The sequence below is a fragment of the Amblyomma maculatum genome, chromosome 9, assembly GCF_055883805.1.
Source record: "Amblyomma maculatum isolate TAMU_Amacu chromosome 9, ASM5588380v1, whole genome shotgun sequence".
Taxonomy (NCBI): domain Eukaryota; kingdom Metazoa; phylum Arthropoda; class Arachnida; order Ixodida; family Ixodidae; genus Amblyomma; species Amblyomma maculatum.
The window spans coordinates 63,500,087-63,644,265 of NC_139352.1; the positions used below are offsets into that span (position 1 = coordinate 63,500,087).

General features: G+C 45.8%; 1 protein-coding gene, 1 long non-coding RNA gene and 1 other non-coding gene across 4 annotated transcripts; 2 read left to right on the forward strand and 1 right to left on the reverse strand.

Annotated features, from left to right (window-relative positions):
* The first annotated feature begins 9,072 nt into the window (after positions 1-9,072).
* On the forward strand, positions 9,073-77,736 carry Src42A (Tyrosine-protein kinase Src42A). 2 transcript variants are annotated; one of them, XM_084578898.1, is made up of 7 exons: positions 9,073-9,863; positions 57,882-58,003; positions 59,503-59,666; positions 64,721-64,906; positions 67,637-67,964; positions 70,298-70,482; positions 71,687-77,736. In XM_084578898.1, the coding sequence occupies exons 1-7, from the start codon at positions 9,409-9,411 to the stop codon at positions 71,867-71,869; spliced, it is 1,623 nt and encodes a 540-aa protein (XP_084435024.1). In that variant the 5' UTR covers positions 9,073-9,408; the 3' UTR covers positions 71,870-77,736. The 2 variants fall into 2 exon arrangements, with proteins under 2 accessions (XP_084435024.1, XP_084435025.1); XM_084578899.1 differs by having other exon boundaries at positions 9,074-9,863; positions 67,637-67,958.
* A 4,571-nt stretch (positions 77,737-82,307) lies between these two features.
* TRNAS-AGA (transfer RNA serine (anticodon AGA)) lies at positions 82,308-82,389 on the forward strand. The gene has a single exon. It is a non-coding gene; the product is annotated as a tRNA-Ser (tRNA).
* A 29,378-nt stretch (positions 82,390-111,767) lies between these two features.
* On the reverse strand, positions 111,768-112,916 carry LOC146179213 (uncharacterized). Its single transcript, XR_014700710.1, has 3 exons — positions 112,708-112,916; positions 112,447-112,624; positions 111,768-112,348 (listed from the first exon to the last, which is right to left on the reverse strand). It is a non-coding gene; the product is annotated as an uncharacterized LOC146179213 (long non-coding RNA).
* Between the last annotated feature and the right edge of the window lie 31,263 nt (positions 112,917-144,179).

The following is a 144,179-nucleotide window of genomic DNA, read 5'->3' on the forward strand; positions in this document are numbered from 1 at the left end:
TGCTTGTAGGCTTGTGTGTGTGTGTGTGTGTGTGTGTGTGTGTGTGTGTGTGTGTGTGTGTGTGTGTGTGTGTGTGTGTGTGTGTGTGTGTGTGTGTGTGTGTGTGTGTGTGTGTGTGTGTGTGTGTGTGTGTGTGTGTGTGTGTGTGTGTGTGTGTGTGTGTGTGTGTGTGTGTGTGTGTGTGCGTGCGTGTGCGCGCGCGCGCGTGCGCTGCGCCCCTTGACACCTATGTACTGCAGAGAAGCCACCAGAGCAGATGTTCATTTTAGTTCATGTCATGGGCCGCCGGGACTTCATGTTCTGCCTTCTGGCACATGCTTACGCTCACGTAATCTGTTAATTGTAAAAATATAAAAATAAAAACCGAGGTCAAGTTTTCTCACAGAGCTGTAAATACTCTTTCACACTTTCCAGAATGGAACGTTGTTGGGATGTCAGGATGACACCAGCATATATTGATGTTGGGACTTGATTCACAGGTGCCAACTCTGTAGCTAAAAAAGGCCCCGAATTCAACTGGCAAGAGTATTCTTACGCATCCATTGACCGTGGACCAGTGCACTTGTGCTATCGCTCGAAAACGTGAAAAATAAAGCAGGACGACTGTATAATACCCAGAAATGTGGCGCAATAAACACAAAAACATGCATGTGTTTGTGTTTGTTGCGCCACATTTCTGGGTATTATGCAGCACCAATTAACTAGCCCCTCAAGCTGTTATTTTCAGGATGACTGTGCTGTGTGTTTGGTTACTGGACAGTAGATATTTTCACAAGAGTCCATATAAGTAGAACCCCGCATAGTAAACTCTGATATAGTAAAGTGAAACCGAAGTCCCTGTTTATCTTGACAACTGTACAGTCGTGAGCGAAAGTGGTATACAATACTCAGCCAGTGACAGAGCTCGGGAAAACTGCGTAAAAATGCCACCTATACGACAGCGCAAGAGACAGCGACAGTGACACATGCATGTGGATAAAATGGGGCACTGCCACTATTGTTCCGATCACAGATAGCTGTTGCTAGATAAAGTAATTGGCATGCAGTTTTCGCGCGCTTCGCCACTGGCTGAGTGTTGTATACCACTTTTGCTCACGACTGTACATTTCTCCCCCTTTATAGTAAAGACATTTTTGGCAGACATCCGTTATAGTAACGTGCACCTGGTCGCGGCGACGACTCTCGCTCCCGCGCACTACCTAGAATCGCGTGGCAAATATATATTTTTTATTTGAAAACAAAAAAAAATGTCTTTTTTTTAAGTGGCTTTACCACCAGGCTAAGCAGATTCAGGAGAAGCCTACTTTACGGAAGCTTTGAAGCCATGAGGGAAAGCACGCAGGGCGTAGAAAAAAAAAAGTAAAGCTGTCTACAAACATGAAAAAGAGGCGGTGCGGTCCGTTCAGAAAGCAAAGGATAGTAAAAGTGCGGCAAGAAAAAGGGAAGGGGAGGAATTGGGCGAACATTCACAGCACAGTGCAGCACAAAGCATGAGGCAGCGGAGGTAAGAAGAAGAGGTGCAGCATGTGCGTTCTTGCAGCACTTGACTGCCACGCGCATTTATCATTTATTGCCTTTTAAAGGACAGGAACAGCAAAAAGTGACACCGTGTTCATGTAAAGCTTTGGTTTTCACATTAAGCCATACTTGGTTGTATTTGTAGCTACACTGTCCTCATGCTTAAAAAGTACTTCCACAAGATGTAAAAAATTTTTATAACTGAAAAAAGTTGCATGAAGAGATAAGGGAGAGATGGAAGGTATTTCAGTGTTTTTTTTTATTAAGCAACAAGACGTGTTTAGTAAGTGCCCATTTAACTACCAGGCAGCATCTTCAGAACCATGTCATCACCAACAACTGATATAGTAAAGATTTTTGCTGGTCCCAGTGACTTTACTGTAAAGGGGTCTACTTAAAGCAGGATGGCTGTGCTGTGTGTATAAATGTTTGGTTGCTGGACAGTAGATGCAGCAATTTCACAAGAGTCCATATAAGTAGAATCCTGCTATAGTAAACTTTGATATAGTAAAAACTCTGACATATAGTTAAGTGACTAGGGTACCTTGTCGCAAGAATGCACACAAAGACATATATACATTACTTTGGTTGTTTTTATTCTAAAAGTCACGCGAATTTGAAAAATTCCTTGATGCCAACAAAAACATGTTGCTGTAATCTGTGCAAGTTCAAAGTGTTGTAATGGTGCCTGCTGGCCACAAGGTCAAAAGGCAAGCACATGTTTAGTCGAAACTTTATGCAGTGACTAAGAAAATAATATACAGCTCAGAAGTATGCTTTTCTGTCGGCTAGCAGTATGTGCTCACGTGCATGTCTCTTTAAGAACCCATTGGCAGTAAATTTACTGCCAGTAGATTACTATACCTGCAGCTGTATGCACTCACATATTGCATTTTGATAGGGTACACATTTCTGAATTTTGTACTTGGGGCAGAATTTTCTTGGATGGCAGTTTAATTAGACAGACTTGATTTTGGATTTCAGTTTTTCTTTTTTGGAACATATTATTTTCAATGATAGTTAACTTTCTTATCAGCAGTATAACATGCTACTCCTGTGTTGGTAAAGAAAGATCACTTGGGGTTTACTAGTTTAGTTTAACTTATGGGTTTAACATCCCAAAGCAACTCAGGCTATGAGACTTCATAGTGGAGTCCTCCGGAAATTTCAACCACCCGGCGTTTTATAACATGCACTGACATCGCTCAACACAAAGGTGCCCTGGTTTACCCATCGAAAAGAGGTCGCTGTGGCCTGGTACTTGGGGTTTACCTTAGCCTTTTTGCAGGAACAAGTATTCAATGTAAGGCTAGTTAATGCAAAAACAATCATACTTAGATCTGTACTCTAAAAAAAGAAATGCTGACCTTTTGCTGTTAAATATGTTTGAAAAAAATTATAAGTTTAATGTGCCTAAATCTAATAGAGCAATGAAAAACACTGGTTTGGCATAGTTTATCTTGATAGACGTTATATGTAGATGACGCCTGTATCTTTTTGCCTGCTGTTCCTTGCATCACTTAGCGCATGCTTCTCGGCATTTGACAACTGCCACAAAGGACCAGGCCTGCTATCTTGAAGCAAATTGAAGATCAGGACAGTTTACATGGTTAAACCACATGAGAACATATGTCGCTGCTGACGTCACACGCACATTTAATGCGAGCAAACACAAAGGCAGGTAAATTTAAGACAGATGATGTCACTGAAACAGCCGAAAAGTGGCCAGCCATGCCACCTGCCAGAGACACGGTGTGAAGTGGACCGTGATGTATGTTGTTCAAGCTGCCAGGAGTGACATAAATATAAAGACCAGCTTTAACCAAGCTGAATGAATGTGCTTGTGTGACCTAGGGTAGCATGTCTAGCCTGGGACCCAAGAGTCCTAGAAGGCTGGATTCTGATCTCACCCTCCCATCTCAATGGCGAAGCTAAATTTAGCAGCACTTGCCACTTCAACAATGACACGCGGTCTTGTGACATCACAGGAGTCACCTGTTCATGTCACCTGCCAACTGCAAGAGACATCCTCAGATGGTTGAAGACAAAGGCCACGGCATCAGACATACCTCACGTCTTTTTTATTTACCCCATGCTGTATAGCTTTTGCAGTAAATTTGAATTTGGCATATTTTTTTGCTTTTTCTTGGTTATTGAAAAGTCATTGTTAAAAAATGAAGGTGCCATTTAAAAGCACTTTATGAAGCAGAATGTGTATAATAGGTCACAATCTTCTGGCTCTTTTATGAGGCACAAAGAGCCCAAAGCTCAAAATGTATGTAAGGTGAGAATGGGTCTTGTCTGCTTCCCTGAGAAAATTTTTCAGCTTCACAAGTTCCCCATTGTGCAGCTTGACTGCACACCCCAAGGCATGGGGTCTTTTGACCAACCATGCAAATAACCTGCATGCAACAAGTGTGCTACGAAAGCTTTAGTAAAAGTTCATGAGGAATCTGTGCTTGGCTTAATGAATGATCAGTTGGCCTTGGTGACCCTGGCCCAGGACATTCTTGACACTTAGTAATGCGTTGAATAAAGTTGTTTCCTTCTCCGCCTGACTTACTGACTACTGCTGTCAAGCCTTATGGGCCACAATGTCATGCAAAAGGTGCTGTCACAGATACCAAAGCCAAGGGAGTAGACTGGGCATTGCCGCAAAAGCAAGCATTTTTGAAGAGTAACAGAATCATAGAAAGTTCCAGGCAACTCTACTCTTGCAGAAAATCAGGGATGCCATGGCACTCTCGGTGGGGTGGCACAAAAAAAAAAAATAGGGGAGGGTACTGCTCCTCATAACCATAATTCAAGAAAAAAAAAAAAAAAAAAGAACAATTGTAACAATGAGAGCTTCACATGCTTACCAGGAAGGAGGCATTATATGAAAGTGTTCTTCCTGTTAGGGCCCGAAAGGGGCTATCGAATAGCTTTGTAGATGGTGCCCGCATGCCACCGTCTGTCGCCTTCCTTTGCCATAGTCATTGCATACAGTGCTTTAGGAGTGTGCAGTAACTGTTTAAGCTTTGCAACCTGGCCCCAAAGTTGCAAGATCACGTGATTGGGTGGCAGCAGTGCCCTGAGCACTGCATGGGCTAGAGATGGCCTTAGAGCTTGGGTTTAAAGTTGCGGGCCCATACACAGAGTTTCAATGTCTAATTATATGGGGTTTTATGGCGCATAAGCAGCTGTGGCTATCATGCACCAAACACAAATGTCTGGGCTTTTGATTCATTATTGTTAAGTTAAGTACATGTACTTAGGGTGTTACAGCAGAGACATGGATGAAATAAACTATGGTGTGTGCCAAGAAAAAAGTCAAGTTTTATTCACCTATTTTTTTACTTATACCCTACCGCAGTGGCTCGGTGGTTAAGATGCTCAACCACTGAACCAGGGTACCGTGGTTTGACCGTAGGCGTGGCAGCCATGTTTGGATTGATGCAGAAAGCATAGCACCCATGTACTGTGCAGTCAATGCCTTTTGAAGTTAAAGGTGATCGAAATGATCCAGAACCCTCCCCTACAGTGTCCCTCATAGCCAAAGTTGGTCTAGAATGTATACAGCTGTTGTGCTTTTTGTCCGGTTTGATCATGAATTCAACCCATAAAACTCTTGATTAAAAAATTTAGTTCCACTGGCTGCGAGGATGTTTTAATATTTAGACATAGTAGGTCAAAAAATATGACTGAATAAATATGTTTAGTAAATGCTAAGTAATTTAATTGCATGTGTATGCAACCTTCTCCATTTAGGCTCTTGGAACATCCGATCACTGTTAAAAAGGGAGCAGATCAGTGTCACGCCTTAACAAAGGAGCACTATTTAATTATGTTTCATGGAAACCTGAAGTAAAAGCAGATAACCCTGTTGGTGGAAAGTCGTCCTAATAAATGGCCTCGCTGGTCAGCTCCAGTCCAGAATGAGGAGGCTCGACTATTCCTCCAGTAGGTGCACTGAACGGAGCACCTCTGCAACTTCAGCCAAGGAACAGGCCTACTGGTAAAGTTTACCAGATATGGTTCCCTCACCACTTTGGATGCACAATGTAGTGCCTGCCTATAACGGTCGTTTCTGTGTAGCAGCCGAGTGGTCTGGTTTACACTAGCTGTGTACATGTTCTGGTCTCACAGGAGAATGGCGAAGAAAGCGATTTACGCCAAAGGCTTGCTCTCGACAACACCATAAGCTAACTGGTCAAGTGAGTTGGTAAACAAGAACATAGATGTCATTTGCCCTGTGCAAACATCTTTAGCTATTTCCATCTGCTCGTAGAAAATCGTGACTGCATGATGAAAAATATTGGTCAATGTAATTCACTGTCCTAGTCACCATGCAGCCACCACACAACGCACTATTTGAAGGTGAGCAAAAGTAAGGAACATCCCTTTAAACTGAACCGCTCAGAAATGTTCACGTCACTAAAGCCCGACTCTCGCATGTGACGATATGCACAAAAGGCCAGAAGGGCTATGTAATACTATATGCAAAAGACTGGCTCATTCCTACCAAATGCCTACACCTCAATTGCGCAATACTTTACATAACCAACTACTGTTCTGGAGCACCTGGGTTCGAGCCAAAGAAACATAAGGCAACTTGTAGCGTAGACAAGACAGCAACGCAGCAATTGACTGCTCCCCAGCCGTTCTGTATTTCACTTCCTCGTTTTCTTCCATGCACATGTGCAACAACACTTCGTCTTTATCACATTTCCACCGCACTTAAAAAAAAAAAAAAAGCTTGCTAGCAAATGGCTAAATATCCTTTAATACATCACAGTCTTTTAAACCTTGCGGGAAGCTTCTTTTGACAAATGCTTCTGCAGGGAGAAGGAAGAGGAGTAGTAGTTGCTGCTGTTGAGGCACACTTGGGTTCAGGGGGGGTCTGTCGGTTCTGTGTCAGGCAAAGCCAGGAATGAGGAAGTTCCCAGGCTAACATCAGCGTTATTGGGGCTACGCGAGGTTGGACTCTGGTCTGCGTTTCTGGTACGTGGACTGGTCGACACTCGGGTGCAGTCAGTGGGCAACAAAATGTTAGCGAGGAGAGCCATCAGAGCTGAAGGCGGAGGTTGGCACTGAACTGCTTTCCTAACAGCTCATAATTTGGACGAGTGCCACACTCGCCCATCATCCAGCAGGTATGAGACTGGTCCAATTTGCTCCACAACTCTTCAAGGCTCCGAAACCGAGCAGCCAGCTTGCCTCGCACAATCGGCTTACGAACTCACACATAGTTGCCAATCTGAAAGTCGCAGTGCTTGGTTACACTCCGCTGGTCTGCATAAAGCTTATATTTGGCTTACTTCTGCTCTAGCCACTGGCATTAGAGCTTCAGCGCTCTTGTGCGATCAGTCGAGAAGCACTGATCTGGCAGGCACGCAACGTTAAGTCTTATGCGAGGCATCTGGCCATGAACTAGGATGGCTGGAGCGATTCCTGTCGTGGCATGTGGCGCACAGCGATAGACACAGAGTTCAATAATAGCTGTACGTAGGTTACGTCGCTCGCAAAGAGCCATCTGAACATATGCCCTGAAAACCTTATTAAACTGTCCTACAAGTCCATTGGCTTGGGGGTCATAAACTGAGGAGTAGCAGTTACGTATACCCCGAGGATGAGAATTGTGATCCGTGATCCAACACAATCTTTTCAGGGTAACCCTTGTGAACAAATGTACCTAGAAGCAATTCTTGAACTGTGGCAGTTGTGAAAGAAGCCTCCGGCCATTTACTGTAATAGTCAACGAGTGTTATAGCAAAGCGACAGTTACTAGGAGCTTGGTCGAAACGCCCCACGATGTCGATTGCAGGCTTATCCCAAAGCTTGTCTGGCAAAGCAACAGGTTGCAGAGGAACAGTGGAGACGTACAATAGCATCACTGCTGGAGGAATCATCTTCGACTTTCTGCACTTCACTGGAACGATCAGACGACTTGCAGATTCCAAATGGCCCACTTTGCCGCACCGACGACACTTCCGTTTGCGATTGGTTGGTTGCACAACTTTTTATTTCCATCGGAAATGGGCGTCCTCTTCCCCGCCCCCGGCACGCGTGCCGGGGAAGACGGAGAGTCGTGCGCCCGCGGATTAGAGGCTGGCTATTCTACTTGCGAGCTTGCCACGTGGAGTCGTTCGCCAGGTGGGTAGGAGAACCGCAGCGATAGCACGAGCGCTCCGGAAGTGCAGATGAAGATTTACATACGTGGCAACTGCATTTGATGCAAGGGACCTGAGGGACCCGTTATGATGTGCACTCGCATCTCACGCGCTGTACTGGAGCCACCTCTCCCGACAGCTCATTTGCTTCATGGCAAGCTTGCTGGCACTGTCTAGCAAAGGCCAGGGCGCGCGAGAAAGTCAAGAAGGAGATGGCGTTCACCGAAATGGTGACTAATGGTCTTCTTCACCAGCTGGTTCCTGATTTTGTAGTCTGCGAAGCTCCCAAAAAAACCGCAGTCGCCGACAAGGCTGCGAAGGGCAGCGATGTGTACTCATATGCCATCTCTCCGGCAGTTTGTACTCAGCGTTGAAAACGGTGGCGTGCGGCGATCACATTTATGGAAGATTTGTAGTGCGTCGCCAGTAAAAAGATAGCATCGTCACCGGAGTGTGAGGCAGCAGCGGTAGGCGCTGAAGGGGACGACGGCGACAATGTGTAGAAAATTCGCTGGCAGGATAGCCCTCTCCGGTTAGCAGAAGTGTGGAGGTATCTAGTGGAGGCACCAGACGCCAGCATGTAGTTGTGGAACGCCAGCCTCCATTACTCCCACGGAAGGGCGGAGGCGGCTGAAGACCCGAAAAGCTCATGATGGACGGTCAGCAGTCCACGCCGAAGTCCTGGTTTACGCTACCATCCTTGTCGCCAAAATATGTAGCATCTTTTTCTCGCTGTGCGCGTGCAACACTTCGTCTTTACCGCACAACTCACAAAACAAATGAACTCATGCGTACCAATAGCAATAATTAATACCGCCGCAACAAAATTAACGGCTTTAAAGCTATGACAACGAACAAATTTCACACAGATGAAACGCCACTCGGCTAAGGAGGCAATGCTAGGAATTGCACGCCTTGCAACGCGCCATTTTAAACGGAAGCGCACAACCACTGACGTCATCATGCACGGGTCACGTGAGTGTGACGTATTTCCGTGCGTGGCAGCAGGAGAAACGTGTGTGGGGTCGGCTGCTGCCACAGGCGTGGCTCTAGCCTCGGCCTACAACAAACAGCAAAAACGGCCGCTCCAGAATTGCTAGTTTCGGTTCGCAGTTTCGATTTGCCAGCGCTGTCATCTGGCTCGTCGGGCAACAAAGAGCAAAACCGCATCGCACCGACGCTCCAAATATTTGTCCGCTTTGGAGCTGCGATATGCTCAAGAAAACAAAAAAGAAACACAAAAAGAAATTAAAGGAACGATAGCTAGAGTTTTGAATAGCTTTGTCTGTGGCTTATTATTGGATATACACTACTACTGAAGCACCTTAAACATCCTTACAGAGTGAACTACTTTATGACGCCATGTTGTCGCGGACGAAGACGCCTGTACGGCCTCCGGCGCAGCGACCAACCAGCGCCTGGCTGGCCTCGCCTAGCCGGACGTCGGTCCGTGTTCCGTGCTTCCCCGCTCGTAGTTGCCTTGTCCGTGTCGGGGTGAGTTTGCCCCTCGGTTGTGTTGCGGCTCATGGGTGCGTGCGTGTGTGTGTATCGTGTCGTGAGCGGCGTTGTCCGCCGTGCCAGGCCTTCCCAGATATGGGCGACGGTGTAGGCCCGTCGTCGTCGCCTACGAGCAGCGCGGCGGGCGCTTCGGTGCCGTCGCGTTGAAGGCGGGCGAGCGAAGAAAGAAAAGGGCCGCTCCGTTTTTTTGTTCGTCTGCTAAGAGGGGTGGGACGCCATCATGGGGAACTGCTTCAGCCGATCGGCGGGCTCCAAGTCAAATTCCAAGGAGCCCGTGCAGGCGCCCGTCGACAGGGGGGACGTTGCCTCGATCAATATCGGCCCGGTGACCACCCACGAACCCGTGTCGGGCCGGGCCGTGCACCACATCGAGCTTACGGGTGGAGGCGTCGGCGGCATCGGTGGCGTCGGTCGCAATGGTCCTACGGTGCCCATCGCCGTTCAGCCGGACGTCGAGACCTCTGCGGGGCCCGGATCGGGCGCAAAGATATTCGTCGCCCTGTACGACTACGATGCACGCACCGACGAGGACCTCAGCTTCAAGAAGGGCGAGCACCTGGAGATCCTCAACGACACCCAGGGAGACTGGTGGTTCGCCCGATCCAAGTCGACCAAGCAGGAAGGCTACATTCCGTCCAACTATGTGGCCAAGCTAAAGTCCATCGAAGCCGAACCGTGAGTCGAAATCCTCGTTTTGGCTCTTCGTTTGTCGTTAATCGTTTTGTTTTCTTTTTGTTCGTTGATGTTGATCGCCGTTTCCGTTTTGGGGTGGCCCTACATTTCACGGAAACTTGCACAGCCCCCTCCCCCTTCCTTTGCAAAAACAAAACCCTTTGCCGCTCCGTCTCAATTTCGGTTTGTCTATTTTATTTCCGTCGAGCCGCTTGCCTTACCACAATCGCCGTTGACTTCCGATATATCTGTTTGTGTGTCTGTTCGTATGCTTGCACGCTTGCAGGAGAGGCAGGGGAGCGCATTATCTTGTGCTGGTCTGTGTTCGCTTGCCTGCTTTCGTTTCGAGGTCGTACGCGCGGCCGGGTTTGTGCATTGCCGTCGTCTGCCTCCTTGCCCTCTTCCCAAGTTTGTTTTTTTCTTCCTGCGATCTGGCCTACGTTTGTATTTTTCGCACTGTGTTTCGCTCCCCACAACGATCGTATTCCGCGAAAAAATAAATAAAAATAAACCAGTAAACGCAGCGGCGATAGCAGCGAGCAGTTCCAGTGCCTCATCTTTTCCTCTTATGCGAGTATCTTCGGGTCAGCGGTTACGGCATCGGGGATGCTCGGAATCCGCGCTTTTTCCTTCGTTCTGTGCCAGCTGACGACAGAGCTGTTCTATTCTTTTCCTTTGCGCCGTTCCACAGGCGTCACGTTATGTCACTTGCTTCGGCAAGCGAGTTCTTTTGAGCATTCGCTTTTATTCCTTGTTTCCCCATACCCCCTGGCGCGGCGCGTTGATTGCGTCAGGGCCTGGCGCCAAATATCGCGGGCTTTGACCCACACCACACTATATGCCTGCCTTCGGGCCAGTAGTACCGTTAGCCAGTTTTCGGGCTTCGTTTTCCTGTCTTCTTCTGAACCGCCCGCCGTTTGTTTCCTCATGGTCGGCTCCTTGGAGGAAAACACGTACGGGCCGACGCCGGCACCTCACCTGTCGCCAGCGTGCCAGGCCGCGGTGAAAAGAAAAGTTGTAGATTCGGGCATAGATGTAGGACTCGGTGTTGCTCGAAGCGCCCGTTTCGGCAACACTGCTGTTCTTCGCTTGTACTGGGTCTTCCCACGGAGCAAGTTAGGAACGGGTTTCTAAAAGATGTATGCATAGACGTCAGAGAAGGCAGAGGAAGGGGGTACTTATCAGCAACCCCTTTGTGTCTGGAGCCGCGGACGGTTTCGAAGGGCGCTTAGCAACGGCTTCGATGATTCCAGTCTATAATATAGGCTTTTCATGTGAGCAAATCGAGTGATAACCGAGCGAGCGGCACTGGAACGTTGCTGTTTGGCGCGTTGCCCCTTTGTGACGTAAAGCGAACAGTCGGGAGAGAGAGAAAAAAAGGAAGCATTTCCCGCCGTTTTGTGAAGGAATCTTATCGTTTCACGTCAGCCTGTCTTTGGAATGAACACTTTCGTGTAAACACCTCTATCGTTTTCGACGCTGTGAAAAGGCACGAGCGTTTCAAGAAACGTTTAATGTGCTTCAGCTTCCAACGGAATTGCACCCAGTTCACGTTGTGCGCAGAGAGCCGCGGTGTCTTCTGTGCGTCATCATGTCTGGCATAACTTTTGTAATACATATAAAGGAGAGAAAAATGTTATCGCGGAGCGGCTTTTGACCTCCGCCCTTTGTACTCTGTTGGCTGCTAAACTGGGCGTTTTCCCCGGCATCTCATGCGACAGTGCGGCTCGCCGTCCTTAAAAACCTATTTGTATTTTGTTTCGCAGTACTAGTTAAACAAGAAAAGGGTAATCCGGTTTCGCTCGCTTCCGTTAGTGATATCGCAAGGCGTTCTCTGGGCAAACGTGGCTGCGATAGAATTCTCAGACGTCGAATAAGTCTGGGCTGGGCTCCGGGCGGTTGATCGCGAAAAGATCGCTGACTGGCCCGTCGGGGTATTTAAGCCTGGCGCCTCGGGAATGGTTTCATTTTGCTATATGCAGGGTGGAGTGACAAGGAAAATCTGTCTCGAAGTTCTGGGAAGGTCTCGTGTAACTTTTCGTTTATTTGTAAGCCTTTAGGCGGCGGCTGTGCTATTGCATCTCTGTAAATCCATATTATAGAGGACATTGACAAAAAGGGGCAGTGACTACTTCTGGTATCTGTAGATTTATGTCAAATCTCCGTTGTATGTTGCCATTCGCGCTTCCAGGAGGGCTGAGAATAAGGACATTTGGGGGTGTTTGGAGAGAGGAATCATCGAATTTCGCGTAATTCTCAAACCTGTACCAGCAGCAAGACGAGATTAGCATACAACCAGCGATTACTCTCCGGAGTGTAGATGGAGGGTTCGTTTTCCTTTCCCCTGAAGCGTTTTAGCCGTTCCAGTGGGCTCCATAATTTAATTGAGTGAAATAAGAGAATTTAGTTACCGCGCGCAAGCTGCGGGTGCTGGCCGCCCGGCGCCACGGTTGCCTAGCAACGAGTTTTAGCGTATCTGCCCATCCTTCCTTTCTGGCTCCCCGTGTCAACTGACAGCTGCATCCCCGCATCGCGAAGTCGTCGGGGAACGAGGGGGAAGACTTGCGTCGTTGACGAACAACTCGCGACCGCTCCGACATTCTTTTGTTGACCCAAGAAGTTTTTGTTGACCGAATACGCGGTTGTAAAATAACGATGACAGGCGAAGCGCGCACCGGCTGTTCCGTCGCGGAAGAAATAATTCCAAAAGCATTCCAGTGGGGCTGCAGCAGTGGCTTCAAGTAAAAAAGAAAAAAAAAAGTCACCTTGTGTCATTACCCTCTGAGCACGTGACGGTCGTGCTGCTGCTTTGTTGGGTGGGACGTCAAAGTGCATGTGTGCATGGATAAACCTTCCCCGCCGTAACGCCACACCTTCGACAGTTAGCCAGTGCGTGCCAACTGTGTCAGTTGTGCTCCTTCGCTCAGGTTTCTGGTTGGCTTTGACGTCCTGTAGCACTGCTTCAGGTTGGCAGCAGGTGCCAGTGGTCCTTCAGAAAAGCAAAAAAAAAAAAAAAAATCACAAACTAAAACGGCTGAGCGTCCCTGTGGGCGTGAGCGCACGTGGATATTGCAGCTGCTATGTTTCAAGAGGATGTCTCTTTTAACTCGCTAACTTTGTTTTACTAAAGGAGCGGCACATGGGAAAGGTACGCACACGCTTGGGGCCATGCGCAAAAGCAAAGCAGTCTGTTCGCTGTTGCCTCAAAATGTGGGGATACGGGTGGCCTGGTTGTACTGTAGCGGCATGACTGTCGAGGTTTTCCGCTGAATTTAAATGCCTCGTCGTAATCTCGGAAGTTACATACGGGAACCGTTATTTTCTGCACATTCTGAGCCTGAGTGGGGAAATAATCCAAAATCCGCCGGTTCTGTACGTGATTGGAAATACTTATGTTCTGTAGGCAGCTATTTTACCAAGCATCCTCAAGCTGTGGACAATATGAGCTAGCATTCAATGATTAAAAGTCATTTCACTCATTTTGTAGGTTGGTAACAGCAAAGTTTTGAACCCTTCTCGGACACAATGTGAGTAGGCTTTATATATATATATATATATGTTGCGAGGAAGATCCACAATCGATCGGGGGCGCTCAGATACCCCCGAATGAGGTACAGTCAAGCCCGAATATTTCGAATTATTCGATGTATCGAACACGCAAATTACCCGCTTGGAAATCCGGCGTAAATTTATAGAAATATCACGCATCATATTAAAAATACCTTAATGATATTGATATCCACCCCCATCCGGCAAGGCGCTCGATATATCGGGCGGTATATTGCCAATCGAATCGAATTGCACTTTCTTCGGCTACTTCTCACCCGCGCCTTTGGACTTTGGACTGGCAGTTCTAGCACCATGAACTGCGTGGTGAGCGGAATGCGCGGGGTGCGCGCTTGAGGGCAACCTTCCCTCTCGTATTCCACGTAACTTTGCTGTCATGCGGTGACGCCATGCTATAGATGCACTTAAATTTTAATGCACGACTATTATCTTATGATAGGCAGTGAGCAGTTCCAAACCAACGTCCGACTTAGATTCGAGGCAAATTTGACCAAGTAGTGCCTTGTGAGCTGTGCGATTCCAGCACGTCGCTGCATCCAGTCGATCACGAGGGTTTCTTTATCTTTTATTCTAGGTTTCAGACAAGCTTATCTGTAACCATTATCGGTATTGTTTCCGTATATTTAGAGTTGTACCTTTCACAGTTTGACTTTGAAAAAGTCTGACCGCCGAAGAATTGACGCGTTTGAATTGTGGTGCTGGTGGAGACTCTTGAGAGTTCCTTGGACGGCCAGAAGATCAGATCAGTCGATATTGTCGACCATAAACCCTGACTGCTCATTGGAGGGTCAAATTCTAAAGTTAAAGTTCAGCTGCTTTGGTCATCTGATGAGAAGAGAGGAGTCGCTGGAGAAATATTTGATGTTGGGAAAGGTTGAGGGTCGCCGGAGAAGGGGTAGGCAGCGAACGCGATGGTTAGATGGCATCCTCGAGGCACTGCAGATGAAGTTATGTGATGTTAGGAAGATAGTGAGAGACGGAAAGCGTGACGTGATATGGTCCATAGGGTCGCGAAGAGTCTGACACGGCTGAACTGAACTGAACCTTATTTGTATTCTTATATCGAATTTTTTATTTATCGGACAATTTCGTAGTTCCCTTCGTGTTCGATATAATCGAGCTTTACTGTATTAATCTTGTATCTACTACTTCGTTGTTATGTAAAATCTAGGTTGATTTTAGATCTCGCATCCCTCTGGTCAGTGGTCACTGCTCCTCGCCCTCTTAACACTTTTACATCGTGCCCCAATGCATGGGCGGCGCTGCATGTCGTGGAGCGTGTGTCAGGTGTTGCAGCTGAGGCTGCATGTCGTGGAGCGTGTGTCAGATGTTTAGGTTTTGCAGCCGAGGCTCCTCCTTGTCTGCTTTCTCTTCAGCTATTTCCGTAATAACAGAAAAAAGCCTCTGACGTCATTTATTTAGGGTCACAAGGTTACAGTCTGACCGAAAACAGTTGTGCTGTTGTGAGAAATCAAACCCCAATAAGACATACCATATATGAGCATGCATACGAGAGGGTCAGCGGCCTGAAAGTGTTTCCTTTTGCATCACAAACGAGCGGCAGTTAGCTGGTCACGATTTGCGAGCCTCACGCAGAAAATTTAACCGTGCAATTTAATTCCATTTCGCCATACAGTGTAAATGCAGTGCAGTATAGGGCTGCACAGAAGAGCTTCGGCGTTAAATACCTAGCTGTCGCTGAGAGAGGGGCTCGACTCACAGTTGGAAATTTCCGTCGGGTCATAACTCCGCCATCTCGGTTTGCATTAACACCCTGAGCGGGCTAGTGTAACAAAGTACGTGTCATGCTTCGCTTACGTGTTTATGACATCGCGTCGCCTTACATCATATAGTATGTATACCGTGTGGCGCTCTGCATGGCTTCGAACTTTTCACCGTGTGTCGAGCCGGAGTGGGTTTCCACACCTCCGCTTTCGCTCTGTAAACGAAAATAAACAGAGGAACGCGAGCCGATGGAACCCCTGTGCTTGCAGAGGCATCGCATTCTTGGCGCGCAGGGCCGGCGATTGGCGGTGGAAATCGGAATGCCGCTATTGCGAGGGGGAAAAAGAGAGATGGAGAAAAAAAAATGGCTCGCACATTCGAACCGGTGCGGGTGCGTTCGGGGGAAAAAACCGTCGTTCAAGCGAATTCCTGAAACGTCTTCCTCTCGAGGTGTTCCCGGTTCGAACGGCGCGTAGTAAATTCGGAAAGCGAGTCTGCATACGGCCTTGCGGTGCTTGCAGTCTAGCCCCAGTGCAGTTCCGTTTCTGTGGACGCGAGCGGCTGTGTCGATAAACTCTGGTTATTTACTACTCTTCCCCCCCCCCCCCCCTCCGGCTTTTCGTCCGAATTGCAACTTCCGCATAGCGAGAAAGGTGGTGTTTCCCTTCCAGAAGCAGGTTCTCCCTTGCTGGCTTGAATGAAGTCTTATTTTAAAAGCGATAACAGGTGCGAACTCGTCAGTAGGGCCCATGGAGAAAATAAATAAGGGGATGGGGCCGGTTCCGGGATGAAGGGGTGAAAGCGTTACTTCACTCTGCCCTTCATATTTCAAAGGCGTCGTATGAGTTTGCGTACAGACCGTGAACTGTTGCTGTAGTGCCAATCAGGGGATTTCAACGGGAAGGCTTCGAATAAGGCGGTAGCCAGCCTACGAGGATTTCCTTGTAACGATTGGTTTATCTGACTTTTGTTTTAATTTTTGTTACAAAGCCTCCTCATCATACAAAGACTCCTTTGTTGAGCGTTGTTTAGCGAGTTCGGTTACAGCGCCGTTTCTTAACTGAGCTGAAGTAGTTTTAGGCATCCCAGACAGACCGGCCGCTTTGGAAGTGTACACTGAATTAAAATTGCCGTGCTGGTCTTCGTCGACTGTCCGAAGTCCGAAATGCGGAGGCGCCGACACCTTCCCGGACTGACCGCTTTTTTTTTTTTTTTTTTGTCACGTTAAGGCAATATTATGTGAACTGTTGGTTACTCTCGTGGATCATCGTCTGGAGAAAGGTATGCTCATTCAGCGAACACTATGCTTGCAAAGTACGGGGGCGAATGAGGCGACGCGCGTGATTCCGGCGGCCAGCATCGCGCCAGGAAGCGAACGGACGAACGAGCCATAGGCAACCTGCAATGAAGTTTGCTGAGACATGTGGCGCCACCTGGCGGCCGACGGGAGCTAATACTGAGTCGGCGCAGAAGCTGACGCCGTATATGTTGCGGCCGCTGTGTTCCTTCTGCGTTCGCGTTTTGTTATCCCAGTGAGTGTGATTTACTCATTTAGTGACTTCAGTGGTCTCGTGCGATGCTTCGACTACTACGGATGTGAACAAGAATAAAAATAAGCGCAAGGGCGGCGAGAAAGACTACCACAATCACGAAGGAGACCTAAGCGTACCGCTTGCTGGGAGAATGATGAGAGAAGGAGATATTGGCTGCGAGAGAGTAATGTAACTGAAATTTGTTTTGTTATGGGGCCATTGGCGTACAGACGCCAAGAAGCTAAAATAAGACGATTGCCCGTGAGCGGAGGAAACGGTATAAACTTCTGACTCGGGGAGTCGCACGCTGGTTGGGGCACACTACTCAGTACGCGCTGTAAAATTTGGCGTGTACTGGTATATGCTGTGCAAGATCGAGTGGCATACGTCCAGAAAATCAACAAAGCCGTGCAGCCGCAGCATCGTATTCCAGCCGCATTTCAACGGAGGCGAAATAATAAAAAAAAAAATGTTCGTGGATCTGTGAACCGGATTTCTAATGCGGTGTCTATTCGGAACCACAAAGCCAAAATATCTTCAAAACTTCCAATTACAGATTTCAATAAGCATATTTATCTGTAAATTAGTTCTTAAGGTGCTGAAAAAGTTGAAGTGGCGGAGTGTATAGAGGCCCGTGATACTGGACGCTGAGAATGGAACTTCGTTCTATTGTTCCGCGCCAAATATTTCTTTCACCGACTGCTCAAGCTACTCAAGAGTCTCTTGTCTCAGACGATAGAATATTTCATCATTAGTAACAACAGTAAAAAATTCTAACTCTTAACGACCTCCGTTACGAAAGCTTTGCCGTTGAGTGCCAGCATTTCCCGCCGGCTTTCCCCAAGCTTGAGGTACGGAGATACAAAATGCATGCCAGTTATTGTTGTTGTTAAGGGCTTTATTTTTCCAACGGTGTAGGAGGCCCCCTACTCCCCGCCCCCGGCACGCACAGTTATCGTTGATGACGCACGCTACAACCGCACAGTGCTTGCAATCGCCACGACATCCGTAGCGGGTACCGCACCATGCCTCCTGTAACTTCCGCAGCACTGTCGAAAGGTGCACCACGAACAAAAGTGTTCGTCATGGTACTAAACTTTAAAGCAAAACCGCGAGGAAATTATTATGCTGCTGTAATCAAACAGCAAGAACAAAAAAAAAAAAAAGAAGAAACGGCGATCAATCTCTTCTCAGGTTCTCTCTGCACTTTCAATGTTTGGGTATGAGGTGTGAACGCAATAGGTGAATGAAAAGCTACGTTTACAACATTTTTCATTCATTTAATTATTTCTTAATTCATCATCACATATCCGACTAATGCCCTGAGAGAATAAATTTCGTTAAAAAAAATTCCGTCTACTCACGCGACATTCAAAGCTGTGCGCGCGGGTGTTCCGTCGCGAGCGGCGCGCACTTCGCGGTGACGTCGACACCGTTCACGTTTTAAACATGAGCATTCTCCAACAGGCGGTGTCCTTTCGTCAGTATTGGTTTTCGGAAGTAGCTCTCAAGACATTCGATTGCCTTAAAACTGCAGAAAATGAGAGCCGAGATGCTTCTAGCCGTACAACGCGAACGCAACCCGACCGCGCCAGCCTACTCAGATTACTCGGCGCCGCCGTTGGCGGCGCTGAACGCTGCGCTCCACTAGCGCCGCCTGGCCACTGCAGGTTGCCTATACGCTGAAAAAGAAAGCGAAATTCAGCAAGTGTTGTTGTCGGGCTAGTTGGCTTGAATCTTGTAATGCCACGAAAGGCTATGCGCAAAGAGAGAAAAAAAAAACGACGACACGAAGACAAAAGACATGACAGGACGTCTATTCAGAAGTTGACACCTCTAAATATGGGACAAGTCGCCAAACGGGAAGCTGCGTTAATGATTGTGCAGGGGGCGCATGAACGTACGTTAGAAGATAGGTAGTGTAAGACCAATTTGACCGAACAATGCCGAAGATGCAAATGCTTGCTGCGTCTGAATGAAATATCAAGATTCTTGGCCATGGCAGCAACACCGTAGTGCGTGCAATAATGGAAGTGTTTTTTGATTAAGAGCGCGCACAAATGCGTCAGCGATACGTCTCTCGCCCTATATACAGAAGCGAATCTGCTTTGTTGAAATCTGTCTTGTAGGGTACGATGGTGTGTCACGTTTACTAGGCATGCTGTCGTTGTATCAGCTGCGCATATGCGCTTAGATGACTCATATTTAAAGGTGTCAATCTGAATAAACTATTTGTTAGTTTGCGTTAGTCCTGTCGTGTCTTCGTGTCGCCTTTTTTTTTTCTTTTTTTTTGGCGCATAGCCTTTCATGGCATTGCAAGAAAGAAAGCGAAAAAAGAAGTGGGGAAGGATATCAGACGGGAACGGAAGCGCTTGACCAAACGAAGCCGATGTACGGAATGCTCGCACACGCCGGCTGACCAGGAATAAATGCACGAGGGGACATGCTGTAGGAAAGAAAGAAAAGCTGACCTAGTTCGGTATACTGTCGCAAGCGATACGAAGGCCAGTTGCGTCATAAGCTGTAGCGATCGTTGTGAAACAGCAGCGCCGTCGTTAACAAAAAAAAAAAAAAAAAAAAAAAAAAAAACGAACTGCGATTTGCTTTTTTTTTTTTTTGTTTTTGTCGAATTCATTTACCTCGTTACGGCTACCTTGCTCACGGCCAAGTAGACGGACAGCAATCGTGTAAAACAGGACAGAAGGCACTTCGAATGGCGATTATGTTCCCATCGTTCCAGTGGGGAATGTCGCGGAGAGAGGCAGAGTTGTTGCTGATACTCTCGAGTCGTGAGTTATATGAAGAAAAAAAAAAAGGAAAAGACAGCTGTTTTCAATCTATTTATCAAAGTCGGTGAGCGCATCTACGTATCTAATTCGAATTCGTGACAGTGCCAGCTGCGGCGCTTTATTTTTGTTTTATTGTTCTTTTTTTTTTTTTTTTTTTTTTTTTGCCCTGATTAAGCTACGTGCATTTAGACACGTCATTTTGCCGGACATTTACGAATAGGTGCGTTTAACCATATCGTGATGAAAAGGTTGAAGATAGGAGAAATAAGTTGAGGGACAGGAAAGGGAGTGAGAAAGAGCAGAGAATACTCGTGCATGACACCCACGGTGTGCGTGGATGGGTACAGTACAGCGCACTGTGAACGGGGCTTGAAAAAACAAACAAACAAGAAAACAAAACAAAAGAAAACACTGTTTTCAGGAGGGCGCATTAGTCTACTCAGGCCTAAAGCCCCTTCTCAGGCCGTATGAAAGTTGTGCGCCTTGTCGAGCGCCGAGGTCGGAGTCAAATATGAGAAGATCGAACTTAGAACGGCGATGGCAGGGAGGGAGGTAGCGACGTGTGCCATGATGACTAATGTATGCACGTCTGTGTTGAGTCTTCACCGGACATCTCCATCAGGAAAGCGCTTAAAGGGCCACTCCGGAGGTTTTTCGACATTCTAATATTCTGGTAAAAATTTTACTGTAGGTTGGCCTCTCCGCCCAGACGCGTCCTTCCAAATTTGGGCGCCATGCGATAATTCATTCGCGCACTACACTATTTTAAAATGTGCAGTTTTCGTGGCTTCAGTTGGGACGATTTCTGCGGGCAACACTGTGTTTGTGACGTCACAAACAGTACACTCACGTTTCTGGCCACTCCCCGCGCGATCATGAAATTTTGAGGCTTGTATTTGGTTATTTCAGACATTTTATGTGATCTGTCATAATTTGCATACTTTTTTATTTTCACCATCCAACGCGCGCGCGAGTGTTTTTCTAATACTAAGTGTGCCGTCACCGTTTCCTCAAGTGGGGCGTAGTTTCTGGCCGTGAAAGCAGTTTCGGTTTCGGTTTCCTGTTTTTCCTTTTTAAAACTACTACTTGGGATTTCGAAAAAGGGTTTTTTGTGTTGGAGTCAGGACGTACCGAGGAATGTAATTCAATCAAAAACACAAAATGATGAAAAAAAACCACCGGAATTGCCCTTAAGGTTGTGTCCCTTGAAGTGGTAAGGACTTCGAGAGAGAGAGAGAGAGAGGTTGTCAGAGTAATGTCGGAGGTCCTAATAACGACAGATGTTGCAGCGCCGTACTGACTGCGCTCGCTTGCTCTTCGTCAGTCGTCGTGTTCGGGGTGTTGGGTGGGAGAAAGAGAGGTAGAGGGGGTGCAGAAACTGTCGCACGTAATGCGCTCCCGGTGGAATGCGGTTATGCAGTACCTCCTCCGACGCCGACGCGACTCTCTCCGTTTTGCTCCCACCGTCTTCTCTCTTTCTCGCTGCGCAGCTCGCGTTTCCAGCTTCCACCTCCTCCTCTTTCCTTGGCCGGGGTTCAAAAATAGCGGACTTCTGCTGCTCGGCTGTTCGGCCGGAAGGGCGGGAGAGATAACAGACAAGGGGGGAAAACCGGCAGCAGCAAGTGCCCTTTTGGCAAAAACTCTGGTCGAACGAGAGGGGGCCACCTTTTGTCTTTTCTGTACATTTTTCTTTTTCTTGGAGCGGTGCTGTGCCCTTGTTGCTTTATTCTGTCTCGCCAGTTCCTTTTCTGGCGCATTTGTCACGTCGCCCGTGGCGCATGTAACCCTGCGAGAGACGTTGTCTCCTTTCGAGAACCCCCCTCTAATTCCGAGCACCTTATTTCCATTCGCGGAAAGCCTGGCTTCGCTCTCCTCCGGGTCGGGCTCATTAAGGAATTCGCCGGCCTCAGCGATTGCGGGGTTGCTACAGTAGCGGCGCAGTATCTGTATTGAATATGCGCGACGCGGCATGTATGTTCGGGCTTGGGCTTCGGGGTCGAGTAGTTGTGAGCAGCCACGGCCGGACTCGCTCCGCCGCCGCTCGAGTCCGGCCGTAGGCCAGCACAAATGTTTCCTCTTTACTTTCCTAGTGGCGGCGGCCCCGCGTTAGCGTCGTGTACTGTGCCATGAGCACTCGCAGATTATGACTAGCAGCTTACCGGTATCGCTCAAGAGGAAAGTATACAACACTTGCATCTTGCCTGTACTCACCTATGGGGCTGAAACGTGGAGGCTAACCAAGAGAGTTCTACTTAAGTTGAGGACAACCCAGAGGGCTATGGAATGAAAAATGGTAGGGGTAACATTAAGAGATAGAAAGCGGGCAGAGTGGGTCAGAGAAATAACTCAAGTTACCGACATTCTAGTGGAAATTAAGAAGAAGAAATGGGCATGGACAGGACATGTAGTGCGAAGAGAGGATAACCGATGGTCGCTGAGGGTAACAAACTGGATTCCAAGGGAAGGAAAGCGTAGCAGGGGGCGGCAGAAAGTTAGGTGGGCGGATGAGATTAAGAAGTTCGCAGGGGTCAAGTGGATGCAGCTAGCACAGAACCGGGTTAAGTGAAGAAATATGGGAGAGGCCTTCGCCCTGCAGTGGGTATAATCAGGCTGATGATGATGATGACTGTGTCATGTCAACGCAGTTGACATTAAACTGAAACTGTCGCTTTGGGACGTTACCCAAACGTACTTTAAGTTTCAGTAAGTGCACAATTTAAACGAAGCATTCTGTGGGGATTATTAGGAATCCCTATTGTTGTGAATGCTATTAATGTTCAAAATAGGAGGTACGAGGAAAGAAAGCTTAGAATGAAGTTATTTCTCTCCCTCTCTCTCTCTTTTAGAGACAGTGTGGAAAGGACTAGAGGTCCAATACCCTGTATATTACACATCGCGCGAACTGGTTCGGCTGCTCTAAGAGGGTTAGTCATGCATAAAGCTCATGGGGAACATAGTACAGTCGTGGACGTGCGTAACCTAAAATGACGGAGCGACGACCGGAAACTGCCGGCGGCGCGGCGGCGTACAGTTACGCTAATATGAATCAATGACGAGATAAACATCGGCACAGCGGTGCAGGTTCCTGGCTCGCCTCCTCGGTCAGCGTAATCGATGTCGAGCGAGCGCGAGGGGCGTGCATTTGTCGCGGGCTGTTGCGTCATTTCCGGCGCGATTATCCACCCATGTGCGTTTTCCACTGTCGCATTACGTGTTACTTCTGTTGGAGTTTTTTTTTTTTTTTTTTTTCTTTTTAAGTATGTCTTCAGAAGCGCAGCAGCATCATTAGCTCGAAACACGGGGAGGAGCACTGTTGTGTCGTCCTTTATCTTGCCGTTGTCTCGCGTTGTCGTACGTGTCTACGTGGAGCGACCGGAATTTTTCCATCGTGCATGACTAACTGGTCCAAGATTGCGCTTCACGCTTATGCAATAATTGTTTATCATTATCTTCATCATATGCGGTCTGGACAGCTGGGGCCCCACGGTCAGGAAGGTAAACAGCCAACCAAGACGAACATTTAAGAGGGCCCGCAGCGTTCCTTTGTAGCCTCCCGGCTTATACTGCCACCCTTGCGTGAAATACACAGGGCCTTAGGGGTATTCTTTCAAAGTAGGGCTATGTAAGCCCCTGGCCAGATCGATCGATCAATCAATCAATCAATCAATCAATCAATCAATCAGCCTTTTATTTTCTCTGTATTAGAGAAGGAGATTAGAGATGCTACAGTTTGCTCGCATTTTCCTTTGTCTTATCCAGGAATGCATTGTAGGTTTTCCGATCAGATTTTTGCGGGCACAATTTTGCGACCGTTCACCTAGATAAACGCCACAGGAGTTCTTCGGAGCGTAAACTGCGTACAGTCACCTACGGCATACAGGACATGCTTAGCCGCGTACGTGCGATGATTGGTTGCTGTTTTTCCGGGAGAGCACGAAAGGAGAGGGTGTCGAATAGGAACAAGTATATATATATGTGGGGTATGTGTGGTGCGTAACGTCCCGCGTGTTGCACAAGGGCTGCAAGAGGCGCCTCTGTGGGGGGCTCTCAATAATTCTGACCGCGTATACAGTGAGGGACCTTTAACCTGTGCATTTGCGGTTCGCCTCCTCCGAAAGGCGGTCGGCGAGGCTAGCAGTTGAACCAGCGCCATAATACGAAGAATCAGAATCGGAAGACCGCTTTCGTCATTGGACGTCTTGAATATACAGCGACTTGGTTTTAGGTGGTTTCGTACAAGTGAAGATGAAGCGCTGGACTCGAGGTGCTGCGTGTTACACGGCCTTGTCCCTGGAGGGGATCTGTGCTTTATGAACCATGCTTGGAGCGGACCGAGAACAAAGTCGGTCTCTTTCGACCGTCGATTGCAGTGTTCTTAGTGATAGGCTACGTTCAAAGTAAAAAAAGAACAAAAACAAGAAATGAAGCTGAAGGAGCTGTTGTGAGTTGGGAATGGGCCAAAGGATAAATTGCGGGGATCGCCGCAGTGGTTCGTTTTCTTTTCTTTTTTTTTTTCGAACAAGGTGTGATTACACTAGATTCCTGCACGGTTCTCTGAAGCCGGCCAGCAGCGCGATCAAATTAAACTGGTCATCGTGGATTGTAGACGTCATGAAGTTTTTATTATTGTTATTATTATTATTATTATTATTATTATTATTATTATTATTATTATTATTATTATTATTATTATTATTATTATTATTATTATTATTATTATTGTTGTATAAAGCGCAAATGTGGTGAGGGGAGGTGGAAAACATTTAATTTTCGATTCCAGATTTCCATAAATGTGCCTCTTGCTATCGGACGAACCACCAACGGAGCCGCAGAAAGCCGCACGCTACAGATATCATTGTACCGATTTATTTTTTATTTATTTATTTATTTTATTTTATTTTTATTTATTTATTTATTTTTTTTTTTTTTTTTTTTTTTGTGTGTGTGATGCCTCCTTCAGTGCCCTTTTAACTTCGATCCGGATCGAAGAGGGCAAAATGCGCTCGGATATCCCGCGCGCTGCGGTCGTCGTGACGTCATGATGTGACGCAACGGCGAGACAAGCGCGCGCGCCCCCAGCGGCCTGTCACATTAAATGCCGCGGTCTTATGTCCTTGCGGGCGCAGCGGCTGTTGCTATGACAACGGGAAATGGCGCCGGTCAAGCAAAGTGTCCGTAGAAAAATAAGGAGGGGGGGGGGGGGGGATGGAGGACCCCCGTGGTTTTCGAAACCGCATCGCACAGTTCCATAGCCGCCCGCGCTAATTAACGGAGCACGTAAGGCTCGTCGTCGGCGACGCACATTATGGCTGGGCCCCGCAATTATTCCACGCCGGCGACTGCGATGGCGCACTACTTTTATGTGCCCAAGTGCCCCTTCTTCGGTGTCGTTAGGAGTGTGGAAAAAGAAAAAAATTAGTGACACTAGAGCCCGCCGCCTTTGAGGACATGACAGACGGCGTTAATGGCTCTCGTTGGTGGCCTCGTTTGCGGAACCTCTTTCGAGTAGATGAACTTTTTTTTTTCGACTCGTTTAATCACTATAGGGTCGTAATTTATGCCTGTTATCTCGCACATACTCATTAGCGTAGAGTCGTAAGATAACGCATCGAGTGAAAGACCACCCGAGATAGTTATAAAACCCTGCTTTATTAACCAAGCCGTATACGAACGGGTCTGCAGACCCGTTCGTTATCAGTATGGCGTGTCCACTCGGCATCGTTGTGTCCCGGAGAGTGTGATTCTCATCTCAAGGGAGCGGCCCGTATTGTCAACTGCTTCCAAATCGCTCGTATCACGTGTTCGTGTGACGTCACACGACCCGTCGGCCAGTCAGTGTCCAGTAGTGTCACCTGGCAGAGGCAAGCTCGTGATTAGCGCCGAAATTTTCCTTCTTAAAAAACAGGCAAACAAAAAGAAGCACATCTATAGCTGCTGGCCTTATAGTCTTCCAGAGATAAAATCCCCTATCAGGTAAGGTGCAAGGCAGGAAGGCGCGATATCTCTGGTGCTGTTCACACCGTGTTTGCAGGAGGCATTGCGATGTGTCAATTGCGAATGGCTGGGGATAAAAGTCGGTGGAGAATACTATAACAATATCTTGTCTTGCTGAGTGACTTGGAGGACAAATTGTAGGACGTAATCGAGGACGTAAACATCCCAAGTCAGAACGATCGGTCGGAACATCGAAAGTAATATCCAGTGGTCTATAGGGTAGCAGAGGATACGGTAGGGGGAGAAGCGTTGGAACTTGTCAATTAAGGGGCACATATATACTGGAATGGGACAAAAATAAGGATGTGACGTGCATTTGGCAGTCACTCTTGAATATCAGTCTACAAATTATCCCCAATAGAAAAGTGTGCATAACTGTTGTATCTTTCCGTTGCTCACCTATTCGCAGAAGCAAAGGGCTAATTCGGACATGTTGAAAATAACGCTGCGAGCGATGCAAAAGATATGCGCAAGTCTAATGTTGAGAGACAGGAAGGGATCCGAGTGAGCCAGGAAACAAATACGGGTTACTGCGATTCTAGTCGAAATGAAGATACGGACAGCATGTGTCATTCGATCGACGCAAGATAACCGATGCTTGTTAGTGATTCCAAGGGAAAGCGAACATAGCAGGGGGCGGATGAAAGTCGGATGCGCGGATGAGGTTACGAAGTTTTCGGTGTTAAGTGGGTGCAGCAGGCACAGGACCGGGCTAATTGTAAGGAGATCGAATCCTTCGCGTGCAGTGCTTGTAATTATGTCCTTGATGGTGATGACTGAAACGATTGAACAGCATCGCCGTTTCAGTCATTACGAACCAACCAGCTCATCTCAGCCCTTTTCGTCCGTGATCCCTGGAACCTTTTTCGTCGATAATGTAGGAGCGCGTGTAGTGTAAGGAAAACAAAATTGCTCTTGATATATACCCAACGTAGATGTTGCTCTCGTGTCAATAATATTTAAAAGGTTCCCATTAAATCGAACTACAAAAGTTGCTTTCATATTATCGGTCCTCTTCTCGTTCGAATTGTCTACAACTGCAGCCATGAAATTAGGAGACGCCTGCTTCTGGGAAAGAGAGCAATGGTTAGCCTTGACCGCCTATTAAAGAGCAGAGACATTACACTGCCAACCAAGATCCGTATAACTCGTGCTATGGTCTTTCCAGTTGTGATGTATGGATGCGAGAGTTGGACTGTGAAGAAGGCTGACCGCCGAAGAATTGACGCGTTTGAATTGTGGTGCTGGCGGAGACTCTTGAGAGTTCCTTGGAATGCCAGAAGATCAAATCAGTCGATATTGTCGACCATAAACCATTACTGCACATTGGAGGGTCAAATTCTAAAGGTAAAGCTCAGCTACTTTGGTCATCTGATGAGAAGAGAGGAGTCGCTGGAGAAAGATTTGATGTTGGGAAAGGTTGAGGGTCACCGGAGAAAGGGTAGGCAGCGAACGCGATGGTTAGATGGCATCCTCGAGGCGCTGCAGATGAAGTTATGTGATGTTAGGAAGATAGCGAGAGACCGGAAAACGTGGCGTGATTGGTCCATAGGGTCACGAAGAGTCTGACACGACTGAACTGAACCATACGCCGATTTTCGTTTTTCTGCGTGTTCGTTTCTCTCGTATTCGCCTTGGTGGCCACACGCAGTGCTTTCGTGCGTGTCGAAGCCTCCTGGCGGTGCACGAAGGGAACACCAAAGGCCGCACCTTTCGCACGGCAGCGCTGATGGGAAGAAACTGTCGTTTTGCAGCGGACGCTGGTGGTGGCGGTATTTCCGTGACTCTCGGGCTGTTGGCGTCGAGCTGTGCTCGGCCAGGCTGAAGTCGACCCGTGAGACCTCGCTTAAATTTCGGCGCGACCACTGTACCTCTTGCTCCTGTACATGTGATGCGCAGTTATTCGAGCCGAGTGATGAGGTTACGTCCGCGAGTTACTCAATTTAACGATATTTACTTCGCTTTGAGTGTGAGGGTTTCAACATTGCGAGATTTCGCGGGCCACTGAATGATATCAATGTGATTCGTGTGACAACCTGAACAATGAAGATTCTGTCTACTCCCCTTTATCCTCATCCATGGCCATGAGTCCTCCCATTCAATAAAGGACATTCAATCAATCAATCTGCGTCGCTTTGGACTTGCCGACGTTTTGATGCGGTTTAACTGGAAACCGCCGGGAATGCCCGCTGTCCTTTTTTTTTTTTATTATCTCCAGCGGAAACGGCGTTGGAAGATTAGTCTAAATACTGGAAAACCTAATCGCAGGCCTGACTGCTGTGGAGGGAGTGCCGTTAAGAAGATCCTGTTACGACGTATCCTCATGTCTGTAGAGAGTACGGCCGATGTCTTATCGTGTTTCTGTTGAGGAGCTCTTAGCAAGGTGAAAGTCAAGCCCTGTTCGCACCTGGGAGTCGCGGACGCCGTGTTACTGGCCTCGGCTGACTCTTTCGCGGTCCCACCCTGCTTCCGTAGTGTCTGTCGGTGTCTGATAAGCCAGTGGCGTAGGTGGGCGCGGCTCGAAGTTTTTTAAATGCATATGCGCCGATGTCCGAATGGAGAGTTTAAAGTTCGAGCCTTTATCGCCGTCCTCTCTCATCTGTGTGGGCGTGTCCGCGTAGCATGAAAAAAATAAACTGCTTCCTCAGCTCTCTGGTACCGTGATTTCAACCGAACGGATTCTAGCGCGACATCCGCGCGTGAATGAGTCCTGTGTTGTGCGAGCACTTTTTGCGCTAGCTGCAAAAAAAAAAAAAAAAAAAAAAAAAAAAAAAACTGCTTGCGTCCCAAAAAGTCTTGGTAGCACTCGTTACAGTGCAGCCGACGCACATTTTATCAGAAAGGGAGATGCAGTTGTCTGCTGTGCTGAGGAAATCCCGAGTTTTTTTTTTTTTTTTTCTTTCCCTTTTGTATATCGGACATTTACGAGAGTGAAAAGTTTTTGGAGTCAAAATTAACCATGTCTTAGGGGCCCGAACTGAACCGGTAACGCGTTGTCTTCCGGTAACGCGTTGGCATAGATTATATTCCGCCGTGATCACACGGATGAGAATTCGCTTCGTTTTCGATGCCTTATGTGCATGTCGAACGGGTCTATAAAATTCCCCTGCCGCGTACCTCTTGCATGCCTACGGACCGACCACACGAGTCGCGCGAGCCAAGATTCACGATGGAATAGAAATGTCATGTTATTTTCGTCCAGGGGGTTGTAGGCCTCTTCCGCGCGTCACATTATAGCATAGGCGTGGTAGGTATACCTGTCCACCGCGCCTGAGTAGCGATCATTGGAGTTCGCGGACATTTACACGGCACACTCGAATTCGTTGACGGGAAGGCTGCGCCCAGTAGGAATTCGTTATTCCGAATTCACCCCGTGTAACGGGTCTCAGCGCTGCGGTGTTCCGGCCGAGTTCCCGTGTTGGCGCCTGTAGCTTTCGTAAGCAGCTTCACACACCCTCGCGTTCGAAAAGCCGTTCCGCGTCGTACCGGCCTTTAGGCCGGCTTGTGGAGGGATGGCATTTTGATCAGCCGAAATTTTTCTTTGGTGCGCGTGGAGGAGGAGAAAGGGAGCCGTTCAAGTTGGCGGCGCGCTTATCGACCTTTTCACGCGCCCACTTGCAATGATTGCAGCGGTCTGGCCTCGTCGACATCGCAACGCACTGGTGGTTCGTAGCTGCCGCCTTAATAATAACGAGCTACCTATCGGTGTGTCACTGGAAGAAACGAATTGCTTCTAATTTAAAGTCTACATCAGAAAAAAAAAGAAAGAAAAAAGAATGAAGGACGTAGACCAGAGGCACGCATCAGAAGCACTAAGTGCGAATCGCTCCCTTCGTTGGCTGCTCCCTCTCGCTGGAATTCCTCAGAAACTCAGTATCACTTCTGGATAGCGGGTGCGCTATTTCTTCCTCCTCTGTTTTCCCTTTCTCTGGGACTTGTGATTTTTCTCTCTTCATATTTGAAGGTGAAGGCTCTTATTCTTTGTGAGTGTGCGCTTGGGGTTTGCGTTAAGCCTGGCGTACAGCGACCCAGTAGACTGTTGTTATTAAAAGTGGTTGAGTGTTGGACTTCTCGGCTTTCATCAGCGCCATTCTTGAGCGCGGAGACATCTGTAAATGTCCTTTCGGGAGCGTAAAACTCGTCGCACTGCTATTCGGAAAGGCGGAATTTCCGCCCCTGTTCGTAGAGAGTCGGAGTAGTGCTGCCAGGCATCGTGATGTCCATGCATGTGAAAACCATAACGGCTTCGTTTTCTTTTGCAAGGTTTTATGCCCGACCACTGCGTGACATTTCCGGCTTCTCAGCGATGCTGTGTGGCGGTCGTTACTTGCATTCAGCGGGGCATAAGCCGTCTTTACATGAAGGCGACAGTAGCGCATCGTATCGCGTCGCATTTAGTAGCGCCTCACGGTAATGCGATGCGACAGCGTTTACATGCAGCGCATCATCTCTAGCGTGGCGGTGGCGGAACGCGGTGTCGCCTGTTGAGATTGAGAGGGGTAAGTCGACTTACCCCTCTAAATCCAGCCCTGCTTGGCGCATTAATGCGATGCGCTTTCCTAGCGCATTACCCTTGTTTACATGAATGCGATGCGCTAGGAACCGGTTGCGATGCGAGGCGATGCGCTAGGTGTCGCATTCATGTAAACACGGCTATATGTGTGAACAGCTATATGACGCGATGCTGAAGAATGTTTATTGTGCGAACATTAGCGTACGTGTACAGTCTTTGTCAAAAGTTTAGAGCCCACTTCTAAGCCGTGTAGGGCCATTCCTTTAGCATTCGAGGAAGTCCCACCCATCGAAGAGGGCGCGGCCAAGTGTGGTCATTCCTTCAGGCGATTTGGAACACTGGGAGTGCATTACGAGCCACACGTTGTGGCTTTGAAGTAACCCCCCTGGGTTCTAAACTTTTGACGAAGGCTGTGCATATTAATTGATACAGAAGGAGGCCCTAAACTCAGAGGCTTTGGGAACACCTCTTATGGATAGTACAAAAATAGGATAACGGTTAAAATCTGTTACTATTAGTTCGAGTGGTGCGAGGACACGGGGACAAAGGAGCGTCACGGCTATTTTTTGTTGTTTCTATTTTAACGAAGGCGTGGGTGATAGCAATTTCCTAAGCGCGCCACTCTGAAGAAGCCGAGCAACATGCCAGAGGCTTGGGAAGAAAAGTATACTATAGTATGTACTTTAAAGGAACAGCAGCTGGTAGCAATCAACCGTGGTACCTCCTTTCTGTGTAACTTACAGCACAAAGTCAGCTCTTTCATTTTCTGTGTGTGTGTCAAACAAGCGAGGTGTATCAAAGTTTTTGAGCTTCACTTGCTTATTAGCTTTTTTTATAGGTTACAGGAAAAGGTGCAACAGCGGGCTGTTTTTTTTTTCTTTTTTTTTTTTTTTTTCGGAGGAACTCTGAGCAGGTGAATGCAGACCTATGTTGCATGCGAGCATAGTACAAGTTACAACCGACCGGAGGCACCCGGGGTTCCCACGTACTTCCTGCACGCGAGATGGGTGTTCAGACCACCGGGGCCGCCGCATGAGGACCACCCTCTGCACCATTTCAGTTACTGCAGCTGTTAGGCTGTGCCGCAGTTTGCGCGTGGAAGGTTCGATAGCGCTGGAATCGACGTTTGGTGGGCTGGTCATTCCTTTGTTTATTCTCCTCTCATCTCTTCCTTCTCGGCCTGCTTGAGACCTGTTGAACCCCTTGTGCGCATGCCCGCATTACTACAGGGGTCACTAACTCCGTGTTCCTACTATATATATCTGCAGTCTATTGGAGGTACTAGGGTTAGGCAGTGGCAGTTATTTTCCCTGCATTCGCTTAGGCGCCTCCTCGCATTTCGGAAGGTCATAACGCTGTCTGTCCGAAAACGACCGATCGCTCACGTCTTCGCGTGACCTCGTTTTTCTCCGGCCCTCTGTTTTTCCCATCCTCTGTTCTCTCCTTCCACGCGTGATATCGTGGTGCACATGATCGGGCCGCATTTCCCCTGATGACTGCTCCGGCCGCGTGTGCGTAGCGCGTATATGCGGTCGCAGCAGCCTCTCATTGAGGCCACGGGCTCGGAGAAAAAAAAGGAAACAAACCTCGTTACACACCGCCCAAACTTGGACGGCGATCTGGCGGTGGATGAGGTGCGAGCGTGGCCGGGATGGGAAGGACAACGAACGGTGAGGCGCGTCTACGTGCAGCGTGCTTTATGCCCGGCGGCGTGTTTTACGGCCTCCTCCCAGAATAACGACTACGGCTAGGCTGCACCATCAGCGACCGGCCTCCGCGTATGCACCTTGGGCGTCGAGTCGGTGCCGACACATTAAACGGGCGCCGGCTTATGTGTACGCGTATTACTACCGGTCTTGATGGCCCTCGCTGCCAACTCTGCGGTCGCGAGTGGTGTGTGTGTCGAGTGCACTGGTCCATCGTCTACGCCGGTGTCGACATTCCATTGTCCCTGCTTCCCGCCGGGCTCGCTCAATCCGTGCCAGGGGACGCGTCGATTGAGCGCGCTTTTACCTGTGCACTCTGCTTACATTTTACTTTATTTCTTAAGCGCGTGGTTTCGGTCGCCCTTGCTTGCGTCAGTGGTGGTGGAGGTGGCACGCTGCAGGCGATGGTCACGCCAGCGTGGACAATCGACACGAGAAAGTGTTGTGCCAACTGCCCCCCGCCTTTCTCTCGCCTGTCATTTACTACTTCTGCCGCCGCAGTCGTATAGTGCAAACAGTGCATAGCTAACTAAACCAAACTGGTCGGCGCGGGGCAGTGCCAGTTCACCTTCGGGCCGGCCCGGAGAGTGGTGGTAGGGGAGCTAGAGCGCGCGCTCCTCGAGGGAGCAGGCCGGGGGCGTGCGTAGAGAAAACCCGCGCTTCGTGCGTGTCCGACAGTCGGCGACTGCGAACGGGTTGGTTGGGTGCCTCGCTCGCAGACTTGGCGGACTCTTCGCCGTGCGCGGTCCGTCGGACGTGTACAGCGGTGTAGTAGCTACAAGTTTTACCACGCCGATTTGGCCACGCTCACTGTTTTTTTTTTTTTTTTCTATCTTTCCTCTCGTTCTCCGCTTGCTCAGAAGACACCCCCCCCCCCCCCCCCCCCCCCCCCCCTTCTAGCTGTTCTCGCCGTTTCTCGTGCCGCTACGCTCGTGCTTCGCGATGGCCCACATTTTCGCCAGCCTCGACTGAAAGTTGCGCGCGCTCGCACGAGCCGCGTGAGGGGGAAGTTTTTTTTCTCTGCACAAGCAGCAGCAGCAGCAGCAGAGAGAGGAGGCGGGCCAGCCGAGGCATGAGCCGAGGTCTACCACTGCGCGGGGTAAGTGGAAAATAATAAATCGCGCACCGTGCTTTGCCTCTTCCACAGCGTCGGCGGGCGGGTGCCTGCTCGCTTTCTGCTGCTCCGTACTTTGCTTCTTCAGAGCTTTCTTCTGGGTGTCTTTTTGTTTTTTTCTTTAACGATATTCCGCCCTCGTTTTCTCTGCGATCTTCTTCGTTCACCTTCCCGCCCCGGGCGCTCTTCTGCGACAGAACGACGTGCTCTGCATTCGCCAGCATTCGCACCTGTGCTCCTCGTGTCTTTATTTCCCTCGGATTCTGCCGAGCACTCTTTTACCGCGCAATCTGCCATCCTCTCCCGGATTCGAAGAGCGCCGGGATCGGGGATTGGCTCGTCTCGTCTCCGGGGCGACTCGTTTCTTATTCGCTTTTGTTTCTTCGCGCTTTTTTTTTTTTTGTTTTTTTGTTTAGGGTGTCAGAGCAGTGCGCGAGGACGACTACAGGCGTTGTTATGCAGGCGTCGGCAAGGTCTCTGAAGAGAGAAGGAATGGCAGAAATAAGGGTGGGCTTTCTCGGCGTGGCGGCGAACGCAAACCGTCCTTCTGTCGGCGCTTCGGCGCCGCGCAGGTCACGACTGGTTTCCCAAGTTTTCTTCGTTGCTTGCTTCTGTTCTTTGTTATTATTCCGACGACCCTCCTGGCGTTTTGCGTTTTCCCACGTTCGACGGAGCGCGCGCACAAAGGTTTATGTTGTTGGCACTTTTTTTTTCTTCTTTTCTTCTGTCGGGTGGCTCTGGAAAGGTTACACTACACGTGAATGCACGAAAAGTGTTCTCGCAACCCACAGCCGCCGCCGGGACGAGCCGCTTCATTCTGGCTGGACCGAAGGACTCCCAGAAGTTGTCCCTTGTCCCAGAGAAGTGGTAGCGGTGCTGGGAAGCCTGGATTCCGAAGTTCGTGTAATCGCGGCACTGTGGTCAGAAGGTTTCAGTTCCACATGTTTTTTTAACTAATCTCAGGTCACGCGAAAGCGCACGATTACACCTGTTGTGGCGCAAACTGTAGAGTGCGTTAAAGCTTCGCGATTTCGGCTCCTGATCGCTGTGATGAACCTGGATGCTCAAATAAGAACGCCTCAATCGTAATCACAATTCCGCAGCTGTCGCTCTATGGCCGCGCATTGAGACTCGTAGAGTTTCGTACAGTTTGGGAGAACGTAGGCGCTGTGGTCGCTCGTCGACTACGGAAGGGAGCAGTGCTCTTCTTCTTCTTCTTCTTTTTTTTTTTTTGTCATTCCAGAATCACCAGCGGTGCCACTATTATTTTATAACATCCGCGACACTAAGCGTTGGCTCGCATAAAATACACTAGAGAAGCCAAAGCGTACGATTTTAGATAATTGATTCGCACTATACGTTAGAGCATTGCTTCGTCTTCGGCAGAATACAAAAACCTAATTGAATAGCTTTTGTTATGAGAATGGTTATAGTTATAATGGCAGGGTTGCGATGTCAATACCAAAATAACTTCTTATTGGTCACCTGCATTTAAGATCACGGATCTATCAATTCATGATGCAGATATATTTCTGTCATCTTGACCAACGCTGTAACGAAACCAAATAATACACGAAATTTATACTGACACGCACTTTCTGGTTCTGTTTTTCATGTGTGAACGAGAGTGGAAAATGCGAAAAAGAAAACGAAAATAAAGATGGTGATGATGAGGCCCCATTTCCGACGTGTCCCAGGGCAGAATCTTGCAACTTGCCTGACCATATATATTGCTGATGTAGGCGACGGAGCGTGAGGAACTCTCTGCCCTACTTGGCCGACGGATGTGCTGCCGATTTACGTAAAGCAGCCATCACATAATATGAGAGCTCCATTTCCGCCGAGAGGGCACCGAGATGGTGGTAGCGCTGTACCATAAAAAAAGGAATACTCTGCAGAAGTCTAGTTCCGTGCAGTGTGCTGGAAACGGCGAATTTTTTTATTGCTTAGAGCTCAGGCTGCCCGAAACAAGTACGCGCTATGGCGTACTCCGAGTCTGGCGAGGACGTAATATATGATGCCTATACACCGCCACCACGTTCATGTGATGTGGCAAAGTGCTGTAGCTAGCGCTGGGCCTTTCCCGTCCGCCGTAGGACTGGCGATGATTTCTTATTTTTGTTTTTCCTTTGAAGCGCGTGCTTTGCGCAGACGACCAGTGGATTGCGTGCTGCAGACGACAGCGCGCCGATCGATGCTCGGGCTTTTGGAGTTGCGGGATATTATAAGTGGCGCTGGACGCAGAAGAGAGAGATGGGAAAAGCGAGTGAAGCTTTCTCCGAATGATTCCGCGAAAAGTGGCTGTATTCGTTTTTTCGTATTCTTCCCTCTAGCGCTGTTATCGAAAAAATTCTGCCCCGGTAGAGCGGTGCACGCAGGCGTCTGCTTCGCGGCACTGGGCAGACGGCATAGAAGTACAGTACGTGCTTTCGCCACCGCTGTCGCCACCATGAAATCGTCGTCGCCCGCTGTCTGGACGGCCGGCTGGCCGTGAAAAGTGGGTATTCGACGCCGTTTAAATCTTTGCGGCTTGCGAAACGCCGCCCGTTCTTCTTCAAAAAGGGCAGCGCTGGCTTCAGTCAGGAGGCACACTATTGTATAGGTATGTGAAGCCTATGGATCGTTGCGTCACCTGGGAGCAGACGGGTGAAGTTGATATCGGTTGAGGCGCTAACGCAAATGGTGGAACGCGCCTGTCCGCTTGTTGCTAACAGGGTGCGCACGTTTTTTTTTTATTATTTTATTTTATTTGCCCGCTAGCTGAACATTGTTCCCGTAGAACTGCTCCTTCATTACATACCTTCCTGACGTCCCGGGGCAATAAATGTCGTTCATAAAAAAAAAGAAAAAAGAAAAAGAAACGCTGCTGCGTCTGGTGGCCGGGTTTGTTCGCTGTTCAAAGGGCAGTTTGGATTGGAGAAAGCGCTGCAGCGCGCGCCACCTCTCCTTTTGTATTAAATGCTTACCACCACCACCACCAGCGGAGAACCGGGCGCGATTCGTAGCAGTCCACATGCAATGCCTACCGCCTTCTCCCTCATTTCACCCCTTTTTCATTACTTTCCGCATTCCGCGGTTCAGCTGTTCCACGGAACAGTTGGTACGGCTTCGCTTTTCTCGGCAAGCATTTTACAATAGGCGAGGAGGTCGTGTTCCGGGTATTGTGTGCTTCTGCCAGAACGCGAGAAGATAGTTTTGCCATGAGGTGGAAAGATTCTGCCGGCGTCCGCTTTTCGTGGCATTTCAACTCCGGTTGCTCGAATGTGTTCCAACCGGCTTGGGACATTCTGTGGCTAGAGCGAAAGAAGAGAATCCAAACAGAGCTTGCGTGCCTTCCGCCTTCTCGACATTTTTTATTTTTTTTTTTTTTTTTCTGTGGGCAAGTCGTACAACGTCCAAGCCAACCAGCGAGGGCTGACCTGGCCAAATGTTATCTTCAGTTGTCTGTCCCGACTTCAGCATAATGGTCCGGCCTGAAGCGCGGTTAACGGATACTCCAAGAGGTTTTTCTGAACCTAGCATGTCTGGGCCGGATAAGGTTTATTCACTCGCTTCACAGCGTCGTCCGCGAGACATGTCCCCTTCCTCGACTCCCTTCTCTCTCGACACCGCGAGGCCTGCTCTGTCCTTAACGGATGAGCGTTACGATGGGCCGGCAGTGGACTCGACTTTGTGCTGATGAAGAATTCGTGAGCCTTTTGTGTATGTGTGCGTGCGTACTACATGAAAGGGACATTCTACTCTGCGGGGTTGGACCGCTGATGGACTCGCGTCACGTCCGGGTGTGTACTGCCGTCCTTCGGGAACTCATCAAGAGTAGCGGGGAGGGCGGGGTACGCCCTGTAACCGCTCGATATCCCTCTCTCCCCTGTCATGGTGGATGGGTGCTCTCTGACCGTTCGCGACGACCCCGCCGGCGACACCTAAATGACCGGCCTTCTCTCCTATACTGGTCGTTCATTATGGACGGCCGTTCCCTTTCCACTCCTTTGCGATTCGTCCTTCTCCGAGGGCTCGCCGGCAGGGGTAAATTGATCGCTCACTGCGCCTTCGGGGTGCTTCTTTTATAGCTATAGCTGTATGAGGAACTTTCTCCAAAAATAAATGTTGCCAGAGTAGAAATGTCGCATTCGCCTGCGCATAATTTTGCCAGAAAGATTTGTTGAAGAAAGTGTGATGCTGAAAGAACAATTTGGAGGTTTTCGAACATTTTGAGCTTCAGGTTCCTTAGGAACATCAGTGGTTTGCAAAGGGGCTGATGTCCAGAGGGGCTGACGTCCAGGGGTGCTGACGTCCAGGGGTGCTGACGTCCAGGGGTGCTGACGTCCAGGGGTGCTGACGTCCAGGGGTGCTGACGTCCAGAGGGGCTGACGTCCAGAGGGGCTGACGTCCAGGGGTGCTGACGTCCAGAGGGACTGACGTCCAGAGGGACTGACGTCCAGAGGGACTGACGCCCAGAGGGACTGACGTCCAGGGGTGCTGACGTCTAGAGGGGCTGACGTCCAGAGGGACTGACGTCCAGGGGTGCTGACGTCTAGAGGGGCTGACGTCCAGAGGGGCTGACGTCCAGAGGGGCTGACGCGCAGAGGGGCTGACGCGCAGAGGAGCTGACGCGCAGAGGGGCTGACGCGCAGAGGAGCTGACGCGCAGAGGGGCTGACGTCCAGGGGTGCTGGCGTCCTGGGGGGCTGGCGTCCAGGGGGGCTGACGTCCAGGGGGGCTGACGTCCAGGGGGGCTGACGTCCAGGGGGGCTGACGTCCAGGGAGGGCTGACGTCCAGGGAGGGCTGACGTCCAGGGAGGGCTGATGTCCAGGGGGCTGATGTCCAGGGGGGCTGATGTCCAGGGGGGCTGACGTCCAGGGGGGCTGACGTCCAGAAGGTGCTGGTGCCCAAAGGGGGTGGCGCGAAGTGGTAGCCCATATGGTTGCGAAGCGGTGCACAAAGGGCCCATATGATGTCATGTGTAAACGGAGTAATACCCATGGAGAGTGTGTCTGATTGGTTTGAGTCGTCATGAACATGTGTGTGGGGGAGGGGGGCATATTTAAATGTTCGACCTGTGCTCATATGGTTCTGGTGGGAAAGGGGAACGGAATGTACAGCGTCGCTGCTTCTTCGTTGCGGAGAAGAGCGAAACGTTGATTAGACGAATTGGCTGCTGCGCACGTGCCTGGGAGTGCACCTAACAGAAGCAGGTGGGAAGAACACAAATGAAACAAGTTGACTGCCCGCGTCTTCATTCTGTGAGGAGCGCATGGTAAGAAGAAAATGAACGGGAAAGTGTCGGAAGTGGAGGAGGGTCACGGTATTCCCCTCCGAGGGAGAAGTCATCTCAAAGCATCATAGGCGGATGCCCGTCGTAAAAGCGCCGCGTCGCTATAGCGTCACGAAGATAAGCGTTAAAAAAATTTTTCTCACCCATTTCACGAGGTCCGGGTGTGCTCTCGCCCCCACTAGCTAATGAAAGCCAGGAAGCTACCGAAAGGACCCCACGGGAGGAAAAAGGATGTGCAGTCGTGAGCAAAAGTGGTATACAACAGACATGGCAGTAATTGAATTACAGTAATGAAATGACTGTAATTTAATTACTTTTTTCGGTAATTTCTAGTGTAATGAATTACTTTTTCAGTTTGGTAATTTAGTAATGTAGTGAATTACGTTTTGGTAGTAATTTCGCAGCAAAGTAATTAATTCCTCTCGAAATTAATTTTACTAAAGTGCGCCATCACTCTTTCAATTGACAACAAAGTAGAGTGCGCGAAAGCAGCAACGACGTGCTGCAATCCGAAGCCAGCGTAACGGATTGGCACTAGAAAGTAATTTTAAAGTAATTGAATTACTCAGTAGAAGTAATTGTAATGTAACTTCATTACTTTTGGGGAGGAATAATGAGTAATGTAATTTAATTACTTTTCTGCGATTTTCAACAAAGTAATTAGTAATGTAATTTAATTCCTTTTCAAAAGTAATTTTGCCATGTATGGTATACAACACTCGGCCGGTGGCGGAGGTCGGAGGAAACTAGTTTTCCCGTGACTTATTACTCCTGCAAATGTGACGTATGGCTTCACTGCACAGTTAGGTTGCTTATGCGGCACCATGCCACTTTTGCTCACGATTGTACGTGCACTTAATGATTTTAATGATTTTATTTTATAGGAAGGGAAGCGGCGCGGTAACTGTCTCACTTGTTTTATGTGGACACCGCAACCGCGCCGTAAGGGAAGGGAGGAAGGTGGGAGTGAAAGTGGAAAGAGAGAAAGAGAAGCCGTAGTGGAGGGCTACGGAGTAATTTCGACCACCTGGGATCTTTAACGTGCGCTGACATCGCACAGCACACGGACGCCTCTTCGTTTCGCCTCCATCGAAACGCAGCCGCCGAGCTCGGGTTCGAAACACTCCAGCACAGTAGTCGGGCGTCTTACCACTGCACCACCCCGGCGGGGCAGTACGCTGTTAGTATTGCAGGATACAGGTGTAGGAAAGGGGGGGGGGGGGGGGGGGGGGGTGCGAACTTTCATTGGGTTGTTGGCCCGCGTTCCATGCGCGGACCGCGCCCTGCTGGCCCTGCACAGCCCAATCCGTCTGTCGTGGCTAGAGCGCGTCGGTGGCCGCTGTGTACCTTCTTTCGCTGTCTCCCGCTGTGTGGATGCGAGCGGGCCTCCATCCCACCACCGACTGCCGTGCATGGTCGGCGTCGTGCGTGTGCGTGGGACGCGGGTTCGAGCAGCGGCGTGGGCAGCACACGCCTGCGTCGTCGCCCGTGCGGGGCGGCAAACCCCGCCGGTACTCCTGTCTCGCAGTGCATCCGCTTCAGTGTATCCGTTGCGCTGCAGTCGGGGCCCCGGCATCATGAAAGTTAAAATGGTGTACACGGGCATTCAACCAACAAATAACCACCCCGTAAAATTAAGCGACGAGCGCACAGTTTTTTGTTTGTTTCTCTGTTTCCATATTCCAATCTTAGGCGATAGAAAAGTATCGAATATCTTGTGCAAAAATGTCTGGTTCACTTGTGCGGCAGCAGCGTGTGCATATCAGTGAGGCCGTACGCGAGCTAGAGAGCCTCAAAGAGGACGTCGTGGGCTTTTTTGGGCTTTCTCGCTTAGCGTGTACTGATCGACGCTAGTTTCACAATCTATAGGCCGTTCTATTTGAACCATGCATTTCGTTGACTTATTTTGCCGAAACGATGGGGTTCAACAGGCATAGAAACGCCTCCCTCCCCCGTCCTTCTTGAAGTCATCTCCTGCGTAGATTTGGTTTTCGTCTCTCAAATAAATCTCTCCGATGGTTGTTCTTTTCCCCCGTGCCTTCTGGGTTCGCATTTCCCAAAGCACAACTGAAACGAAAGGGTGAATGGTGGAGTGTTCAAGCCTTACGACACACGTGTGACGAAGCCATTTTCAAACCGGAGGAAATATGGTGTATGTGGGAGTGGCCCTTCTGCCTTCTGGGTTTAATATAGCTGATTTTCCAAGATTCATTTCAGTTGTGCACGCTTTGGGAAACGCGAAAGGGTGAACGGTGGAGTGTTCAGCCTTACGATACATGTGGCTTAGCCATTTTCAAACCAGGGGAAAGGGTGTGTATGTGTTTAGTTAACTTGTGTAGAGGGCGCTGCCTTACGAGAGGTTTCCGGCCCGCTGCCCGGAGGGGGGTCCTCGGTTCGTCGGCCTCGTCAATTTTCGCGTGCCGCCCTCCGCTTGAATCGGGGCTGGGCAGCCATCGTCGCCGTGTGCGGCCGCGGGATAGTCACTGTTAGCCTAATAAATGCTCTCTCTCGCTCTCTCTCTCTCTCTCTCTCTCTCTGGGATCTCTTGATTGAGCAAACTGGCGCCGTCGTCTAACCAGCCGAGTGACGCCCTGCTTGCCGTAGTAGGCCGAGACACTGCCCGCATGCAAACGTAAATTTTCTCGCGTGCAGACCCTAAGTATGCTCTTCTGGTGGGCACATCCGTTATTTTCATGCCGTTCTGCTTTTTCCACGGCAGTGAATGCTAAATGTGGCCGTCTTCCCGGAACAGCTGTTTAAGGAAGGCTCCTATTAGCCTACCCATCCCCACACACCATCACCACAGTGAGCGGCGCCTACGTGAGATCCTGACAACGATAGTCGAGGCGTGGCTTGCCGCTTTGAGTCGCATAAATAGAGCGGCGAAATCGAATCGCAATTCGAACTGTGCGATAGACGCCGCATTCCGCTAGGTAGTAGTAGTTAGCTCTTCGATGCCGCCTCGTAACGCGACACTAACCAGGTGTCCTGAAGAACTATATACGAGCGGGGAAACCCGAAAGCGGCCGAAATGTGTATGCGACAGCGATGCCGAGGCTCTTTTCTGTCCGGCGTCTGTGCTCGTTTTAGGTCTTTCCTTCTCTCTGTTCTTGATAGGCATGGTCGCACGTGGCTTTATCGCTCGCTTACCTACCGTATTTACTCGATTGTAAGCACCGCCTTTGCGGCGCTCGGGTACTGATCCGGGAAACACAGTTTCGATCCCACCCGCGGCGGTCACGTTTCGATCGAAAAACGGCGGTTAACTGTGCGGTGGTCAAAATTACTTCCGGAGACCTCCACCACGGCGCCCTTCATAGCGCTAGTCGCTTCGGTATGTTTAAATAAGTAAACTGAATCAAAACTCTCATTTTGTTTGCCGTGTTGACCGTCCTACCCTGCTAGTTTCTTTCCAATTAAAATGTCACTTGTTTGCGCCTCACTTTGTTAGCTAGCCGTGGCTTTTTCCGTGTTTACGTATTTTTTTTTTTATTGCAGTATGTGTGATAACTTAATCCAGCGCAAAAATTTAAACACTGTTTTTTCGCGCTGTATGAAGTTATTGAAATTGCCTCCAACTAGACTAACCACTCCAATGCTGTAAAAAAGGAGTACAAAGCGTCGACGTGTGACTATTTTTTTGTTTTCTGCGCCGTGATCCGTCCGTATCGGCTGGAGGGAATCAGTCGTCGAGAGCGCGCAACCAGAGCGGCAAACACTGTTGAAACCGGTCCGGATCTGGGCCGCGCTCGTCTGCCGCCTCCTGTCACTGCGCGCCGCGTCTTCGCACCTCGTGTTGTAGGCAATCGGAGCAGCGAGTTTCGAACGGCTTTTATTTAGTCTACTTTCTTGCCCAAGTTCAATTAGGCGCACGTCGCCGTGACCGTCCCCCCACCCCCCCCCCCCCCCCCTATCCTGCTTCCTCCCCTCGAGATCCTTCGGGACATTCGGAGCGAGGACCACGTGCTCGACGCATATATATTTGGTGACGGTTCCCCAGACCGACCGACTCAATGTTTTTTCCTCCTCCTCCTCAACGCGCGGAGAGCTTGGGAGAGCTCGATGCGTCATCGCGTCGTCCCCCCTCCTTCCACCACTCGCCTCTGTCTCTCGAGATGACTTCCTCCTTGCACTGTCCCAGCGCTGTGACGAACGCACGCTGTCAAACGTGAGGTCCGCGCACGGTGGAAGCCTCCTCCTTTCCCGCCGCTCGCTTTCTTGTTTTCCTAAGGGGTGCGTCATAAACTGCCCCGACTTGTGTCTTCCCTGCCGCACTATTTTGCTCATCTGCCCTGCTGGGCCGGCCTAATTCCTTTTTCGCCACGGCCCCCTTCGAAAAAAAAAAAAGAATCCCCAAGGCAGCGAGAATTACGAGAAAGCGATGGGTGCCGCTAGGTTTCACGGCCTGGCTTCGGGTTAACACCGGGAGCGAAACCATGGCCACTACTTTTCCCCCTGTAGTACAAGCTCTGTCTTCGATGGAACTTAATTCGACCAGATTTGACTGTTAGCTTTATGTGACTTTATTCCAGGCGGCAGGACTATCTTAGCTGTAACAAATTTTCTTTTTTTCTGTAGCGTGATCGCAGATATGTATAAGAAAAATTCCTTTTCGTAATGCTATAGCGGCGCACCCACTGCTTGTACTATAGCCAAAGCGTTTTTTTTTTTTGTTTTTTTTTTTTGTGAGTGTGTGTTTTACTCGTCTTGTTTGGGGTGAAATGTTTGGGAAGATGAACATATTTGATCTCGTATCGGGTAGACAAAACACGTCAGCCACGACTTTGGCCGATGGTTCTTCACCTGTTTGATCGGTGCGGAAAAAAAAGAGAAAGCGTGCGCATTGTCGACTCCGCTTTTGGAGTTATCAGGAATGCATGAGATACTCTTTTAGATCCGATTCTTTCGTTATGTCCGAATCTTCTGTCTCCCGCCTACCTCTCTCCTACGACACGACAGGGAAGATTTCAGTGTCTCCATTTTACCACCTGTCTGTGTCGTAGCAGGTGGCACCAGCTAGCGGGTTTCCGAGACGGTCGGCATTTTAATACCCCCCCCCCCCCCCCCCCCCCCCCCCCACACACACACACACACTTCTTTCTGCACACCCACCGATGTCAGCACGAGGCGGGACACCCTCCTCCCTGTTCCGACCACCCACACGGAAAATTGTCACCGACGGATCATTGTGGGTCCTGAGCTGGCATTGCCGCGAGAAACCAGTATATTGTTAGCAGCCCTGGTGTTTTATGCAGTTATTTATTTTATTTGGAGCATACTGCGCAGTCTTGGATGTCCAAGCAGGTGGGAATGTACAGATACGAAGCAGGTCAGCGCTTCTGAAAGCACTTGAAACGTGCGTTTGGTTTAACGGAAGCACAACAACAAAAAAAAAGGGGGGGGGGGGGGGGGGAGGGGATCACAAAGCAGCTTACCAGGCGAGTAAATAGGATGATTTCAAAACACAAAATATGAGATTACACGTACATCAGTTGAACACGTTGAAGATAACAGCAGCAGAAACATTAAAAAAAAAAATCAAAACTGTAATGCACTTGTTAGACTGCACTAAAAAATCTATCGATATTTTGTTGATATGGCACTAAACTCAATTTGCATCTGATTGGGTGCGTTCACGAGCCCACTCGGAGCTAGGGTTTCTGTCCTACGAGGGGCCCTGTGTATGTATTTTTAAAACCCGGTGTTCGCGGGAACGCCGCGTACCCTCCCCTTTCTCGAGCGCGTGCGTGTACTGTTCCTCGCTGCTGCTTGGAACCCAAGCGAGCGAACCCCCCTCGCTTCCGGCCAAGCCTCCTTCCCTCTCTCTCTCTCTGGCGGACGACACCCAAAGCCCCCAAAGCAATCCAAAGCGCGAGCAGTTGAGATTGACGTGTTAGCTCGTTTTTGTTGCGTTCTCTTCTCCTTCTCAACCACGTCACTACTCTTGCCGCCAAGCGAGCCCGTGGCCCGAATTGAGTCATGCCAGCGCGTGCCCTGTCCATTTGCCTTTCCTCCGTTCTGTCTTTCCCGCGCGTCCGCGTCGGCGGCCGACCATTGCCACCTAGCGCACGAAGCGGTGCCGCCTGCAGCTGCTGACCGCCGGGTCGTGAGCCTTTCCGTCGTTTCCCTCGCGGCCCGCTGACGCCTATCGTGCGGAGGACTCGATGTGCACGCCTTCCGTCGCCGCCGTGGTGCGACAGCACTGTTTCCTTTGCCAAGTGCCTTCCCTTCCCCGCCACGCGGTTTCGTGCTCTTGCACTCCGCTGTCTTTCCGGCGTTGTTGTTGCGGTTCTTTAGCTCGTTCCGCTTTTCTCCCCGGGGGTGTAATGGCCCCTGGAAGAGCCTGTCGCGCGGAGCTTGTTCGTTCATGTCATGCTCAGGAAGAGGAAACGGCCGCGGAAAGGAAACTTGGAAAACAAACTGTGAAGATAACCCCAGCACACATGTTGTTGTTGTTTGTCTGGCTGAGTTGGGTGAAAAAGGTGCATTTATGACTGAGAAAATTAGATTTCAAGATTTTGTTACTGACTCGCCCAGCTTTTCATATGACTTCTGTGCAGTTGATAAACATTGGGGGAAAGCTGCAGGCACCCAGGAATGGACGAAAATTGTTTCTGTATCACCATAGGGGCACTGAAGTGTCTCTAGTGCATTCCTGTATATATATATATATATATATATATATATATATATATATATATATATATATATATATATCTTGCTTTTGAGGGGAAATCAGTGAGAAGTCATGTATCGGTTCTCATCACGGGAAAGGCCTTTCTGATTGCTGTTTTTTGGTCAGTTATCTCCGAAATTATTTTTATGCATTGCTGGTGCTTCTAGTGCGTATACACCTTGGTCAGTACATGCACTAGGATGAAGCTTCTCCATTGCCAATTATCAATATGTAGGTGAATGTCACTGTGATCTGGAGGTAAAAAGCTCTCAACTGTTTACCACCAGGAAAAATAAATTATTCCTCATCTCAGGGCTGCTAGTTTCGATTGTTAGCATCCACTTAATCAGGCTTTCTGGCTTCCTTATGAATTAAATTTGTGCTGCTGAAGTGTAATCATTTTACCTCAGAGTGATGAGAGCGAAGGGACTCAGATAATATTAATGCTGAACCCATTTGTATTCCGAGTGACTACATACGCGTTTTTTCTCCAGAGTGAGGGGCAAATAGATGTCATTTTGCATTGGTCTGGGGGGCAAAAGGGGGAACCGTCATTTCTAGGTGTTGCGAGCTCTAGCATGTTGTGCTGTGCTTGCACATACATAGCTGCTTCTTCAAGTTGCTTTCACGCAGAAGCTCACTCCCAAAGTATTAAAGACTGTGCATGCCACTGATAACCTTAGTAGCCACGTGCCCGCAACGTAAAGCAAGATTGCACGTTTTTACTGTTGCGACATCCAACACTTGTGAGCTTGCACGCATACATGGAGCTTGTAGCAACTCACAAAGAATCTCAGAGTGCCGTTGTGGCGATGTGGTGTGGCTTTCTGGAAGAGTGAGAAATGACAAGACTGTAATACTAGTGTTCGTGATACGACTGACACGGGGAATGGCACCGTATCTGGAATCCTGCTATCAGCATCTCAGCCTTATTGCCTGCTATTGAGATAAAGGAAAAAGCAGCTGTTGTGGCGTGTTTGCTGTCATTGAGGGCATCAAGAATGTGTTGACAGTATTCTTGACATGCCGACTGACCATAACCACAATAGAACCCGAAGAAGTTACTTCTTCCTTGTTTGAATTTCTATCCCGTTCAAGCTGCGTGTGTCTGAAATTTGCACATCACTGCCTTAGCATCCACGTTTAATGAATGGCTACCATTTTGTTGCTTGGTGCCACTCTTGCTGTCTGCTCTGAAGTGAGGTTTTTGTACACTCATAAAACTGGTATTGGTATCAGCATCAACCGAGTTTGGTCAACTGTATGGCAAAGTCTCCTGCAGTGAAGTCCAATTATTCCTGTTCTGCCCTAGTTGCAACCACATTATTCAGGGAGATGTCCGAAGTTCATCATACGTACCAACTAACTTTCTGCTGTTCTTGATCATGATTTCGTTCCCTCTGCATCCACTTGGTCGCTTGAATAATAGATAACTGATTTTAATAGATATTTTGATATCACTTCTTTGTGTTGTGCATTCTGCTCATGGCCATTTCCTCTCTATAATTTCATTTCAAAAGTTATCGCTTTTACTAGTTCAAACTTTACACTATTGCTATTAGTGATCATCTGCCTGGGACGTCCTGCATTTGGCATGAGTCAGTTCAGTTTGTATCATTGTATGGAAGAATTGCGTATTCAGGTATGTAAAACATTGTCTGGCAATATGTAATTGGCATTTTAAAGAAAGGTGATAGAGCACTGGAACCATATCACAAAAGGAACTTGTTTCTCATGAAAAGTGCTGTTGGAAAAATTTGTTTGGCAAGAATTTATGGGAAAGAATAAGTCAGAGGAAGAGTTATGGCAACTAATTGATTCTGTGGCTGTGAAGTGACTCATGTGGATGAGAAGTTGCATCCTGTAGTACTTGTATTCATGTGTAGGATTCCAGCAGCAAGACCTTGAACAAGCACTGGCGTTTCCTCGTTATCAGTGTGAGGGGTGTTCCCTTAACTCCTGTCTGCCTGCTTATCTTCACTATCGGGCAGGGTCTCTCCTTGATTATCATATGTCTGTGGCAGAAAAATGGTCTGGAAATTACACACTGCATTAGATAAGTAGTGCCCAGTGTGAAGGTAATGAAAGGGTGCTCCTAACCTTTTTAAGTATGATATTTCTGGCTGTGACTATAACATAGCAGAATGTAAGGAAAGGGCAATATCAAACATGCATAGCCACACTTTTTGCATCCTTGCAACATCACAAGCTTGTGATACAGCTAAAGTGCATATAGATATCTATATAGGTATTTTACTTTTTTTTTTTGCTTGTAAATTTCTGTGTGACTTATTCTTTTCCTTTGTAGCTGTAGCTCTTCTGTAAGGTGGAAGGGCTGACCATGTGCGAGACATTTGTAAATGTGTCTATTATTTAGTTCAAGAACTGTTAGAATATGTCATCAGGCATGAAAAAAAAAAAAAAGGAAAAGGCATAATGAAAATAAATATATATATATATATATATATATATATATATATATATATATATATATATATATATATATATATATTTTCATTATGCCTTTTCCTCTCGTGCTCCTGCTCAGTTCCTTCTCTTGAGTTGATGTTAAAACGTACAAGTCTCTCGAGCTCCCACTGATGGAAATATGCATGTAGAATAATGAAAGTATTCCTCTTCTGAAAATCGGCTGCTCCCTTGTAGTCTCTCGAGGCAGATAAAGGGAAAAGAGGAATTAGTTTGTGGTCATTGCTCTTCCTGTGCAAATAAGCATGACAGGAAGTGGGCCTCCGATAAGGTCTGCCTAGCCGCGGTTCGTGGCCCTTATTGATAAGTATGCCATCAACAGGCAGTGAGCGTGGGGTGCTGAGATGAGGTTCTTGGCAATGTTATTTGTGTTCCTCCTGATGTGTGCATATTCAATTTACAGCGCAATTTCATGATGGTCTGAAATAGGGTCAAGCTGCACAATGGCACGAGGACAAATAAGAGAAAAGACAATGCACACCAGTGCATTGTCTTTTCTCTTTTCTGTGTCAGTAAACTATTCCACCATCAGTTCAGTTCCGCTGGGTCATATTCTCGGGTGGACAAAATGTGCCTGAATGACACTTTTTCTTTTGTGTGGCATAGAAGGGCACATTTGTTTTGACGTCATGCGTGCGCAAAAAAGCATGTCAGCTGTCTTCATTATCTTGCAGATTAGGTCAGAGCGGAGGCTTTTATGTGATGGATATGTTTACATGCCAGCTATGAATCGTGCGAGTGACATGAGCAAAGGGTGAGCTTGTGATGGTCGGCAATGACCATGCCAGGTGCAGGATTGAATTGCACGTCATCATGCCAAGGCTGTAATGGGGAAGCCTGACACGATTTTCCATTTATAGAACCATACAGCAAGCACATTTAAAAATGAAATTGCACACTGAGTCAGCCTACAGGCATTGTTGCCTGATCGGGATTAACAGCACGACAGCGCACTAATAAGGAACTTGGAGTTCTGGTCTTGGGCTCAGTGCTGTCAAGGACTATGTGTTTATACACAGTAATCAATCACCGGCATCAACTTGGCTTCGTCATCGGATGTGACACGAGACATGCTGTGTGCAGCGGTGAACTTTTCTTTTTTTTTGTGCTTTTTTTGGCAGCCTTGTGCTGCAGGATTGCTTTTGTTTAAAGTATAAGAGAGCTCTGTTTCTTTCTTTTTTTCACTGTTTGGGCTTTAAGCCTCTAAATAGTCATTGCCCATGTGCATGTTTAATGTGCATAAAATTGTGCATGTTATGTCTAGCATACAGTGCATGTATGTTTTGCAAGCATTTTTTTTTTTTTTTCACAGGCATCTTTATGTGTTTCTGTTCATAAAAACCTTAACTCCTTCTGTCGTTGTAGCCAGTTGATGTGGGTGCCTGTTGAAAAATAACTTATTCTTGTGTTTCAGTCATGTTCACTCAGCATAAAAATGGGAGAAGAGGGGACACCATTTTTTTGTGGCAGTCAAATTCAGTGCAATGAACTATTGTCTGTGGTAGTACTACCGACACAAGAACAGTTTTCGTTCCTTCCTGTGCCCTTGCAATTGAATGAATCATTTCTTCGCGTCCTGTGAGCTGTTGAAGAGTAATTTTGTTTGCTAGGATGATCACTGTAGCTAGCTTCGTTGTTTGTGACATTATTTTGGATAAGGTCATACCATCATTTGAGCTCCTAAATTTCTGCAGTAAACATTTCTCTGGATTTGGATAGCTGTCTTAAACACGCAAGAGTTGAAGTCACCTTGGCAGCAGGAACGAGTGCTTCTAGACAATAACAAAGAATGCTGCTCTGGCCGCTATGTGCCCCGTTCAGGGTTAAATCTGCTCTGTAGCCTTGCACTCAGAATCACTGTCTTTTAGATAATGAGTGGCATGCCTTTTTCTATGTGTGCATTCTTTACTTTACAAAGGCTGCATGATATGATTATGATAAGATGGGGAGTGGCCTTGCCAAAATGAGACCAGCGCGGTAGCAGGGAAGCCAGTGTGCGTGTTAATGGTTCCTAACCTGATAGAGGAACTAAGTTTTATGAAACTACAGATATATGAGCTACAGATATCCTGAATTTCAATATTTTGCACAGCAAAACCGCTGCTGCAGTGCATAAAAACTCCCTACAGCTCTTGAAGGTCATCATTCTTTGGGCTGCGAAGGGCTACCACTCATTGCAGACCAAAAGCTGGCGTCCTCATTTTTCTCAGTCAACACTTTTGCTGGACTCAGTTTAAAGTAGGAGTTGTGGCTCGGAGTATTTTGTGTTCCACCCTACAAAAGGGCGGCTAAAGAGGAACTGCTTGACACAGTGGCACTTGGAGGCAGCCGGTCGGCTGGCCTTTCCTGAAATGGTGTCAGGGACCACTTGACGGCTGCTGCTGCTAACACGCTTGGTTCCACTCCGTTGGTGCCGAGAGTGAAATCCGCTTGGTCACCGTCATGCCTGAGTGTTTTAAGCAGCTGTCTCCAAGGGAGGAGAAGGGAGAGAGCAGGAGTGAGAGAGAGATAAGAGACAGAACTGCATGGCTTTGATGCGAGGAAATTGAACTTTGTGTGCTTGACAGCGGTCTTGTTTGCATGGCTTGATTTTAAGGGGTGAAGGTTATGATTTTAAATAGGTCACATTTAGTACCCTTGTTGGTTATCAGTTCTGCTGAGTTGTAAAGGCATGTAAAAAACTAAGCAGAGCATGCCATATTGCCTTTTTAACATTTTTCATGTGTTGCCAAATTGAAAACTTCCAGCTTTGGTATGTGCATGCTGGTATAGGGACACTAGTAAACTTTTCTATATGCAAGCACTGTTCCTTCATCTCTTATAGAGGAGGCACGATTACCTATACATGAAATGATTAGCGCGTCACATGAAATGAATAGTGCGTCACATTTACTTAGGTGTTCACCTTACAGGTGCTATCACATGCAGTGACACTTTGTGAACAGTACTAAGTGCTCAAAATTTATTATTGCTTTTGTACCAGCCTTTAATTGTAAACGAGGGAGCTGCACGACTCGGGATGCTTCTTCTGATTCACTGTAACACTATCCTCGAAAAATGTGTGTTCACTGTGCAGTGGATTAGCATGGTAAAGAGCTCTGCCTTCTTAATTAGCAAGAAATGCAAAATTTTGTGTTTGCTTGCAGTTGGCGCCTTTATGTCAATAAATTCCTACACTGCATGAGGAAAATAAGAATAGAATATTTGAGATCTGTGGAAATATCTGTTTTAAGGCACACTATTTGCAGAACAAACTGACTGCATTGCCAGGCATATCTCTTTTGGCATGTGCAAGTGGCCTCGAGATTGCTTTGAAGGGTATTTTAAAAGGGACGCAAAGTTTGTGAAGAGTTTTGTTTTGGGTGCCCCCCCCCCCCCCCTTTTTTTTTTTTCGTGGCTTAAAGGCAGCCAAAGAATTGCTGTTTAGTGACAGACACTGCTCATTATGTGGCTGTAATTTGCCTGGGTGGAATTTTACAACAAACTGTAAGCAGTGCCACTTAACAGTGAGCTGATTTTGACAAAACGAAGCAGTTGTAATGATTGGAGGGAAGTGTTGGCCGGCGGAAAAGAAAGTTTATTGAGCTGTGCTCTTCTCCCACCCCTACGTCTCAATGCATTGATTTTATTTGATGTAGCTGTAGTCTATAGAAAGCAGAGTCAGCTAGCGTAAGTCGTGCCAGTGACGTTTTCCTTTCATGGCCTCGAAGGTGCCAGGGCAGATGGCAGCAGTTGGAGGGCAGCTATTCTCGGCTAAAGTGTGGCTGATGAGCTCTCCAAGGGGTGCTAATGAACGCTAGCTGCCGCTGCTCTGTTGTGATGCATGAAACGCTTGGGCGTGTCGCATTTAATTAAGGAGTGAGCTCTTGTGCTGTCTGGCTCGTGCTGACTTTGAAAGATAAGAGATATGTCGCTCGAGTTTGTCTGGTCTGCCTGGCTTGTGTTTCTAATATCTTGCATGGGCAGAGCATTAGCCATTTAGAGCTGCTTTTTGCGAGGCTCTTCGGGGTACATTAGTGCGATTAGGGTGAGAGAAAGGTGTGCTTCCCAGCTTGCCTGGTATGTTTAGCTGCTTCATTTAATCATGTAACAAATTGCAGTTTTGACCGCTTTGCTAGTTGTACATACTATGCAGAACACTATGTCTTCGCTGTTTGCTCTTCGTTTAGCATGTTTATCATCCTGTCTCTTTGGTCTTTTTTCTGTCTTGCTCGTTTTCACTGTCTCCTGTGTGTTGTGTCTGTCCCTACTGGTAATATTTGACAGACTGCCTCTTTCACTACTCCTCTTGGGTCTTGTGTGCATTCTCAGTAACAACACCAAATGATAAAACATTAAGCAAAGCAAACTATTAATGAAAAGTATCTGGCTAATTAAAAGCACACCCCAGGCTCTTACCAGCAGCTTTGCAGTATATAAGCATTGCAGTGGACTTCTCCAGGCGGCCTCAAAGTGCAGCTGCCTAGCGGCAAATTTGTATTCAGCTTTGACCGGACTTTATTACTGGTTTGTGACAAGTATTTCACAGAGAACAGATAAGTCCTGCTTTTTTCAGAGGAAAATCTGAAGGTTCGGTGCACTTTAGAACGTCATTCATGTTTGAGGAAATAAAGTGTTGTGAGCACACTACCGGGAGATTTTAAGTGCACATTGTGTGCATACTGTCTTCAGTTTGTGTCTGAGACCATTGTTAATTAACATATGGACTACGGGCCTACTCTTTATTATTTTTTTCCATGGCTTCACAGTGGCTGTTCTGATGAAGCTAAATCTAATGGTGTTCTACCTTTTTTTATTATTATTCTTCAACTTTTAACTCGTTCCCAGATTTTTCTACTTTTAGCAGTTTTGTTTTTTCGCCGTAGTTTTTCCTCTTTTAACACCCCCTGCTGTGCTGTGTTCTGCCTCTGCTGTGCCCAGGTCGGCCCTCTCTATGCATATGGCTCTCTCCTTTTTGGCTGCTGTTGTGATTTGTTTGTTGGCTGTCGTCACTGGTGTGCGTGTATGTTGTGTGGTTGTGTGGCGACTTGATCTGCAGTGTGCTTAGCGTGTGTGTTTCTGTTTATGTGCGTGCGAGAGAGAGAGAGACAGAGCCTTGCCCTTCTTACATTACGAGTTTCCTCGCCAGACGCTGCTGACACCACGCTTTTTTTTTCTCCCCACCCTCCTTCTCTTTCTCTAATCGCACTTGAACTTGTCACGCGTTAAAGGGGCATAAGGTACGTATGTGCAGCGTTCTCATCCTTCCTGTGTGTGCGTGTGCGTGCGTGCGTGTGTTAGCCCGTGCCTGCACGGCTGTGGTTCCATGAGCTGAGCTGAAAACTTTTTCTTTCCTGCTTTTTGTTTTTTTTTCTGTGCGCCGCTGTGTGCCTGCAGTCTGGTCGGTCCTGTTTGCTAATGGTTGCTTGTGGAATGCTGGTCAGTTGCTAAAAGTCCTTCCTGTAACTGTTGTGAGCGTGCTTGTGCCAGGAAAATTGTCAGCTGTCAAACACCAACGGTTGCATCGCTCGTGAAGAATGATACAGACAGCTCGTCTCGCCTGGACTGCTATACTTCGCTAACATGCACTCAGTCCTCGTACGGTGGCATCACTTGTTGTCATCTATTACTGGTGAACTGGTAGAAAACTGTTAAGTTTATCTCGTAAAGCTCACGGATGGGAAGAAATGTTTGGGCTTTCCTATTGATAGCTGGTTGTTTGGTTGTTAGCCGTGAAATCTTGCTGTTTCAGTCTTGACGTCTCCATACATAACATAAAACAAACAATATGAGCAAACATGGCACTGTACTAAATGCCTCACCGAATGCCACGTCTCTGCAAAGGTTGAATCTGTTTGAGCCGGTGGTTTTGGAATAGGGAGCAGTTGCACTTGTTTTCTTTAGCTCTGCAAGAGTATTTTAGTCAGAACTATGCCGATTCAGTGCACACATTTGTTGGTTGCTCTTGCAGTCGTCATGTGTTAGCTGTACTCGGAGTGGGCACTGCGTGCTTTCTGAAATTACTTTATTTTTTGCTTACATCTAAGTTGAAAATTGAGCACTGTAAACGTTGGATTCTGAAAACTTGACCAGGTTTTGGGAAATGACAAGTGTGAAGCTTGGCACAGCAGAATGTTTAGCAGAGTCGTCCTCTTCCTTTCTCTGACGTACATCAAACGCACACTCATCATGTGTACAGGTTCAGTGGTTCGAAGTGTTCCTGTCGAGGAGGCAGTCTCACTTGACCTAGCTTTGTGCAGCCGGCCAGGGCAGTGCATCTTTTATTGCGAATTCCATCTCTGTTTCGTGTTGTCCTGGTTTCTTCTGTTGGTCTGATTATATGGATACCTAGCATTTGTTAGAATGGTGATGTGGATACTCAGCATGGCATGCGTCGTGTCTGTTTTGCTTGTGGGCCTGTTTTCTGCTTGTTCGTGTGCAACCTGAATGTGCACTTTGTTGTACGGTTAAATGGGGGGCACTTGAGCATTGGTTTGCCTGTACCTACTGTCTTGCCATTTGACAAGAAGCACAGTTGTGTTATGCTGACTATTACGGCAGTACAATGATTATATGCCCATGCCAACCCCACTATTGCTTGCTTTTTGTTGTAACTATACACAAACTAGTTAAATATGAGCATCATTCAGCTTTGTTTCACGTGTAATCGGTCATGTCAGGGACCTTGTGAGACCATGTTTCGTGTGCGATGCTAAGGTTACTAATACATTTCATTGAGACAGAAGCATCAGTGCATTGCCTAATGTAGCTACCCTTTCACCAAGGCATGTAGCTCCGGCTGTGCTAGTAGTTAATTTATGGCTGTGCATGTCACTGTGCAATTATAGCTGCGCTAAAATATGCACAGCCTAAGCAGTGGCCAGTCCTGATAACATTTAGAAGGATTATTCAGTGCTGTTAAAGGCAGCCAGCTTATTGAGATCTAATAGTAGCGCAGAAAGGCATGAACTGAGGGAGGGAAACGAACATAGCACTGACTTTCAACAGATTTATTGGAAAAAGGGGGGGGGGGGGGGGGGGGGGGGGTATGCACATTTTCATATCATATGATTCAGCCGAAGTCAAAATGTCATATGCGCATGTGCCGGTTTTTTCTCATAACAGAGCATTGACAAAAACAGTAGCAAGAAACAAGCAATCACAAAAACCCAGCACAGGTGAAGCATACACCATGAGCACGCACATGCCTCACGGCTAAACAAACGAAAACGACAAATGCAAAAGTCAGGTTGAGCTGTATATAGGCTTTCGTTGTCAAAATGTAAAGCATGAATGAGCATGATTAAGTTGTGTGTCGTTAGCCTTAAGATTTCCACCCGATATAAAACCGGCATACAAGAAAAGAAAAACATGCTAAGTGTTTTGAATAAACTACGCTGATTACAGGATCCCAAGTTCTTTTTCACTGAGCATTACCGAAGGTGCACTGACAAATACGTCCTTTTTCTGTTTGATGGCTCTTGCCATGGTCCTCAAAAAATTGCGGTGCAGTGGGTGCAAAAATGAAGGGACTGCTTATTAGATGTATGTTCCAGCTAGGCGCAAAAGCTTGAGGAAAAGATGTACCGCATGGTACAGTTAAAATAATAAAAAGTGCATGTCTAAACTATATGCCATGTCATTCAGACCTAACTTCCCGTGTCCCGCTTTGGGATCTCAGAAACATGGTCAGTGAACTTTTTCTGCTGGAATTCATAGATCTCCCACTTCGCGCGTGCGTTCAGCTCTGTTCTTTTGCATTTAATCCCACCATTCCTGGAGCCAGACTAACTTTGAGTTCTAGAGGCACCTGATTCTTTATGCTTGTTTACCATGTGCTCTGTCTGGTCTGCAAGGTTATACTGTGTGCGAGGGAGTTGAGTTGGCAGGCACGGCGGGGTTTTATTCGGAAGGCCATCTAGCCACCATCCCTGGCGCCATTGGTATGGGTTCTAATGAGACACATCCTGTAAGCTGAAGTACAGTTTAGAATGATGGCTAACCAACTGCGAAGACCTCAGGCCTTCTGAGAGACGCATTGTGAACGAAGCCGATATGCGGACCGCTAGGGCTTGGAGAGGGGTAGAATGTGGCAGTTTTGCATTGCAGCAGTGACTAAAATCAGAAGTGTATCCTGGACGAGACCTGTGGTCCCGGTTGTGTGCTCGTCACCTTTCTGTTGTTGCTCTAGTTGAATTGTAAATGCATGTTTTAACTCTTACCAAAAAGCATAAATGGTGTCATGGAATATACATCGTATTGTGGTTCTTTCTGTGCTTTGTTTTATCGATCGCCCTGCTTACATTCAGCAGAACTGACCACAACCGCATCTGGTAGCTTTTTTGTACTGTGGCCTCTCTTTGCGCCATTCTCGCTCCACCCAGATGACTCCCGGTTTCCTCCTTTTGGTGCCTTTCTCGCTTAACTGACTCTCACTCAGTTGCTTTACGTTCCCCTCCACTCTTGCGCATTTTTTCTTGTTCGAAAAAGATGACATGCCTGCTTGGCTCTCTCCTACTACAATGGACTCATTCAGGTATACAGCCATATCGGGTGCCATGCAGGTTAGCGGGTGGCATGCCCTTTAACATGCTTTCAAACTGCTGTGCTTTTCCTAAATTGTTGTCCGTGTATTAACATGGCAAAAAATACATGGTCCTCAATGGGATTCGTGCATTCCCATCTTGTCCATTGTCCTGGCAGAGAGTTTTAATATTAACGAGGCATAAATACATTGAAAAGGATTGGTCGCCAGATAAACTGTTCATAATTCAGGTCACCCATATTAACGAGGCTCATATTAATGGGACACGACTGTATTCTTGCTGTGCCGAACTTTCCTTAAACCGGCTAAACCTGTAAGGCAGAGTGGGAGTTGTTCTTGAGTCAGTCGCGTTCTGTGAAACGTTTTCCAAAATTTTGCAGTTGAACGAATATGGGACTATGAGGGAAGTCTCCCAGAACACTAAATTCAGAACATTTTTTCAACGCTGGCATCTTATTCTGAAAGTCCAAGAACATAATATGATGTGGTCAGTCGCAGATGCTATTGCTAAGTCTGGATCCCTCAATGCATGGGCAAGTGGTATGAAGATTGTCCATGAACCACTTCGCAATGTTTGTAGACAGCTTCTTGTTATTCTTATCAGGTTTTCCCGACAAGGTCATGTACAGGGTTGTCCACTCTTAGTGTGTACAGGCATGCTTTCTCTGAAGCATGCATCCGAGGTGACCTCACATCGAAGCAAAGCAGTGCAGCCACAGAGAGACACCAAGGAAAGGCTTCACATAGTTGGCTGCTTTGCTTCAATGTGCGATCATATCGAAGGCACTAGTGCTCTGAAGAGAACACATGCATGTTCGCAGTAAGTGTGGACAACTGCGTACATGACGATATTTTTACACAACCAGTTTTCTGAATTGTTATTTCTGGAAGAAAGATTTCAGGTTACGTTTGATAATCACTGAATTTGATTATGAAGGGGTATTATTAGAAGCCCGCACGTTACTAGGTGCCGCAGGTGATGCCAGTGAGGACATACGCGCTTTCAAAGCGTCAAGCCAACAGACAGTGAAAAAAATTTGACTGGTTCTTTTTTTTTTTTGTCCATTCAGGAGTATAGCACACGTGCAAACCATGGGCTGGTTTTCAGCAGCCATCAACTGAAGTGCGTGGTAGACTCACGCCAGGAACTGTTGTTAGGCCCAACTTAGACTTATCCTGCTTAGGATAGTTATTGTGCCTGTCCTGCTGTTACTTCTTCAAACAAGGAAGGAATTCATCAACCACGCTTTTATATCTGCAATTCTTAGGTCGCAAAACTAGGCTGGTTGTTGATTGGATGAAGTGTGATGTTAACCATACTGTCCACGTGCTAGGGACCCTTGCCATTATGACGAAGGACAAACCTTGGCTGCCATCAGCTAGGAAGATAGGGAAGATAGGGCAGTTTGTGCATGAGCTCACCAGCATATCCAGGGTACAGTAAGGAAAAGATGACGAGGTCAGCAGTATGACTCAGGGACATTTGGTGCAGCACCCTCGAGGATGCTAGCAGCAGGGTGCCTGGTCAACTGTGGGATATACATACCTCGGATAAGCAATGTGCCTGTATTGCTTTGTGTTGTTGACTCATTTGCTGCGTCCTCGCAATGACTTCTTCGGATCAGTTTGGAATCTTTCTCATCATTATTGGTACTGATGGCTCGAAATATTAGTGTCCATTCCATTTTGAACTGGGTGTCTTACTCTGCTGTGGCTAGCTTTTCAGAATGTTAGAGTTGATCACCAATCACATTAGCAACATTGCGACAAGAACAGAATTCTCTACTTCTACTGCTTTTTTTTTTTTTTTATTATTATTAAGATTGGTGAAAACATGACTTGCATCATTTACACCCTCTTTTGCACTCGACTCGTTTGGTATAACTAATATTTAGTTGCTTGATAAAGAGTAAGCAGTTTTTGAGGTTACTTCTTTGATCTGAAGGATGGAAAAAAGGAAGGGCTTATTGTTTTCTGAGCCATTAAAATGGCTTGCGCATACTATGTATCCTTCCTTTTCTTTCCCTGTATCCTGTAGCATCAACTCAGTGGTGAGCTTTGTCGAATGTGTACTGGGACTCCCATGCAATTGGCGGTGTTCCCTTTTTCTTTTCTACAGTTGGTACTTTGGCAAGATCAAACGCATTGAGGCTGAAAAGAAGCTCCTGTTGCCCGAGAACGAGCATGGGGCCTTTCTGGTGCGAGACAGTGAGAGCCGCCGGAACGACTTCTCCCTATCAGGTGAGTTGGCTTTTCCCCCTTCGCCTTGATGGCAATGGGATGCTTTTGCTTAGTGGGCCCTTGTACAAGCAAAATACAAAGCATCACTCTGGATAAGTTCCCTCGAGAATTCAGTCCACAATGTATCACTGCAGGCGATCTAAGAAAGGAAATACTTTTTTTTTTTCAACAAGCACACTGAAGTGGTACATTTACATTTATTGCCGTGCATACTGATGAAGTATGCTTCTAGAATTTTGCACTCTTCTCTGCCCCTACCTCTGCCAAGAATGCTAAGATTTCTGAATAGAGGGTAGTAACCACACTTGCCACAATGGCGAGGAAAATTTGCTCCATCATCGTCCATCATCAACAGAACCCAAGGTCTTGTGATGTTCGTGCAGCTGATCATTGATACATTGGCCTATTTGGCTGATGTCAGCATTTCTGCTAGCGGGCACTTATTGACCTCATATGTGGCATGTGGCGTGAACAGGTTCTCATGCTGTGTTGAACAGGATTTATTAACCGTCATCTTGAGATGTGTGAGCAAGGCAGAACAGAGAAAAAAAAAGCAGGTCAAGATATCTTAACACAGCATGTTTTGCGAGAGTCAAAGAGTAGGAAAATGTTGAAGCATACTTCATCCGTATGCACGGCAATAAATATATCGGTACCACTTCAGCGTGATAGTTGGAAAAAAAAATTGTTTTCTTAGATCGCACGTGATAGATACACTATTTATCTTCCCCTTGTTATTTCTGAATGACCTGTTAGCCTTGCTGAGGGATTGCTGTTTCATTAAAGCACAGTAGCAAGTCTAGCCGCCGTGGTGCATGTTTTTCTCTCGTCCTTGGCCTTTTTTCAACTGGTTCTCCTCTTCATCACATACCAAGTGGCCCAGATTTCTGTTTCGTTATGGAGTTTAACATCCCAAAGCGACTCGGGTTTTCAGAGACATCACAGTGGAAGGATCCGGAAATTTCGACCACCTGGGATTCATTAAGATGCGCTGACATTGCACAGAACATAGGCGCCTTGCTTTTCACCTCCATCAAAAAGCGGCCGCCATGGCCGGGGATTTTTTCCCCCATCTTTGGGCACAGCAGTCAGGCACCTTAACCACTGCCCCACCACGGTGGGGAGGCCCAGATTTTCACTCTTCTCATATGTTCTTTATTACAGTGGGTAAGTCATAGCGCGCCCCGGTCTTTTCACGCCACAGGCGAGCGCAAGTCAAATCGCTTACATGAGCCAAGCTACACAGCTAAAGAGCACATGCTTTCAATTTACCAGTAACCATCTTCCTGGGTAGCCTTCTGAATCTGGCAGGCTAGCAAGTGTGGGAATTTGTAGTCTCAACATTAGTGGCAATGGTGGTGCTATTTACCATTCAAGCAGCTCCACCATACAGGTTCCTTTACATACAGCCCTGTCTGTGCACAACAGTTATATGTGTGGCTGGTTGGTGATGTGGTAGTGAAGCCAAACTTTTTTCTTTGCAATTTTGTGACACGCAGTCAGAGATGGTGACACGGTAAAACACTACCGCATTCGGCAGCTGGACGAGGGTGGCTTCTTCATTGCCCGGCGGACAACATTCCGCACCCTGCTCGAGCTGGTCGACCACTATGCCAACGAGGCTGATGGCCTCTGTGTCAACCTGCGCAAGCCCTGTGTCCAGGTGCGCTTTTTCTCTCTCCCTCACTCTCTACATATTTGGTTTAATTTATGTGGGCATTTTTTTTTCTTGGCATGCCAGGCAAAGATTGGTTCTTGATCTTCCAGCTGCTTGCTTTCAAGGCCTTGTAACTTTCAGAGGCCGGTCCTGCAAATGTGCTCTTGTGTAGGGTTGATGCGGGAAAGGCAATGGGGTTAACATTAGGCATTTAAACCAATTTGCAAGAGCTTATTCGTGATAACTTCTTGCTGTTGTTGCTCAAAGACTTGCAAATGTGTGAATACCAGTGTCCTGGCAGGCTGATTCTGACATAACCTTCCCATGTGAAACGCCGCGAGAGACCCAAGTCGGCAGCTCCTGCCACGGTGCCACTGTGCCACGCCGACGGCTTGAGAACCTACAGTAGCGTAGCTTTTGCTACAAAACTTTCCTTCTTCGCTATGTTTGAAAGAAGCATGAACTTGACCTATGAAGAAATCATTTTTCAGGTTAAGTGTGTCTCTGTAATGTGCAGTCGTGAGTAAATGTGGTATACAACACTCATCCAGTGACAGAGCTCGGGAAAACTGCATCGAAATGCCATCTAGTGACAGCGTAAGAGACAGCGACATCGACGCATGAATGTGGATAAAATAGGGCATCTCGATCTTAGATAGCTGTTGCTAGACAAAGTTGGGATGCAGTTTTATCGAGCTCCGCCACCGGTTGAGTGTTGTATACCACTTTTGCTCACGACTGTACACAGGTAAAAAATGGCACTATGGATAGAGCAAGATGTGACAAAGTTTTAAACAGATAGAAAACGCTGTAGGCATGAGATAGCAGAATGAATGCATAAATACCTTAAATTGTACTTTCTGCTAAAAATTTGAAAGAAAGGGTTCTGTGTTCAGGGGACAATGAGGCAAGGTAATTCACCTTGGCTATTTAAATTTGCCATTAGGTGCATGTGCTATAAATAGGGGACAATGAGGCAAGGTAATTTACCTTGGCTGTTTAAGTTTGCCATTAGGTGCATGTGCTATAAATAAACGCTGCACTGTTTTGTGCCTTTCCTGGCAGCTTGTCTGATCTTTACTGTCCAGAATCTACTCACAAGTAGTTAACCAGAGCTTTTAACAATGGGTGTTCATCCACATCTCAAATAGTAGCTGTTGTTATATGTATTTTGCCCCAAGCATTATTTTCAGGTCATGTATAGTGGACTGGTCTTTTGGTAGTCTGCATTAGATGGCCACTGTCTATGGGTGCCAACAAAGAATTTTATGTCCTTATGACTATTTCTTTTTTTTTTTTTTTTTTTTTTCCCCGTAGTATGTAATCAAACCTGTGTAGCATTCTGAAGTTTATGTTTGCAGCTGGCTTGTAGGTCTGCCTTCTCATGAGCAAAATGCGGAACCCGTCACTGTTTGGTTACAGTGCCTTTTATTTTGCCTTGGGTTAACCGTTTTGCGCCTGTCGCGTAGTTGCGGCTTCGGCGTTGACAGAGTTTCTTTGTTGTGTCATCTCCTGCCATCGCTCTGCTCATTTTGCTCCCCCCTCTCTTTTTCTCCTTCCTCTTTTCCTCCATCTCTTCTCTCCACACAGGGGACCCTCTATCGAGGCGTCTTGCAGGTAGTCTTTCCCGAGTTTGCCGATTGGCTTTCTTTTCTTCACCAGTGTGTATGTCTTGTGCTTGGCAAACGCTGGCATCGAGCAGCTGTCCTAGCTTCCTCGTTGCGTGCATGCGAAGCTCTCATCGCTTGTCCTCGTCAGCCTTGAAATCACTCTTGACTCTCTTGCTCTCTTCCTTCCTCACTGCTGCAGCAGCACGCTTCTTCAACACCTCTCTACTAACTTCACACCATAGGTGGACGGGCTTGCAAGAGGCTTGGTCTTTCGGCTATCTTTCTTGCTTCGGCAATGGCTTAATGCACCAGATGGTGGTGTCCATAGATGACAGGTTGGTCTGAGACCAGGTGTGGATAACCTTGTCTGTGGCTCCAATGGTAACCAGCCTCCACTGCTGAGCTACTTTGCTGTGCATACTCCGCTAGAGTATGTGCTCACTGATGTGCTGTTGGAGTAAAGTAATCAGACTTGCCGAGTTGAGGTATCTTGCTGATCAGCTCTTGAGCTGTGTTCTAAAGAAGCAGAATAGTTGGTCGTCATTGTATTTTTGAACTTAATAAGGCTGACAACAGTTTAGCTTCTTCTGGAGGTCAACTCTGTTTGCTCTGGCTCTCGTTGTGACATGGAGACTCCTTTTGCTTGAAATTATTTCTCTGTGTTACCTAAATAGGCAGCATTATTCCTGTGGAACCATCTCATTCCTTTCTCTCGTATGAGTTGTCAGTTTAAGGGGCATTTCTTAGACTCTTTGGGAGAGGTGGGGTCACTGTGGTTGTTCTTCTCTTATGTTTAGTTTTTAATTCTTACTGGTGTTTTTTTGTTAAGCTCTTTGACTGAAGTTGTTTAGCAGTGGTGAAATTGAGCTGCATAACCTATGGAACTGTTTCTCTGTTTTACACTGCCATTGCCATTTTTCCCCCTTAAGGCATTGTCCTCAGACGTCACCTGGCGACTTCGGTTGTGTTTCCCATGAAGTTCATTAAGTTCGATGACATTTTTCACCCTTAAGGCATTGTCCTCAGGCCTCCCCTAGCGACTTCGGTTGTGTTTCCTATGAAGTTCATTAAATGCGATGACATTGGGGCAACACCTTTGTTTTTGTTGTTCTAGGTGCCTTTTTTTTTTCTTTTCCTCTTCCGCAGCAGTATTTTGTCGGTGGTACAAGAACTGAGCATCAGCTTAATTCGTGGAGCAAGCACCATTTGCTATTGCTGTGCACTTCTTGCGCCTTCTCACAGTATTTTTGTTTTTTTTTTTCAATATCACCTTGCATACTGGCAGCCCTTGGCAATCCCCAGTCAATGCAACCTGTAACCTTCACCTGTACAGCATGTGCAGCTTTTATTACCATGCACTGAGTGAGTGCCACTGACTGTATTAAGGACTTGGCTACTTCAAATGTCATCTTCTTTCATGTACAGTCTTTGTCAAAAATATACGGCCCAAGGGTTTTGCTTCTAAGTGCCATAACGGAGCTCATTGCACATCTCCAGCCTTCGACATTTCCTATATGACAAATGTCATCCTCACTCTTCTCTAGCTTACTTGCATATTCCAGTATTGCTTCCATGAGCCTCGTTACAGGGCATAGAAGTGAACCCCCTTGGGTGGTATATTCTTGGCAATGTCTTTATATAGGGATGAGGAGAGTACCTGCACCTGACAAACTTCAGTGCATACCATGAAACTTGCTTTTAAAATAGTTTGCTGCAATTGTTCTGCTGCTCATTTTGAGCACTTGCTTAGGCCTCCTGAGCACATTCTGCTGACACAAACAAGTTTACATTGTTTAAAGACAGACTGACAGGCAGAAGTAGGAAAAATGTCAATGCTGAGGCTGCCCTGCTTTTTTTTGTTGATGTTTTAATTCCTCTTACACTGTGAGCATGTGAGCGCATTCCAGATTGCCTCATTCTGTTCTTTGTCAACAGGCAGGTCTCTGTAAACATTTTAGGATTACCAATTAGGGGCTCAAGTGCAGTCAGTTCAATGCTCAGTAATCTAGTGCAAGCTCAAGCATATTTGAGGGCTCAGATGTAACCAGTGCCAAGCTTACTGGCGGGCAGGAGGCTGCCATGGTAGTAAACTGCTCCATTTACAAGCATGGCTGCCTTGTTTAGTGCTGAAGCACACGAATCTTCTTCATAAGTGTGCTTTGCTGACGGCCTGAGAGCACTACCATAACACTGGCTGCAGAATAACAGACAGTCATGACAAATGAAGTGTGTCTCATTGTGGAGCCCCTGGTCATTAAGTGTGCGGATTTTTTTGTGTGACACTAACTGCATGAAGATTTGTTTTGTGGATATTTATGCCTGCCAAGAATCTCCGTATTGTTGTGCAGTTTCGATGCACCATAGCCACAGGCTTGCACTTGATGTGTTGAGTGCTAGTCGCTTTGGGTGTTTGTTTTTTTTGTGAGTGCAGTAATTAATGTGGGTGGCGCTTAATCGTGGGTCGAGAAAAGTAATGTTGCATTCCAGCATTGCGCATCCTGCAGCACTTACAAGGGCGTACATGTTTCGTTTTAAACCTGATTCGAGGGAACAGATTTCGGGCTTATGGGCTCGTAAAGTGCAGCCCATGTCAAAACTTGAGCATATCCTAATAGCGAGGCAATCTTGCTTGTCATGTTCAACCAGACAAGTTCTTGTGCTAGCCCTACGGTGAGGATTGCCTTCCTCGTTTGCCATAACAGATGCCAAGAGACTTCGTCACGCAGCGGCAGCAGAGCCTCTTAATTATGAAATTGCAAAGCTTTTATCCCTCTTTTTGCTTTCCACTGGTACTTGAATTTTGAATACTGGATATGCCTTAACTTCTTTCTTGTCTTGCTGATATGAGGCAAGTTCTATGTTCCTTGCATCATAGTGGAAGAATGTTTCCAGTGTTCACTGATAATACCAGTGTATAATGCCATCAGCCTCAGCATTTTTTTTTAGCACGGGTGGTTATGTGTAAATATATTTATCGATGCTGTGGGTGGGTAGTGAATTTGTACAACTTAGTGAGGCCCTGCCTTCGTGCTAGTTTAGCACATCTGAATATTTCCGTTGACAATGCGGTAGAAAGTGCTGCAGTTGATCATATTTTGCCAGGTTTCAAATCACCTATGAACGCTGAACATGGCAAGAGACAAGGCATGCAGGACTGGGTGAACAAGGCAAGCGCTTCTGTAGTGCTTGTTCTGTCCTGTCTTGCTGTCGCTTGTCTTCTCCTATGCTTTCAAATTTCTGAGGCGCTGTACCAAGTGACCTGACATCCAACCTGTGTTAGGCCTTTTTCTGGCCCAGAGGAAAAAGCGCGCTGGGGGCAAATGTGAAAATGGCCGGCTTCATTCAGGTGGCCTCTTCCGAAAGCTCTTCATAGTGAAGGACGAATGCACTGACAGCATTGAATTACAAGGATCCTCACATGATCGAACTTGTCCGCCTTTACTACGGCAGGTGGAGAAGCCCATGACCAGCGGTCTGTCGCATTCAACGCGTGACCAGTGGGAGATTGAGCGCAGTTCACTCAAGTTTGTCCGCAAGCTGGGACAGGGCCAATTTGGCGAAGTCTGGGAGGGCCTGTGGAACAACACCACCCCCGTGGCCATCAAGACACTCAAGCCTGGCACCATGGATCCCAAGGTGGGGCTGGTGTCACTGCATATCGCGGTGGTGGGATACAACTATAGAATGAAGCGGCAGGTACCCCTCACGGAGGCCACCAGACTGTAGCGTCGACCGATTTCTAGATGCCGTGGTTAATCCCCTTTAATCTTGCCACCCCCTACGGTTTTATGCTAGCTTGTTCCAAAGAGGTTAACTGAAACGTCATGAGAATTTGCCCGACTTTATTGAAGGGCTTTGGTCAAAGAGTATGTGCCACTTCGTTCTAGAGTTATATCCAGATATAGGCCACTTGGCATTATTGTTCTTTTTGTGTTGTTGTTTTCCAAGTTTAACAGCGAACTTTTATGATGTCCTATTTTATGGAATGGAGCTTTCTCAGTATTTTGGAAAGGATGTGTTTCCACCTTGTAGTTGCTATGGAGATAGGTTGTGTAGCACTATTGCAAGCATTCGCTTACCTCAGATGTACTTCTCACTAGAGTGATTAGCTTTTTTCTCATATGGAGACATTGTTAAAGTGGCATTGCACTTAGTTTCAGGAGTGGAATTCGTTAATCTTCATTCTGTTAACGAAGATCCATCCTTTGCGAGAGTAGCCTTTCAACGCAGCGCTACAAATTTTTTTTGTGTGTGCAGTTGTTGTAAATGGCAGTGTGCTTGGAATAACTAAGTAAATAAACAGTACTTGGTAAAGCTTGCATTGGTTGCAAGGAAGTCATGCACATGCCAGGAATGTTTTAGGAAAGTTATTTTGTGCCACCTTAACGTAGGATGCACACACATTACACATCGCTTCATACTGACAAACCAAGACAAACCCCTATGTGTGAAGCATGCAGAGATGAACTTGCTCTAAACCATGTCTTATACTCGTGTAGCAAATTTAAAACACTGAGGGGAAAAATTTTACAAGAGTACAGTAAGCACATCCTTTTTCATCCAGTATTGATTTTAGGAAAGAACGTCCTTGTTGACTTGTCCTGTACTTTTAATTTCTAAGAGCAGATGTTTTCAGCAATTTGTAGGTTGCAGCAATTTGTAAGAGAAAGCTTAAAAACGCGCCTGTAAGAACTAAAATGTTAGCCTACAATTCAATAGTGAGATCTAAGTTAGAATATGCTTCCGAACTTTGGGACCCGCATACTATGAAGGACACTAAAGAACTCGAGCGAGTCCAGAAAAAAGCAGTGCGATTTATATACGGGAAATATGCCAGGAAGGATTCGCCGTCCTCAATAATGCTACAAAATAGAATACAGACACTCGAAATAGGCAGAAAAATTAATCGTCTTGTACTACTACATAATACTCTTTCTGGAAAAAATAATATGATGCTACCAGCGTCCTTATGTCGGCCTTCTAAGAGGAGAACACGACACAGTCATGAGTATTTGCTCGCACCGATCTTCGCGAAAACAAACGCTTACATGTACAGTTTTTTTTCCCTCGAACGGTGAACGAGCGGAATTCACTTCCCATTGGTGTATTTCAGTCCAACGATTTCATGGTGGCATTGCAAAATCATTTTTGTGCAAGTTAGCGATGTTGACGTTTCATTTGTGGTTCTTTTTGTGCTTTATGTTCATTTCATGTTACATTTTATACGCTTTTCTGTGCCTTTTTGTTTGTGAATAGCCCCTCCTGCTTGGGCCAAAGTATTGGCCTGCAGTATTACTAAATAAAAATAAATAATAATCTTATAAGGTTGAATTACAGAGCAACACAACTGTGGAAACCAGTAAAAGAAAGAAGATTATTAACCATTTAAAGAAATAAACAGCAGAATCCAAGCTTACAGGCATGGTCAGAGCTGGCATCATTGATAGCCGAAGGCGAAGCCTCTGCTCATCGTTTTCACTTCTTTCGTATGTCGTACACAAATGCTTCAACCTATTGCGTGCCAAGTGGAGCACACAAGCTGCTGTGCATTGGCATTCATACTGCAAAAATTCAGCAAATTGGCAAGGGTATTGAGAAGCAGTTGGGCACAGAGATAAATGTTATCTTCTAAAATTTTTTCTCTGGTAAGCTGGCAGTGAGCAGAAAATTGACACCTGTCCTCACTAAATGTGCAACTGTTTGTGGTACCAGACATGGCAGGGAGATTGATTTGTGATGCTAATGATATTCATTTCTGCTTACTGACTCATAAGATGCCTTAAAAAGGACACTGCGCGTTTTTTCGAGGGCTGACGAAGTTCTGTGCAGTGTTCGATGTGTCTGCTGGAAAGGGAAAAAAATGCAGGAGCGCTGGGATTAGAATCCAATACACTCCGTGTGCAGAGCAGATGCTCTGCCACTCACTTGCAGCTCTTTGGCTCACTTGTAACTTTGGTGTGGAAGTAGCGTGCCCAAGGCCTGCGAACCTATGTGGCCACTAGCTCTTTTTTTCCAGGGCAGGCATGGATGCCAGGACACAGTCAGGGCTATCTGCAGTCAAAACTAAGTGCGGCCGCAGTGAATGGGACGTAATTAAAACTCACTTTGCCCTGGTAGTCTTACACACAGTGTTGTAGCTTACACTTTCTCTGCTAGTCTCTTACCCAAAACTCTCAACTTTGTACCTTTATTATCTCATGCATTCTCATTAGCGAAGTGCAAATACTCTAGGAGCCGCAGATGGGCACCATTAACGCTGCCACAGTGTACCCTCGAAGATGAAGCTCAAGTGTCTCCCAGATGTTTGTGTCTACCCTTGAGAGAGCCTGTGTCTCACAGTAATTACGATTGCGACGACATTTGCAGGACTTCTTGGCGGAGGCGCAGATCATGAAGAAGCTTCGGCACCAGAAGCTGGTGCAGCTGTACGCGGTGTGCACCCTGGAGGAGCCCATCTACATCATCACGGAGCTGATGAAGCACGGCTCGCTGCTCGAGTTCCTGCAAGGCAAGGGCCGCTCCCTGCAGCTGCCCCAGCTCATCGACATGGCTGCCCAAATCGCGGCCGGCATGGCCTACCTCGAGGCCCAGAACTATATCCACCGTGACCTGGCCGCGCGCAACATCCTCGTCGGCGATGCCAACGTTGTCAAGATCGCCGACTTTGGTCTGGCGCGGCTCATCAAAGGTGGGCGTGAGTGGGCCGCTTCTCTCCTTCTCTGCTGCCTGCCTGCCGCCGGACCAGCCAAGCACGGCCCTCTCTCACTCTCTTCCTCCTTCATATCATTCTCACTTGCTCTCTTTTTCAATCACTCATTCACTCACTCACTATATCTCTTCACTGTCGACCCAGAATGCTTGGAGAAAAAAGGTGGTTCCTAACGGCTCCCTGGTGAGAGTTGTGATTAGTATTGTGTTTTGCACCCTTGCGTTGCTTTTCAAAATTTAGCTCAAGAAACGTTTTGCTGTTGTGCCAGGTAAGAGGCAAGTCTGAATTGGAACACCAGGAAAATTTGCTTCTTTCATTCTGTTCGTTAACATGGTGTGACAGATAGCCTGAGCCCTTGCACTCTGCGGTCCTAATGCCACCCACAAGCATTTCATGCAAAATTGTCGATTTGTTTATGCCCCAGAAGTTAGGACTTGTAGTTCATAGTGGGAAGTTTGGCTAGTTGTTTGAACTTTGACATAAAGCGGCACAAAGGTAACATGTGAATGTGGAAACCAAGGAACGATTGTTAACTTGCAGGTGTAGTTGAGTGTGGGGAATTTAATATATATTTATTTACTCATTCATCCATATTTTAGGCTCATTTTCACTTTCTGGTTGACGTATGTTTTCTGATGATGCTTCTTGGCTTCTGCAGTTTTTTTCTATATGGGTGTTTGCTTCAGGGCAGTGTATTTAAATGCACACTCTCTTTTTTTTTTAACAAAATAATCTTCATTTGAAAGTGATCACTTGTCCTCGTGAATTTTGTTTGTCGTCTTTTCTCTGCACTGCTTTATGTCCTGGGAAAAGCGGTTATTCCGCGAGGAGAACTAGAGGACATGGTGTTGCAGCATTTTGTCTGATGTGCCGAGGCAATAGTGATACATTGACTCTGTGTCGAATTCTGCTGTTCATTTTCAAGGCAATAGTATTTGCATTAGAAATTGGCGTGCTATATGTGCTGGTGCCTCGGAAGTGCCGCACATGCAAGATTCGGCTTTCATGCGGCAGTTGTTTGAAGAGCAGTAGGCAGACACATAAGTTGGCTTCGATGACTCTAACTAGTTAGCTGGCATGGATAGAGGATGGATATATGGGATACAGAGCTGCTAGTAGCTTATTGCCATTGGTGAAGGCTTACTGTTCTCATTGGCTGTCTATTAAATTCATGTTGCGATCCATGCAAGGCTCATGGTTCACTGCCTCGTATCATGTGCATCGCCCTGTGCATCCTTTGCAATTCTCAGGGTACTAGGCGTAGTAAGCTTTGACCCTTCCTGCTGGTGTGTATCGGCAACAAGGACTCATTGGCCATAAATTTTGCCAGTTATATGGGCAGGTGTGGCATCTTTTCTAGTCCTGTGGCCAGTCTGGCTTGTGTTTTATAGGTTGTGTATATAAATTTCACTGCTGAAGCCTTCAGCAGTTGACCTAAGGAACGAAATGCCCTTAATAGAGTGCGAAAGAGTCTGTACTCGGGGACACTTTTTCTTGACAATGGAGCCAAAGCTACAGAGCCGAAACGTGTCATCTTCCTATGCAGCTGCATATAGTCGCTAGTTACATGAGCAATGACAAATTGAAATCATAGCGCTAGTTATTTGCAGTATATATTTTAGCACGGAACAGAGTTTCCAAAATGAAGCTGTTATGCCTAACACACTTTTCTTGGTTTCACCGGGTTTTCTCGCCTGATGTCTGTCGCGGGTTTTAGAGACGCCCCGATTTTCCAGACAAGATGGCAACAGCCGGCTGTTCGGGTCGATCCGGTTATTCTGGTTCGTCCACTCCGCAAGGGGTGGAAGCGTTTTCACCAGACGACATTCGAGTCAAGTTAGAAACGTTGGCTATGGAAGCAAACGAAGGAAATGATTTAAAACATCTGTGCAGACCAAAAGCTGCGCGGTCAAACTACTTGGCGGAGTGACACGTATAAAGACGCCCCGCCTCCCTACCTTTGCGCCCATTGCCAAGAAAAAGTGCCCCGAGCATAATGCTGCATTGTATTGTTGCAAACTTCTATGACAAAAGGCTACACAAAAATCTGAAGTGGGACCTACCAGGATTAGGGCTGCAGCACCTCGAGTTAGATGCATGGTGCCAGAGTGGAACTGTGTGCAGGGAGCACTCAGATTTGTCACCAGTTCAGAAAAGAAGAGAAATGCAAAGTCGCATGGTTCATTTGTGCTGACGTGCTGCCAGCAGTTGTTGGCTAGGGTTGGCTAGGGTCAGCAAATGTGCATTCCTTGCAAGCGGTATCCCAAGCTGCACCAGTACATGCTGACATCTGCTTCTGGTCTGCGTGTGTTCTGCAGAGGACGAATATGAGGCACGTGTAGGGGCCCGCTTCCCCATCAAGTGGACGGCCCCCGAGGCAGCTAACTACTCCAAGTTCTCCATCAAGTCGGATGTCTGGTCCTTCGGCATCCTGCTCACCGAGCTGGTCACCTATGGCCGCATTCCCTACCCAGGCATGACCAATGCAGAGGTTTTGCACCAGGTGAGCCAGCCAGCCTTGGCAGCAGTTGAAAAGGGAACTTGGCAGCCAAAGAGGGATCTGCTCTCACAACTTGTTTTGTGGTTAGCCCACTTTTGGAGTGAAGCTTTTAAAAGGGCAGGTTCGCGGTTGTTTTGAAGTAAATTTAGTTTACTTAGACTTTTATTATAGGCTCTCTTCAGTCTTCTGACCTAGATGTCATATTTCAAGATAGAATGATGCTTTGTTTTGGGGCAAACTCATTTTAAAACTTTTTGTTTCATGACTTTAACTGATATAATTTCTATGGGCAACCTTGCTTGTGTGATATCATGAACTACCTACCCATCGATATTCACTCTGCTTTTGCTGAAAGAAAAAAAAATATTTGAGCTTGCTTCCGCTTATGATAGATGAATAATGATCGGAGTTGCTCCTTGAAGCAGTCTGTGACATCATTTATTGGTCATTTGTGTTGCCACATAGTGTTCATAACCTAGTTTCAGCTTCCTCTCTCTTACTGTAATTGTTTGTGTAATTGTTTTGTTTATAACATTGAGGAATCATTTCTCACCTATTGAAGAGAGGTGCAAAGAAAGTCTTCCAATGGACTTAGGGTTAGCTTTTCTTGTGCCTCATCATTATGACTGAGCTGTAGACGAATCCTTTCTTGGCGTAAGTATTATTAATGCTTGAAACCTTCGCACTGCCTGCCACATTGGCTTAATGGCATTGGCATTTGGCTGCTGACCGCATTGTCATGGGATTGAATCCAGCTGCATTTCGGCACAGGTTAAATACAAAAACTGCTGTGTGCTGTAGGCTGTCAGCGTACATTGATGAACCTGTAGGCTGTCCAAGCTAATCTGGTGCCTACCATTGCAATGTCTCTCATAGGCCATATACAGCTTTGGGAAGTTAAGCCTCCTCGAACGATGCCTGCAGAATAGCCTCGTAGGGTTGGGCCTCGTCTGTTGGTTACTGACTACACTTGCCATCACTCTCGGGGAGCAGCACCAGGTACCGATGGCTAGAATGATTGGCACACTTTTGGCACATATTCAAGCAGGCATTTCTTTGTTGTCCGCTAGTGACCGGTTTGGTTGATAATGTAAGAAAGAGTAGTTTGACTGTGTTCCTCTTATTTGCTGTAATGACGGGCTTTTGGATGTTTCCTAGCCCATACACCGTACTCAGCTGTCATTTCCTCCTTTCCCTTACCCACCAGGTGGAGCATGGCTACCGGATGCCGTGCCCCCCGGGCTGCCCGCCGGCGCTATACGAGATCATGCTAGAGACATGGCACAAGGACCCCATGAAGCGGCCCACCTTCGAGACGTTGCAATGGAAGCTCGAGGACTTCTTCACCATGGAGGGCTCGGAGTACAAGGAGGCCGCCATGGCTTACTGACGTTCCGGCTGCCAGCCCTCGCAGCTGGCCGGCACACCACCCATCTATTGAGAGGAGGAGAGGAAGAGAGCCAGCATTGCCCCCTTGTCATGGCTGTGCGCTTTCCAACATGTGCGGCAAAAGTGCGCACGGGCTCTGCGAGTACATCTGTGCGAGATCCCGCGTTGCCATCGCCCCCCGGGCGGGCGGGGACTGCTGTGCTGTTTGTGCGGCAGCCCGCGACATTGTGTCCTCATCCGTACTGGTTAGCAAGTAGCCAACTACAACTTTGGATGCGACTGCCCTTTCAAACGGGAAACATGCTGGAGACCACGCCATGCTAGTGATGTACACTGCACTGCGGCTATTTTGTCATGAGCGAGGTGTTCCCGTGATGCCTGTGACAGATTCCACTCCTCGGCGCACGTGCCCCTACTTTACGTCAAAAGCCAGTAGGGTGCTTTCTCCTTTTCGTGCTGCTGGTTGCGCAGTTGCCACTTTGGTGTCCCTCCGCATCTGTCACTAGAGCCCAGCTTCTCCCCCCCTTTTTCAAAAACACAATTGGTTGGTGGAAAATATTGTGCTTACCTGAAAATAGTGAGACAACAATTATAAAGCAAGGGTCAGTTTTACGGGCACAGAGCAGGAGAAGTCGTTACTCTTCTGCGTGTGACCCAATTAAAACACGGGAGACTGGTTCGGTTTTTTTGTTGGCAGTGAAAAAACTTTCACTACATTCAAGTAATTATGTTGCTTGCCTTGAAGGGTAAATTGGTTTATTTCTAAACTATAATGCATGTTAGATTAAACAACACGTTAGTCCAATGAGTGAGAGCCCTTACTTTTGAGATGCAGTCCTTTTTTTATCGGTTTTACTGCTAGGTCTATATCACACAAAATAGGTTCGTGTTTAGTTCCAGCTATGACCGTGTAAGTAATCGGAGCAGTGACTAAGGTATGCATGGTTCATCTGCTCTTACAACCCGCTGGATGAACCAAGCCTGGAAGCACACGTGGGGATTGCTTGAAGTGCTTGCATATAGTCAGGTCACAAAGCAGAGTCAGTCGAACCTGTAGTGTTGAGAATTCACACAGAGGTGTCGAATTCTTTATTACATCATTTTGTTAATCATATAGTTAATATGCATGCTGGCCTGAATGGGTGGTTTGCTCGCATGCGAGGTGTTTAAAGTCTGTGTACTTATCTACCAGTCCCACTCAACATTTCGAGCTATATTTTACCATGCAGCTTGTTTGCAGTGTTCAGAACCATGGATAGCTGTGGTCAACACTTCTTACGTGCGAGGCTTTTAGAAAGCAGTTTCTACCTCCTTTGGATCACCATCATTTTTTTGCAAGTCGTCATTTAATATTCTGAAGGTAAGGGACTTGCAGCGGAGTTTTCGACCCCATGGCATGCTGTAATGTGCGAACAAGGTCAGGAATTGTCAGTGACCTTTGTTGGCAGCCTCCAGACAGGACTCGAGTGCACACTGCCATCACAGTGGCTTCTTAATAGCTTACTACTGCCAACTTGTCAATGCCTTGGCATTGTTGTTTCATGTTAAAAACAAAAGTTAGTCATCCTCCTGTGCCTGCTGCCAACTTTGGGGGAGGCGTGTGTGTGCTCACCTTGCCTTCTTATTTTTGGCTCGTGTCTATGAAAACACGGTGAGAAAAGGCAGCCTTATTTAGTCTTGCAAACTTCTATCCTCCGATCGAACCAGAAGAATGTAGAGACAGATTTATATCTATTACTAGTGGGGAAACTTCTGTGCCTTTACGCCACGCTATTTTTTGAGGTTTGGAAAACAAGCCAGTACGTTTTTAAATTGCCTTAACCATCTCGTGCATATGGGCTTCGCATGAGGGGTGCACATATTTATCCTGCTCATTACTCTCTCATTTTCCCCGTTTAGACCATGGGCCATCGTTGTCAATGAAGATTTTATGAATGGTTTGGTTTGGTTTGTAGGGTTTAACATCCCAAAGCAACTGAGGCTATGAGAGACACCGTAGTGAAGGACTCCGGAAATTTCGACTACCTGTGGTTCCTTAGCGTGCACTGACATTGCACAGCACACTGATTTTGTGATTGGATGGACCATTTAATAAGCCAGTCAGTGAATCGGGGCAGCATTCGGCTATAGTAGGATACAACTTGTAAAAACAGCGGTTGCTCACTGTGGCCAATGGTACATGGCGTATTACTCTACTGAACAGTAAATAAAATCAGTTTTTGATATTTGATTGTACCAAATAAGGAAGAAGCATCAAAAATTTTTAGCATATAGTTTGGTGCGGTGAAGGTAACAAAAAAAGCTTAAACATTGAGCTACTTTTTCTCAGGAGGAATTGTGTGTGGTGGTCACTGCAGACTTGAGTGTATCTAACTGTAGTGACATGCTGCAAGCGACTGGAAGATTTTATGGCAGGATTAGTGTGCCCTCATGTGTGGCCCATATTCATGAGAGGGTCAGATTAGAAATGAAAAGCCGGCATGCATAGATTTTGCTGTTGCAACAAACAGCTTTACCATATCAGGAGGCCATGGTCATGCAGCTATCTGTACCAGACTTCTATCACTGATGCCAGTATGTTGTCCCCTTTATGACCCTGACCTTTTCACTTTTTATGTGTTGTTGTACAGATTGTTTTTTTTTGGTGAGGCATGCAAGCAAACCAGCTGGCCATTTTTTTTTTTATGCATGTAAATGAGATTTTAAAGGCTCTGGTACAGTTGGAGGCACCTGAGTGGCATTTGACAAACAAGCACACCACGCGATTTTTTCGCGCATCTTCATCCCCACTACCACCTCTCTTTCTCTCTCTACCTCTCTCTGATGGCGTCAGTGCATGGTACGGCCTTCTTCAGTGCTGTCGTCCCCTCCCCTGGTCGTCCTTGGCAGGGCGACGAAGAAGACGGATTTAGAAGCCTCCTCGAGCACACAGCAGCATTGTGCAGTACGGGAGGTTCTTCGTCATTGGAACAAGGTGGATGATGTCACAAGAAAAAGGTGGCGACCAGTGCGGGCACACACATTGATGGCGCTTAGCGGTGCAGAATGCAAGCCCTCTCATGTGCCTCTGCAGGTTGTCGTTTCAGCCTCCAGGTGCCGCCACCGTGTGAATGATTCCCATCTATCCATTACAGTATGACATCATACCAGCATGTGGAGGAGCTTCCACTTCAGAGTGGGCAAGATACTGTACTTTGGGTGCACCATGAAATGCCGACTCGGGACCTAGCCAGTGTGTGGACCGTGTTTCTAGACAATTCTTTTTTGCCATTTCGTCACCATTGACTCTGCCACGCATCTTGCCACTGTAGTCGACTTTACTGTGCGCATGTATCATGTGTTTTTGTGCGTGCATCTGTTGACTGCACAAAAGGCCAGTGCAAACTGAGAAAGGACAGTTCCATGTGTGCATCTTCCATGTGTTACCTTCTGTGTTGGTGCTTTCTTATGGAGGTTACACTTTATTTTAGTGATGAGTCTGTGTTGTTCCCTCCTTATCTCCCTTATGAGCATATTTTTACACAATGGGCTCCTAAGTGAGCAGTCTAGCTCAAAGAGATGCAAAGACTGGGCCATTCAATCTTGTTCCTTTTGCATTTTTTGATGTTTCATTTTAGACAAAAAGAAAGAATGACTCTAGAAATTCCATGAACTGTATTTAGTGATGCAAGCTGATGTTGCTGTACTCAAGCATTTTTTTTTTTCTTTGACACTTTATTCTTTTTACTGAATGCCGAAAAGAACACTTTGTGAGATGGCTGCTTGCCCATCAAGGTCGGTTTTGCTGTAGACAACTTTTTTAGCCGTTTTATTATTTTTGTACTGTCTAGCGCTGATTGTGGCAACAGGAATCATGCACGGTTTGTAATAGTCTCATCATGTTGCAAAAAATGAGCTGGTGTGCAAGCCGGTCGGGTGGTATGGATGCACATTGGAGAATACTATGACCAGCTCTCACTTCAAATAAGAGTAGATGCTTTGGAGGCGGTTCATTTTTGGTTGTTTTTCGAGCAGTTTGCACAATTGCGGACGTTCCGAATTGTGTAAATTGGGGCCCTCAATGTTGCTGCTTACAGTTTCATTAGCAGTTTTCCATGCAAGGTTTAGCTCACCAGGTTTTGTCAGCGTATTCGCTCTCTGCACACACGCACACACAGCTCGCTTTCTATCATTTGTCTAGCTCCTCGGTTTTGGATGTGCGCTCTCATTGTTTTTATACCGTCAGCTGCCGTGCCGCACAACCAATGGGGTTATGAAAGTGTCTCGCTTCATCCTCGCAGTGAATGAGTAAATCCATCGCATAATGCTCGCGTGTGGTGCCCCCGTTTTATAACTGCTGAAACGTGTTTTCTCCTTAATGTGCTTATAATCGATGAAACCGCAAGACGATCTGTTGGTTGCAGGTGAAGCTGTCTGTTGTGCGTGCAAAGTGTAACAAATTCTTTCATCGTTAGTTTCGTCGGATGGTCATGTACGCTATTCTAGATTTTTTTTTTTTTTGCAGTGTCATGCCTCACTGTTCTCAAAGCAACCATTGTGTGGCATCAGTTGCAGTCACACGAAAACCACTCTCTGTTCTCATTTTATAAAACGGAAAAGAAAAGAGCGTTGTGATGTGGCACGACATACCCTTCACAAAGAAGGCTTATCAGAGTCTCAATACCGCTGTAGCTCTCCTTTTACACAGCCAGCGAAAGTCTTTTCAAAATGCTGACGGCATGCCGAAAACATGCATATCTTCGTAGCAAGCCCTGGCCATGTTGCTTAAGAGAGACAAAGTAGCGTGGTGGTCATTTTAACAGCACTGCTTTATATGAGGTGGCCATTGAACCGTGTACTAGTGGCTGTGCATTTTTTTTTTTAATTCATGTTACAGACTGCCCCCAAAAAAGAACACGAAACGAAGTGTCATCAGTGGTGCCAGTTTCATGTCAGCTGAATTTGTACAATGCTCTGTTAGTACCTACTTTTCACTGACTGCCTGGAAGCCACCTTGGATGGCCTGTCAGGTTCCAGGACAGCTTTTCGTACTGAACTGCTGTGCTGACCAGGGTTTACAAGAAGTCTACTGAACCCGCCAGTGTAATATAAGTCACTGATTCGGTAGATTTCTGTTAATATAGCCCCCTGTTAGGAGAGGGCTGTGCTGTGTGAAATGGTCAAGTTGCGTGTATTATATATGTACTACTAGAACAGCTTGTCTGTATGTTTGGGCAGTGCCTGAAATCATCGGACATTTAAAGGCAACTAATGAGATTGTCGAAAAAGCTGAAGATAGGATGTAAGAAAAGCTGTCCTGACCTGACAGCACTGAACTGCTGCACATAGCATTGAGCTGAGGTAAGCGATGGGAAAGTTCGAAGTTTCATTTAGCAAGATAGTCTCGTGCGGCAATCACTTCTTTGACCTGCAAGGCAATGTCTTACATTAAACAGATATGGCAGAATAGCTCTCACATGTGCAAGCAGTCAGTTTCTTCATGGATGGCAAAATATTCTGTGCAAATTTGGCTGCCTTAACACATGCTTATGATGCCCGCTGGAGCAAGTCATGAAATTTCTTAAATATGCTCCAAGTGGATTTCTGCGTTATGGTTATCTGTGACACTCGTAAAGCATCTGTGTATTCTTTTACCATTGAGCACCTGTATGTTGCATTCAAAATCACACAAGTGCGATTTTGACTGCCCTGAGTCGCCTTCAAAATCGCACGTGTGCGATTTTTAAGGTGACACACTATAGTGCGAGACAAGCACTGTTTTAGTAAACAAAAAAAAAGAACTGGCTGCTTTGAAAATGGGAGAGTTCACAGTTGATAGAGCTGGGTGGAAGGGGTTTAACTTTTATAATAAAATCTTGTTTCCATCTTCGTTGTCTCCTGGCGATTTGTTACTCTTATGTAAAGAGTGCTATTTTTCATGAAAGTTTGGTGGACTTTAAATGGTGTTTCAATAACTGCAGTTAAAAAAAGGGCTAGGCTATTCAATAGCAAGCCATGGCATTAATCGTAACTCAATTGTCTAGCAAAAAAAACTTGCATTATAAACTTTTGTTGCCATCTGCAAATTTGTGTGTTAATTATGCCATTTCCGAGAGACATAGCCGAAGCATCTTTTGTCATATGCAGACAACACAAATGAGTTACATTCGACTATATATAGTTTTTATAGTGACATTGTCCTGCAATGCGATGTTGCTGTGACAACCAAGCGACATTGAAGTGTGGAAATCAAAACTCTCCACTTGTACCGGACGGCCGTCGGCATATGGCCATATCATGCATTGCGTTGTGAGGAGCTCTTGGGAATATTGCAAAAACTTGAGCCAGTCTACAGTTACAGCATTTGCACTCAATTATCAATTTCGTGTTACGTTTGAGTTCCCGGGTTTGATCCTGAACACGGCGGCTGCGTTTCGATGGAGGCGAAACAAAGTGGCATCGATGTGCTGTGCACTGTCAGCGCACCTTAAAGATCTCCAATCCAAGTGTTCGAAATTACTCCCTAGCCCTCCACTACAACTCCCTTTCCTCTCCATTTTCACTTCCTCCTTTCCCTTACAGAGGGGGGCGATTCAGGTGTCCACAGCAGAATTTTGACATACTGCGCCTTTCTCTTCCTGTGAACAATTATATTTATTATTATCATTGCTTTATATGTCTACATTATTTCGCAACAATCGCATCGCAAACCAGTCACAAATATTTTGCGCAACGGATCAGTTCCCCGCTGGCGGGCAGACTGATAAATAGGAGCAGGGCTGGTTGAAAGCTTTGTGACAGTTTTTGTGATTGATTGTAGTGTAAAAATCTGCCTGGTTAACCTTTATGGTAGGATCGGCTCGCTTAATATGCCTGCGTGGTGTGATAGACGCTGGCCCTGAATGTATTATTAATTGTTCACAGGAGGGGAAAGGCGCACTATCTGTCACTTATTTCTGTGGACACCTGAACCGCGCCATGAGGGAAGGGAGGGAGGTGGGAGTTAAAGTGGAAAGAGAGGAAGAGGAGCTGCAGTGGAGGGCTACGGAGTAATTTCGACCACCTGATTGATTTACTCCATGGAAGGGAAAGGCGCGGTAACTGTCTCGCTTGAAGGAAGGAAGGTGGGAGGGGAAGTGGAAAGAGGAGCCGTAGGGGGGGGGGGGGGGGGGGGGGGGGGCTAAGGATTAATTTCGACCACCTGGGAATCTTTAACGTGCGGTGGCATCGCACAGCACACGGACGCCCCTTCGTTTCGCCTCCATCGAAACGCAGCCGCCGAGTTCGGGTTCGAACCCGGGTACTCCGGCACAGTGGTCGGCCGTCTTACCACTGCACCACCCCGGCGGGGCGTTCGACCACCTGGGGGTCTTTAACGTGCGCTGACGGGGATGTGAAGGGTGGCAGTTCCTGGCCCTACGTGGCTGGGACGGTTGGTCAACGCCGCTTGCGGCGGGGGCTAGCCAGCCACTGATATTTATCTGTTGTAGGCGGTCATTGCACCCGCCACCGCTTCAGTGGTGGTAGACGACGGCTGTTGTTGCGGCGCGCGTCTTTCTCGATCTTCCTCTCTTTTTTTTTTGTCTATTTTTCTCTTCTGTCCGCACGAGGCAGCGGAGGTGGCTCAGCTACAGAGCCAGTAGCAGGATCGTGCAGTTTCTTCCTACAGCCACGATGCTGACATCGCACAGCACACGGACGCGTGCGGACGCCTCTTCGTCTCGCCTCCATGAATGTAGCTTGGCACTCTCGGTTAGCATTTTAGTTTGAGCACGAGGCAGCGGAGGTGGCTCAGCTACAGAGCCAGTAGCAGGATCGTGCAGTTTCTTCCTACAGCCACGATGCTGACATCGCACAGCACACGGACGCGTGCGGACGCCTCTTCGTCTCGCCTCCATGAATGTAGCTTGGCACTCTCGGTTAGCATTTTAGTTTGATTTGTGAGGTTTAACGTCGCAAAGTGACTCAGGCTGGAGGCGCCGTGGTGGAAGGCTCCGGAAATTTCTACCGCCTGGGGTTTATAACTTGCACTGATATCGCACATCACACACGCCTTTCTTTTCGCCGCAATCGAAAGCGGCCGCCGAGGTCAGGATTTGATACCGCACACTTATGCGATCGAAAATCGTTGACTTTGACCACACGGCACGACACGGCCGGGGTGAAATTAAATATTGGCCGTACTGTGCTGCTGTGTGATGGCGATGCACATTAAAAACACCATGTGGTCGAAACTTCCCGAGCCCTCCACTGTCTCTCGTAGCGCCGAGTTTCTTGCGACATTAAGGTCAACTCCGGTGGTTTTTCCATCATTTTCTGTTTTTCATTGAAATACATTCCTCGGCACGTCCTGACTTCAACACACAAAACCGTTTTTCGAAATTCCAATTAGAAGTATTTTTAAAAAAGAAAAACAGCAAATCGAAACCGAAACTGCTTTCACGGCTAGAAACCATAGAAACGACGTCCCAGGTGACGAAATGGTGACGTCACACTCAGTATTAGAAAAACACTCGTACGTGCATTGGATGGTGAAAATAACCTATGGAAATCATGAAACATTGCATAAAATGTCTGAAGTGGTTCAATATAAGCCTCGCAATTTCATAATCATGCGGGAAGTGGACAGTAACGCCGGTACACTGTTTGTGACGTCAGGAAGTCAGTGTTGCCGGCAGAAATAGTCTCAATTTAAGCCATGAAAACAGCATATTTTAAAGTCGTGTTGCGCACGAACGGATTATCGTACGGCGCCCAAATTTTGCAGAATGCGTCAGGACGGAGAGGAGAATATACAGTAAAATTTTATAAGAATATTCGAATGTCAAAAAACCCCATAAACCAAACCTAACTTATGATATATGATTGCAAAAGCTGTTTCCCGACATCAAAGAGCTCGCATGACTAAAATGAAAATTGTACAAATGGTCGCAGAAACCAATATATCATAAACTCTATCGGAGGAACAATTCAAAGAGGACCGCAGTCTGGTTCAAAGGGCGAATCCATCTACCTAAGAAGGGGCACGTGAAGGGTGACTGTTCCTGGCCTTACAGGGCTGGGACGGTAGGTCAACGCTGCTTGCGGCGGGGGCTAGCCAGGCATTGAATTTTTATCTGTTGCAGGCCGTCATTGCACCCGCCACCGCTTGGGTAGTGGACGACGGCTGTTGCGGCGCGCGTCTTTCCCTTGGTTTTTCTTTTTTTATTTATTTTCTCTTCTGTCCGCACGAGGCAGCGGAGGTGGCCTTTTCCTTCTTCCTACAGTCACAACAACTATACCTAGGTAAGCGGCAGGCACAGCAGGTGACAGCTATGGTGATGCGAATGAGATTGGCAAGTACAGTACGTGTGAGGTGCAGGATAAATGTGGTTCAAAATTTTGTAAAAGCACAGATCTTGTCTGTCTGGAAATCCGCATCTCACAAACTTTTTTTTACTTGCACGTGCTAAATGAGACCAATAAGATTCGCGAAGGACACTACTAACCAAAGTGTTACAACCGCATGGGGGGCGACACGCCGCGCGACGGGCGCCAAAGCATTGCTATTCTAGGCACTGTAGCATTGCCGCTCGTCGCTGTCGCTCAGTTTCTGGGTTTTTAGAAAATTTGGCGTGTCGATCTGAAAGCAGCTTGCGAGGCAGCCAATCGCAGAAGGCTTTGGGGTGCTCAACTTCCGTTCTGGCTTTTATTTTATTATTTTTTTTTTATGCGTGTGAAGTTTGTTTTCCTAGTCCGTTTAGGCGAAGAACCTGGTGCCTGCACGCGCTCACTGCGTCTGATTCATGTATACATTTGAGTGCATCGAGACAATACAGTAAAAGCTTTGAAGAGTAGTAAAAAAAGAAAGAAAAAAAAAAGGCTAGAGTGACTAGCCTTTAGCTATTGTTAATTTTTAGTGTTAATTTATATTGTTAATTTTTGAAGGAGCAGGATAAAGTCACTGCTTGTAATCGCAGTGTAGTAGCGAGCATGCCGCTGCGCTGTGACCCTTTAAAATGCGATGCGTTGCATAAAATTTCATCAGTGCTTTATCGTACTTCATGCTGTTTAGTGTTAGAAATGGGATACAGCGTGATTGCACTCCCCTTGGCCGAATGATGTAGGCGGCGGTAACAGAGCAACGCTGAAAACGCGCCTCTCTGTCGCTGAACCCCGTCGCTCCGTGCGGTTTGCACCATTGACCGGCCGTGGCACCAGCGACGGATCGCTAGGGGTGTCGCCCGATTCCGAGTAATTTGGCGCGTCATGGACGCAAGAGGCGGCACATCAACGCCATATTTTTTTTTAGCCCTATTGGGAAAAGTAATAGGAGAGAATCAAGAGGCCGCGCAGGCCCCTCACGTTGCAGTTGCAGGCACTGGTTGAAAGATAGCGTTTCATCGTATTCAATTTTCTTTTGTTGCCGCTGTATTGCAGATAGTTTTTAATACGATTTTAAGTGCACCTCTACACGTCCCGCAGTCGTGGCCGAGTGGTTAAGGCGATGGACTAGAAATCCATTGGGGTCTCCCCGCACAGGTTCGAATCCTGTCGACTGCGCTATAGTTTTTTTTTCTCCGCCGGTCACTTCATTTTTAACCATTGCATCAATATTCCCGATCGCAAGACATTGTTTGTTGTTTTGCGGAAGGTTTGCTGAGCTTATATATTTATAAACTGATTTATCAATAATTGCCGCCAAGGCGCTAAAACTGCACCAAATTTGATTTTAAAAAAATTGTGCATCGCAATAATTTCTTTTACAACGCGCTCCCTAGCTTAACTGACTGTCTTCCGGTGTCTTAATTACATCGTGGTCTGGACTGAATACAGTACATATACCTTGCTGAATATTCTGTGCATTTGGTTGGTGAAAGAGGTGCATATTTGCTGCACCACGCTACACCCCCTGCACCACGCCGTTCGTTCCAAAAAGTGCAGACGTCGTGCAAGTCGAGTTCACGAAAATTTCAGCAAAACTGTGCACCTCCTCAGCTATACCTCAGCGATCAGTGTCGAAATGGTGCAGCTGCAGCCGCCGCATAAAAGCAGACGACAGCTTGCGCGATGATGGCTTGCGTGTTGTGATAAACATTGAAGCGACCCTAGTTATTACACTCGTCAACGAGAACGGTGCCCGTATTTGCCAAACAAACGACGACGCGTACTTCAAAACAAGTAAGCAAATGCATGCGTTATGGTTCATGCTGACTCAATCGTGATCGAAGTTTGTTTGCGCTTCGTGCGAGCTGCATCGAGGCTGGCTCGTGTCAACGCTTCATTACGATGTGCAGTTTGAAAATTGATCTTATTCGGCATGTTGGCGCCGGTTGATGTGCGTGGCAATATAATTCACAGATAGCCGACCTCATGCGGTCAACTTTTGTTCATATATGCATCGCATTTAGTACTGCTGCTGCTTCAGTTCAGCTACTCATATATACAGTGTTCTGCAACTTTACCGGAACCGTCTTGGAAAATTTTCCCGCCTCGACCGGTTCCGATAAAGTTGCAGAACACTGTATATATATATGAGTAGCTGAACTAAAGCAGCAGTAGAAACAACCAGTGAATCCTGGAAGAGGTGGCATCAAGTTGTCTAACATGCACACAAGTGGACTAGTACCTGAAAACTTTATCGGGCAGCAGTTCAGCAAGGCTATGATCGACAAAAAAGTGCTTTCTACAAAGCCAAAAGGGACCTGTGTGAGGATAAAGGATGGCAATTTTGTCTTAATTAGAAATTCTCTAGCTGCTGAAGGTGATATATTTATTTGTGGGCAACACGTACTATGCCCATATTAGCAACTTTTATGATGTAACACTGTGCCCTGTTGATACAGGTGTTTACAGAGCCCCAGGGCTCTCACAGTCTCCGAGTATGTATAGCATCAGTGAAATCTGTACAAAATGTGCGTGCTCCCATTGTGAAAATGATACTTTTGCTAAGTATAACTGACAATGGCAAAGCAACTCTCCCACAGCAGTGTTTGTTTTCACTCATGTGCATGGTAATGTTTTGACTATATGCTAGGCTTTTGGTGTAGGAGCAGCAATATTGCATATAAAAATTTTCTAGGTCATATTTTTTACCTTGGTGATATGAACCTATTTCTTCAAAAATAATTACAATCTGAAATGGTCCCCACATCATAAAGTAACAATTTATCACTGAGCATGTTTTTGTCCCACCAATAGTTTTGCATTTCACTCCGAGAGCTTAATTAGCTTAGTCAGTAATATTTAATTGGAGCGTTTACTTAATATTGCGGTATTAATGTTAGTGAGATGTGCATGCCCAACGTCAGTGCTGTGTTTGCCTAGAAACGTTATGGTGACGTAATCACTAAACGTCATGGTGACCTCTGTCAGGCAATGTCTTAGCAATGTGATATTTTGTCGCATAACGTTGTTACATACAGGCGACGTTTAGGCAATGTTTTGCGTTACCTGGGTTATGGGAACTGTTGTCCAGGATATAAAAGGTTGTGCCTAGATTTATGGCCAGAAGGAGAAAGAACTGCTCCTGGTGCTTCGCGCAGGCTTAAATATCAGATACATCCACGTCGACAATGAACTGAAAAAGAAAATTTTGTAAGGCTATACATGCATTCGTCTCTACAGACATAACTCTAATGCAATTACTGTGGGTGGAATGGTGGACATCAACAAAAAAAGGAAAAAACAACTGCTTTCGGGGTTATTTTCAGAACAGCAAATGGCATTTCAGTTTTGTGATAAGAAATTTTTACAGCCAAATCCAACTACTTCAGATGCAATGATGCATTACATGTGAATATTATGAGGTCACATAATCTAGTCTCAAAGCACATTGACAAATTAAACAGCAGCTCTATGTATCATAGAGAACATCAACCAACAATGAGGTGAGGCACTTCTTTGCTCTCTCACTGGTGCTTTTCTAACCTCTTATTCTTTTTTGCATCCGCATGGCACAGTGATAAAACTGGTTGCCATTACGTCATTTCAGATTAGATTGTTCGACTCTATAACAAACCGGCGCTAGTTTGGATCTGACATATATTTAGCACCAAGAGTTGGTCACATATAAAATGGGTCACGTGGAATGGTTTGAACAGCAGTGTCAGTAAATGCTGTAATTGAATAGAACACTAGCTGCAAACATTTCATTCCATGTAGACAGAACGCTAGACACTCCATTAGTAGAAAGAACAGAAGGGAAAGCGATATTCTTGTTGTTGCACCATGGCCTTCACCATGCAGCTGTATGTTTTATTTATTCTATTTACTTATTTACAACATTGCCTGTCTTCTTCCAAGACCATAGGAGGGAGCTATTAGTAAGTTAAAGCAGAGAACACATGTACATATTCTTCATGGGCAGCAAGGCAGGACATAAAAGTATATGTATGCGAGAAAAAAATTGCGATAAAAGGACATAGAGCATATAACCAGCAATGACAAGCCCAACTTCAGAATGCAGTCAACATCGTGTTAATAAAAAGATCAAATAACTTTTTCTGTCCTCAAACAAACAAACAAGCAAACAAACAATGGGTTGTTTTGCTGCATATAAGTTCAAATTTGTTGGTCCACATTTGTGCTGAAAAGCCACTCCTGGATTTTACTCTCTGATCACCTTCTCTTTTTCAGTTTATATATGGTTAAGATTGTTACCTTTATGATGCACAGAGTTTGCAATAAGCAAATTTGTGTGGTGCAAGTAATACACATCAATTCATCAAGCTATGCGCCAATAGGCTGATAATATTGTTTTGTTTTTGCGAATGCATATACACTGAAATGCTCAAGGCAGAGTAAATGCAAAAGGGAGCACCAATCGGCACACAAGAATGATTACTATCTATTCCCAAAGTTTGTTAAACACCTGCTATCAAAGGAAGCTTCTGTGCTAAGCTGGGCGTGATAAAGGACAAACGAGGCAAGGATCTCACTGAAGCTTCAGAGGTAAAGAAGAGGTGGCAGCAATACACAGAAGAACTGTACAAGAAGGACCCGAATGTGTAAACCCAACATAAGACGGTTGTGATTACTCGTCTCGAGCCGGGCATCCTGAAGAGTGAAGTTGAATGGGCCTTAGCCAGCCTTGCTAAGAACAAAGCTAGCGGAATTGATGGCATTCCAGCTGAGTTGCTTCAAAACCTCCACCATGACGCTGTTAACATTCTGCATACATTATGTCAGAAGATTTGGACAACCCTGCAGTGGCCACAGGATTGGAGGAGGTCAGTTTACATCCCCATTCCAAAGAAAGGCAGTGCCAAAGATTGTTCCAACTACCGCACGATCGAGCTTATTTCGCATGCTAGCAAGGTGATGTTGAAAATCCTCCAAGGTAGGCTGCAGCAGTATGTGGATCGGGAGCTTCCGGACGTGCAAGCTGGGTTTCGCAAGGGCAGAGGAACTAGAGACCAAATTGCCAACCTTCGCTGGATCATGGAAAAAGCAAGAGAGTTCCAGAAACCCATCTACTTCTGCTTTATTGATTATGCGAAAGCGTTTGACTGCGCAGATCACAGCAGATTGTGGCAAGCTCTCCAAGAGATGGGAGTTCCAATTCACCTCATCTGTCTCCTTAGGAATCTGTATGAAGGACAAGAGGCCACACTCAGAACTGGGCATGGTCTTATTGATTGGTTTCCTATTGAGAAAGGAGTGAGGTAAGGCTGCATACTGTCGCCCTGCCTATTTAACCTATATGCAGAGTGCATCATGAGGAAGGCCAGTCTGGACGAGTCTTCAGCTGGAGTGAAGATTGCTGGAAAACGTATCAACAACCTTAGATATGCGGATGATACCACTTTAATGGCAGAAAGAGAAGTGGAACTCAAGAAACTTCTGATGCGCGTACAAAAAGAGAGTGAGAGGTTTGGGCTTAAACTGAACATTAAAAAGACAAAGATCATGGCGTCTTGCCCTATCAAGTCCTGGAGCATCAATGAACAAGAAGTGGAAGCTGTGACAGATATTCTCGTCTTGGGCTCCAAGATTACCTCGGAAGGAGACTGCAGCCATGAAATTAGGAGACGCCTGCTTCTGGGAAAGAGAGCAATGGTTAGCCTTGACCGCCTAGTAAAGAGCAGAGACATTAGTCTGCCAACCACGATCCGTATAACTCGTGCTATGGTCTTTCCAGTTGTGATGTATGGATGCGAGAGTTGGACTGTGAAAAAGGCTGACCGCCGAAGAATTGACGCATTTGAATTGTGGTGCTGGCGAAGACTCTTGAGAGTTCCTTGGACTGCCAGAAGATCAAATTAGTCGATATTGTCGATCATAAACCCTGACTGCTCATTGGAGGGTCAGATTGTAAAGTTAAAGCTCAGCTACTTTGGTCATCTGATGAGAAGAGAGGAGTCGCTGGAGAAAGATTTGATGTTGGGAAAGGTTGTTGAGGGTCGCCGGAGAAGGGGTAGGCAGCGAACGCGATGGTTAGATGGCGTCCTCGAGGCACTGCAGATGAAGTTATGTGATGTTAGGAAGATAGTGAGAGACCGGAAAGCGTGGCGGTCACGAAGAGTCGGACACGACTGAACGACTGAACTGAACTGAACTGTGACCATACCGTGCAAGTATGTCAGCAAACACTGCATCTAAGTAATTGTTAACAAGGAGAGCAAAAGTAGCAAACAAGCACACATAACAAAGAACACTTTGTATCTGATACATGAAGAAAAATGATGGTCAAGAAGAAACTAAGCTGCATATTTTTTTACAATGCCTAAGAATGCTTATGATGCATAATTTCAGGAAAATGATTACGCTTACCATTTACAACCATTTACAACCATCAAAACAATTAAAAATATACAAGACTCGTGTGCGTCCTGAACAAACAGTGATACTATACAAAAAATAGAGAATTGTGAGAATGAAAGCATTCTATAATAGCCCGGGGTGATTTGTAGCGAGAGCTACATTGGCCACAGTCTCGCCATTTCACCGTGCCTGTCCGAAGAGCGAAGAAAGAACAAGTCGGAGGAGGCGGAAGCTGGCAGCTGACGTGGTCGAGCACTAATTGGACATAGGGTTTCTTGACATTACTTTTGGCAGGGGCTGCCAACTCGGGGCTCCCCTTTCATACGGGAGGGTGATATCACAATCAGCCTGCCAGAGCCCTAGCATTCACATTATCCCTAGACCAAACAGGCACGTTCAAACGGCTCGATTATTGCGGGGTTTTATATGCTGGCTGGTAGCTTACACTATCGCATCATTGCGAAGATGGGAATAAAAACAGAGAAAGAGGTGCCGTAGTGGAGGGCTTCAGATTACCACGTGATAGGGGCTTTTGCCTCATCGCACTTTAGTGGTCAAAAGTGCCCCCTATGGCATAAATAAGCTGAAACCATAGAGTAAACTACTATGTGCAAAAGCCATGTCTTTACCTTCAAACTGAACCTAAACGTAGCCATGCAGATTGCTCTCGCATAACTCCAGGTTTAACCACAAGCTAAACCACACCTAATGTTTTTACAAGTATTGGTATATTCCTCAAGACTCAAATCCATACATACTTGTACCACTATCTTCACTTTGCCCATTTTAAGAGTGAACATTCTGCTCACAGTAAAGTGCTCCCTTTTACAGTCATTATTTTTAATCTGGCCACCTTTTTGAGAAACTGTGCACCTGTATGCTTGTCTCTGTATGCATATAAAACAGGAATGTACGTTAAAAGCTGCTGTTGTTTCTCGATGCTACAAAGAATTAGCATTCCTGCTAGAGGTAATGTGCAGTGCCCTGGCAGCACTGCAGCTCTTCCACCACTTGCTTAAATATTCATGCCATTTACACGAGATCCTATTTTGAATAATTAAAGGCATCTGGCTGTGAGCATTTCTAGCCTAAGTGCACTCAACATCACTTAAAACGGATACAGTAAGGCTACGAAATGAATGTGATTCAGCAAAGTCACTCAAACAGGTATAAATCACTTGTTGGTGATGGCATGGCCCTGAACATCCTGTCTAGTAATGAAATGGCTACTTTAACATGTCTTGTTGCTTTATGAAAAAAAAAAAAAAAAGAGAAGCATTCTAAAATACCTTTCCTCAAGTCTTATCGTTTTTTTGTGCCATTTTTTTTTCAGTAATGAGATTTCTTTGGTCTACATCTTGCAGAAGTCCCTTTAGCATGAATGCAGCATAGCTATTACTATTAATACAACCGAGTTTGATTTCATGTGAAAACCAAAGCCTTGCATGAACACGGTGTCATCTTTCACAGCAGGTTTTTGTCATTTAAGAGGCAATAGATTAGAAATGCACATGGTAGTCAAGCAAGGCTAAGCTGCACATGCCGTGCCTCCATTTATTGTCATCGCTGCCTCGTGCTTTGCGCTCCAGTGCTGAAAATCTTTGGCTGTTTTTTCCCTTTTTCTATTTCTCATTGTACTTTTACTTACTGAACGGACTGCGTTGTTCCCCTTTCGTAGGCAGTTTTGCTTTTTTTCCTACTTTGCACGCTTTCTCTCATGGCTGCAAGGCCCATATAATGTTGCCTTCTTCTCAGCCAGTGAGCCTTGAGGTAAAGCCATTTTAGAAAACTCTTCTTTTTTTTTCTTTTTTTTTTTTAAAGAAAAATTATGATATAAGGTGGCATGCGTGTGGCGATGTCATTTCATGGGAAGTGTGTTGCCCCGGCAAGACGCACTTTACTGTAACTGAATTTTATCAAAACTGTCTTTATAATAAAGGGGAAAAATGTACAGTTGTCTATACCAATCTAACGGGGGGTGGAGATGGGACTTCTTGAAACAGTGAAACTAAGAATACGGATCCAAATTGCTTAAGCTTACCTACCGATTTCACGATTAAATGTCATTACATCTAAGATACTTTAAACCAAACCGAACCAATCACACACAGCAAATATCTATGGCCTGTACATTTTTCTGGCTCCATTGCTTAGTTAGTGGTCAGCCATACTGTTCATAAGTATTACACCAGTTTTATTACATCAGACAGCTCTTCAGCAATATGAGACTTTCTCAACACAGCACCAGCCAAATCATTGTCCTGCATTAATAACAAAGACCTCTCAGTCAACCTGGCAGGTTCTAAAATGCATAATGACTGCTTGAAACTGAACTAAAGAAGGGCGTCAGAATATTGTGCTCTGTTATTAGATGGAAGACCACTATATCCTCATTATGGGACACGAGACAGCCGGTAAGCAAATCCACTCAGACAAAGACACTACAACAGTGTTCCATTTTTGTGGGAATGCACATGACGATTTAAGCATGACTTTGTTGCAAAAACCATAGGACATAAATGGCAGTGGTATGGCTTCTCGCCTGTGTGTATGCGGACATGGTCAGTCAGGGTGTCCTTCCTTGCAAAATTCTTGCTGCAATGCGGGCACCGGTATGGCCTTTCACCAGTGTGTAAACGAAGGTGCGAAGTCAGGTTGGAAAAAATTGCAAAGCTTTGGCTGCAGTGACTGCAATGGTACGGTTTTTCAACCGTGTGCGTGCGAAGGTGTTTTACGAGGTTGGAGCTCTCTGTGAACCCTTTGCCACAGTGACTGCACTGAAAAGGACGTTCCCCAGTGTGCGTCCTGTGGTGGCGCTTGAGGTGGGAGCGAAAAATTGTGGTATAGTCACATTCGGAGCACACAAGTCGTCGTCGCCTTTTACCTTGGGAGTCTTTAGAAGATGAGTTCCAACTTTTAGGCACCTTGACCGAGCCTGCACAATAAAACAAGGCATATCATCAAACTGTGAGCAGTACACCTTATTGCATTGATAAAAGTCTACTCGTCTCAAGAGTTGACAGTGCAGATGTTCCCACTCAGCCTGGCATATCTGTAGGAGTTGGACTTTTGTAGGTGTTGAAAAAAAAAAAAAAACAAAAACAAAAAAAGCTGATAACATGAAAAATTCAGTTTTTGAACGTTGGCTTTAACTGGAAAATGCTGGTATTCTCAACATGCAAGGCTGACTTGACTGTTGACCAGGAGTCCTACTTGCTAAACGCTAAAAATTAACTGACTAAAAAAGCTAATCGTGCGACTTGCAATGGCAGTACAGCAGTAAAACCAGTGCAAAGGCTAGATTACATGCTCCTCTCAATGCAAAACCAATCACAAAATGCTCATATCTTACTCCTATCAGCTGCCCTGACCACCAGTCAGAGCGAACCAATAGGATTGGGGCATTTTGAGTGTTTTGAGACTGGTTTTGTATGTGGAGCAGTACATAATCTGTCCCAGTTCTACAACTTGAGGTATTACTGTTAGCCCTTATGCTTCTGAATAGGGGGATGCACCATTTGTTCGCTGCTTGCTACAAAAGCAGTTTGTTCCCTATCAACTGCTTAAGTGATTAAGTAGGTTCATTAGCTGCACGTAAGACATTAACTTGAAACTATGGATGGGCGTCATGAAGAGGTATCCTATCTTCAAGCTACATCATTGAACTTTCATTAATTTTTAATGATAATAGCAATTTTTTCTACAAGCACAACTTCAAATACTACAATATTTTCACTTTAATTAATGGTAATACACTATTCACGGTGATAAAATGCCAAGATTCATTCTGCCACTTTTGACTTCACAGTAGAGCCATATTTAAATCATTAAAAATAGCAATTCATTCATTGCAAAAAAAAAAAATCCTATTCTGAAATCGATACTAAATAAAGCCCACCAAATTTTCAAATAACAAAAAATCGAACAGTCCAACCCTTACAAATCTATAAACAAAATATCAACTCAGATTCCATTGTCTAAAAAACGATTTTCTGCTTGTAGATTGGCACACATCCGTGCAAACACTGCAGCTAATAAGCAGTACATTGTACAAAGTGCAGCTGAGAAATAAGCTAAAGATGCTTTGAGCGACTACATGAAATTCATCAGTCTTCAATTATTTAACAGAAGAGGAGCATAAGTTGAGAGTATGCAGATGCTGAACTTCAAGCAGTGCAGGCTTACACTCTATCAGCATAACACCTTTGTTCTGGCATTTCTCGTCAAACACACAGCAGCAAACAAAAATCACGGAAGCATCAGGCTTGAATTCACTGCTGTTGCTGATGTATGTAGTAATGCAGCCCTCTTAACCACCTCAAAGTACTTGACGAAAGAAAGCAACAAAAGCCATGAGGCCTAAATTAAGTAAACAATAAAAGGCCAAACAAAGTGACCTTGCAAACAAGGCAGTCTTCACAAACATAGCAGCCAAAAACAGGGTGATTCTTTTAAAACAGAATGCAATTTTGATAAAACGGTAACTGACCAGCACATTTCTTTATCTTACTCAGGTCTGAGAATAATGTGAGGTGACAGAGCAATAACTTTTTCACACCTTCACTTAAGCACACTCAGAACAATTAAAAAGCAAATACAACAACAACAAAGATAAAAGAACACTTATGTAAGAAAATTGCTTGTAAAGGTCTGAGGGAATGAAATCTGACTAAATATACTGACATCCTAAATTGTGCAAAGAACCATCAAACATCTCAAGCAGAAGTATGAACATAGCATAGGAACATAGGAAATACACAGCAGTTCATTGGCTGGTGCAAATGAAATGTCCACAAAAGCGCATTTTCAGTTTCGTTTTAAAAATAAATTACACTGTAAACCTGGTCACAGGCATTCCCAAGCAAGAAATGGGATTGTGCTTTTCCTAGTTTCAAGCTCCATTGGAGAGAGACATTAGCAAGGTGTAAACAGCAATGCTCACAATTCTGTCAGCTAGGTATTACATACGTGTACACGAGACATCAAGCATGAGCACAAGCGCTTTCAGTGGGAAGACCTACACACCATAACAATAAAAAACATTTGATAAACAAGCAGGAAAGAAAACAATAAAAACTGGGAGGGAAACAAAGAGTGCATCAAAGAAAGTTACTATCACGGCTAGACACAAAGAAAAACACTTATGCAAGCTTATACCTGAAAGCCTGCTTTTGTGAACAATTCACAATTGTGACCAAGCATACTGAAGCACATATGTGACAATAACATAAGATTAGCTAACCAAAAAACAAAAAATCCTCTTTCCACTAATGGTGCTGAAAACCAAATTTTAGTTCCCTCTTTTTATTGCACACACGTCTGTAATGTCACAAATAACATTAAGCATGTATACTCATTGGAGCTACACTAATTCATTAGGTGGCATGCATTGGCGTCTGAAATATTAACAATAACGGTGAATTTAGCGGAGTATTAAAGAACTGTGGTCATTTTGCAGCTAATATCGCAGAAGAGAAAATGAAAGAACTAGTAGCATGCATGCTTTCTTATAACAGTGCTTCATTGCATAGAAAGGCACCCTTCGAGAACTGCGGTGGAAATTTGCGGTATAACAATCACAATCTTCTTGCTTGCATCCACCATTGGGGTCGTACACCACAGCTTCTCCCAAGCCTGCACAATAAACAAAGCAAATGTTCATTGAAGCTCGAGCCATATGTCTCAATGAATTGATAATGTACCTCTTTCATTTCCAAAGTGAGAATTATATTAAATCAACAGGTAGGCCTTTACAGCTTGGTGATGATAGACTACCACTTCAATTCTGCAAACCTTCACAACTATCCCTACTGAAGGCTCTAGCAGTGCTTTCTTACTCTAGCACCAGTGGCATAAACATCACCCTGCAATTATTGGTTGGTGCACCCAGACTCAAAAAGCCTGCCAAAAACAGAAGGCCTAGAATTTGACAAAATGGGTCTCACAACTGTTTGAAAATCGAAAAAGGGAAAATGAAGCAAGTGACGGTGACAAACTGGCAGTGCCTAAAAGAGACATACATGAATAGCTGGGCCCCATTCGGAAGCTGAGGTTAGAAAAATATTGTCGCCAGGATTCAAAAGAACACATCAGCATGATTAGATGCTTTGCCTGTGATCCTCCTGAAAAGAATGGGGCTGAAATTTATTCAGGCCTTGCGAGAGTCTCTTAGTGAGCCCCGTCAATCAGCCAAAACTCCTAGACATGGGCTTGTAGACCGAATGCCTTTTTTCTGTGCAAAGAAGCCAATCACCGCAGCGATAGCACATTTTACAGACCTACCACTGTGACTCCAGTACTATACAGCGTCTTTGTCTAAGCGCTCCATAATCTGATTCAAGCCTGGGCATAAAAGGGATGAATCTTGGGTGAGCTCCGATTTCGATCTGGGTGTCATCTGTAGGACAATCTGTTCGTGCACATGCAGTGCATTGAAATAGCACAAATAGAAGGACGTCAGCTATGGGCAGTGTTTCTGGACGTAGAAACAGCATACAATAGAATCAACTATGCTTTGTTTTGGCAGAAACTACTTGAAAAAGGTCTGCCCCCCGACAGTGGTGGGCCAGCAGCAGGTGCTGTACACAGTAGCATCTGTGTTGGTAGAGTGGCAGGGCCTTCAGCCCCAACTTGTCAATATAGAATACGGCCTGAAACAGCGATGCCTTCTATCCCAACTTCTGCTTAGTCGGTGCTGAGCGACTTGGAGTGCGACCTTGATTTGTCCTCTATGACTGAAGGTAAGGTTAAGTCCCAAAAGCTCCCAGCCCATCTGTATCGTACTGTTCTAATGGTGATCTTGAGAGAGGGGCTACAACAGCTCCTAGACATGCGCAGCTGAAAATGCAGTTCAGTGCCAAGAAGAGTGCAATGATGACCTGGGGGTCTCCCAGGAAAGTGAGGGACGGCAACCACTAAGGTTGCAGGACAGGGTAACCCCGTCAGTGTCGTCATACTAATACCTGGGAGTTAGCTCACTTCAAGCGGAAACTAGATCATCACACAAGACAAACACATGCTCAAGAAAGCACTGCGAGGGCAGCGGGTATTGAAGGCGCGTGCACTGTAGGCCTTAAGTTTCATAGAAATGGCTTGGAGCCTGTGGATTAAGGCAGTGGTCAAGAGCGCTGGGTGAACCGAGTGAAACACTACCTCCTGTATGTCCTCAAGATGGAAGCGCGTGGGTTAACTGCTAAATTTGAACTCCTCTTGCCGGCTCTGTGCGACTTGAAGGGCACAAGCCTTAGCCATGGCCAACTGCATGAATGTTTTAGTAGCCGAGACACAACAGTGGAAGGCAACCACTGAGAAATCTGCCCTGCGTATGTATCATGCCGGGAAGGAGATCAAGCAGGAGCAGTTCTATGACAACTCTGTCGGAAGCTCGCTTCTTTTCGAAGCCCACACAAGGGTGCTACGGAAAAAGCTTAGGTGGGTGAGATGCGGCGGATGAAATGCAGACCAAACAGACATGATGTGTGCAGTTTGCCAGCAAGCAGAGCAAGCAGAAGAGACCACAGAACATCTAGTTCTATCTTGCCCAGTGCTCCAACCACAGCATCAGGCTAGAATGACTTTCAAAGAGGCATTTTGATTGCCATCTTGATAACAGTTTGATGGCAACGCCCCAAGTCCTGGCCGATGAGACTGATGAGTCCTGGTGCGCATAGCTGGCAGCAGCTGCTGAAGGTTCAGATGGTAGATGCACAATGCCACTGAATCCTGGATCACATCGGCCTAGCGGCCGAGGATCAAACTATAGTGCACCTGGGGTACAACTGCTACCTGCAGAGCACAGATGGTCTCCCCGTGCCTTGCATCACTGCAGCCGATGCAGATAGTGGTGTCAACTGCAAGGCTGAAGGCATCTTTCATTGAGTATTTTCACGACAGCACACTGGCCAGTCATAGTGACAGCAAAAAGACTTATGAAACGTGCTGCATGCTACCTACATGGCCGCATATGCGAAGGATGTAATGAGGCTTTTCTGCACATGCCCAACATGACAGCTGCCCAACATGACATGCCCAAGGTAGGAAACCCCCGCATCCAGAGTCGCTCCCTTTCTAAATTGCTGCGTGTGATATGATGGGTCCCTACCCTAGACCAGCAAAAGGTAATCGTTACCTCCTGGTCATCACTGACAATTTTTCCAAGTGGGTGGACCTTTACCCAATGCGTAGAATCAATTAAAAGCTGGTTTTGGACTAACTTGAAACCTTTGAGCGCTTAGGTTTTCTGGTGCAGCTGATCACAAATAACACCATATATTTTATTAGTTGAATATTCACTGACGCGTGCTCGATCTGCACTAGGCATACAACACAATAAGACCACCCCATACCACCCACAGGCCAGCATAACGAAACATGTGAACTGGAGCCTAAAGACGATAATAGTAGCATTCAAATGCCATAAAAGTTGGGACATCTGCCTACATGAGATGGTTCTCACAATGTGAACCACAGTCAATCGATCTACACATTTCACATCGACAGCTATATATTTTTTTTGGGTGCGAACTGCAGTTTCCTTTTAAACATGCTCTCACCAATGATGTGTCCCAGAAACTCGACTACTTCAAGTACATGCAGGAGCTTTGCAGCTGTCTTGGAGAGACGCTGAAAGAGGCAAGAGAGCATCTACACATTATCAGGATTGAGTACTGCCTCCAGTACGGCAAAGGATGGTGCAACCCCCAGTTTGTTTTAGGTGACCAGGTCCTACGCCAGACACGTTTTCAACGATGTAGCATGAAATCGGGCCAAGCCACGCGAACAACTTGAAAGACCATGCACGCTCAGGTAAAAACCACTGACGTATGAATAGGCACAGATCTCGAAAAGCTGGGTGGACCTCCAAACCACCTGAGACATATCAGAAAGACTCCTTTTTCATGCAGGGTCCCCCAACCTCATCTTATGTTCAGATCTCGCCTGCATCAAGCCAGTGTCATCTCCTAATGAGCGCTGACAACCAGCACCTGCTCCCATGCCGTGTGCCTTGACAGCACCCAGTTTTTGAGAGGGGGAGTGTGGGCCTCCCCACCCACTGATGCCTCAGCACACAATCCTATGTGCTGCGCGCCTCTTTTTCCGAGTGAGAATATACTCGGATGCAACAAGATGGTACATGCCCGGCCGTTGCGTGACCAGGTGGTATTTGATGGAGTGCGGCGGTAAAGCTTGATGGGTGCGGAGCAAGAAGCTGGGGGGCGGGGGGAATTTTTGCTGGAATGCTGCTGTAACTTGGACGTGCTGCCGGCGACAGCCCGTTACAGCCTTTCATAACGTTTTAGGACTGCGTCAGGAAAGTGCCGTCCGTCCTGACACTGCAGCAAAAGGTGCACCGGCAGCCAGCCTCCGGGACGGATTCTGTTGTAACTGCTTCCCCCGCAGCCTGTCTTTGTGCCACACTACGTATGCTAGCGTGAGGCTTCTTCCTGCAATCTAACCTGCCTTGTATGCATGCTTGAGGGCATTCTTTTGCAACTTCTTTCACTACAATGGCTATAACACCTTCTACTGGTTTTATTGTCCAAGAATAAGCCAGTGTTTTATCCCCATTGCTCGTGACATTTTACACAATGGGTGATACCATGGATCATGAACCCAACTCTAGAAGGCGTGGCATTCCATATCTTTATCTAGGACCTGGAAAACAAAAATCAAAAGAATCATCTCCATTCTAAGTGGTCAAAAAGAGCACTGACCATAACAATCTTTGACTATGAAGACGTGGTCTAATTCTGGTCCACAAAAGAATCGCTTTTTGTTGGCAAAACACACCATCTATGTATATTTGTAGAGCACTGCATGCCTACAGGTGACCATTTTGAGCATGGCACTTTAGTTCAATCCCAAGTACAAATGCTCTCAACAGATGCACCTCAAGAGTTTATCACACCTGGGGGAAGCACATGACGATCGAAGTTTCTCTGCAAAGGCCATGGGATAAATGTGGCATTAATCTCATTTCTCCTTTGTGTGGATGTGAAGCTGGCATGTCAGACAGCTGGCATGTCCAATGTGTAAAAAAAAAAACTCATATTGGAATGAATACACTGGAATCGGTTCTCGCCTTTGTGCATATGGAAGTGATCTGCCAGGTTGACTTCTTTTTCAAAACTCTGGCAGCAGTGCCTGTATGTAAAGGGCACTCTCCACTGTGTGTCCTCTGGCGACTAAGTCGGCGTAAGCATCTGTGGCGTGGTCACACTTGGGGCATAGGAACCTGCCCTCCTGCTTAGGGCCTTTCTTCATGTGTTTCTGTTCAGGCAATAATTAACATTTGCTGTGAGCTGCAACCAGTTCTGTCATCATCAGCCAGACTATACACTGTAGGGCGAAGGCCTCTCCAATTTTCCTCCAATTAACCCGGTCCTGTGCTAGCTGTGCCCACTTGACCCCTGCATACTTCTTAACCTCATTCACTCACATTATTTTCTCGCATCCCCTGCTATGCTTTCCTTCCTTTGGAATCCAAATGGTTACTCTTAGAGACCATCGGTTGTCCTCTCTTCACACTACATGTCCTGCCCACGTCCATTTCTTCTTGATTTCGGCTAGAATGTTAGTAACTCAAGTTACTACTCTGATCCACTCTGCACACTTTCTATCTCTTAACCTTACACCTACCTCTTCCGTTCCTAGCTCACTACATTGTCCTCAACTTAAGCAGAACTCTTTTCATTAGCCTCCATGTTTCAGCACCATATGTGAGTATCTATAAGATGCAACTGTTATACACTTTCCTCTTGAGTGATACCAGTAAGCTGCTGGTCATAACGTGTGAATACCTTCTAAACGTGCTCCATCCAAATCTTATTCTCCTAGTTATTTCCTTTCATGGTCCAGATCTGCAGTTACTATCTGTCCTAGATAGACATATTCGCGTACCAATTCTAGTATTTCGCTACATATCTTAAACTGCTGTTCCTTACCCAGGCTGTTCAGCATTACTTTAGTCCTTTTCATATTAATTTTTCAGCCTATCTTTCTGCTTCTCCTGTCTAGGTCATTAATCATCCATTGCAATTGCTCTCCTGAGTTACTCACCATTTTACCAGGCCATTAAAATGAGGCAAAGAGAACGCTTGCAGAAACCTTGGAAGAATGCCCTAATGCAGAGATTAGAGTTAGCCCCACCTCAAGAAGAGTTAGTGCATAGTGACCGTGCTCTTACTCAGTCCTTGTTGTAATACCAGTCACATTCATAAAGGCAAAATTGAAGGGAAGTTAAGGGTCAAAAAAAGGACTGGGAGTGGTGTAAGTTGTTTCAAACATCTGAAGGTACGTCTGCGCAGTTAGAGATTGGATTATAAATAACAATGGTAGAATTTGTGCCTCGAGGTCAAGCATATTGTTAGCCACAAAATTGGTGAACCCAAAGCACAACTACAGCATTTCGCATTCCAAAAGAATGAGGTGGCAAATTTTGTACGCAGGTGAATCCGAAAGCAATGCAGATCCGAATTCTAAGCTGGGTTGGATAAACATGATGTATGTTTATCATTAAAAGCACGTCTCTCCACAACACAGATCATAAACTACTTAACCTATGCAGCATGACCACAGCATAAGCCCTTTCCACAGTGACACGGTCCATGTGAGGCCGAAAGGTAAGATTATTGCTATAAATGATGCCCAGATGTTTTAGAGACTGAGCATGAGAATAATTTGATGCTAACATGTTAAAGATATTGCTGGAACATCTGGAATTACAGAAAAAAAACGATAGAGCAGTTATTAACATTTAACAATTGACACAAGTGACAAGCTCTATAACCATGCATTTCTCAAGAGAACACAGATATGATTGCAGGCACCATAAACAGATTTAAAAACACAATGCCATTTGCACAGGCATAAGTGTGAGATTGGAAGTGACTAGGAATTGAGGTCAGTAGAATGTTTAAAAGCAAAGAGGAGAGGACCCGATCTTGAAGTCCACCTCTTGTTTTTTTTTTATACCACACAAAATAGACACTACTCCCCATGCAAACAAAAAAAACAAAAAACGCAGTAATGCGGACACCCAAGTAAATAAATAGGCTGGAAAAAGAAGCGACAGTAATAACTGCATTAGGATGCTGTGCTCTACACCGTCATTAGTCCTGTGCATGCATTGCGTAACCAAAGCAACATACACTTCTCTGTTGTCGAACAAGAAGAATGCAATTTTCAAAGTTGGCATGCACGTTAACCTATTTGACAGGGGCCAAAAAAAGTTCTACGGCCCATAACTTTGAAACATGAATGAGTAGAACCTAGATTACAATTAATTTTGCAATGTTTGATGCTAAAGAAATAAAAACCTTTATCCAGAGCATAGACACCACCATGATTCTTAAGTAATGGGATCAGCTTGACGGGCTTCCACTCAGGAGGCATCAAAACATGTTTGATAAAATAGTTTACTAGCTGTAATAAAGTGAGGAGGCTCACCAAGGAGCTTGACCTTCAATCTGACACCAGCAGCTGGTAACATCAAGAGAGCTCCGAAAGGTTAATTCGAGTATAGTTAATTGGCTGCAATTGCGCAAAAATCGGTCGAAAAGGAAAAATGGGCGAGAGCCGCCTTTCCAATCATTTGGCAGCGAGTGCTTCCTTTGGAGCAAAAACAACCTAAATAAAATCTTTTGAGGTCGTTAGCTTATTTCTCGACCATAGAAACCCAAGATGTGTGGATCGGCTGCCTGATTTTGAATGGAAATCGAAATGCTCAGTCGTACTTATATTTCGCAGGCTGCGCGATTAAAAGTGGCTGCGACGAACTGAAGCACGCCAGTTTTTTGGTGCATTGATTGTGGAAAAAATTTTTCCATGCAACCTTACTCCGTTTGTAATTCCTCGAACGCTATGCATACCACAACTAAGCAGATGTATTCCGTTGTGATCAACGCACCACAAGCTCATACTTTTCGCACGCTTGTTGATCTTTGCTTTTCAGCAGTGTCGATGACTGCCGCAAGAGCAACGCGCGATGTTGTCTGACCTCAACTATTCATGCGACCGCATCGGTGAAGTCGCTTGAGTTCCTGAGTTAATGCACAAAGGTGTTATCAGCTGTAACCCAATCCCAAAAAAGCTGCGAGCAAACACAATTTACCGCAGGTTTCACACAAAGAACACACAAAGAAAATAAAGACGCATGGCGAAGTGGCTGCTCAGAGGGCAATCCGCAGGACTCGTGACCACGGTGCTCCTGACATTCTGGAACACACTGACACAAACACAAACAAAGCCGAAACGGGTGATCATGAAACCATGCATGAAACCCCACAGTGCATGTGATATACAATATACATGCAATGTAAGCTTCCTAGAAGCAGATGGTAGTGAGCGCTCTCTCTTGACAAAGCTTGTCGCCTTAAAGTATTATAGACACCAAATTTTATGGCATTTTTCTTCTTGTTGATGATGTGTAAGTCATTCTTGTATATCCATCTTCACGCAGTTTTCGCATACGACCGCTAAACAACCACCATCTCACCAGCTTCGGTTTCGATAGCCGAGAGATGGCTGTGACGTCACAATTATGTCTCGATGCGGGGCATAAAAAAAAAAAAAAAAGCGATCTAATCGTTTATTTTTCACTTACAATGACTCCTGTCCTTGAGGCAGGCTGGCTTTGTTGCTGTAGTGAAAGCAAATGACACATGAATGATTACATCGCTGTATTTTCATCTCTCGCGTGACCTAGACTTTACTGTGACGTTACATCGTCGCTCGGCTGTTGTAACCGAAACGGGTGAGAAAAATTCGATTATAAATTATTTAGCAGTCGTAAGCGAATGTGACGTGGTGATCCGTGCACATCAATGTCCTAGGCATCATTACAAATTATAAAATACAAACCCAAAAATTGCTTTAAAGTCCTTTAAAGCAAAGTTGCATGGTCTAGAACACGGTGGAAGAAAGAGGCCCAGAGCAATTGATCGCTTAGGTTCCGGGTTTTTAGAAAATTTTGCGTGTCGCCCGGAAGCAGCAATCGCAGAAGGCTTATTTATTTATTTATTTTTGCGAGCGACGTTTTTTTTTTTTTTTTTTTTTTTTTTTGTAGTCCGGTTCAAGAACTTGCAGACGCTCACAATTCGTCTGATTGAGACAATTAACAAGGAATCAAGTTATTTGTTTGGAGACAGAGTCATTGGAATTCATGCCGTCATCATTACATAGACCTTTGTATAAGGAAAAGGCCAGTCGAAAATCATCCTCTCTAGACTGTCTGGAGCTGGTTTCATTGTTCGGTTGCATGATGCGCATGAGATGCCCAAATCAGTTTATTGGGTGATATGACGGTTCCATACTTTGTTCAATTGTTCTTTGGCAATTGTTTGGCAATACTTTGGCAATTGTTCCATAAGCGCAAGTGAAGTAAAAAAAGGTTGGAATTTTTTTTTGTGTTTTTTAAATGCCGCTTTCAAAGATCAAGATACTCTTAAAGAACATCTACCCCGTATAAGATAACAATGCGGAAAGTGTAGATTACAGAGACTACAAGCAAGGAAGAAACGAATAAAAATGCACTTTCTGTTTTATTATATGCTTTCTCAAAAACAAGTCCTTGCACATGACTATAGATGTAAATAGGTTGCCACTGCTGAGTATAATGTGAAAAAATTGCAAAATTTGACTTATCGCAAAGTGAAGGAATTCAAAGCTACAAGCAACGGAATATGTTGTCATTCCATAAAGTCATTTGCACTCTGAATAGAACTCTGGAAATGCAGCAATAAAGGCATAATGCTTACTCCTGTAAAAATAAAAAAAGAAAACGTTGGAACCAAGTGGAATCCCTGTCAACCACGAATATCCGTGGTACGTCCGATTAAGATTCGAATCTCCATTGCCATTAGAGGACATTCGTAAGGCAACCTCACGGACGTCCAAATTCGGATATCCGCCTTGGAGACTATGTACGTCCGAGAGGCATCCATTATTAAGGCGAAATTGCCTTTAATGGCTCATACTGTCGTGGACAAAGTGTGTCCCGCTTTTGCGGCGGCTATCGCTTGGCGTTCCTTGGCGCGTGTTCACGTGTGGGATTGCAGATGGCAAGAACGCTAGACAAGATGCTTCTCTGGCTTTCGCCTTTCAATACTTTAGTCGCTAAATACCCTCGTGATTTTTTGATGGCGAGTGGATGCCCGCACGTGGACGTCCGAGAGGTATCCATGAACGTCCGTCTATGGCCATGAATTTGTGGCTGACATACGCGTTTTAATTGTCCTCACACAAAACATTTGAACAAGAGGTTTTGTTGCGAATATGAGGAAATTCATCTGACCCCCTTCCTATTATTGATGAACTGATTGCTCGAACTGAATACTACCACTTGAATATGGCGCTGATATAAAATGACCTCATCTAAATTAATCATGTAACTTTACAGCATCTGATATGATTATAACGTTTTTGTCCTCCAGCGAGGTATTTACGTGCCGAGGTATGTACTCTTCGTTCGGTGAAAACGAAACTCCTGCCATAGCAGCCACCTCGAAAGTCGATCCGATCCAATCTGGCAGACAAGTTTTGAATGGCGCCTTTGGCCATACTATGGTGGCCATACTATAGACAAGCGTTTAGGGGTAGATCGGCTGGAAACGCTGATTGGCCCAGTCATATATGACGTCACAAACAACGTCATGGGTCACGTGATATTTTATGATGTCATGTCCGGATGTAGGGCGCACGTGTTTTCCCTAGACTGTCCCTGGATTCCCCATGCTTTTCAGATCCGGGCTCGGCAGCATGGCCGACGGTGACACGGTGTCGGCGGCGCGCCGCTAGCAAACGGCAGCTGCCTAGTCGATGGCCGTCGGCGGAGAGGCACGAGGCCTAGCTTGCATGCAGTGCGGACACTGTGGAAACGGCAGCGACGTCAAATAACTTATGCACGCTTCGAGCCGCGAAGAGGTTTCCGAACCAGCTTGTCGCACCACACGAATTGCCGGGGAAATCACAGTTTAACTGCTTTTCCTTTATCTAGATCTGTGTGAGACCTTTCGGCGACAAAAACAATCGAGGTTCGCCAACGCAGTGTGACCTGTTCGTAGGCTGGCCGGGCGAATTTTCCAGTGACAACTGCACACCATGTTTGCGGTGATTCCGCTCTTCTGCACATTTCGTATATTTGCAACACGTTTCCTTGCAAAATAGCTTTCTCGGTGCGATGTCTTTCAGGCGCGCAGGCTGTCGGCAACGGTCGTCCGTCCCGTTGCCACGCGTCCCGATATAATTCGGTCTTTTTCTAAGCGAAATAGTTCATTATGAATTGTTTTAACCAGAAATGCGCTCGGTGACCGCTCTTATTGGCTAAAAAGGGCCTAATTTCCTCACTCCAAACTAATGCGCCGGCGAATGCAAATGATGCGGGCCGGCAACACCGCGGCGCCGGCGCTATTATAAGCACATCCTAGCTGCAATAACTAGCTAGTCGATGACTGTAGGGGGCAAAAAAAAGAAAAAGCTTTGAGGACAAAGGGAATAGAGATGCGTACTAGGTCATTCGACTCTACAAATTTTTTAGGTCAGAATTGTGGTGCTGGGAGTGATATGTTGATTAGGAAAAAAAAAAAAAAACTAAATAAGCTGTAGTATTAAAGGATGACCTCCCACTGTTTTGGTTACCCTGTTGTTAAAAACAATTAGGCGCCTAATGAATACCCTATTCTCATTTGGGCTATGATTATTATAAAACTATGTAAGTCATTTCACATTGATCAGGGCTTGTTTTAGATTAAGTTTAATAAAGCAAATCCCCATCTTGCACTTGGAGCATAATGCCTTCATACCTCAAATAAAGTTGATGGAGCATATCATAAAGTCGCAATTATTACAACCGGATTTCAGATCATTCAGCCTCAGGATTTCAGGCCAACAAGAAGAAATGTTGTACTACATTGTTACTAAGGAGGTCATGTTATATATGGGTAACTATAGGAGCATTATAAGATGTGTTTTTTTAAGTAGTACAGAACTGTGCGTAGCCTTTAGAAAACATGAAAATATTGCAGCGTATATATCACATGAAGAGTAATGGCATTGTATGTTTTCTAAGTGTCAGCATATGTTTGCTGTCAAATTGAGATCCATGTGATGCATGCATCTTTTAATGACTTAGTGCTTGTTCTAATGCAACGCATGGACCATTTAAGCTTGTCATGCCTTCGCATGTCTAATATGTAATAAGCAGCATCTTACGTCTTCTGCATTTCTTTCACAGCAACAAGTTTTGCATCCGTCATATGTGTCAATTGTGATTTTTAACTGGACCTGTAGCCTGAAACAGACTGCTGACTGCCATCACAAATTTGTTTGTTATATATTCAAACGCTGCATTTATTTTTGTTCATAAAAACATTGAAATGCTTTAATAACTTTCATTGCCTTGAGTAAATGTTTGTCATTCGTTACATTGATTGCTTGCAGTCCAGAAATTCTTTACATTCTTATTTGGCTATACCTTACACTTATAAACACATTTAAAGTTATATATGTGCTACACTATTTTTTCTTCCATTTAGTATCTCTTTCACACAACCTCAGAGTTTAAAGACAATTATTTATCAAACAGCACTTGTGAATATATCTAAGTGGACACTTTTTTAATTGCACAATGATGACATAATACAATGAAGAATAAGTTAATGTGGTCCACCACTTCAGTTTGCAAAAAACTTATGAAAGAGAAAGGTAGCATGCACTATAGCCAATTTTTAACAAAATTTTCTGGGCATGTGCCACCTTTTATGCCTCTAATATGTCAACAGCAAAAAAAAAAAAAAAACCCTTTCTTATACATTACTAAGGTGCAAAGATGAGTAAAACGAGTATTTGCTGAATTTCGGGCTGTCCAGACATTGTGGGATTGCTTTTCAGGATATAAAAAGGCATTTTTTTAGCATAAAGGAGGGGTTAGAAACCTTGCGGGCCCTATAGGGGTGTGAGGACTGCACTGGGTGCAGTGCTCAGGAAAGTGTGGCTGGGAATGGGGGGGGGGGGGGGGGGGGGGGGGGAGAGGGTGGTAATGCAAAGAGTGCAGTTAGAGAAATATATGCAAGGCAATTCACATGCTGCAATACTGTGGGCCTTAAGTTCTTTTCCTCAAGAGAATGCTTTCTCTCTTTTGTTGCTGTAAGAGAAGGTTATTGTTAAAATGAGAGATACACGTCAGTCCATCATGAAATCAAACCTGACGACCCCCACTATCACTCCGCTGCTGAAGACCACTTTGAGACTAAATGTATTCTGTTAGCAAGGCATCACTGCTCATTGGTACCTTTTTTATTTGCAAGGAGGCTACGGTAGTCTGTGCCATTGCTTTTTTATGTTGCTTGCACCTATAGCATGCAGTACCTGAAGTAGTAAATGCTGCACAATTTCATTTGCAGACAAAGCACCTATACCTTGACAAAGTAGTGGCAAAGATGGATGATTTAAAGCTCTTTCTCAAAGATGATGTGTGGCCACAGTGTGCAAGGCTATTGAGCAGAAATTCATAAAATCAAATGAGCTCAGAATATCAGTAGACAGGCACCAGAAGTTCAAAAAGAGTATGGTAGGAGAATGTGTCTGAGGTTCAGGGTTTTCATTGCAGGAAGAAAATAAAAGGGGCGATGCTTGACTGCACTGGTAGATTTTATGCCGAGCTCTGCATTAAATCAAAAGCGATTTTAGAAGCCGCAGAACATATCTGGTCCTGAAGTGAAGAGATTTCTTTATTCTACTGAGGGACCTCTCAAGCCTTAAAGTATGTATTCCGAAGCTTACATCCTTCTACAACAAGCTGTCTGATAGAACACATTTCATCAAAATGCCTTGGCTGAGGAGACACCTCAAATTAAAGTGGCAAGCATTGGACTCGAAGAGGCCAACGGTTGGGCAGCATTGGAGTTCCCCAGATTGAGATTTTCTAGAGCCTCTCCCAGCCTGCAACTATTCCTAATATATGAGTATCTGTTGTATCCTGTGAGAGGAGGAGGCTGTGTCCTGTGAGGAAGAGGACCTATGATGGGTCAGTGGACGCTTTCAGATCTGGCATTATCATCTCTCGTAGGTGAGCTGGCAAAAAACATTGATTTTGACAAATCGAGTAGCAGCTTTGAAGCCTTAAAGACCGGAAAATGAAAATGTTGGCATGTCGGTTTTTTTTTTTTTGCTTTATGCTCTTTAGATCAATACCAGCTTTCAAAACAAGATTTATAATATCTGAAATTAGTTGCTCAAAGCAAGATGACTTCAGTGTTTCCCACTTTTTGTACACAAGCGATTTCTATAATTGATCGAGGGGTATGCTTATTTCATTTGTGCGGCAGGATTAATTATGCACTTGTCCCTCTGCAAAATTTGTTTTTTACAGCGCAGTTGTTGAAGGCCTCAATTATGACTGCTTGTTTGTTTTTGTAACTTCAGTTCTCTTCTGTGTGTTCGAGTTGTCCTTTCACTATTAGCATGCTTACTTCTCAAATGACATTTCTACGCCCATATTTGCATGTGAACGCTCAGTCTAACATTCTAGCTGGTTGGTATTTACTTTATTCTTTGTCACTGTGGCCGATGTAATTGCAGTTGTCTTGTGCATGTTCAAAGCTTTCAACAGTCCTTATGGAGAGTTTGTGGAAGCATAAAAAATATGAACTACAATACAGCACATTGGCCAGTTCTCAAGGCTTTTGCTGGCACTGCGCTATGCCTGATGTAAACGAAATTGTTCACAATGGCACCGTGTTATAATCCTGGTCGCATCTGCCAGTTTGCCACTTTTTAGTTACTGTACGTGTTACCAAGTATTTCTACATGCTCAAAGTTTGCAATTCTTGTGGTTTTTATATGCCCTTTTATTTGAGTGGTCCCAATCTAGAAATTCATCTGTCAAAAACCTCTACTTAATTCTTCACAAATGCACCTTTCTTAAGAAAAGAAAAAATATGACATATGCCCCTCGTAATATAGCTATTATCAGTTGCGGGGTATGCTTGTTACGTTGAAGTCTTAAGAAATGAAGGAAAAAAAATGCCTCGGCTTGCACAATGTTGTGCGATACAAAAAACGAACTTCCCCAATCGAAGAAAGCCTTGACGACAAAGTAGTTGATGGTATTGCGCTCAGTGTGTTCATGAAGAAGGGGGGGGGGGGGGGCAGTTGCCCCGCATTATTACACCGGATGTCGCAGACCTACGCCATTGGGGGTTAGAAATGGAGTGCTTTCATGGGATACAGAGGAACGAATACAACCGGTCATGGAGACTGCAAACATGCGCCTTATCTGCACTTGTGCCCTCGTTTTTGTGTTCTTTCGGAGTTGTAAACCATCAACAGGTAGCAAGGCTCGCATGCAACGGGTACCTTATACGCATGAATGTTGATCCCAGTTGAATTCCAGTTAGGGATCCATTGTTATCCAACTGGTATGAACTGGAAGTTTGTTCCTTAAACCATTTACATCAGTTAGGATTTTTGCCTGGGTTGTTTCAAAGTAATGTAGAAATGTTGTCAGTGTTGTCCAAGTTACTGCCTATGAAGCAACACAATTTTACAAAAAAACAATGGTTGTGAGCCACCTCATGCATTTATTTTTCCGTTTTGAAAATGTTTCAAGCTACAATACTTGCCATGTCACTTTGCGTAAAAGAAGCTCTAGCTTTTTACAGGAATGGTTTTAGAGTGTGCTAAAGAAAGAAAGTGTAAAGAAAGATGGAATAGTGACATGTGGCCTGTTTTATGCATGATGTTTGTGTGCCGCACATGAAGTGAAAAGATATCTCTGTTGGTTAACGGCTTTGCACTCAGTGGATTAGTCATGCAGTGTTGCATGACAGACCACTGAAGGCCCAATACATCCTACAAAAGACTAAAAACGAGGAAACATGACAATGAAGTTGAAGGCCCATGATCTGCCAGGAAACAATGGGGTGGCTCTGAGAAGGACTTTTATATTGGCAGTAGTAAGGATGGCAGTCCTCTGCTTTGTGGCTCTTCACTTCGCAGTGACAACACTGGTGTATACTGCACTAACACCTACTGTAGTTTTGCCCATGCTGTCAGTTATTCTGAGAGCTGCGGCGGTGAGCATCAGCCAGTGCTCTAAGTTTCAAGTGTTCATTTGTAAAAGATGTGTTCTAGATCCTGCTAAAGAGTCTTGTATTATCCAATTGAGTTTCCAGAATTTACACTTTCTCTAGAAGCCCTCATTCCATTTAGGCATCTTTTCATTCTTTCCAATTAGAATTTTTAGTCCTAATTGAATTTCCATAATCAAATGTCTTCCAGTTTCCAGATGACCTCCCAGCTGGAATAAGTACTTAGTCCCAACTGCATAGTTTTAACTCTCTATAAAGAAGCAATTTATTTTTATTATGGGCTGCTAAGTTATGGTCATCTTACGGATTAGAATTGATATTCCTAATGAACATCCAAACTGAATGGACAATTGTTATGCATGGTGAAACTGGAATTCAAACTACATTTCAATGATGCATTGTGTGTGCGCTGGCTAAGATGTTAAAGGAAGCTGGTGCATTTTGCTCCCTAGTAAAAATACACCCAAACATATTAGATTTCAATAGGCTTTGCAGTTAAAAATTTTGCAACTAATTTCAATGTCCAATCTGGAGTCAATGATTTCAATTCGAGCATATTAGATAGTCTCGAGAGCTAAATTAAATGTTTCAGAGAGCAACTCATGCACTTAGGTCCTGGACCCATTTACAAAGGAGTAGCTGCAGAGTAGGATAAAAAAATTTACACATTATTTAAAAAAAAAGTGCAAGAATTAGAGACCCTATGTCTAGAAGATCTATTAATGCGAAAGTATTACTTCGCTATGTTTATTTATTGTAAGTACCTACAGCGCCCACGAGGCATTATTGTAGGGGGGATACAACTACATACAATAACACATGCAAAGAAGATATAAGGAAACTTGTTAGCAAGGTAACACAACACACTGATAGAACACTAAATGAATTCTCAAGTAGTATAAGTGATAACATAAAATACATTAACACAGCGCTGGCAAACGCACAGATTTCACAGATTTCTGTCCGCAGACCACGTCCGCAGAACGTGTCTGCAAAATCATGTCCGCAGCAGTTGTGAGTAATTGAGAAGTGGTGGAGGTTAATGAGTGATGTCAATCGACGGAGGGTGATGTAATGTTGCAGTAGCATCCGTTCTTTTGCATTGCTCCAATGCAGATTCTGCAGTGCTCTTTAACTTTGCAACATTTCTGATTTTACAACCCTAAAAAGTGTATTCATAGCTGTTTTCACAATTTCAGCAATACCTGTTTAAGTTCATTCAGTGAGACCATTAGATTGTGTTTTATTGATTGCAGGTTGCACCAAGTGTGAAAGTGCGGGAGAAACCAGAGGTTGGAGTTTTGAGTTAAAAATGGAGTGGCTCTAAATTGCAGCAGTGCCATCGAGCAAAGAAAGCTTTTATTGTCCCGCCAAGAAAAATAGGAAACATGCAACAAGTGGCATTCATAGTTAAAGGTAATTATACTGTATTCTGCACGGAGGTGTCATGTCGTAAACCGGCAGTCAATATCTGTTATGTAAGAAACACACATTTAATTTACTGAGAATTATCATTTTATTGATATATGCTCTTGTGGTGCTTGCCCACATAAAACTGCAATACCTTATCTGTGGGGACTTGCATAATTAAAGGCAAGGACAGTACCACATCAAGGTAAAGCTCACTCATTGAAGAAATCTTTTTTTTTTTTTTTTTGCAGTGTTGTTTATATGAATTTCTTATCTCAAATGAAAAAAAATCACACAAGACTTATGCGAGTTTCTACAAGGTCAATATTTTTATTATAGATCGGTAGCCATCTCTTACAATTTTTATTATAGATCGGTAGCCATCTCTTACATCATTTTCTTATTTCATACTCAAAATAAAATAGTTTTTCCGTGTTTATTTCTTCATGAAATTGGACCAGGCAAACGATTTTTCAAGTAAATAATTTCAATGTAAAACAGTCTCATTGAGATCAAAGCCAGTAATAAACACACTATTATCAGCATACATGATGAGCTGAGCACTGTTGTCAATATGAATTATGTCATTTATGTACAAATTCAGCAAAAGTGTGCCTAATACTCTTCATCGAGGTACTAAACAAAATATATAAAGGATGATTTGTTACTGTTCATCTGATTCCTTGAATGGGACTTGATTCAATTATTTTCAATACCTTTGCGAGTGCTGGTAATTAAAAAAAATATCTCTACGAACGTGTGCTCCATGCTCTAGCAGATTTCATAGAGTTCCCCGATAGAATATTGAGCTTTTATATTAGCATTGCATGACATGTTAATTGGATGTGAAGCATGTTTGATGTTCACAAATGCATGCCATTTCCATAATTTCGACTCCCTTAATTGTACGAAATGTTGGCAGAGAGCTGAACTGTTGCCATTGAATTGGATTCCAAATTGTTGACTGGGGGCCAATATCCAGTTGGAAATGGTCATTTCCGATTTTGATTTGGCCTCAACTGTTTTGTTAAACTTGGAACAAAACCATACTGCCGCGGTGCAATCCATCGCTACGTACGTGGTTCGGCTAGAGCAGCTCTTTAGACACAGTGACAGACACAGAGACCATTTTTAATTAAGAAACAGCCAACAAAAGTGAACTGAAAACATGGCAACTGCTCACCCCATACATGGTTACTATACAAAGGCACACTGCACTTGAACCTTGTCTAGGACGCCTAGCGCGTAGAATGCTTTCGTGAAAAGAAAAAAAAAAAAAAAAAAAAAACCGGCGTTGTACATGGCATCGAATCCAGGTGCGTACACTTCTGCCTTTTCCCGTGCTCTCGAGTTAAGTGATCCTTGGATGGCGACTATAACCTTCGAAATGTGATGCATTTATAAAAAAAAAAAATACACAGCGGCACAAAGCCGCGGTGTATATTGTAGCCTATCGCGAGGCCTAGTTTGTCGTCTCTGCAGCACTGGAGAGAACGACGCTGGCCAAGTGCTAGCTGCAGCAGCTGTGGAATGCACGAGGTAAGTGAGAATTAAGCAGTACAGTACTTTATGAAGCAATATTCAAGACGATTATGCAGTTGTTATATAAAATGTCGATACTTCCATTAACATCGCTGAACAAAGCCGCATAATACTCTAGCTGTTAAGCCTGTTGTGTGGGCTTAGTTAGCGTTCGTCGCGGCAGTAGAGTGACGCTTGCCACGTGTTCTGCAGCTGCTGCACGAAGACTCGGAAGAATGCGTGAGGGAAGCAGGTAATAAGCACTGTAGCACTTTATTAAGTCAAATTTGACACGATTAAGCATGCGTGTATTTACGTATAGCCTGGTAAAGAGGCCTAGCGCGCAAGTTATTTTGGTGGCCGCGACGATTGATACGAAGCCACGTGCAACGTAGAGAGGGAAGAGGAGTACGGGAGGTGCAGGTGTGCGGTCTGCCAGGAAACATTGGGGCGGCCCTGAAAAGGGCCGTTTGGATGCGCAGCGACGTGACGGCGTGGCGAACACAACGCCCTGCACTCGTCCGTGGCCCTTTGCCGTGCACCGTCAACAGCGGTGCACTACGTCGTACACAGTGCCATGGTTATATGCTGCCCTGGATGCTGTCGCGATGCTTCTACTGTAGACATTTACGAGGGTTGCGGCGATGATCTTGGAGAGCTGATCGATGCCGCGATCCCTGACATGGGCTGCTGCGTACAAAGAAAATCCTCGGTCTCTTCGCAGCATACAGGAAACGGTGCTGTAAAAGAGTAGAAAAAGTTGCATTATGAACATAGCGATTTGATGAATGCGCAACATATTACAAAACCTTCGACAAAGAAATCTGCGTTTTTGTACCTCAATCAGGGTTGAGAATGCGCACGGCAGACGTGCGCCTCAGCATAGCAGTCAGGCAGCGCTTAGTTGCCGACGGCGGATGTTTTCGTGGAGGTCTCCATAGCCGTGGCCGATTTTTTTTTTTTTTTCTTTTGAACACGAGGAGCGTCCATGCCACGAGCTGCTGCTGCACGAGGTCCTGGAAGCACGTGGGGAGAGACAAGCGACACAGTACTTATAAATAAGCAAAATGAGAGACAATTCTGCGCAATTTATACTTACCTTGACGGTGCTTGCGATCTCCCGCAGGTCGTCGCCATTATCAACGTCATTCCGCCCAACGTACAGCACGGATCGGCGTGCCGAAAGCGCATTGACGTAAACGCGCAGGCCCGCCATCGTCGAGCACCTCGGTGACCGAACGCGCCGGTGTCATGCAGCAGCGAGATCCACGAACCGAATGCCGGAATCGCGCGCGTTGCCAGAGCGGGGGCTCCTAGCGATTCCCTAGAGCGTCTAGGGACGAAAAAAAACAAGCAAACCCAGTTTTTGACTACGTCACGTCCGGTTAAGCATTCAGCCCGACGCAAAAAACGTCACGCCAGGCCGCGGCGTGTCCACCAATCAGCGTTTCCAGCCGATCTACCCCTAAACGCTTCTTACTATAGTGCCTAGAATATACTGGCTAGTGTGCCGAGGGCGCGCGCTGGCGTGTCCGCCGCGGTGATGCCTTCCCGCCGCCACCGCGGGGCGGCGCTACCAATAGCTAAGGTGCTATCGCTCCGCGTTCGCGCGCTCGGCAGCATAGGCGGCATATAGGTCCGGATAGCGCGCTGCGCTTTTCACTGCGAAACCTGTCTCTTGACGGTTTAAGCGCACTTTGTGTCTAAAAACAGTCTTGGTGGAAGACATTCATACCGTCCTAGTACTGTGCGGAGAAAATCATACGCTCAAATAGCGCTCGAGGAAGCGTTTAACAAATACTGTCTGGTCCATGTCTGCTATATATCTGTTTTATTTATTCAGCTGAACCGGATAAGGTCTTAAGCAGAACACATATTGACTTCCTGATATCCAGCGAGAGAAGAAATTTGAGAAAACCATCTAAAGTTGACACGTTGGTTGCAATAGTTTGTTAATCTTTGATTAAACGATCGAGTCCGGGCCGGATTCAATATATTGCTATGAAATATTCCGATGACGATTTTATTTGATCTAGAGCCACTCGATTGCGATCCACGCATCGCGATTACGGATGTAAGGTATCGTATGCATCTTCCTTCTGAGTGAGCACTCAGTCAGCCCAGGTGGTTGTCCCGAATTATGGGAACTATATTCTCAATCGCGATCTAACCCGGAACGGATCGACGACGACTGTTATTGTCCGTGTGACATAGGTATCAGAAAATACCCTTAATATTTTACACTGTTCATTAATCCAACTTTGAATTTTATTTACTCTTCGGTCTTTTCTTATGATCCATGGTATATCGCGATGCCGCAGTCAAGTGCTATGAACGTCAATACGTATACGGGCCTCATGCTTTCGGATAGGTTACGTCGACGTTTCTGCCATTCAGTCATGCTTATTGCTAAGGTGATATATATCAGGTTAGTGACGTTTTATAGCGTCACATATATGCTACAGAAAAGAAGGGCGATCTTGCTTTTTCGTAACATATATTGCACGCGCGCATGTTTTCAAAGATCGCATGCGACAATAAACACAAGCAGTCTGAATCTGACTTCAGTTTTTGTTCTTACTCTTTATTCATTTGTTTTATTAGGAAGTCACTTAATTGTTGCTTCATACATAAATGATTATTATGCGGTGTGCTTTCTTTTGTAACAGAAGGAAAGGCAAGAAACAAAAGTGGTGATTGTATCACTGATTCTTTTTTTTTTTACAAAGTCTACAATATAGTAAAATTTGAGCAAAAAGGCGCAGCAGCAATAAACAAGTAAAAATATAGAAATGCACCGCTAAAGGTTTTGGACAAAGGCCGCACATACGACACCGCAATAATTTTAAAGTAGTCTGATACCAATTTTTGGTGGTATTTTTTTTTTCACTTTCTAATGATGCGCTAGGTATTCCTGTATAATTCTCCACGTGGTTTCTCGCTTACCACCGCTAAGTAATTTATAATTAATTTTACTTTCTTCACCAGTTTCGGCTTCGCGGTTTCAGCAGCCGAGCGGTTGTTGTACGGTCACAATTGCCTAGGTCACGCGCGGGATTAAAAAAATAATAATAAAAAAAAAGCTTTAACCACAGACTCACTTATTAGCTCCTCATTTTGCGCTTTCAATAGAGCCACTTGTTCTGCGCTCCATGCCAGTTTTCTCTTAGCTCTTCTCAGAGCGCGAGAAATGTTGCAGCATTTATTTGGCTAGTTGCATGCTTTTTCCTTCTTTCTGCGCATCTTGTGTAAGCCTCCGCTGGTATTTGCATTAAGCGCAGCTAACCCCTTCAGAGTTGACGGTCAAGCGACACTTTTTCTGCAAAATATATTCCCATGAATGATATGTGCTTCCTGAATCAGCTGGTTGCAGGCCACATTCGGAACAAAGACCCTCCAGTGCACTCTACCTATATAGCTCTATCTTCAGCTTTAGATATTGTTGTATTGTACGCGCTTGTTTTTTTCTTTTCCGAGAATATACACTATTGTGTCCACAGAACTGCGTTCAGGCTTCCAAAAGTTATCACTTTTGCTATGTACAAAGTGACAAAGTTCTTTTTCTTTTTTTTTTTTAGGCTCGATAACGCGCGTAGGCTACAGATCCAGCAGGTGCTTCGGTTAATTTGGTCCAAGTTGCAGGTATGTAAATTGAGTCAAACGGATCCCGAGGCTCAAAGCTGCACGTCTGCTGCTGCGGGCATGAGTTCTCGCTCGGCTCTTCTGCTGCCAGCTCCTTGGGAGCATTGTCAAACATCCTTGACGGTGCGTGCATGGCTGTCGTCTGCACCACTGGCATTACGGCACTGCGTTTTTGTCGTTTAGCGGCCGGTTGGTCACAGAGGTTCCTCAACTTTCTTTTCGATGGCTTCTTAGGCAGAAGATGGTTCGGATAATGGTCGAATAGCGTTGGCACGGTTTCGGGCTTTATTCGTGGTCTATCTCTAGCGAGCTCGTTGACGATGCCGTTTACTGTCACTTTGAACGTTCTCTCGATGTAGCTCTCCTCAAAATATTTTTCGCAGACAACACACGTTGAATTCAACTTGCGGTCCTGTCTTTTAATCAGCCGCTTCCACTACGCAAGCTGCGCAGGGTCCGATGGCACACCGAACATAGAAACCTAGTCCTGAGCGGTAGCCACTCCGACAGAGCGACACGAAACATGTCTTTTCCCTGCTCTGATGCTTTATTTTTAGCATCATTAGTCGTTGCAAATTTAATTACCTCATATGAATGCAAGAAACAGAACGACTAAAACAAAAGAACAGCGTAGACGCGTCCAAAGCGCTCGAACCCACTGATGGCTCGGCCAGCGCAGCTGCGGCAAATCAAGGGCGCGCCGGCGGCCGACGACGTCGACGGCACCTTTACGATGAGCAGCGCCCCTGGCGGCCAAAGTTGGAAGGCATCGCCGGCGCGGACACCTCCTCCCATTGAGAGAGCCCTCCGCACGGCACACTAGCCAGTATATTCTAGGCACTATAGCCATACTTTGGCCTTCTTTGGCGCGGAAGTGGCGGGCTTTGTCGTTCCGTGGTGCTTTGGAATTTGGTTTTTCGAGCTCATTTTATGTTGTTTGTTTATTGTGCGGTTATTCGGCTGTGCTATCAAAGCGATGGGCCGCTTATGCGCTAGTCGAGACCTTCTTTTGTCTCAGAAGCTTTCGTAAAGAGCCAAAGTGTCGTTCTGCGACTGACTTCGCAGAGACACTGGTGCTTTGTTGCTTTGGATGAAAGGAGCGGCTGGTCGCTCCCGAATGTAAGTAAAAGTGCGTGAACATTACTTTTCGGATGTTATTGCTGGATGTATGTAGTGCTGTAACACTGTTGCAACCTACTGCGCACTTTGTTCGCTCTAGTATGTTACAAGCGCGAGGCGATACCTGTCACAAGACGGGCCTGCTTCGGAAACGAGTGCCTCGCGCCTCTCTCCTCTATTTGTGTTTCTTATTATGAGCGTTTGGTAGCGTTTTAGAGGAAACCCTCAAGGCAATGTGGAGTTTTGGAATGAGGGAGCAGTTACTACGTCCACCCGTACCCGTGCACAGCCGCACGGCGACAAAAGAAATTTCGTAGTAAGAAAAATTTATCCTTAGGTGTGAATCGTGAATGATATGTAGGTTCGTAGTTGTGATTAAGCGGAAGGCGGCTGTGGCATGATGTCAAAACGACCAGCGCTTTGCAGTGATGCACGATTTTGCTTTCTAATTATGATTTTTTTTGTTTGTTGCAGTGATGCACGATTTTGCTTTCTAATTCTGATTTCTTTTTTTTTTTTTTTTTTGTATATGTCCTGCCCGCGTCGCGGATTGGTGCCGTCATGGAGAGAACAGGTAGGCTGAAAATGCAATGAAAATATTAATCGTAGTAAGAAAAATTTATCCTTAGGTGTGAATCGTGAATGATATGTAGGTTCGTAGTTGTGATTAAGCGGAAGGCGCCTGTGGCATGATGTCAAAACGACCAGCGCTTTGCAGTGATGCACGATTTTGCTTTCTAATTCTGATTTTTTTTTTTTATATGTCCTGCCCGCGTCGCGGATTGGTGCCGTCATGGAGAGAACAGGTAGGCTGAAAATGCAATGAAAATATTAATTACTTTCGCATGATATTGACTAGTTTACTTTGGCGTGAAGAGTGACTAAACATGTACTGCGCAGTATATTGCACTGTGCATTAGAATTATACCGGAAAGTTTAAAGGTTCTGTTAGATTTGCTGGCTTCACTCATATTCTCGACTTAAATCCTTATCTTCGTACGTAGAACATATTGAGATGATGTCATGCATTGGTGCAGCCTTGTCAAATATGTTACAGCCCACAGGGCTCAATGCTGAGCCAGATAGGAGGGCTTTACGGCCCCACTGTAGTTACAGGTCCCTGGATTGTGAGCAGACCACTCTTCCTTACTCCTTTGGAGCTCTGGTTTTTCAGATAGGCTGTCTGTGCCCTGCTGCATGATTTGTCAATGAACACAGGACCAATGGCACGACTGTTGTACGAGAGAACTCGCAAGCACATACTATCAGCTATTATTATGGAAGCAAGAAGCCAAACCCCTTCCTTCACACCTAAGCAGATGCTATCTCACAAAACCCTTCTAACAGCCACGCATAAGGGTGATAAACAATGAATTTTTTTCCTTTCCAAGGATTAAACATATACCAAATAAGCCAAAAGCAGTGTCCACCCAGCAGTCATGAAGTGGCGCATTAAATTTTAGCGTCTTTTAGATTAAAAAGAAAGGCAGCAGATGTGTCAGTGACACTTCACTAGCTATGCACAGAAGTGAAATATCTTGGAGCATTTTAGTGTCATATGGCAACTCCGTTCTGCTTTGTGTTTAGATATGTTTGACTCGTGACTGCTTCTGGTCTCATTGTGTGACTGTGCCTTGACTGTGTTTGTTTGGCTTTGTTTCTTTGGGTGGACACTGCTTTGACTAAGGTATTTGGTATTTTTATTTTCAGAAAGGTAAAAATTTCAATGTTGAATAGCTGTACGCGCGGGTGATAGAAAGATTTTACTGCATTGCGGTGTGTCGTGCTTGGGTAGGAAGGAACATGTTTGGCTCCTTTTTTTCATAACAACAATTGGTAGTATGTACTTTTGTGATTTCTCTCTTTGTGCTGTCGCCGTTGCACTGCTGCTCTTGTGTATAATCATTTTCAGCAGAGCGTAGCAGGACGAGTACAGAGCACTGAGGAATATACAGGGCAAACAAGCTCTGAACTGGACTATTAAAAAAAAAAAAAATATATATAAAGTGAGGGCATGTAAAGGGTGCAAAGAAAACCAAGGATAAAATCAGGTAAAACCAGTGACGAAGGGAACCTCTCTGCGTGAGAGGGGAACGGAGGTGCCGCTCATGCATTCATCCTTAAAGTTTGCGATCATGGCGGCTTCCATTATTTCATGTGTGAGCTTGTTTTGGCACTTTTTCAGAAGGGTCGTTTCTTCAAAAACAGGTGAAAATTTCGCATTGCTGTCACATTTGCAACTATTCACTGCGTATTTCTGGACAGGGAACATTTTATATTATTGCTGTGCTTCATTAGTCTTTTATTGATAGATACAACAAAGAGAAACAGTCATACTATATAATACAAGAATCCCGTCAGCATGTACAGAAATCGTCATATACTCCATCCCACTATCTTCTGCAAGGTATGCATTGGCAAAACTGCCAGATCTATCAATAAAAGACTAATTTATAGAGTGCAGCACTGATATTAAAGTTTCATCGTTGTTTAATGTTTCACAAAGTGACAGCAATGCTAAATGTTTCCCAGTTTTTGAATAAACACCATCCTGAACAAATGCCATAAAAAGCTGACACACAAAGTTGTGGAAGCAGACATGATCGTGAAGCTCAAGGATGAATGGGCCAGCACAGCCTGTTTTCCTCGCAAGCACAGAGTGCATTCACCTGTGGTTTTATCTTATTCTATCCTTGATTTTATTGGCGCCCTTTACATGACCTTATTATGTATACTTTTTTTATTCAAAGTCCTGATTCAGTGCTTTTTGTCCTGTGTGCTCCTCCATGCTCTGTCCTTGTCCTATTATGTGTAGCTGAAACTGGTGGAAAACCAACTAGCCATACAGCTTGTCCTCTGTGTATTGTTCACCAGCGAGCCACACAATCTGTTATTCATCAATGAACCTTTCATACCGAGTAATTCTGACAAAGGCCACGTTTTGCGGCATAATGAAATCTGCTAGTATGCTGCATGTGTGTGTTACATAAGTTGCTTTCTCTCACTTCATTTTTTAGCATGTGCTGTGGAGGTGACTGACCTGTGCTAGCAAACAGCAGAGTGTAGTTAAGTTTGAAATGTAATGCAGGTTCCTTTCCCTCATATAATTAGCACTTTGTTTTTACTTTCTACAGTATGCAGTCAGGGGAATGTCCAGCGTAGTGCAGTGTACTCGTACCTACTGCCGAGGCACTGAGTCACAGGTAACTTGCAACTGTGTGGCAAGAAATGGACTGAATTTGTCAGTTTTTATTAAGCTCTCAGAGTGCTCATATCTATAGCGTCTGCATTGCATAATGCAAAGGCTTTTTATGCTAAGGTATGTGTTTGCAGTGTGTTTGGAAAAGAAATATATTGTATTCAGTCCTGCCGCAGCGGTGCAGTGGTTAGGGCACTCGACTGCATACCTAAGTATGTGAGACCAAATTTCTACTGTGGTGGTTGCTTTTCTATGAAGACAAAAAGCAAGGTGCCTGTGTGTTGCGCAATGCCGGTGCATGTCAACGAACCCCAGGAGTTCTAAATTTTCGGAGACTTCCGCTATGGCGTCTCTTATAGCCAGAGTTGCCTTGGGATGTTAAACCCCATTATCCAAACCTATATTGCACTTAAAGAAATAATCTTCTGTTGCTTATGGGTTATGAATTGCAGAAAATATATACATTTGCTCTTCAAACTACATATGCTAAACATTATGAGTTTGTGGGTTGGGATCCTACTAACGATTAGCTACATATTCTTTCATTTGCTTTCTAATCAATCAAGTTTCAGCCATAAAATAATTAATATTCTTTCCCCATTGATCAACACTGCAAATTAGAAAGTATGAATACTCTTATTCTTTCCTTGGTTTTAGTGACGGTTAGCTTTTTTCCTGTCTATAACTTTGTACTAATCTTTCTGGCAGCCATTGATGAAATGTGTGATCCATGGGATGTTGCAATCCTTGCACACCTGCCTGTCACATCTGGATACATGAACAGTGTGCAGTGTGAAATGTTCCTTTATGTTCCACTAATTCCCATACCTTCCTCTCGAAGCCGTTTTCAGCATAGCCAAGAGCAGGCCGACCTGGAACCTCTGACCTCTGTGCACTATAACAGATATGTGTGCTCCTACTAATTGGTGGGGTAGTGAGGCATGTAGGAGAGCAATTTTTTATTATAGTGCATAGGATCTAAATGGCTCAGGTCACCCTTGCATTTCATAAGGCTGCAGACATCCTCTAAAAGGGAGCACCAGTTTCTGAATGCAACATTTTGCTTGATATCTGTTACAGATTAAAACTGCCATTTTGAAAGCATTCATCCTTACAACCTCTGACTGCAAATCATATGCTAAATTTTTTTTTGCACCTTTAGAAGAGTGCCCCTTATTTCATGCTGTCTGACATGCCTTATAACAGAGAGGAGGTGCACACACAGCACAGTCTACGCTCTTGCCTTATAAGCCCTCTGATGACAGGCTATAATTTAAGGCAGCTCAAAATTGTAGCCTGCTTTTTTTCATCTTTTCAGAACCGGAATCAGAATTTTATTTCAGCATCACTACACAATGCTGCGGTTGCTGGCAGAAAACCTTCTGGAAGCTTGACGATGCTTTCACATTCATTGCCTTTAAGCATGTATGCTTATGGCGGGGGTGCCACGGCGGCCATTTTGGAATTAGTTCAAATTCTGCCGCCAGGCTACGCCACTGATTCACGACTGAGAAAGTGCATAGTGGTCTTGCCCCCAGTGGCCGAGCGACCCAACCTTGGCTTTGTAGCGAAGCTTTCTTTTGTTGGAGATGGGTTTTCAAAGCCCTATTCTTTTCTCCGCCGTGCTCAGGGGGAAGCATTCACCTGTTCCTAGCTTGACTACAGCAGATAGCAGGACTGCGCGGTGCTAGCTTGCCTTACCACGGCTGAACTTGAGCGGCAGCAGCGGCGCGCACCGCCACCGCTCGATTCGGCCATGACCGAATGTGTGTAACGTAAATGAAAAGTATGTCGATCGTCACATCGTTTTGTTGTTCACTGTTCTTGATAGAGTGGAAGCTTGAGTTGATGATACATCGTTGACATAATTTCACGATAGCTCAAGTAGATACCAAAAATGGAAAGGTGCGATATTATGGAAAATATTTGTGGCCCATGTATACTATACTTTGACTCACAAAATGTTTACACCACTGCGAAAGGCAGGGCTCCCTGGCCTATTCAAATGCACACTGTAATAGATAATTGTGCTCCGACGTGCCCCTCGAATCAGCAAGGGCGACAGTGGGAGGGAGCACAATTGCCTTTTATAGGTGAGGGGGGGGGGGGGGGGGGGGAGGGGTAGTCGTTATTCAAACAAAAGGAAGGAAAAGAGTGCTGCCGGCTGCGTCAACTGCCATCTAGAATCTGAAGCGTGATCTGAAGCATCCGAGCTGCAGCCGGCGGGAAAGCAAAATGATGGGGAGGGTATAGCGAGGGGAAGTGCAGAGGAGAGCGATAGCAAGAAAGTACTGGGGAGATTTGTGCATTATTTACAAAAAAAAAAAGGAAAACAAGTTCGCCTCGCTCGCGCATAAGTGTCCGAGTGCATTTGGACCATGGCGCCCCGGCCTTTCGCAGTACTGCAAACATTTTGGGAGACGAAGTATACATCTTTGGTGGTTTCATCATGACCTCTGGCTGAAATCGACACCTGTATTGTCTTTCCTTTGATACCAATCTTTTTTTTGAGCTGTATTCACTTTTGAAGTTATAGCAATTATAGTAGGAGTCGCAATATTCTTGCAAGCTCTGGCGCAGAACTACTTTTATCAAATGTTATTGCAATGTAATACAATTGCCATAAAGTCTGTTTCAATCAACAGTCATCATTGTCTTTTTTTTTTTTTAGTTCGGGTTTTTCTAACCATAGAAACTGGTGTTGGTAACTTAGTGAGAGCTGAGAAAATGGCCAATTTCGTTTTACCTTAGAGAAGAGAGTCGGCATTGCGAAAGGGGTGTGAAATACCTACCAGGAGGGTAAGTACCACGCAGCTGCCGCAATGCATTCAGGCTAAATTTTGGGGCAGATGAGGGGGAAGGGGGAGGGTAGCAGGCAGTTATGAGGCAATGTCGCCAGTAGAAGCGGGTTAGTTTCGCAAACGCATTAGACCGTTCCCTCCCCTTGCCCCTTGAATCTCCTCTGTCCTCTTCATTGGTTAGACGTACATCTTTGCTGCATGCGAATCCAGTGTACTTCTATATATTTATTTACTTATTTATTTATTCACTACCAGGATCACCTGCTTTCATAGCAAGCATAGAACGGCAATCACTCGCGCTAACCACGGTAAAATGCATAACTTGCTGCCACTGAGGCATTCTTTGGAGTCAAAGGATTCATTTCTGTCATCGTATGGGCAACAAAAGAATAATGCAAGACGTCACTTCGGTTACCTACTGCCCCTAAAATTTGTCCGGACATGTACTTCCTCGCGCTGTCTTGATTTGGTCATCTGGCGTGCTGAGTGAGTGAGTGAAAACTTTATTGGATATTTCAAGGGTTTCGCGGTTGTGAGTCTCCGTCGTCTTCTCTGGCGCTGGCGACTTGAGGCTTCTCGTCAGCAAGGGTGGGCCCCTATTCCAAGGCTCCACTGAGTCGTGCTGCATCAGTCGCGTGCTGCACTAAGGCCCTTTGGGTCGCGAGCTCGCCGCTGGTGAGCCGACTCTCCCATTGCTCCGCACTCGGGTCTTCGTGTTGGTGGAATGCTTTGTTGCGTTCGCATTCCCACGTGATATGATAAAGTGTAGGTGTGGCATCGCACCAAGGGCAGGTGGCTCTGTACTGTGTCGGGAACATTTTATTAAGTATGTGTAGGTTAGGAAAGGAGTTGGTCTGTAATCTGCGCCAGCCGGTCGCTTCCTCCTTTGTTAGGGCTTTGTGTGGTGGTGGATGTTTAATTCTAGCTCCCCTATGCAAGTGCAAGATCTCTGCGTATCCCCCCTCGCAAGCCTGTAGCGGAGCTCCGGAGCATTTGACTGCCCTGCTCGGAATGCGTTACCTCGAGCTAGGCTGTCTGCCCTTTCGTTCTCCCCTATGCCCGTGTGGCCCGGGATCCAGATTAGGTTATGCCTGGGTTTCTCCTCGGCGGAGGTTGCCCCGCTGAGTATTTTAAGGGCTGTTCTGCTGATCCTGCCCCTCGTGTAGTTCCTGCACGTCTCCTTCGAGTCCGTCAGTATGTTGAGAGATCGGCCCGTTCTGTAGCCTTCTGCTGCCGCCAGCGCAACGGCAATTTCTTCGGCCTCCGCTGTGCCGGCGACCTTTGCCGTGGCACACGTGATCATGTTTCCTTCCTTGTTTACCACTACCGTCGCGGCTACGCGTTCTCTCTCGCGCGGATATACGGCAGCGTCCGTGTATACAGTGTTGTCTAGCGTTCTCTCAACGTACTCGGCCCTCGCTTTTCGTCTGTTTTCGTGAAGATTGGGGTCCATGTTTTTCGGCAATGGTCCCACGTTAATGGTTTTCCTAAGGTGGTCCGGTACGTCCGCGTCTACCAGTCCGCTCGTGTCCCGACCCAACCTTCCTAGGAGTGCTCGTCCCGTGGGGGTGCCTCAGAGTCTCGTGATTTGCGTTCCCAGCAGAGCTTCGGCGAGCTCGCTGAAGGTGTTGCTGATGCCTAGCTGGAGCAACTTTTCGTTCGACGTGTGCTTGGGTAGGTGCAGAGCAGTCCTGTACGCCTTCCTGAGAATGATGTCGGCTTGCTCTCTTTACGCCTTGGTCGTCGCGTGGTACGGCAGGGAGTACGTGACTCGGCTGACAATTAGGCTGTTAACTAGCTTGAGAGTGTCTTCTTCTCTCATTCTATATCTCTTTTGGGAGACTCTGTTGATCATACGGCCCACCTGCTCTGCCGCCTTACTCAGCAGGCTGATGGTGTGGCTGCATTTCCGGCTTCCTTGCAACCACATGTCCAGGATCTTTATCATGTTATTTTCCGGGATGTTCTGTCCCTCGAGAACGACCTCCAGTGTCGCTTGGATGGGATGCTTGCCGACCCGGAGGAGTTCCGACTTCTCCGTCGAGCATCTTAGGCCCCTCTCTTTGGTGTAAGTTTCTACGCAAGTTGCCGCTTCCTGTAGTTTTTCTTGCTTCTCCCCGAGTGATCCTTGGGTGACCCATATCGTGATGTCATCGGCGTACATCGCGTGTTGGATGCCCTGGATCTCCTTGAGCCGTCTTGCAAGTCCAATCATTGCCACGTTGAAGAGGACGGGCGATATGACGGATCCTTGGGGTGTGCCTTTGCACGGCGTGGGGAAGACGTCGCTTCTCAGCTCGCCCAGCCCCACGGTCGCCGTTCTGTCGCTCAGGAAAGCTCTGACGTAATCGTGCGTTCTCCTCCCGCAGTTGGTGTTGTTGATGCCTTCCATGATGGCCGCGTGGCTTACGTTGTCGAAAGCCCCCTTTATGTCGAGGGCCATGACGACGTTTTCGCCCGCCTTCGGCATCGCCTCGAGCACTTCCTCCTTGAGTTGGAGCAGCACGTCTTGTGTAGAGAGGTTGGCTCTGAACCCGTACATGCTGTCCGGGTACCATTGTTCGTTTTCCAGGTGCGACTGGATTCTTTTCGTGATCACTTTCTCGTACAGCTTGCCCAGGCACGACATTAGAGATATCGGCCTGAGGTTCTCAATCTGCAGCTTTTTGCCTGGCTTCGGAATCATCACGACGACGGCGTGTTTCCACTCCGCCGGCACTCTTCCCCTTTGCCAGAGCTTGTTGAGGTAGGTCGTAAGCTGATCTATCGCCTCGTCACTGAGGTTCCTTATTAGCGAGTTCCGGATCTTGTCCGCCCCCGCCGCCGTGTTCTTCGTGGCCGATGTTATCGCCTCGACGACCTCCTCTCTCGTGATGGGTCGGTCCATGGCCGGGTTCTCCTCGCCACGGTATTCTTCTCGGTAGCTCTCGACCTGATCTTTGCCGTAGCACTTGATCCGGACCTCTTCGAGTAGTTGTTCGTCCGTGCCTTCGTATTGGTGCACCAGCCTCTGTATCGACTTGCTGCCTTCGGATTTGTTTTTGCTCGGGTCCATGAGGGCCTTGAGGATCTGCCACGTTCTGGCTGTGCTGAGGGTGCCGTTCAGCGACTTGCTGAATTGCTGCCACCCCTGCCTGGCCAGCTGCGTCGCGTACTGCTCCGTTTGCTTGGTTATATCGGCAATTTTCCTCTTTAGCTTCCTGTTGAGTTTTTGTCTCTTCCACCGCTTGGTGAGCCCGCGTCTCGCCTACCATGGCTTGAGGAGCCGCTTGTCCACCTCCGGCGTTTGTTCCGTTCTGTCTACTTCTTTCGTGTATAGGTCTTGGATTCGTCTGAGTTGTTGGCTCCACTCTTCCGCAGAACCGATGTCGCCCTCGAGCTGCTTGCAGTGCGCTCTGAAGGTGTCCCAGTCCGTCAGCCGAGCCGTGCCAATCTTCTGACGTTGTCCGCCACTGTGCAGATCCTTATTATGTGGTGGTCGCTTCCAAGGTTCTCGAGTAGGTTTTCCCACTCCGCTTGTTTGGCGCCCCTTATGAAGGTTAGGTCGGGACTCTTGTCTGGACTGACGCTGTTCCCCTGCCTAGTCGGTTGATTCTCGTCGGTTAGCAGCTCGCATCCTACGTTCTCTGCCGCCGTGCAGATGCCGCGCCCCTTTTTGTCCTCTCTGTTATAGCCCCATCTCGGACTCTTGGCGTTAAAATCGCCCGCTATGATTAAGGTGTTTTGTCCCGCCAACTTTTTCGCCTCCGCAAAGAGCCTGATAAGGTTCCCATTTGTTTGCTTGGGTGGGCTGTATAGATTTACGATATAGGTGCTTTTGGAATTTGTTTTCTTTTTGGGAATTATCTCTGTAATTACGTGTTCGACCTGGGTGTCCTCTATTTCTTTGTGTGCTATGGCTACTACTTGTTTGCTTATGAGGGTCGCAGTGCGTCCGCTTTCCTGACACGTGTAGCCCCTGAGTGTTGGGGTGTTGTTTGTTTCTCGTAACATAGTTACATCCGGTGGGGTTCCTCTGATGTATATGAATTGCTGCAGGAGGCCTTGCTTACGCTTGTACCCCTGCAGTTCCATTGCCAAAGTTCTAGTTGTCGGTACAGCTTTTTTTTTAGAGCGCAGCTCTTTGGCACCCGTTCCTGTGTTTCATGTCATCGTCGCCGTTTGCATTCTCTCTCGTAACCAGCTCCGCAGCCGGGGCAGCGCGCGCTCCTGCCACTGTATCCACAAAGCTTCCTTCATGACAGTCAAGAACTGTTAGTGGAGTGTTTCGTGAAGAAATATGTGTGAAAAAAAAAAGTCTGTAACTGTACATACATGTCTTGCTCGAAATCTTTGCCTCAATTTATCGAAAAGCTGAAACAGCTAATGAGCTACTCTCAAATTTCGCATTAGGAAGTAACATAATCGTCGGCAATTGTTCTGTTGTAATAAAAATAGAAAAAAAAAACATGCGCACTGATATATGTGGGTGTGCCTACTTTCCTTTTCATAACGCGCTGAGCGCTTTCTTTTTACCTGGTAGGGGGCATTTCTAAAAGCTTGGAACGGCTTTTTGTTGGATTGGTTGGTAGTCCATTTAGACAGGTACGGCGGTGCAGATAGACGTGAACAATGCTGACAAACTTTATTGAAGGCGAAGGGCTGAGTCACATGACAGCAAAGATTGTACAAAAACCCCTTTTTTTTTTCCAATGAAGTTCACTTGAAAATCAGCGCTGTGTTCGTCTCCAGCCTTATGCCCCCGTCTGTGCTAATATACCCGTCTAAACATTAAAACACACGACGCTATATGCGTTGACGGTAAGCTAAAGAAAATCATGAAGAAAAGAGGTAGGGAGAGCTGAAAGGCCCCCAGTTTGTGAAGAAAAGCAGTGGGAGCTAAGTGGACTTCAGGACGAGAAGAAAAGAGTAGGGGACAGCCGTGCGGTCCCTTCTTATTGTTGTACACCCCTTGCCAGATTCTGATGCGTGCAGCGCGCACGCTCACGTGCCAGATATCTGGCAGGGACAGATCGGAGCGGAGCGTCAGCGCTTACGATGCACGCCCGACTTTGGTTTGGCTGACGCGTGCGACGACGTTGGCGCGGCAGTGCATGACGCGTGTGTTTGCAGTCGGGACATGTATTCCAGTAGCTCCCCTCACCCCACGCCACTCTACCCCCCACATGACGCAATTTTGAATGTACTTTGGGGAAATGGTATGCCTTTATACTTTCTTCAATTGCCACACTGAGAGAAAACTTGACTATAATGGTAGCAGTACAGGCATCAGAATGCGTTCATTTTCACGTTAGACAAAACATTTTCCCAGTGCATTGCTGCTATTGCTGACAACTCGGCTGTGGAAAGCCAGGTCTGTTTAGAGTCAACCCTAGCTCTTAAAATTTTGTAATGCCTTTAAGCTCTAACAATATTTCACCACATAGCACACACATAGCAAACACTGCACTTGCAACCCCAGTTACACTTTGTACACAGGAATATTGAAACAGCTGTTCAATTCTTGTGGGACTGCACATGACGACCAAAGGCCATGTGGACACGAATGTGGCGTATCAAGGTGCTTCTTTTCATGAAGCTCTTGCTGCACTGAGAGCCCCGGAATGGCCTATCACCCACGTGGACAAGAATGTGCTTTGCAGGGCTGCTCTTCTAAAGGAAGCCCATGCTGCAATGACTGTACTGATCAATAGGGATGCGCTCCAGTGCGTGTCCTCCGGTGGACCCTGAAGACACAATAATTCGTGGTATAGCCGCACTCGGGGCACAGGTGTCACCCGTTAATAATTATGAGTTATTAAAGATGCGCCCCTAGTGGTGCGCACACTCCCAGACACCCTTATACCTCTGTCACACGGGCACTTCGAAGGCCCTCGAACTGAATGCCTATTGATTTGAAGGCCTTCGAACTCTGCCACACGGGCGTTTTCAATGACCATTGAGTTGATAGTCCATCAACTCAACAGAACAGCTCAGAACTCTATTGAGATCTCGAAGACGTTCGAACGTCGCGCAAGGGTGCCAGCGTTGACCCGGGGAGTGCCACGCGCTCTCACGCGCAGCGCGTTTATGATACAAAAATATGAACAAGTGTTATTTCATTTACGCGGTAAAATGTTACTGCGTGTAAATATTTAAAAATAGAGCCGCTCTTTTTTAAGGCGCATTATATTTGTACTGTCTACCACTAACCGGCATAGATGAGAAGAGCAAACACAACAAAAAGCACAGATGTATGACTGTCAACAAGTTAAAGAAACAAAGTTGTCTTCTAATAACAAAAACCTGCAGTTACTAAAAAAAGGTAAGTTACTTTTTATTTTGCATTTAAAGAAAAAATTTAGTTCTAGCAAAACCGAAAGCAACGACAGTGGCACCACAAAAGTTTTGCGCCAAACACCAGAACTATTTCAACAGCCTTCAAGTTTTGCTGTGTAGCAGCGGCACAACTCCTTCGAGTTCAATCGCGATTGAAATTCTCGAAGGCTATCGGCTCAATCGCCTTTTAAAATGACCGTGTGACAGGGGTATTAGAGTGAGTGGGGGTAGCTGTTCCGGCCTTACGATACCCTCGACTTGCGTGGCAAGATACCTTGCAGTGACAGAAGGGGGTGGCCGTTTGGTGGCCAGCTTTCGCCGGTTCAAGCCAGAGTAAAGGGCAGAGTTAGAAGTAACAAAGACAAACTTTATAATCACCAAAAGATGTACGATACAGGGAAATTCACACTAACGCTTAAAATGCACAAACGAAATGTTCACAGAAAGGCATGCTAAGCATGTAACTAAATTAAGAGACATTCAATAACACAGAGGCTTTAGAACACTAACAATACGAAAGAGTCAACTAAACACCAAATTATTCATCGGGCACTGTTGCAGACCGACACCTGGAGAGTCGCGATGTGGTCGCCATGTAAGACGAGCGCCGCTCCCTCGCAGATCTGTGGGCTTGCCAGCAGCGGGTGAACCCCGGGAGTCGAGCAGTAGCACTTGCAAACACACTGCAGTCCAGCTCGAATACTGATTGACTCACACAAGCGATGCGACCTCAATAAATAGAGCGCGACTCGTCTGTCTGTTCCAGTACGCCAAAGCTGACGCGCACATACACTTCGCTACACTCCTTGAAGCGTTCCCCTTTCCTCCCGCAGTGCCGCGCGTCGTCTTTGCTTAGGCGCCACAGAAAGTTTCACATAAGACTAGCATTTTCCGTCCGGTTGAGTCACCGTCACTGTCGGGTGATGAGGAAGTGCTGGGGCACACCTTCGAAGTCCAGAAACCGACTCAACGCGATTATGGAAACGACATGCTTCAAGTTCCACCGGAACCAGCTTGTCTGAAACGATGGCTGCGGTGAATCCCTAGAGCATGCACGAAATGACACCCGAGCACCCATGTCTGCTATGCAGTTATCAGTTTTTATTATAGTTGATGACTGTTCCTGAAAGGTAGACAAATTTTCCGGGGGGGGGGTGATTGTCAGAACCACTGCCAAAGTTTGGGCTACTGCATGACTATGCTCGAAAAGCTGTGAAAAACTGTGGCTTCAATCTTGCGCTAGTCTAACCTTGTCAATAGACGAAACCACATCTCTTGGCAAAAGCCAGTTCTAATTGCTTGTTTCAAAAATGGCAAATTGGGCTGCAGTGCGATAATAAATTCAAAAAGTGCACTTTGACGCGTCCTGAAGCACCATGTATGGTACGAAGGACGCCGAAGCGGAGAGCTGCGGATTAAAATAATAATAGTAATAATGATAATTGGTTCACAGGAAGGAAAAGGCGCAGTATCTGTCACAGTTGTTTCTGGACACCTGAACTGCGCCATAAGGGAAGGAAGGTGTTAGTGAAAGTGGAAAGAGAAAGATGAGCCATAGTGGAGGGCTACGGCGTAATTTCGACCGCCAGGGGATCTTTACCGTGCGTTGACATCGCATAGCACACGGACGCCTCTACATTTCGCCTTCATCGAAACGCAGCCGCCGCGGTCGGGATCGACCCCGGGTACTCCGGTACAGTAGTCGGGCGCCTTACCACTGCACCAATGCCCAATCTGCAATTTTGCTATGCGCTGATATTGCACAACACACGGGCGCCTTTTGCGTTTCACCTCCGTGGAAATGCTACCGCTACATCAGGGATCGTATTCGTTTCCTTTGGCGTAGGAGTCGAGGTCTCAAAGGCACCTAAAAATTCCCGCGTTCAAAAGTTGTACGGTCTCAAGATTAACGAGAGGAATAGTTCTGTCTACTAAAGACGATTTGGACCTGTCTGTAAGCGGATGACTCTTCAGTATATAGCTTCGACAACCACAACATAGGCACAGCAGATACATGCTGGAGCGGTAGCGCAGCATTTGGCTCCATGGCCTCCATGGCCGCCATCCAGCTAGCAGCTTGCACTAATTCTACATTTTGGTGACAGAAAACACCGGGGTGCGAAAAATAGATATGCCGGCACGCTTACACAGGTGCGTAATTTGTACGACTCTCGAATGCTCGGAAGATAATTTCATGGCTCAACATTACTGAGAGAGACACAGCTACAGTGTTAATAGATGAACAGCTACTTAACAAGTCTTCTAAATTGACATCTACAAAACCAAGTGTGCACTGCAGTTGCGTATTCGTTCTCTTCACGCGCACTCTGGTCTTTCCTCAGACTGTTAATCGGTCAGCATCGTTGGTGTCGGCGTAAAACACGACCTTCTCGGGAGGGACGCCGAAGGCACTTACTGAGACCGCTATTCAGTCGCGTACGCAAATGTTCACTGCACTATTAAATATGCCAAGTGCACTTATAGTGGAAGTTATAGAGGCTACTCACTATCAGATATAGCGGGCGTCAGATGTGGCAACCCTGATTGCGTCATCCGCCATTACGCTGGTCAGATCGAAATCATTGTGTATTCTTACACCATGATCGAAACTATAGGTGGTATCGAAACTGAAAGCACCTGAAAAAAAGTTTCAGTATTGCTTGTCTCTATCTCGCTGATTTCGATGCTAGCTTTTCTAAATATCACGCGTACCTGCAAAGGCAGTAAACAAGTCGTCGCAGATCGGCTGGATCGGCCGAGACCGGATGGTGTTTCGAGCCGTATGACAGGACAATTGTGTATGACTTGTACGTTCATTCGTATCCGAGCCATCGCGGGAGTTAGCTAGCGTGTATTTCACAGTCGCTTGTTTAGCAGCTGGGATGCACGGCCAGTAGTGTATCATCGTGTGCTTCCGGCTAACTCAGTGCACGAGAAAGACACACGCATCAGTGTGCGCAGCGCGAATAGCAGTGCAGTAGGGCCATGAGAAACGACGGCTGTGAAAGCCCATGTTAAAAAAAAAAAAAAGAGTCGTCGTCGTATACATCTCTTCCCTTCGTCTTTGTCATTTTTTGACTGGTTCTCCTCTACACATCTGGCAGGCTATTACCGCAATCATTTGCGCACAATTAAACGCCGGGATTGGATATCAGAGGAAGGCAGTGTGGTTTGCATGCATCCAGAAGGGCTCTGCAATGTTTCGGTAAGCGTTAAAGAAGTGTACACTCCTATTTTCGAAAGCGATGCGATGGGATATAACCAGGTCATTCACCACTATCCTATCACTGCATTTCGGCCAGCAACGACTCTAGCTACTACGATCACTTACGCTGATTCTGATTCCTGCGTAGATTGCAGCAAGACGCGATCGTGGCACACACTGCACGGCACTTTAAAAAAGCTTACCTTTCTCTGCACAGCAGTGCAACCAATGGCAAAATAACAATTTTTCACAAAGACACACCGAGCTGTTCACTAACTGCACAAACAATTTCTGGGGCTGCAGTGAGTGATGGGTACAATGTAGCCATGTCCACAAACACGAAATGAACTCGACCGTAAAGGTTACAGACGCGTCTTAACACTGCAGCCGATAGAGCCAGCACGGCACAACTCCCGTCCTTGTGCAAGTGCCCACAAGCTGAAATCCTCTCACAAAAGCTCATTTATCGGTGCTTAACACTTGAGCCACATATCGAGAGATTCTTCCAATGGACTACAGTCTACAGCGGTTAAAGCTTCATACACACCCACAGTGCACACCTGATTGCCCAATGCTCGACCGGCGCATCTTATGCCGCCATGACATTGGGCGCTCCCGGCGACATGGTTGCGAGCAGAGCCACAATGACGTCATGTGAATAACTGGTTGCGAGAGTGCGAACTCCACCACAGCGCCAAAAGGCAGCATTCCTGAGGCAGGCAATGTGCGGAAATGGCTTTCTGTGCATAAGAGATTTCTGTGCACATTAAAGAATCCCAGGAGGCCAAAATTAGACGAGTTTTCTACGTGAGTGGTCTCATTTTCACATAGCGTCACCGCACTAGTAGACCGTTCAAGCGAAGTTTCAGTGCGTGCGTAGACTCAAATGTTGGGGCATGCGCGTTGAAACCAACCATTTATTGTAAAGTGGCTGTATAGTCGAACATGATCTCAGTAGTACCGCGGATGAACGAAACAAATCTTAACTTGAATGAATTTTACGGCGTTAAGCGGAGAAATTCATTTTTCCGCACGTGATGCCTTGAAAACTCTTCAGGGGCCTATCGATTGAAGTGCGTCGGCGGGACCTCTAAATGTCTTTACGAAAACATTTCGTTCGTTTTGAAGTATTCGCTTATGGCAGCTTCACTTTCAACTGAAGTAGCCTCTACCTAATAACAATGGGTTAATTGTAGATAGGGGTCAACCTCCAATCTTTCCTCTATCATATTCTACGTTTAATGCCTCACCGCTGTCCAAGTGCTCTGAAAGAGCCAGTGCTTTAGGGTCGAGTATTAATTTTTGCCAAGTGGTGCTCTTTCCCGAGCATATGCTTTTCTCGCACAGCACATGGGCACGTGTAGCATGGGTGCCCTAATTAGCCGTCGAGGCAAGCGTCAACAGTCTGCGGTGGACACGAAAAAATACGCCAGGTACTTCACTACGCATATTTATCGTTTCCCAGATTTGCCGCTACAACCACCAAGCAACATCACAACCGAGACACCGTTCGAATGTCCCCTCACGGTTGGTGGTCGTGCAGAGCTTATGATGCACTGTACATAAAGTTCAGAACTTGAAGCCGCACGGACGCGGCTCGCGCATGAGTGTTGACCAGTGACAACTGAAAGCATCCCCAAACATTTTGTAGTTCTTCGCAGGCACATTGCAGCGGAGACGTGGGCCCGCGAGATATCCAGTCGGCGTGATGTCGTCGAACTTGCATTTTGTCATGCAGCGACCCACGAAGGCGAGTTGCTCCCCAGTTAGGTTCACGTCTGGCAGCCTCAAGCTTCGCTCATCGCGGTATAGGGTCCAGAACATGTCACGTACTGTGTTGATTGCCACCATGTCTGCCACGCTCTGTAAGCCAACAAATCGGCTTCCTCCTGCGGGAAGCGGATGCCCTGCCTGCAGTGAAAGTGGCAGCCGATAGCACAACAGCCTGTTTTTTTAACCTTAAACATTTTTAACGTCGCGCACTCGTGTCGAAAACAGTCTGATAAAGGTAGCAGAATCCGAATTACATGAAGCCACGATTGATATTACTTGACTAGTTCTAGGGGAATACCGTGACATCAGAAACGGATTTTTTAAGCTACATTCAAGACAAACGTTTCGCAAGAACTAAATTGATGTTTCCAATCATACTCAGTAGTCCTCGATCAATTTAATGCATTTGTTCTCTCTTAATAGCGTCTCCCATATGCTGTAAAATTTTCCCAGTCTCAAACTACGTAGCTTATGCTCTAATGCAATTCTGCGATATGGAACACGACACAGCTCTACTGGTTGTTTGATTTCCAAAAAAAAAAAAATGCATCTTCATTCATCGCCACGTTCTGCACGAAGCATGCACCGCCATACCCTTTCATGAGATTCCTGCAGGCACAGCACCGCTGAGTTGTAGTTCCTGGTGGTCTCCTCAGAGTAGCACTGGTCGGGCCCTCTGACATCGAACGCCTTCATGATCTCGTGGCTCAATGCCTGCGGTGAACGCATTCTTGCATTAGGCTACCGCGCTGTTCCGCAAAAGTGCATTTCGCACGATGATAACACAAATTTTTGCACCTCATATTTCAATTTCGGAGCTCCATTCGTGTGCAACTTTAATTACAGCTGATGCTACAGGAAGTTAAGCAGTGTTCGGAGTGGCATTACGATTGTTGGGGCGCGGCCCACTGTGGTTGTTCAAATCCTGAAAGAACTTGCAGATCGCTGGTGTCAGGGAAGCGATTTTCTAACAACTGCTCAGGGTCTACAGATAGTTTAGGGCTACTACTTACCGTTACCGTCTACCGCTATCGCGCGAGCGTCCATACGCATGCGCAGATCACCTCGGGGGCGACAGATGGCGCCACGTTCCAGTCAAATTATGGCAGATTCCGCAAGCAGAGACCAATCAGCTCGTGCGGACGACGCTCGGTAACGGTAGACAGCCGCGGTAAGCGGCAGCGGTAAACTATAAGTCTCTTACACCTCTTTAATGGCAGTTTAGTTTTGGAAGAGATTACCTTCCTCATGGGGCGGCGTTTCTTTTTTGTCCAAGGTGATCCAAAACACACACCGCCAATGAGAGTCACTTGGTAGAGTCTGAGCTAGGAACAGTGTTGGCAGTAAGACGTTACAAATAACAGTGTTACCGGTTGTGCGTTACCTTTTCGGTAACTTAATAACGTACTTGTTACAATATGGTAACTGTATGGTATAACATACTTTAACATTTTTCGGTAACTTGATGTGCCACGTTACAAAGTACAGAACTGCTAAAGTGATTTAGCAAATATAGAAAATATACACGTGGTCTCGATGTCCATTTTTGCTCCTCGCATACACCAGAAAACACCTGCACTTGACGACGCACCCAACTAAGAATGGACAGAATACCCATAGGGCACGAAATACATGCACGAGCACACATTTATGCACTTGTCTGTTGCTTAAATTCAACAAGTTTTAGTTATTAGAAGGTTGTCGCTGCAATACTCTGGTGCTGTTTATAAACTTTTTCAAAATAATGTTTTTTTCTTTCTATCTGCAACTGAGGCTACATTTGTTGTTATTTAACTCTGAGCGAGACAGGCTGACCGTGAACACCTTCAGATAAACACTTGTATTTTTTTGCGGTAACTATACAGGTTAAGGTGAATAAAAATGTTTGAGTGCAAATATATTTTTCCTTAACTGGGCCGTTTAAGCATTTCTTTATTGCGCGCATATATACTCTGTTAGTAGAAGCACATCGAGCATTTTGGAACATTACATTTTTCAGAAGTACAGTGAATTTGTTGAGAGTTCAGCGATGTTTTCTTTGTGAAGTTAGAAACGATGTGTCATTTTGGTGTTTAATGTGACTTCCAGAAAATGGCTTCGTCATCTGCTACAGAGTTACAGGCCATCACATGTGACTCTGGAGGCAACTTTATGCCACTATAAGATTGTTCAGCTCCTGCACATTTGTGCAAAGTATTCTCGTTAAATCTGGATTTCGGGTAAATAGTAGTTTTGGCTAGAGTTTCGTGTGAAATATGGGCTTTATAAAATTGTTAACGTGAATTCTTGCAGTGAAGACACACTGAAATTTATGGCCATGAAGTAATAGCAAAATAAGGTCCAGTACTTTTTCGGTAACGGTAATAGTAATGCCTTACCTTTTTCGTTGGTAACATAGAGCGGTAATGAATTCATTTTTCTTGGGTACAACGAGTAACATATTTAGTTACTTCTTTTCAACAACGCCAACCACACTGGTTAGAAATAACTTTCCCTCCATACGGAACAGTTACCACCATCTAAAAGGTCACAAAGTGTGAGTTGGGGGCGTGTCTAGTCAATCACTTAGTGTGGCAAGCCACACATCGTCTCCAATCTACCTCTGTCTCTTGCGAAGTTTGAAACTGCATTCATCACTATGCTAAGCAGTGCTAGAAACACGTACAAATAGTAAGACAAACACATTCTGTCCATGTTTATAGCGCTGTTTTAACGTAATGTCCAACCAACTCGCCCAACAATGTACTTTGCTTGATTTTTTTTTCTTTATTTTCACATAACATATACAAAACGTTTGCAAAAACTGCTTCATCACCCCTTGCAGAGACAGACAAGTCGACAAGACCCAACCTGTGAGGGACGTAGTGAGGGACGTAGTCATATGATCACTCACTGACTCACCTCATGGTGCGCCATCACAGTGATTAATTGTGTGCGAGTGTCCTGGTTTGCATATTGGTTAAATAAAGAGGTCTTCCGCAGTGCACAATGCGACGTCAAACTGGCTTCACACGGCGCTGTCAATGCCTGCACTGTTTTTTTTTTGCGATAAACTGTGTTCCAATCTTAAGGCCTTTAAATTAATAACTGAAGTATTTTATTTCATTTGTTCAAAATAAAAGTGCGGAAAAGGAATTGCCAGTGCAGCACTCGTAAGGACTAAACTAGGGGATCCGAACATGAAAAGCAATTTACCAGAACATACTACATGAATAAAGCATATAGCAGCTGCATCTTCCAAATCAAGAATACAAAATTCTCACTTATGGAAAAATTAAACATTCAAAGGAAGCACAGATACATGCAATTAATTTATACGAATTGAAAAGTTCAGTGCATCAGGTATTAATCAAAGCATTGCCGTTTTGTCAACGCGACAACTTATGACTAGCTAGTATTGAGACATTTTTCTGTGGTCATGCCATATGTTGTAAGAATACTCGGCTGATTCAGCTGATTCAACGAGTTGTAGCGCAGTGACTGCGTTCATCAAGCAGTGTGAGATAGGAGAAAAGAACTTGGGATCAAGCACTGGACATGAAGGTGAGTGAGGAATTGTATAATGCATTGTAAGGATACAATTGTTTCTCTTTAAGAGCGACATTTTCTATACACATAGAAAGTGACCTAGAACTGCATTAAGTGGGCGATTTCAATATGGTAACTGTATGAAAGTGTTCACCAGTGTTAGCAGTTATTTGCCCAAGGAGATTTGAAAATGATATGGGTTTAACAATTAAACCAAGTAGGACGTGCAAAAGCTTCTGCGCAGAAATAGGAGTCCAAAGGTGACGTCATCTTTAGAGGTGGTTGAGTATCAGCACACAAACGTTTGCACCCAGGAAGAGAACGATCTCCATTAAAGGCAAGGCCTCGAATCATCGTTTGGCGGCATCGGGTGACTCGCAGGTTTTCGGTGAAAGCAACTGCAATCTGCAGTGTCACAAACGATGAGGTCACTGTCTATAGTTTATTCGCATCACTTTGATGTTATCAGAACAGAACTGAAGATTGTCGCGACATTAATAGCTGGTGACGTCATATATTTCAGCAAAAGAGGAAAACTACTCGGCAAGCTTAGCCTTCAAGTTTCGTACATGACAAAGGTTCTACCTCGTCGAATTACCCAAAAAGCCTTCTATAATTTCCTGTTAAACGAAAACTGGGAGTGTAAGGAGGGGGAGCAGGGAATAAATTTGATTGCGCGCAGAAAGGCTTGATATGAGAGAAGTAGTATTTTCGTTTCTTCGAGAACAGTTGCTGATGTGGCCACCGGCGTAGTCGGTGACGACGCGAGCAGACGAAGCGGAGTCAGTCTGTGACGTCAATCGTCTCAACTTCACAGTGTTTTTCCCTTTCATTTTGCATACCCCCGTACACTAATTCTCAGTAGAGCGATTTGTACGTACTCAAATAAATAAGTAAATAAATAAATATTAGATGACCATGGCATGACCCCCTTTAACAAGGCAATGTCAGCTAATCGTAGATTAGAGAGCTATTCTCCATCAACCCTTATCCCTAACTGCTCCCATTCCAAGTCTGAATATTTCCTCCAAGCAAGCTTTGAATAGTAATGGGGAGATCGTGTCCCCTTGCCTAACACCTTTCTTTATGGGAATTTTGTTTCTTTATGCAGAAATATGGTTGCTGTGCAGCCGCTATATATTATATATATCTTCCAGTACTTTCAAATACGGCTTGTCTACACCCTGATTTCGCAATGCCTGTATAGCTACCGAGATTTCTTTTGAGTCAAATGCTTTTTCATAATCAATGAATGCCATGTATAAAGGCTGGTTATATTCCAAGCCATTTTCTATCACCTTATTGATGGTACGGATATGGTCGATAGTAGAGTACCCTTTCCAAAAACCTGCTTGATCGCTTGCTTGATTGAAGTCTAAGATTGTCCTGATTCTGTTAGCGATTACCTTAGTAAACACCTTATATGTAACAGATAGTAAGCTGATTGGCTGTCCTGATTCTGTTAGCGATTGCCTTAGTAAACACCTTACATGTAACTGATAGTGAGCTGATTGGCCTGTAATTTTCGAGTCCTTAGCATGCACTTTCTTGTGGGCTAAGACAATGTTAGCGTTCTTACAAGCTTCTGGTACTATCAATATTATAAGGCATTGCGTACACAGGGTGGCCAGTTTTTCCAGCACGGTATCCATACCGCTCTTGAATAAATCTGTAGTTATCTGATACACCCAGCTGCTTTCACCATTTTCATAGCTTCTAAAGCTTTCTTAACCTCGACCTGCGTTACTGGCGGAACGTTTGATTGGTCTTCAGTACTGCCAATCTGGTTATTATAGTAAAAACGCAACATGCCTGTCAACAAAAAAATGTCCGCAAACGTGCCGGCAAGATTTGTCGGCACGGAAACGTCGTCCCATAAGGATGAACATGAAAAATAGTTAATGGTTTTGGGTAGTACGTTAATGAGGTTGTAATATGTCGCAGTGAGGTTGAACGATTTTTAACTAGTTAATAAAATTGTTTTAGATGAAATGAATTTTCTGTTCGAAGCTGCATCTTGTGTGAATGTATTGGGGGGAAATAGTGTGTAACAGCGCTTAAAAGGATTACTTGGTGCGTGAAATATACTGTGTTGAGATGGAAAACAAAATTAATGCAGTTGTCCATGTCACGGACAGAACTGCAGCATACGATAAATTTTATATATGTATATAGTATGATATCTTGTTATGTAACTGCGTAAGTATCAGATGTTTCTGAATATTATAACTATTTTTAATTTCATGTAGAACGTGAGATGGCAGAGGCACAAGCAAGTTTCACTCCTGTGGAGTTACGGGTCGCGATGAAGTTTTTGTTTCTGCAGGGAAAGTCTGTAAAGGACATTCACAGTGAGATGTCACAAACACTATGGGAGAAGTGTCCTTCCTACAGCACTGTCAAAACCTGAGTTCGTTGGTTTCAAGACTGGGAATTTCACTGTTGAAGTTGAGCCTCCTAGTGGATGCTCAGCAACCTCAACAGACCCGGCAACTAGCGATTCTGTTCATAAGCCGATTCTTGAGGATCGGCGAATATCCGCCAAAAAATAGTGTTATTACCAATATCTTAGACATGCGCAAGCTTTCAGCGAAGTCGGTGCCGAAATGTTTGAACAGTGAACAGAAGGAGGCTCGAGCTGACGCATGCGGAGCTGCTTTGACCCATTTTGATTCTACAAACGACTTTTTGGATAGATTAATGACTGAGGATGAAGCATGACTCCGCATGTATGATCCCGAAACCAAGAAACAGTCAGGAATGGCGCCACAGTGTGTACCCGCGAGCGAAGAAATTCCGCGCCCAGAAATTGGGCAAAAAAAAAAAATCATGGCGTCCATTTTCTGGGACAAAGATGGTGTTCTGTTGCTGGAATACCTACCTCAGGGCTGTAGTATAAGCGGAGAATATTACGCCGGCCTCCTCGACAAGCTGAAAGGGGCAATTAAGACGAAACGCCAGAGAAAGCTGAACAAAGGAATCCTTTTGTTGCAGGACAATGCACTAGCACACACGTCCAAAGTTGTGGCTTTCAAACTGAAGGCCCTCGGTTTCCAATTGGTCCACCATCCCCCCTGTTCACCTTACCTGACCTGGCTTCTTCCGACTACCACCTGTTCCCAAACTTGGAATTAACATCTGAAGGGTCATCATTTTGACGACATTGCTGACATGAAACTTGCTGCTGAAAGCTATTTTGACGACCTGTCACGTAATTTTTTTTAAATGAAGTAGAAAAGCTGAAAGAAAGATGCAACAAGTGCATCGGACATGCCCCGCCGGGGTGGCGCAGTGGTTACGGCGCTCGACTACTGTTCCCAAGGACGCGGGATCGAATCCCGGCCTCGGCGGCCGCTTTTCGATGGAGGCGAAAAGCAAGGCGGCCGTATGCTGTGCGATGTCAGTGCACGTTAAAGAACCTGAGGTGGTCGAAATTTCCGGAGTCCTCCACTACGGCGTCTCTCATAGCCTGAGTTGCTTTGGGACGTTAAACCCCACAAGCCAACCAACCAACCATCAGGGGGGAATATGTTGAACAAATGTGCACTTTCAAAACTGAATACATACTTTCTGTGCAAAGCCAGAAACGTCTTAACATCCCCTTATATATATGTATAGTTGAAATATTTGGATTAATTATTTAGAATCCATTAATCAAATACTTCAATTGTCAGTTGTGCGACATTAATGTTAAATGATCACGTCACATGGCAGTCAAGTTGCACGAGTACGTAGCATGACTATAAGAGTATCATGTGACAGTCAAGTTGCATGAAAATGCCACGTGCCTTAGGGAGTATCACGTGACAAGATCACGTGGTAGTCAAGCTGCATGGAAGTGTCACGTGGCTATAATTACGCGACGCGACAGTACCGAAGGTGTTACGTCCAATCCCACACTTCCAGGAACACAGCTGCGAACGCGCACTAAGGAGCGGAAATTTCCACCCTGCGACACGAGCCCTGACCTTGCTAGCAAAAGCGCGCATTCTCGAAAGAGGCACGCATTCTAACTTGTGCAGCTGCAGCTTCCAGGCTTTCGCATTTCTCCAGTGCAGATTTTGCAGTGCTCTCAAAAGTTTTTGCCCTTAGTACTTCGGCTACTTTATCAAACTTCCCGGCTACTTCGACTATCTTGCTCACATTATTAATTACATTGACCGCCATATGTCCCGTAGCGCATAAATCTGATTTTCTTTGAACAAAGCATACTTATGCAAAACTGAATTGGACACTGTCATGCGTCAGAAAGGTACAGATGAAGAGAAAAGTGAACAAACTCGGCAATATGCTGCAGACAGCGCCGTTAAATGATTAAATCACTCATCGGGAACAACAATTGTTATTCTCGAGAACAGCAGTTTTTGTTCAGAGCAAGGGCTCAAAAGAACAGAGCCATATGGACAATTTGAAATGTTTGCATCTTCTTACTACGTTTGTGAAATGTTCTGAAGTATTTACATTCTTATTGCACTGAACTTTCAGGAACCACTTAAAAAAAAGATGGTCGCAAAAAATAAGTCCAGGATTTTCGTCACCCTCGAGAGATTTAAAGCTTCAGGTGCGCAGTAATATAGATCCGCTACCCAGCTAGAAACCATGCGACCAGAAGAGCTGCGGTAGAGATTGTAGCTTGATATATTTTTAAAGAATTTCGCTGGTCCACGCAGTGCAACGCCAGGCGGTACTGGGTACTTACATCGCCTAAAGTGCCTACGGTCAAAGCCGGATGGCCATCAGCATACAACAAATTCGGAAGCAATGCCCCCGCCGGTATGATGATGCTGTTGCTAAGCTTTGAGTAGTACGGAGCCGCCCTGCTGGTGTTGAAGAAGGTGTGAATCTGGTCTCTCCACTTTTGGCGAGCTCGCCCTGACAGTGCTTTGAACCATGCGTCCAGAAAGCGGCCTGTTGCGGACATGTCCGGGAAATCACCTGCGCACGCGAAAAGTGGTGCCCTCACTGTCAGATTGTAGCTACTGGTATGCTACAGTCGTCACTGAGATCAGTCGGAAAACCAAAATTGAGTGCCTTCAGTAGACTCATACTTAATGGGCTATAATATGGCGTGCGACATCATTATAAACGACAGTTTATTGGCATGATATTAGGCGACCTCTAGATTAACTGTACATTGGTGCAGTTTTGAACCTTATTACATTGCAGCCCGGCCTTCGATAGCAGCAGCGCCTGTTAGGCGCACAACGATAAACTACGATAATCTGTCAAAACACGCCACCTAGGACGAAGAGTGAGAGATTAATGCGACCAGCAGTGCCTGACAAGCTTAACTATTCGAGCGGACAGTCGGGAGGCTCCAAAAAGTGGGCAACTCAGTGACGTTTCTTACTCATTGCGAGTGAGCACCACGCACCGTGTACCATCGTTCAGGGGTCGCAAGCTCAAAATTCACCGAAGTACGTCCTAAAGGCGTCAATACATCTTAGCGACTAAGCTGACTCTTAGAAATCATTCAAAACCCCCAGTGTGGGCCCAGCTTTTTCTGATAACTTTTGATAAGTTTTTCCGGTAAGTTGAAAGTTTCGTATCGAATAAGTAAAGCTCAGTTGAGAGTCGTTGCATATTACTATATTCAACTCGAAATGGCTAAACAGGTTCATTTGGTGTTCCTTATTGTCTATGTAGAAAATTTCACTTCCACATTCTGAGATAGAAATCACAAGCTCCGAAGGAGACACCTAATGACGGTCTGCATTAAAATTAAGTGAATGTTTACTTTCCATCTATAAGAAATTGCATAAAAGGGCTGTGGGATAAAGCTAGGACAACATTGCTGGCCCGCTAACCCAGTCGTTTTTGACAATGGTCTTTTTTTTTTTTTTTGCGTTTTAGAGAAGTATAGTGAGGTCTGAGCACATACTCGTTTAAAGCTATACTCGTTACGCTCCCAAACATTCAGAAAATATGGCCCGCAGAGCCAATACTTTCTGGTTGCTTTCTTGTCAGCCCTCTCTGTACGAGGCTTATTATACGAGCTTCTGGGATCTCTTGAAAACAATATCCCGATTTCCATTTGCTTTCACGTAAGCACGCGTGCCACCACGAGATGTACATGAAGTGGTGGGCGAGTTGGTCAGACATAATCACCTAGTGTACAAGCGCAACGGCACGAGGCCAAGAGGGAACGAAGAGACAAACACAGCACTGTGTTTGTCCCTTCGTTCCCTCTTGCCATCGTGCTGCTGCACTAGGTAACGAGAAGAGCAACACTGTGAGCCTGCACCAACCGAAGTGCTCGTTGACGAAGGTTTCATCCAGTCTTTCCTCCGGGCTGCAGATGTGAGCCTTCATTAAGTTTAGGATCTTCAGAAGAACGAACTTTTCCGTCCCCTGGAGGTACTGGTCGTGAACCACCTGGGTTCTGAAGACTTCGCGTGCAGATTCAAACATAATCGTCGCTCGTCTCCGCGCGTGCCACGTGACCACTGCGTTGGGGAAAATTGAAGGAGGCGCCAACAAGCCCGTTCAGCCCAGAAAAACATTAGCCGAATGCTTCGTGACTATTATCTAAGAGACAATTATTTCTTGCAAAGAGGAAGCAAACTGCAACTTTTTTTTATACAATCAGGAGAGAGCATTCCGATGCTTAAAAAAAAGCAAATAGAATATACCTCCATTACTAGATATGATACTGCAAGTTCCGGAACAGTTGACCTCCATATACTTATATAAGAAAGGAAAATGAATAAGGAAGGAGCCACATCTTTCATGCAGAGCGAAAGCAGTTTTCAGCATAGATAAATTACTACAGCGGCTCAAGTGACCTGGAGAGGTCTTGATATTTCTTCATATAAGCAGATACTGCAAGTTCCGGAACAGTTGACCTCCGTATACTTATATAAGAAAGGAAAATGAATAAGGAAGGAGCCACATCTTTCATGCAGAGCGAAAGCAGTTTTCAGCATAAATAAATTACTACAGCGGCTCAAGTGACCTGGAGAGGTCTTGATATTTCTTCATATAAG

Bases quoted from the DNA above. Each gene is read 5' to 3' on its own strand.
- Src42A (XM_084578898.1), top strand. From the start codon at position 9,409: ATGGGGAACTGCTTCAGCCGATCGGCGGGCTCCAAGTCAAATTCCAAG. The intron at 58,004-59,502 runs GTGAGTTGGCTT...TGTGACACGCAG, and splicing joins GAACGACTTCTCCCTATCAG to TCAGAGATGGTGACACGGTA. The intron at 67,965-70,297 runs GTGAGTGGGCCG...TGTGTTCTGCAG, and splicing joins GCGGCTCATCAAAGGTGGGC to AGGACGAATATGAGGCACGT.